General features: G+C 40.5%; 2 protein-coding genes and 1 non-coding gene across 9 annotated transcripts; all 3 read left to right on the top strand.

Moving 5' to 3' along the window:
* Positions 1-39,125: 39,125 nt before the first annotated feature.
* On the top strand, positions 39,126-60,363 carry IFNGR1 (interferon gamma receptor 1). The gene is given in 9 exon segments (XM_025865922.2): positions 39,126-39,296; positions 40,967-41,125; positions 48,993-49,107; positions 50,235-50,398; positions 52,138-52,307; positions 53,794-53,983; positions 57,065-57,192; positions 58,974-59,510; positions 59,513-60,363. Coding segments are annotated over 9 exon segments (1,584 nt in total). The 5' UTR covers positions 39,126-39,211; the 3' UTR covers positions 59,549-60,363.
* A 4,035-nt stretch (positions 60,364-64,398) lies between these two features.
* IL22RA2 (interleukin 22 receptor subunit alpha 2) lies at positions 64,399-96,226 on the top strand. Of its 7 annotated transcripts, XM_025865934.2 has the most exons (7): positions 64,399-66,450; positions 68,554-68,801; positions 73,122-73,157; positions 76,395-76,530; positions 78,206-78,384; positions 93,876-94,045; positions 95,496-96,226. In XM_025865934.2, the coding sequence occupies exons 2-7, from the start codon at positions 68,786-68,788 to the stop codon at positions 95,643-95,645; spliced, it is 687 nt and encodes a 228-aa protein (XP_025721719.1). In that variant the 5' UTR covers positions 64,399-66,450; positions 68,554-68,785; the 3' UTR covers positions 95,646-96,226. The 7 variants fall into 7 exon arrangements, 6 of the variants coding, with proteins under 6 accessions (XP_025721719.1, XP_073750087.1, XP_025721716.1 ...); XR_012378596.1 differs by lacking the exon at positions 95,496-96,226 and adding an exon at positions 91,087-91,366 and having other exon boundaries at positions 68,554-73,157; positions 93,876-93,963; XM_073893986.1 differs by lacking the exon at positions 68,554-68,801 and having other exon boundaries at positions 75,698-76,530.
* On the top strand, positions 93,215-93,378 carry LOC112819470 (U1 spliceosomal RNA). The gene has a single exon (XR_003206864.1). It is a non-coding gene; the product is annotated as a U1 spliceosomal RNA (small nuclear RNA).
* Positions 96,227-114,295: the final 18,069 nt, after the last annotated feature.

Below are 114,295 nucleotides of genomic sequence, written 5' to 3'. Positions count from 1 at the left end.
ACCCGAGCCGAAGGCTCGGGTCATGGTCCCAGGGTCCTGGGATCGAGCCCCGCATCGGGCTCCCTGCTCCGCGGGAAGCCTGCTTCTCCCTCTCCCACTCCCCCTGCTTGTGTTCCCTCTCTCTCTGTCTCTCTCTCTCTGTCAAATAAATAAATAAAATCTAAAAAAAAAAAAAGGAAGATAAAGGTCTAAGTTGAGATTTGTTAAGTTAAATATGAATGTTAAAATTTCTAGACACACTACCAAACATATAAAAATAGAATGTATAAAAAAGAAACTTTTTCAAACTGGAGGAAATACGTTAAGTCCCATCAATACTTAATACCTAAGGAGGGCGCATGATGTAATGAGCACTGGGTGTTATATGCAATGGATGAATCACTGAACTCTACCTCTGAAACTAATGATACACTATATGTTAATTATTTGAATTTAAATAGAACAAAATTTTTTTTAAAGATTTTATTTATTTATTTGAGAGAGAGAGAATGAGAGATAGAGAGCACGAGAGGGAAGAGGGTCAGAAGGAGAAGCACACTCCCTGCTGAGCAGGGAGCCCGGTGTGGGACTGGATCCCGGGACTCCAGGATCATGACCTGAGCCGAAGGCAGTCGCTTAACCAACTGAGCCACCCAGGCGCCCTTAAATATAACAAAATTTAAGAAAATACTTAATTCCTAACCTAATTGCACTTTCAGCCTCTTCCAATAGTGGAATTTTAAATCAACCAATCGGAATTTCTTATGAGCCCTAGTGAAATAGTCTGCCTGAGAAAATCCTCTGCATTTTCCCCCAAGGAAAGTGACCTTGCCGGTAACAATCCTTCCTTTCTTTTCTTTTTTTGCTAATAACTTTCTTGTCCCACTCCATTTCTGCCTATAAAATTATTCAATTTTGTGCAACTCCTTGGAGTTTCTATCTACTTGCTAGGAAGTATGCTGCCTGATCCATAAATTGTTGAATAGAGCCAATTAGACCGTAAAATTTACTCAGCTGAATTTTGCTTAACAAATGTATGATTTCCAGACAAACCATGAGAGACGATGGACTCTGAAAAACAAACTGAGGGTTCTAGAGGGGAGGGGGGTGGGGGGATGGTTTAGCCTGGTGATGGGTATTAAAGAGGGCATGTTCTGCCTGGAGCGCTGGGTGTTATGCACAAACAATGAATCATGGAACACTACATCAAAAACTAATGATGTAATGTATGGTGATTAACATAAAAATAAAAAATTATTTTAAAAATAAAATCAAATTAAAAAAAACAAATGTATGATTTCCAAATTAGCACAGAGCAAAAATGGAACGTGGTAGGGGGAGACCTTAAATCAATGCATTTACGGAAGTTAAAAAGGCAAAACTAAACAATATGTTTTAGCATACATACATGGTGAAGCTGCATTTTTTAAAAAACAAGAGAATGATGAACACAGAGTTGGTTGGGTCCTTAAAGAAAACATGACACACTTAAATTAGAGGGGAATTTACTAATGGGATTACTTAGAAGGTAGGGGCAGTGTATAGAAAAATTTAATGCAGTGTCCCATTGGCCAACACCAGCTGAAAATTGTAAGGCAATGGAGACTAGGTTGAGGCCATGCAAGTCAGTCAGAGCACAGAGCATGTGGGGCAGAGTGAACCAAGGAGGTCAAGGTGAAGGGCAGATTGAAGATATCTACATAATAAGGCTTTTTTCATTCTCCTTTTAAATCAGTAAATGTATGTTATTTATACCAGTTTATATACATGATATATTTTACAGCTTAAAAATGGGGAAAAATACAATAAAAATAATGTGGTTTTTTTTTTGTTTTTTGTTTTTGTTTTTTCTCATCGAAAGATTAAAGATGTTTCAAAAGTAGAAATGGGGGTGTTTGGGTGGCTCAGTTGGTTAATCGTTGGACTCGATTTCCGCTTGGGTCATGATCTCAGGATCCTGGGAGAGGGCCCGGCCTCAGGCTCTGTGCTCAGCGTGGAGTTGGCTTGAAATTCTTTCCCCCTCTCCTTCTGCCTCTCCCCAAACAACTAAATAAATGCAATCTTTAAAAAAAAAAAAAAAGAGTAGAAATGAAGAGCAAGGAAAGTAAGAAACACTGAAGTGACTAGCAATAGACATTATTTTGCCTTTGCTGTTAGCTAGCTCCTTTACTTCTATTTTTCCTCATTTGTAAAGAAGACAGCAAAATATTTTAAGTTGTCATGATCTCATTTATGAGATCATCTGGCCAAGAAATAAAGATAATTTCCAAGTTTCTTACTGGGAAAAGTCAGGGATAACGCTTTTCATTTTCAGGAAGAGCAGTGTGCTGGCTCAAAAGTGGCAGATTGGGAATAAATTAGATCCCATTTACTGTGAAAATGACACATAACATAGATAAAAATTAAATAAACAGAGACTGTTTAAACATAAAGAAGTTCAGCCATCATAGAGAAAGTGCTTTTCAATTTTTATTTTAGTTTCAGCTGTCTTGACTATTACAAAATTATATACAAAAACATAATTAAGCAATAGTAATAACCAACAATTAGTGTGTATTCTTTGTCAGGGAGTGTTATAAATGCTGTGCACATATTAAGTCATTCAATCATTACTGAAAACCCACAAGGTAGGATTATTAGTCCCATTTTACAGATGAGGATACTGATAAAAAAAAGGGGGGTTTATTAAAAAAATCAAATCACCAGACAGTGGAGTTGAGCTCATGTTCTTTATGTCTGTGTCCCAGGAGCTGCCCCAGTTGAGCTGTGGGGGTGCCCAGCCTAAGTTCCACCCCTTCTGTCTTCTCTCCCAGCATCAGGGCACCCTTTGCAAGGGCCTATAGAACTCCAAGTACTACAGAGAATACAGTTTGAAACCTACCAACTTAAAGGGTGGGAAGCACATGAGAATATTTGAGGGTATGTTAGAATTGAGTGTTTCATTTGATACTAGGTTTCCTTAAAGTCAAGAAAAACTGGTACATAACGAGGCTAATCCTGGGAGTTCTTAGCCTGTGGTTCGTTGAAAGCTCTGACCTCAAAGGTTAACTTTTGCACCTGCATGTCATCTAAATGTCCCAGACATCTGACCTATGAAATCAAGTTTCCCTTTAGCATCCAAGTCAGGAATAGTTGAGTCCCCAGCATGCTTGGTTGCAAAATCCAGTCTTTTTCTAGCTTCCTAGCAAAAGCATTCTTGGAATTTCCAGGCAAGCTTACAGGTGCCACAGATCATCCTAATCATACCTTGCCACCTCAGGCAAACTCCTAGCTCTAGAGTATAGCTCATCCCATCTGCAGATCATCTCTTGCCAATTTATAAGGATAACTGATTCCTGGAATCCCTGCCTTAGGGAGACTGAGAAGCATAATAATATTGCAAAAACATAGGTTAAGGTCTCAGACTTCAAGATCAAACAGGCCTGGGTTTGAATCCTGTGTGCTGTGGACAAGTTGTTTAAGTTGGCCTTTGTTTCCTCATCTATACAAGGAGGATTGTAATATCCACCCACTTAGCAAGTTTATAGTGAGAATTAAATTCACTAAAGCATGCACCTAGAACCTACAGTATACTCTCTGAATGGTAGCTCTTGCTAGATTCTTCATCCCTTGCAACAGACACTTTTAAAAGGTTGCAGAAACCCTAATTCCACAGGACCATTCCTCATATCAACATTCAAGAATGCCAAAGACAGCAATATTAAGTTACATTAGTAAAGGCAATTTTATAGAGAGTTACACTAATTCAGACCCGATAATTTAATTTATAGTGATCTAATTGGATAAAGGGCTAGAACTGAAATCTTACAAAGGATAAATGGTTAATATTTTCTTTAAACTGTTATGTTCTTGGGGCGCCTGGGTGGCTCAGTCTTTAAGTGTCTTCCTTTGGCTCATGTCATGATCCTGGGGTCCTGGGATGGAGCCCCACATCGGGCTCCCTGCTCAGCGGGAAGCCTGCTTCTCCCTCTCCCACTCCCCCTGCTGTGTTCCTGTCTCTGTCAAATAAATAAATAAAATCTTTAAAATAAATAAACAAACAAACAAACTGGTATGTTCTCATGTATCAGGTACCTTGAATGGCACTTTTTTTTTAAGATTTATTTATTTATTTATTGGGGGTGGTGAGGGGAAGAGGAAGAGGGAGAGAGAAAATCAAGCAGACTGAGCTGTGCATAGAGCCCGAGGCAGGGCTTGTTCTCAAGATCCTGACCCAAAACCAAGAGTCAGATGCTTAATGGACTGGGCCACCCAGGGACTCCCTGAATGGCACTTGTTATATGAGTTAACTAGGTCAACTCAAAACTGAGTTTTCTGGTGAATTTATAGGACCCAGACATTCTTTGTTCTTACCTGAGACTAGATCCATAGTCTTAAGGTATCAGATGTGCATGTGGCAAACTTGACCCCTTATTTGGAAATTATGGAGTACATTTTGCTTGTCAAGTAAATGAGGGCTTGATCCACTCTCGAAAGGAGGTAGAAAACAAGGGTAAAGAAAATTCACTCGCAGAGAGCACTTCTCCTTTTTCTTCCTAGAATATCACCAAGAAGGGCAAGTGAATTTTCTTTAAAACAGGGTGACAATTTTTGCCCCTTGATCAAAACTTCTGCATTCAATTTTACAAAGCTCGCTCACAAACAAGCGACATATTTTGGTCAAAATTGAAAAGTTAAAATGTTTTTGAAATAACAAATCCCAGACTACAACTAAGTGTGTTCAAGGTTTTGGTCAAAATTCACCTGAAGTGGGGCGCCTGGGTGGCTCAGTTGGTTAAGCGACTGCCTTCGGCTCAGGTCATGATCCTGGAGTCCCAGGATCGAGTCCCAGGATCGAGTCCCACATCGGGCTCCCTGCTCAGCAGGGAATCTGCTTCTCCCTCTGACCCTCTTCCCTCTCGTGCTTTCTATCTCTCATTCTCTCTCTCTCTCAAAAAAATAAATAAAATCTTTAAAAAAAAAATTCACCTGAAATAATCCTTTTTTCTCTCTGAACAAAGCATAACAGCTCTAGTGCTAGGAAATAATGCTGTAATTGTGGCATGCAAACTACTCATATCACTCATCTGAATTAATATTTATTTAGTGGTTATTTACTAAGTAGTTATGTGCTAAGTTATACTAATTTAAGTACAGTGTATTATATTTTTATATTTATGTTTTTATTTTTATTTATTTATTTTTAAAGATTTTGTTTATTTGAGAGAGAGAGAATGAGAGATAGAGAGCACGAGAGGGAAGAGGGTCAGAGGGAGAAGCAGACTCCCTGCTGAGCAGGGAGCCTGATGTGGGACTCGATCCCGGGACTCCAGGATCATGACCTGAGCCGAAGGCAGTTGCTTAACCAACTGAGCCAGCCAGGCGCCCCTATATTTATTGTTTTTAAAACATACTTGTTCCTCGTAATGAACTTGGGAATTAGGTGAGACGGGGCAGGTCAACGTTGCTACAAACCTATCTTAAGCAGCTACTATCTGTAAGGAAGCAAAGACACATAAGGAATTCTAATTCCTCAGAAGATGATGAATTACTTTGAATGCCATCACTCCACCCCAGATTGAGCCCCGGAAGGCCATTGTGAAAAGAGAATGGATAGATGAGAACAGAAAGACTTGGAGAAGCCCCAGGCAAGCCCAAAGGGTCAGGATCCTAGCGCCTGAGCAGAAGAGACCAGGGGACAAGCTGCTGAGACCTTTCCTGTGGCCTCTATTCTCTGCCCTTCGATCCCTGGCTGGATCATTACCAGCCAGGGTCCATAGCACTTGTCACATGAGGACAGCAGAGGAACCAGTTGCCATGGGGACAAATAGCAGCAGGCATAGGCAGACCAGCTGCCTCCAGATCATTTATCCTGCAGCCCTGTCCCAACACTCCTGGGGGCCAGGAGATGACAGTTCCGGTGAGGCGGCTTTGGGGAAAGGGCCTTGCTGGGCTGAGGCTGGGGGAAGTCCCCTGAGAGATGGGGTAATGCGAGTTGGGGACACAATAAACGGGACCTCACATCCAAGCTCTCCAGGTTGAGGAAAGTGAGCGTGGAGGCGTTCCTTCTTTAAATGCACTTGGAAGGGCAAAAGCTAGGAACTGAGCCTTTGTCCCCTCCCCGCCGTACACCAACCAGCTAAGGGCAATGCCATTAGCTTCCTGGGCAAATAACAAGACCGTAAGTTCTAAGCACTTCTCCCAAATTGATCCATTGTTCCTTTATATATCTTGACACTAATTTGATTGGTGCATGTATAGCTGTCACATCTTGATCTAAGTTTCCTTTTTCCCCATAAAAATGCCTCTCTGACCTTTAGGATGTCTGTTGTCCTAAATTCTGTCTTAACCTAAAATTCTTATCTCAGCTTCCTTTAAGTTCATGTTTTCCGGGTATATCTCTTTCCATTCACTCCTTTCAACTTTTCTATATCGTTATTTGCCACAAAATCTGTGGGCTTAGATCATTAAGTTTGAGTCTTTTAAATGTATTGTACTTTATTGTGCTAGAACTTTCTCTGTGGTCATATTTCATACTTTCTACTGGCCATACTTTTTCTTTCCTCTTTTTTCTTTTATGCTTTTTACTAGAGAGTTCAACCTTCCTGTTCAGAAATTTACACATTTTTGTCTCTCCAGGGAGCACCCCTTATTTTCTAGGATGTGTATTTGTGTTTGTGTTTATTTTTCCCTGTTCAATTTTCTTATCAAGATCCATTTGTTTCCCTTGAACAAGGCACTTGTATCTTTTTCTGCTTCTACTCCTACACCCCACTACTTCCCACTGCCTTGGTTTTACTTAACATTTGAATCAAGGATTGTTAGAGATTTATTTGCCCAGGGAAGGGGGTCCTCTTTGTTGTTTTCTTTTAAGACCTCAGGCATCTTTAATTGGATTAATTGTGATTATTCTCATCACTCTACATGACCCTCTTCAGTTTTTTAAAATGTGTGTATATATATATATATATACATTTTTAAAAATACAATGAATACCCATGAACCATCACCCACAAATCAGCGCATTGTAAATACTCTGCGTCTTTCTGTTTGTTCTTGCCATATCCTGAACTTTATGTTCGTGCTTCCCTTGCTTTGCCAGTCTTACATTAAAATATGTGAACTAAAAGCACAGAGATGCATAAATATTATGCTATGTAATTTTAGCTATTTTTGAACTTTATACAAAGGGCATTATAATATGTGTTGCCTTTTTGGCTTTGAACTGTTAATTCAACACTATATTCTTCAAATTCATTCATATTGTTACATGCAGTTGTACTTGATTCATTTCTAGTGTAATGTACTAATCCATTGTGAAAACATATCACAGTTTATTTATCCATTGTCTAGCAGATGAACATTTGATTTGTTTACAAATTATTTGCTATTATAACCCAAGGTTCTAGTAATGTTTTTTGTTTTCTCCCCAGATTCATAGCTACTGAAGTTTCTTATGTGCATACAAGTAGGAGTGAAATGGCTAGAATAGGTTATACAAATGTGTAACTTTACATGGTAAAGCTACATTGTTTTCCAAACCATCACAAAAATAAGACATAACCCAACCATAATTACAATAAATGAAAACAGCTTAAACTCACTTATCAAAAATGGAATATCTCAAATTCAAGAAGCTGGGAGAGAGAAAAGTGAGTACAAATGAAAGAAAAACGAGTAAAGGAACCATAGAAATATTTAGAAAAATCACAAAATACAGCAAAAAGGCAACAAAATATTAACAAAACAAAAGTTAAGGGGCACCTGGGTGGCTCAGTCGGTTAAGCGACTGCCTTCGGCTCAGATCATGATCCTGGAGTCCCGGGATCGAGTCCCACATCGGGCTCCCTGCTCAACAGGAAGTCTGCTTCTCCCTCTGACCCTCTTCCCTCTCCTGCTCTCTACCTCTCATTCTCTCTCTCTCTCTAATAAATAAATAAAATCTTTAAAAAAAAAAAGTTAATGTGTTTTGGTTTTTTTTTTTTTTTTAATGAATGCATAAGACCACATCCCACGACGACTTTCGGAAAAACTCGCACACAGGCAGGCGCCTAGGAGACCTGCTCAGGGATGTACCACAGAGAACTGTTCTTGGTGTTGTGGAGTCAGTCAGCCCAGGTGTCTGTTCCTGGTGGAACAGATGGATGAAATATGCGGGAGGAATGCGATGTAAGGTTAGGCAGCAGAGGCAAAATAGACGCATCTTAAACATTCAACACCTACTTATTATTTTTAGAAATCTCAAAAAAAGAATATAGAGCATTTCCTTAAGTGAGAAAATACCATCTTGCAAAAACCTCTACATATACCCTACTTAATGGAGAAACTTTGGATGCTTTCATGTTAAGATCAGGAACAACACCTCTATCATAGCTTCTGTTGGGTTCAGGACCGAAGGCCTTAGCCAAGGTATTAAGATAAGGAATCCTGGTTTGAGGACTGGAACGGAAGAGGTGAAACCGTTATTGCTTGCAGTGATGTCACATAAAAAAAGAAAAACAAAAAATCCTACCTGGTCAACAGATGGACGCTAGGAAATGACAAGATTTAGTAAGGTTGCCAGAAATGAGGTCAACTTGCATTCCTTTACCCGAGCAGGTACCTACCTTTATCTGGAGAAAAATACAGAATTCTATTAAAGGACATCACAGATAAGCCAATTTAACATTATTAAGATGTCCTTTCTCCTCAAATGGACAGATCTAATGCGATTCCAATCAAAGTTCTAGCTGGATATTCTTGAAGGATGTAACAAACGGATTTCTCTTTTTTTTTTTAAGATTGTATTTTTATTTATTTGAGAGTGAGAGAGAGAGCACGAGTTGGAGGGGGAGGAGCAGAGGGAGAGGGAGAAGCAGACTCTTCACTGAGCAGGGGGCCCAAAGTGGGACTCAATCCCAGGACCCTGGGATCATGACTTGAGCTGAAAGCAGATGCTTAGCTGACAGAGCCACTCAAGTCCCCATACAACAAACTGATTTCAAAAAATGTATATGAAAGAATAAAAGACTGTGCCCATCTAAAGCAGTTTTGAAAAAGTAGAGCAAAGGGAGGGACTTCTCTCTAAGAGATAATAAGCATACTACAAAGCCATGGTAATGACTTTTTTTTTTAAAGATTTTATTTATTTATTTGATAGAGAGAGACACAGCAAGAGAGGGAACACTAGCAGAAGGAGTGCAAGAGGGAGAAGCAGGCTTCCCGCTGAGCGGGGAGCCCGATGCGGGACTCGATCCCAGGACCCTGGGACCATGACCCGAGCCGAAGGCAGATGCTTAACGACCAAGCCACCCAGGCGTCCGGTAATGACTTTTTATAAAAGAGCACAGCAGCCAAATAGAAAGCTCAGGAACAGACCTTCGTATATATTTAAATATAATCAGTACAGAAATGATGGATCATTTAGTAGACAATGTTGGTAAAATTGGCTTTTTACAAGAAGAAAAATAGATTCCTACTGTACATCTGACATAAGGTTAGCTCCACATGTTTTAAAGAACTAACTATGAAAGGAAAACTATAAAGGGAACAGAAAAAATATAGGAGAATATTTTTGCAGACTTAAAGTCAGAAAAAATATTTTAAATGAGACCCACATACTGTAAGTCATAAGGTAAAATAAAAAAAATGGATAGATTAACTTATATTAAAATTAAGGATTTCTTTCCAACAGAGAGTACCATAGAGGAGATAAACTCATTGGTGATAGAATGGGAGAAAATATCTACGATACCTGAAGTCTAAAAGGGATTTATGTCTAGAATAGAGAAGAATCTGTACAAATCAACAAGACAGGAAACAAAATAACAGACAAAGGATATGAAGCAATTTACCGAAGGGGAAATACAAGAGGATAACGAGTATATAGAAGCCAAATCCTATTATTCCTTGTGGACATGCAAACTAAATGAGATCAAGCGCTAGGTAAATTTAGACAGATAAACTAAACATCAGATAGACAAAATTCAGGTAATCAGAAAATGTTAAGTTTTAGTAAAAATGAGGGGAAACAGGAATGATTATGCATCATTCCAGTACAGTGGAAATGTACTGTTGTAGCCACTCAGGAGCGCACACAGTAGTACTCAGCAGACCCCATGAACAGGCAAGCCTACTCCTGGGTATAGTCCTACAGGAGCCTCCACACAGGCCCACAGACACGGGGCCTGCATGCAGGGACACCTCTACAGAGCAGAAAGTGAAAAGCATCAAAGATGTCCAATACTGGGGAAACAGATGACTGAAATGTTATGTTTTTGTTATGAATGTCATGCTACAGTGAGATGGAATATGGAATATTGAGTTTTAAATGTAAGGAAAAAAGATCACTAGCATAATACTATTTAAATAAATTTTAAAAACACATCTATGTGCAATCAGCAAGATATTTTGCAGGGAAGATATATCTACACATTTATATTTGTGCTTTAAAAAAAAAAAACAAAAAAAACACACCAAGCCTTTAGGACTAGTGAACCTAACTTGAGCTGCTACAAGTAAGAATCATGGTCTCACATCCAGCTCCCAGATCTGAGCCAGTTATAGATAAGGAGTCCCTTCAATGAAGAGGTGATAGAGTTCCCTTGAGGAATACCTTTTATCACTGCCATAATTACGTGCTATCTTCAACAAAGAAGCACGTTGTCCTTTACCAGGGTGACTAAGCACTGGGAAATTGGAACCCATTATTAGGCTGAATCTGAGCTGACCCCAATCACTATGTAACCAGAATCCCTCTCTGGTCCATCCATCCAAGAGGTTGAAGAGGCAGATGAAAATGAAGTCTTGGCCTGATTCGGTCTCAAATAGTCAGCAAACTCAAACTGTGATGGTTTCTCCAGGTCCCGAGTACCTAGTTCAAAGAGTTGTATCACATCCTCCAACCACAGAGTAAGGGACATTATGGTAGAAAAGACTAAACTAAGGCAGGAACCCCTCTGACTGCCTCTTCCTTCAGAAATAACAACAGAAAACAATAGCATACCCCTAAGGAAATTACAGCAATCAGTTCCACTCACCATCAAAGGCTTGGAAAATGTAGGGGTTGGAGCATGACGCCTATGACACCCTCACTTGATTCACTAGCCTGGCTTGTATAGGAGATACATGGGTCCTGGAGAGTGACTATTAAGTATAAATGTAATCACATGTGGAATGACTCTAAGTTAAGGTATTTTTACAAATGCGGTCTCTTTCCTGGAGCACATCAACTCAACTCAGCCCCTACCAATCACTGGGAGGCAGAGAGCAACTATCAGGATTTTCATATTCAGTGACAAATTTTGTGGAAGACTAGAACAACTCGATAGAGATAAGACCACTAAGGGCTCAGGCCGCCTAGGAACAATGGTAAGGAAAAAAAAACTCAACCAAATAAAAAAATCATTCAACCATACAAAGAATTCCAACCAGCTAAGGTGCTGGCTAAAGGCAAAGGGAACATGAGTGGGTAGAGGATGAAGAAGAGTATAAATATCAACTAACCTTATGATAATTTGCAGAAAGAAGTGTTAGACTACTGAGAATGTACTAGTTGCATGGTTGAGGAGGAGACTATTTCTCAACTCTGAGCATCAGTTATTTGATCTATAGGATGTAGGTTGAGGATAATCATACCTACTAGGCAAGGCTGTTCTCAGGATTACAATCAATATATTGGTATTTTGCACTTGGTAGGAATTCAGCACATGGTGGTCATCTTTTAGAGAGGCAGTTGGGTCTAGTGTAAGGTGATTAAGAGCAGAGACTTTGGGGTCAGAGTAGAAGTTGGAATCCCAGATGTTTACAGATCTGGGGCATGTTGATTAAGTTTTCAAAGTTTTAAGTTTCCTTTTCCACAAAATGGAGTTAGATATGCCTATTGAATGGTTTTCTTAAAAATATTCAATTAGGTAGATAGGACACTTAAAAATACTAAAAAATAATAGCTATTATTTTTATGAAGTAGAGTCCATTTTTCTTAAATCTAGTGGGAAAAACATACATAAGTAGATATGTTCAAGATAATGTGGTAGGTGGGGAGAGACATAGATGTACGATGAGGGGGCAGTGAGAACAGGCCAAAGTGAAGACAATGGAGATATTTAATGTAGTCTGGTGGACACTGTTAATGGATCTAAGTCCAGAAGGATAAAAGTAAATTTTCTCATGGTCCTAGACATAAAGAAAGAACTGGGCCTAAAAACCAGAACTTCTAACTCTTGCAAAATTTTATTTTTTTTTAAGATTTTATTTATTTATTTGAGAGAGAGCAGGAGGGAGAGGGAGAGAGAAACTGAAGCAGACTCCAAGCTGAGCACAGAGCCTGATCCCAAGGGGCTCGATCATACAACCATGAGATCATGATGTGAGCCAAAACCAAGAGTCAGATGTTTAACTGATTGAGCCCCCCCAGGCGCCCCACAAATTTCTTTTTTGTGACAAAATGTTGTATTTGTATGACATATAAAATAAATATACCTTATTATGTTTTCCTGTGTGGAATTCTCAGAACATAAGATATATATCTACCACATAATTATATCTTTTTGTGAGTAATAGCTAAAGTGTACGAGCCTTTTATTTGGAAATTCTTACCTCTCATTCAAACCCATCTTTTAAACATATTGCCAATATGGTATGACCATTCATATCTTTAGGAGGTACAAAGGAAGGAAAAGACATTAATTTACTCACTCAAATCTTTTAACGTCTTTCATGTGTCAGGTACTGTTCTAGGTGGTGAAAATACAGAAGCTAACAAAAACAGACAAAACTGGAGGGGAGAAAGGCAATAAATACCTAAGTGAAATATACGATACTGCATCTGCTTTCATGTGATAAAATGGGCCAGTGTGGTGATATCCCTTATCTATGTTTTCAAATCTTACTGTTTAACAAAAAGTAGTGCTTAAATATACTTTTTTTTAAAAAAGATTTTTTTTAATTTATTTATTTGAGAGAGAGAGAGAGCATGGGGGGAGGGCTAGAGGGAGAAAGTATCTCAAGCAGACTCCACGCTCGGCACAGAGCCCCATGTTGGGGCTTGATCCCACGACCCTGAGATCATGACCTGAGCCGAAGTCAAGAGTCAGGTGCTCAACCAACTGTGCCACCCAGACGCCCCCAGTAGTGCTTAAATATACTTTTTAAAGTGAGGATTTGTTATCACTGTGTTTTCTGTGTATCCCACCTCTGAGAGAGGTGGCTGGGAAGAGACTATTCAATATACATTAGGGAAATAATAAAGCAGGGGCTGAGGTTGAGAGAAGAGAGAAAATATTTCCTGATTAGTTGGACATTATCTATAAGGTTTTATCCAGGCAACTGTAAAGCTCTTCATAGGCAGATACAATCTCTCTTGTACTTCCCTATGGGAACAAAGAAAAACAGAAATTTCCATGAGAGGGAATGAGAACCTCTAAAAATTACGTTAGAAGTAAGCCTTGAGGGAGGGCTGGAAAAATAGGCAAGAATTTTAATACTCAACAGTCAGAAAATTGCAAGAAAAATGTTAGGGATTTTGCCCCAAGGATCAGGTAGAATTCTCAAAGCCTGAAACTTCATAACATGCAGGAGTTTGGGGCATGGGAAGTATTGAGATTTAGAAAGAAATTTTTAAAGTAATTTTTAAATGAAGAATGAATGAAAAACCAGGACTTATGAAAGAAGGAAGAGAATTTTAACTATATTTAAGTATTTTGTATTTCTTTGATTCTTGTTCTAATTACATTTTTCAATCATAGCTACTATTTTTTTAGTTTTTTTTATTATGTTATGTTAATCACCATACATTATATCATTAGTTTCTGATGTGGTGTTCCAGGATTCATTGTTTGCGTATAACACCCAGTGCTCCATGCAGAACGTGCCCTCTTTAATACCCATCACCGGGCTAACCCAGCCCCCCACCCCCCTCCCCTCTAGAACCCTCAGTTTGTTTCTCAGAGTCCATAGTTTTGTCTCATGTTTTGTCTCCCCCTTCGATTCCCCGCCTTCATTTTTCCCTTCCTGCTATCTTCTTTTTTTTTTTTTTAACATATAATGTATTATTTGTTTCAGAGGTACAGGTCTGTGATTCAACAGTCTTGCACAATTCACAGCGCTCACCATAGTGCATACCCTCCCCAGTGTCTGTCACCCAGCCACCCCATCCCTCCCACCCCCCATCACTCCAGCAACCCTCAGTTTGTTTCCTGAGATTAAGAATTCCTCATATCAGTGAGGTCATATGATACATGTCTTTCTCTGTCAATCATAGCTACTATTAACTGTGCTCATGCTTAAAGGTTTATGATCTCCTTAGAAACATGTAATAGGAATAAGGCAGAGCTCTTATCTGAATCATAGCTCTAATATGGTGACTGTTCATTTGGACTCTGAACTCAGGCACAATTGGTTATGGCATAGCCTCCTCTCAATGTACATTCCCAACACTAAGCTGGTAAATTTCGGCAACCATAGAGTGATAGCGATTATCACAGCCAGTCCAGAAAAGACAAACGCAAAAAAAACTTCCAAGAAACCAACATAGGTCTAGGATTTGTTCCCTCAAATATTTGACAGTGCACACTAGGCACTGTAAGAATAAACAGTCCCACACTGTCATCTCCAGCTAGATGTGGAGATCTTTCATACCCAGTTTCCATCCACATTCCTATCAGCCTCTTCTAAGGGTGGTCAGTTTTCACAAGGATTACTGAGAACAAGGTTGGGTTAGTGAACATTCTTCTTCTTATTCCTTTTTTTTTTTTTTTTAAATCACGACCACAAAAACAACAATATCCTAGGAATAATGAGTCAATAATAAAGACTTTTTGGTGTGCCTGGATGGCTCAGGGGGTTAAATGTCTAATTCTTGCTTTCAGTTCAGGTCATGATCTCAGGGTCCTGAGCTCTGCGGAGCGGGACTCTGTGGTCAACATGGAGCCTGCGTGAGGTTCTCTCTTTCCCTGTCCCTCTGTCCCTCCCCCCCCCACTCTCTCTCTCTCTCTCTCTCTCTTAAATAAATAAATAATTTTTTTATAGACTTCTTCAGTAGCCGACAGAAAATTTATGTTGGATATCTTTCCAAAATCTGCACCTCATATCTTCTGAAATGAAAAGTTTCAAGAAGATTGAATAGGAGCATTTATACCCTCTGTTTCTTGACAACCATGGCTAATTTAAAACAAAAAAATTCTCCCTATATAGGTCTCTCTATCAAATAATAGATAACAAAACAATTCTCCAGTTTTTAATAAAGGAACGTCCAGTGTCAGGATTAGAGGCCTCGCTTTAGAGGCAAAGGAGACAAGAAAAATTGCATGTCCTAGTCTCTGAAATCAGAGGAACGGGCTGCCAACCCAAAGTATTTCTCATTCAATTCTAAAGAAAAAGAACAGATCAACAACAATTCAGAAACATGCTAACTCTTCTCAATGCCCAGAAATTTCCATTTTTAAGCCATGCTTTAGGTTATTCAGAAATGTTCGACTCCTCATAACAACTTAGAAATTTCTTAAGTGGTCAGCACAAATAAAGTATGTTGTGCAACTTCCCCTCAAACCACAATTACAGGATGAACAGTCATATCCTTAAAGGAGCAACTACAAATAATAGATTCAACTTTGAGGCTATGGAAAAGGGACACATTTTCTGAAATGTGGCTTTATGTATATTTTTGATAAGGAATACTTTCTGTAAGTTATAGAAATCATAACTTATTTACTATGTGCAAGCCGTTGTACTGCTCTCCATGGGTTATCTCACAATTCTTCACACAATTCTATGAAAAAATTATTATTATTATTATTAATTATTATCCCCTTTTTACAGGTGAGGAAAATAAGGCTTCTGGAGCAGGTGCCTCAGCCCATGATGGCAGCAGTAGAAGCAGGCAGAAATGGTCAGGTTCTGGGCATATTTTAAAGGGAAAGCCAAAAGCATATGCTGGTGAATATGAGGTAGATATGAGAGGAAGAGAAGTCAAGGCTGATCTCAAGATTTGGGGCCCGAGCATTTGGAAGGAAAAAGGACAAGAGCAGGAGACACAGGTTGGGGACTCTAAAGACCAGGAATCTGGCTGTGGCTGTGCTAAGTTTGAGGTGCCCGTCAGAGAGCAGAACAGAGGTGTTCAGTAGGTAGGTAGATATGCGAGTCAGGTCCAAGGAGAAAGTGCAGGTCAAGATGTAAATATTTAGAGGTGGAGGCAAGGAGGAGGAACCAACAGAGGAGAACCGAAGGAGCAGGCGGTGTCACAGAAGACTCAACAGGGAGTGGCATCCAAGGTTAAGAAAAGAACAAAGGGACATCTGGTATGTCAATTGATCTATGTCTATTTTTGTAATAAGTCGGTGAAATGCATCTAGAGAACTGCCTGACCGTTGGATTTAGCAAGACGGAGACTTCGCGAAATGTGGTTTCATTGTGCTATTGGGATCCTTCTCCTTATCATTTAAATGTAAAAGGTCAAGCACATCAACTCATTTATATGCCCTCACACCAATTGTCAGCTACGAATTTAGCTTATCCTTTTGTCGTAGCCATAATCATTCCTTTTTTGGTGGGTTTTGTTTTGTTTTGTTTTGGTTGTACTTTACCAAGACTACAACCTACTTCAGACCTCTGTTAGCTCAGGGCTGAATTACTGTGTACCCTCCGAACCTGTCTCCTGGTTTCTGGTCTCCTCACCAGCAACGCATCTTAATTAGTCATCCTGGAACAAAGCTTTCCTCAGGGATTCCTCAGGCCCTTTGATTCTCATCAGAAGCATACTAATGAGAGGCTTCTCTCACCTGCCTCCCCAGCTCAATGCATGAGTATGCCCTCCTAAAACATGGCATACCCCTATGTGTATGTGAACAGCAAAGCTCTGCCTAAACTCCACAGGAGAGAACCCACAATGAGAACCACCAGTCAGGATGACTGGGCTCCTCTTTTCGTCATAACCTGATGGACTGATTGGGTCTCTTTCAATCTAAGAGGAAGTGTGGGAGACTGAAAAATACCAACACTGATTAACTGAGCAAAAGACTGGTGCTTTCCAATACTATTTAAGCTCACACACTTATTAGAGTGGTTAAAGTAAAATTAAAAACAAAACAAAACAAAGAAACTTCTACTGGCAAGGGCACTGGTGGGAATAAGGAGCAGCTGGAGCACTCAGTCATTGCTGGTGGGAATGCAAAATCGTTGGCCGACTCAGAAAATAGTTTGGCACTTTCTTACAAAGTTAAACACCCAAATACTTAACATAGGACCGGCAGTCCCATTCTTAGGTACTTACCCAAAAGAAACTATAACATATGTCCATACAAAATGACCTGTCAGTGGATGTTGACAGCACCTTTATTCATAATAACCCCAAACTGGAAACAACATCAATGACCATCAAATGGCAAACAGATAAACACATTGTGGTACATCCCTGAAATGGACTCCTACTCAGGAATAAAAAGGACAAATTCCTGATACACGCAACACCATGGGTGAATCTCAAAGCATTATGCTAAGTGAAAAAACCAAACACAAAATGCTACCTACTAAATGGTTGCATTTATATGGTATCCAGGAAGAAGCTAGACTGTAGAGACAGAAAACGGATCAGCGTTTACCAACGGCTGGGGGTGGGGGGAGGGTATGAGTATACAGGGGCTTTTGATTTTGATGATGGAAAATATACTATAACTTGATTGTGGTGGTAGTTACATAGTTGTATAGGTTTGTCAAAATCATAGAACTGTACACCTGAAAGTGGCAGATTTTACTGCATATAAATGATACTTCAATCAACCTGATTTTAGAAAGAAAGTTCCATGGGGCCTGTACTTTGTTTTTATTTTTGTTTGTTTGTTTTTTAGCAGTTTCTTTAAAAAAAAAGATTTTTATTTATTTATTTATTTGAGAGAGAGAGTAGAGCGAGAGAGAGAGAGAGCACGAGCGGGGGTAAGGGGTCGAGGGAGAAGCAGACTCTGCTGAGCGGGGAGCCCAATGTGGGACTCGATCCCAGGACCCTGAGATCATGACCTGAACCGAAGGTAGACACTTAACCAACTGCGCCACCCAGGTGCCCCTGTATATTGTTTGTTCTAAAGATTTATTTATTTGTTTGAGAGAGAGAGAGAGGGCCCGAGTTGGGAGGGGGGGGCGGGCAGAGGGAGAGAAGCTTGAAAGAATCTTGAAGCAGACTCCCCGCTGAGTGCAGAGCCCAGTGTGGGGCTTGATTCCATGACCCTGAGATCATGACCTGGGGCAAAACCAAGGGGGGGATGCTTAACCTAGTGAGCCACCCAGGTGCCATTGGTTTTATTGACTGCTTTATTCCTAGCCGCCAGAACGGTAACTGGCACATAGTATGTATGGGAAGGAAGGAAAGAAGGAAGAAAGGAAGAAAGGGAGGGAGGGAAGAAGGGAGGAAGGGCCAGAGGGATGGAGGAGAGAAAGAGGGAAAGAGGGAAAGAAAAGAGAAAAGACAGAGAGGGGGGAAAGGAAGATCTAATTCTGAATTTTAGTCTGAACATTCTTTAGATTCTCTAATGCAAATACCCTGGAAGTAATAGGTAACCCATCCTAGGAGCGCCAATTTATTAAACATTGGATTTCAAATTTCTTTTATAGCATGAAGTAGAGGGTAAAGATTTATGACTTGAATTTTGAAACCCATATAGCCCTCTTTCCAATGTCTAAAATACAAATAAGGATTAAGAAACTGCATACATTTCTGGATGAGATAATACAGATAAAATGCAAAAGAAGAAAATTTGCAATAAAACATTTTAAAAATTGACCTGGCATCAAAAAGAACACAGGACAAATTTACCTTTGCATATAACTGTAGAATTTTCTATTCTGATTGTTTTAAGTGAGGAGTTCAAAACCAGTCATTTCAAGTTAGAATTCTCTGTACAGAATCATCAAAGCAAACACGAATGAGTTCCAGGGGCAAAAAATAAAATCTCAGTGAGAACCTACTTTAACCTCCTTTAATTAATCAGCGTGCTACGTGTCAAATTTCTGGTATATGAAGTTGAAGTGCAAAAGTAGGCTCTGTGTGGCCCCCAGGGTATAATATATGGAGGACACCTCAATTAGTAACAGGCTTTGAGAATAATAGCAGCCAAGCTTGCCTGACATGAGAGAAAGAACACACTGACAGGTGCTAGCAGCTTAATACTCTAAATAGCAATAAATGCCTTTAGAAATGATAACCTTCCAAGATGTAGGTTATATCACTATAGATTAAATCTTTGGTTAAAAATGGTGTTCACTTCCTCTGATTCACTTCTTTTGGGTATCTTAGGATTTCTGAATGCCCCATCTTAGAATCACTTGTTATTACCAGCCTTAGTATTTCAATGTCAGCTACGGATCGTCACTATGAAGTTTAGCCACCTCCCTTCCCTAGAAGTTACTTATTGTCTCCTACGCCAGACCTTTTCCCTCAGCCTCTGAGTAGAGACAGCAACCCCCTCCTTTCTAAGATGAAGTAATAAGAAATAATGCAAATACACTAATCATGGTTAACAAATCATACTATGGGACAAAGGAAATGTATTGATTCTGCAACAGAAAAAACACAAATGGCAAGTAAACAGGTCAGAAAATATTCAACCTCACCTGAAGGTTGAATGGATTCAATTTTGTTTTCCCATTAAGCCAGAAACCTTTCTTAGTGATATAAGAAGCACTACTAATAAGGATGCACAGAAAAGGCGCTTTCATATGTTGCTTCTAGAAGTATAAGCTGATACAATATTCCTGAAAATATTTTGGAAAATATTTATCAAGTACATCTAGAGCATTCAGATGGTTTGGCAAGTAACTTTACATCTAGATACCCACCTATAGTCAGAAGTACAGGAAAAGAACCATGTATTAAAATGTCAACTGCCACATTCATTGGCTGGCAATTAAAAATAATCTGAAGATTCCCTCAGGAGAATGAGTAAGTACATGATGGTTCATTTATGGAATAACAATATCTAGTCTTTAAAAATGATGTTTATGAAGAGTCATTAATGAAAAAAATGCTAAAATACAATGTTAGGTCAAAAATAAGGTAGAATACAAAGTTGAATACTCAGCACTTAGCTATGTAAATTTTTAGCACATTCTAGCTAAGATACAGATTTTTAAAACATTTCATATAAAAAGGATTAGAATAGCCAAAGTCTTTTTTTTAAAGTTTTTATTTATTTGTCAGAGAGAGAGAGAGAGAGAGAGAGAGAGAGAGAGGGAACACAAGCAGGGGGGAGTGGCAGGCAGAGGGAAAAGCAGACTCCCCGCCGAGCAGGGAGCCAGATGAGACACCCGATCCCAGCACCCTGGGATCATGACCTGAGCCGAAGGCAGACACTTAACAACTGAGCCACCCAGGCGTCCCAAGAATAGCCAAAAGTCTTAATAGTAGTTCTCTATAGATGGCAAGATTATCCTTGTTATTTTTGTTTCTTTATCCTTCTCTGTACATTTTATGCTTTCTACATAAGAATGTATTGAAAATAACATCAAAAAACCACTTCTTAAAATGATTGATGTTAGTGAAAGAAGCTAGACACAAAAGAGTACATACAGTCCAATTCCATTTACATAAAGTACAAACACAGACATCCCTGGTGTCAGAAGTTAGGACAGTGGCGCTTCTTGGGCTAGACAGAGGGAGGATTGAGACCCAGGCTGTGGGAAGGGGTCTGGCATGGGAGACAATGAGTAACTGCTAGGGAACGGAGGTGGCTAGACTTTATGGTGACAACCTATAGCTGACTTTTAAAAAAAATTTTTTATTTACTTATTTGAGAGAGAAAGAGAATGAGTGGGTGGAGGGGCAGAGGGAGAGGGACAAGCAGACTCCCCATTCAGCAGGGAGCCCGATGCAGGGCTCCATCCCAGGACCCGGAGATCATGAACTGCAGACCCTTAACCGACTAGCCACCCAGCTGCCCCGTCTATAGCTGACATTTTAAAACTAAGACTGGTAATAACAAGTGATTCCAAGATTGATCATTTAGAAATTCCGATATACCTAAAACATGTGGAAGATAAGTCAATCAGGGAAAGTGAACACCATTATTAACCAAAGATTTAATCTATAGTGATATAACCTTTTACATCTTGGAAGCTCCCATTTCTAAGCTCATTTCTAAACCATTTTTTTTTCTTTCTCTTTTAGGCAGGGAGCATGAGGGGAATTTGAGGGTGCAGAGGAGCATGAGGGGAATTCAAGGGTGCTGTAACATTCCCTTTCTTCTGGGTCCTGTTTACTTAGTATATTTGGTTTTTGAAAATGAATAATGTTTTCTTATGTATGCTTTTCCGTGTGTATAATTCATTGAAAGTTTTTTTTTAAAGTATTATAGTTCTCCTCCAGAAAGAGGCAAAATTGGATATTTTAAAGATACTAGAGGGGTTCCTGGGTGGCTCAGTTGTTAAGCGTCTGCCTTTGCTCAGGTCTTGATCCCATGTCCTGGGATCGAGCCCCATGTCTTGTCGGGCTCCCTGCTCGGCGAGAAGCCTGCTTCTCCCTCTCCCACTCCCCCTGCTTGTGTTCCCTCTCTCGCTGTCTCTGTCTCTGTCAAAAAAAAAAAAAAAAAAAGATCCTAGAAAACTTCATAAAAGTATGCCCACACAAAACATTGTCTAATTAATCTATTTTCTCAGTAGAGATCTTAATTCATCCCACTACAACAAACAACCAAGTAAAACATTAATAGTTCAGACTGTGTGGAGTGAGAGTGAATGGAGGTGTCCATCCTTGGATTTCCTGGGAGATTTATGTGGGGATCCTCACTCTAAAAACGGAGGCAGAAGGAGAGCAGCAAGCACAAAGCAGTTTATCAAAGGGAACATACCCTCTCAAGGTGGGAGAGCAGGTAGGCTCCGACGTAGAAGAAGCCTCTGGGTTGTTTGGGGATTGGATATTATTGGGTCTCTCTGAGCTGGGAGATGCTGTGAGGAGCAGTGGGGTGGTCTCTAATGGAGGCTGCTTCCAGTCATTTGGGAAACTTCTCCCACAGATTGGGAGGGGGAGTTTTTGACTCTACAGTGTTTGTATTGGAACCATCATGGCTGCCTTTCTCAAGGGGGGAGGGGGCTGTGCCCACAAGGCAAATGTATTGTAATGAGTCTAGAGGTTACCCTGGGGCAGATATGGATGAGGAGAGTGCAGGTTCTGCACCTGTGACTCTTAATCTGTCAGGGCCAAGGTCTTGGAAGCCACAAGGTCAGGATAGTGTGCTCCCAGAGCTTTTAAGGTATAGCATATTTATCTATGTCCTTGCCTCCAACTCATGTCTCCATCATTTCCCTTTGAGGACTTGGGACTCTGCCTGGGGTGGTCCTTCCACTGTTCATATCTAGCTTCTCCCCAACAAGACCTTAATACTAACTAGTTCTCCAGATTCTTACAGATAGTACTAAGTACCCCCCAAAACATTTAAAGGCTAGCAAGAAAATGTTTAAGGGGCATACATGCACAGGAAAGAGTTATGCTATGAATTTGACTCATCTGTGTGTGTCTACTGGTGAGAAAATTCATTGCTCTTTCCTTCTGGGCCAGCCAATAAGGATGCCTTTTAGAACTCTTTCTTGCAAGTGGGCAGAATACTGAAGAAGAATAAAAACAGCCAAGCAGAAAAGGAAGACAAAAGTGATAAACCTCAGTGAGGTTTATTCAGTTAAGGCCAGACCTGAATGTTGGTAGGAAAGGACTAAAAAAATTGCCTTGTGAAGCATGTGCACAGGTACCTCGCAAGAGGTAGTCAATGAAGGCTGTGTATGGAAAGGAAACTACGACTCTGGGCATTTTTAACAAGAAATTGTCAAAATTAGAAGTGTGTCAGGTAGAAAATGTCATAAGAACGTGCCTCAAGGGGCGCCTGGGTGGCTCAGTCAGTTAGGCCTCTGCCTTTGGCTCGGGTCATGATCTCAGGGTCTTGGGATCGAGCCCCACAGCGGGCTCCCTGTTCCAGGGGGAGCCTGCTTCTCCCTCTCCCTCTGCCTGCCCCGCCCCCTGCTTGTGCTCTCCTTCTCTCTCTGTCAAGTGGATAAATAAGATCTTTAAAAAAAAAAGAACGTGCCTCAAGAAGAAGAAGGGAAAATAAAAACTTGAGGTCTGTTTTCCTCCCTTCCTTTGCCTATTTTTAATGTCAAGAAACTCATCATCCTCCTGAAAAGTCCTCAATATACAAATCTTTGCTTCCTCAATCTTGAAACAATGACTCATCTCTTTAGTACAGTTCACCACTTTCCTCCTCCTGCTTCCAAAGCCCTTTGATAAAAAGCAGACAAGATTATTTGACAACGTTTAAAGATAGGCCTTCTGCAAAGTCAGAGCCAAGGCGGTTTTCCTGAGGAAAGAGTAGCCGGAAGCATGCAAGAGTGCAAAGCATCCTAGACCCATTGTCAAGAGCCCAGCCTTCAGGATAAGTCAACCAAATCACCTGGCTTGGGACCTTGGGAAAGTCAGGAGGTCTGCATTGCTGTTACCATGTCTACAGAATAAAACAAACAATACTGGTGCTATCTACAGCTGGTGGTTGGGAGAATCCAGTAATATAATGGCTGTTTAAAAGGGCTTCCTAAACTGTAAGGCGAGCAAGTTCCTGTTACTATTGTCATATGAGTCAGTACTGAGAGATGGCCCATATGTGCAGGCTGATGGCAATGTGAAAAATTAAAAGGATTATTAGATACAGTGCTAGACCAGGGCCCCAAGCTAGGCCTCTCCACGTTAGAATCAGACTGTGACAGGTGTCATTCTAGCTGTAGCTTAAAGGCCTCATGGGTAAAAATCAGAAGCCATTGAGTGGCCTCTTCAACCACATGCGTGGAAATGGAAGAACAGTGAAATAACCCTCCCGAGTAGCCCAGGGTGCTTTCCTTGTCCCTGCTTCCTTTCTCAGTGGAAGACTCCAGGCCCAGTCTTTGGACTTCCTGAGATGCCCTGGTATCCTTCCCAACAAATAGTACTTTTTGGACAGAAGTAATAAATAATTCCAAAGCTTCATGATGTTGCAAAGAAGAGCAGGCAGAAGACCTGGAACCTCACACTTAGCAGGATGGAGTCATCATCAGTCGAGCACAGCGGGGACAGGCTGACTGAGGAAGATCTGAGCAGGGAGGACTGCTGAAAGAGTGAGGGAAGAATAACATGGTGACAGAGGGTAGGCCGTGGCAGGGTCCAAGCAGGAGAGCCTGAGACCAACATGGTGACCCCAGGTACGCAGAGAAGATGGCCGAAGTGAAGGACATCATCGTTTAGTCCCATAGATTTTAATAGGAGCCACGTATGTGATTTTAAAAATCTTCCAATAGCCACATTAAGTATAAGAAGGTATAAAGAGGGCGCCTGGGTGGCTCAGTTGGTTAAGCGACTGCCTTCGGCTCAGGTCATGATCCTGGAGTCCCGGGATCGAGTCCCGCCTCGGGCTCCCTGCTCGGCGGGAAGTCTGCTTCTCCCTCGGACCCTCCCCCCTCTCATGCTCTCTCTCAAATAAATAAATAAAATCTTTAAAAAAAAAAAAAAAGGAGGTATAAAGAAACAGGTGTAATCCATTTTGATAACATATTTTATTTAACTAAATATATCCAAAATATTGTCCTTCAACATCTAATCAATATTGTAAAAATATTAATGATAGGTTTTACTTTTCTCTTTTGTACGGAGTCTTCCACAACCAGAATGGGTTTCCTCTTACAGCCTATCTCTTTTCGGACTAGCCACATTACAAATGCTCGGTAGCCACATGCAGCTATTGGCAAGTCTAGACTCTAAAAACATCTTTTGATGTTTTACTTTTTATCTCGTTTCATAACCACAAAACTGGACTGGGTTTACAGATTTTTAAATCCAAATCCTCATCTCTTAAAAATAGATCGTATGCCCAGTCCATTTTCTTTTTTCAAATTCCTATACTTAAAAGAAAAGAGTCTGTTGACAGTAATTTGGACTAAAGCAATGCGATGATGCTTTCAACTATTCTAGCTAAACTACAATTGCGGTTCAGCAAACTCCCCAGCTCCTCTTCACTGCTGACTAATTAACACACACATTTTAAACCACAGAGTTGAGAAAACAAATCTTTTGAAGCGATGATGAAGTAATGATTAGACTTTAACACCTTCTAGAAAGGAAATTCATCGCAATTAGCTGTTTAAACTTCCAGGCTCTGACTTAAAACCTCCCCAATTTTTTCCACAGAGAAAGTGAGAGCCATTTTTACCATCAAAAGATTGTTATTACTGTACTTTCATTCCTTTTCCTGAAATACAAAAACAAATTTAATACCATCATCACGACAATAACCATTTTACAATAAAACTACTGAGTTGCTGAAAATTTTGAGGCAATGGTAAGAGATGAATTCGAAATCTATTTCCCATGAGCTTAAGCACCACCAACAAGGGCCTAAGGACTGGAGTGGGGAAGGGAGGTTTTCTCTTCATCCTCACTCAGTCGGAAAGGAGGCCCATTCACCTCCTGAATGTCCCTACTGATTTCCAGTGTTCCTGAGGTACTGTGCCTAGAATGTGTGCAAAAACTGTGCTGGACTCCATCTTCTTCCTGAAGTGGATTTTACCAGTTTGCCTTTTTCTGGATTTTGCTTCCCAGAGGTAGCTGGAGCCAAGTTCAGCTGTGTGGCTAGGTAGTCAGGAATGTTCTTACTCTCCCAGGCCTGCTTTTGGGAATTGGGTTTTGTACTAGTCCCTACCTCCTTCCTTAGCCTACTCAGAGACAAGTACCCCCAAATGGCAATAGGAAGACCCAGTTCTGCCCATATCATAAGCCAACACCTGAGTGAGTGGGAAAAACCTATGTGCCAGTGGATGGTATTATCCTGAGAAAGTGCTCAGTCTAGCTTCATATTTAGTATCTGTCTTGTCAAAAAATGGTCATCTTTTTCGAACAGAGTAGTTGAGGTGGTTAATTTGGTATATTAAATTGGTTGGGCCACAGTGCTCAGATAGTTGGTTAAACATTATTTTGGATGTTTCTGTGAGGGTGTTTTGGGATGAGATCTCCATTTAAATTGGTGGACTTTGAGTAAAGCATATTGCCCTAGATGGGCAGTAGGTGGGCCTAGAGTGCGGGGTGGGCTCTACTCTACCCAAAGCCCATGAACGCTATGCAGCAGAGGAGGGCCAGTGTGGATGTTGCAAGAGACAACCATAATGTCCTCACACTTTCTAGCTTGGTCAGGAAGGCTAGCAGCATGGTCTGTGAAATCACAAACTGAGCTTGGGGAACACTAAGCATGATTGTATAAATCAGGATTCTCCAGTAAAACAAAACCAGGAAGACGTGTATGTGTGTATATACACAACATATGTATATATAGTATATGATATATTATGTTCATATACATATTATGTATACATGGAGAGAGGGAGAGATTTATTTTAAGAAACTGGCTCACATGATTATGGAGGCTGACAAGTGTAAACTCTGCAGGGTGGGCTGGCAGGCTGGGGTCACGAAGAAGAACTGATGTTGCAGTTCACGTCCAGAGGCCGACTGCCAGCAGAATTCCTTCTTGCAAGGGGAGGTCAGTCATTGTTCTCCGAGGACTTGCCACTGATTGAGTGAGGCTCTCACTCATGGCCCAGCCCAGCTGCCTGTCATGGGTTCCCACACCATACTTCCCCCTCAGAGAGATTTTCTCCCAGAGGTCTACTGCTTCTCCCTGTAGCACCTCATATCAGTGTCTGTGTTTCTGAGTCCCAATGTCAGGCAGGGCTCAGGGTCATCAAGAGGTTCCTAGTACTACATAAATCAGAGATGTGGCTCACCTGTTAAGGTTCCTCAACATTTCATGACAGTCAGCAAGTCCCCCATGTTGTGTGACCATCGTCAGCTTATTTGTTCTGTACACTCTGAGGAGCTGTAGTGTGTGGCTTCACCTAACACCACCAGCCAGGGTCTCAGCTTCTGCCCCACTACATAACCAAAGTTAATGTCAGGAATGTCGGGATGGAGTGGGCTTGTGCATAGAGTGTACTGGAAGTGAAGGCCAGAGAAAGAGGAGGAAAACTGTTGATGCTGGGAAAAGAGAAAGGTGGCCTGTGATGTCTCACACACAGTCTCTGGGCCAAGCGCCGCACTACCCTGTCACACACATTTGCTGAATTGCCACATCTGCCCTGTTGAGGTGAGTATGACTATTAGCCACATTTCACCAATGAGGAAAACGAGGCACACAGAGGTCTACTAACTTGCCCAAGGTTCCAGAGCTATTAGATGGGACTGGGATTTGAACCCAGGCAGTCTGGTTTCCCACTCCTGTTTTCTCCAGCAAAGGGACTGAATATGAGCATGATCCTCTCTCTCTCCAGGATTCTACTGGAGACACACTGGATAATTTTGCCTCCCAGAACTCCATGATTTTTCTGTTTCCATCCTAACCATTCTTCTTCTTTTGATGTGATTTTTTAAAAATATGCTAATGTCTCCATTTAGGTCATGATTAAATTGTTCCTCCATCTTTCGGCTTAAGGGATAGTGTTGGCTTCATTATATTTTAATTTTAATAAGCAAGCTCCTTCGTATATGCAGACAACAGATCGGTAGTTGTGGGGGGCGTGGGGTGGGCAGAGGAAGTGAAATGGGTGAAGGGGTTCAAAAAGTACAAACTTCTAGCTATAAAATAAATGTCATGGGGATGTAATATACAGCATGGTGACGACAGTTAATAATATTGTATCTGAAAGTTGCTGACAGGGTAGATCTTAAAAGTTCTTATAAGAAAAAAACTGTAACTAGGTATGGTGACAAATGTTAACTAGATTTATTGTGGTGATTATTTCACAATATATACAAATATGGAATCATTATGCTATACAACTGAAACTAATAAATTGTTGTATATCAATTATACCTCAATTTAAAAAAAAAAGCAAACTCTTGTTATGATCTTCTATCAACCTGCTGATGAACTTAAAACTGACACGAATGACTAAGGAATGGGGTGTGGTCGAGGTGCAGAGTTTGAGGGTCTGGGTGTGCTGGAGCTATAAAGGCAAAAACGGGAAACGCAAGCTGATGATGCTTACAGATTTGTTATTTGCATTCACTGACATCTAAGCACTTTTTGTCAAAGGTACCGTCATTTTCTCTCAGTCTATAGGAAAGTAATACTTGTTAGGAAGGAAGAATTTCTTGTCCCCTTCAAGGTCCTTCCAGCCAGACTAAGAATCAAATTGACACAAGGGTGCCTGGGTGGCTCAGTTCGTTGGGCGACTGCCTTCGGCTCAGGTCATGATCCTGGAATCCTGGGATCGAGTCCCGCGTCGGGCTCCCGGCTCAGAGGGGAGCCTGCTTCTCCCTCTGACCCTCTCCCCTCTCATGCTGTTTCTCTCTCTCTCTCTCAAATAAATAAATAAATAAAATCTTTAAAAAAAAAGAATCAAATTGACACGAGACAGATTAACAGGAGAAAATCAAATTTAATTTCGTACATATCAGGAATCCACACAGACATAGAAATTCCAAAGACATGGGGTGCCTGGGAGGCTCTGTCAGTGAAGCCTCTGACTCTTGATTTCAGCTCAGATTGTGATCTCAGGGTCATGAGATCGAGCTCCTGGTTGGGCTCTGCACTGAGCACGGAGTTTGCTTAGTTTCTCTCTCTCTCCTTCTCCCTCTGCACTCCACCCTGCCAAAGCACACAAGCACACACACACACGTGCACTCTCTCTCTCTCTCAAAAAAAAAAAAAAAAAATCCAAAGGCAGTCAGGCAAAATGAGGTATGTATGCCATTCTGAAGTAAGGAAAAGGAAGTAAGATCTGGGACTTCAAATGGAAGAAATTCAATCCAGGGAAGTGAAAGAGAGTAAATGGTAAACAAATGTTTGCTGGGCCTCTCAAAAACAGCGGGACACAAAGGACTTTAATCAAACAGGTTCCTCCCTGTCTGCCACACCTAGTTCATGTCACAGCATCGTTATTTATGCTGATAGCTCTCTTCCTGGAACAGATCCTCTATCTAAATTTTTTTTGTAGGCAGTTGTTCGGAGGGAAAGAGCTTTTCCTGACTGCTGGGTTTTGATTGCTTTTTATTTAACTCAAAATAGTCTTCATGCCAAAGTGGCACATCTTGGGACGTCCTGCCTTTGGCCCCCACATACTGTTAAAAATTTCTGTTTTATTTTCTCCACCACTAGTTTTTGGTTGTCAGATCCCAAGGTGAGAATAGAAACTGGTTTCAAGATTTAGTTCAAAGAGGGCGCCTGGGTGGCTCAGTCGTTAAGCGTCTGCCTTCGGCTCAGGTCATGATCCCAGGGTCCTGGGATCAAGTCCCACATCGGGCTCCCTGCTCAGCAGGAAGCCTGCTTCTCCCTCTCCCACTCCCCCCGCTTGTGTTCCTGCTCTCGCTGTCTCTCTCTGTCAAATAAATAAATAAAATCTTTAAAAAAAAAAAAAAAAGATTTAGTTCAAAGATTCCCTCCTCTTGTAAGGAATTTCCAGGTCACTCTCCACCTCTTTGAGTAGAACTAACATCCCTTCTGTGTTCTCATCACAAACTTCTATTACAAGACAAAGCTGTACTGCCATGTTTTAAAAAAAAATTTATTCATTTGCCAGAGAGAGAGAGAGAGAGCACAAGCAGGGGGAGCAGCAGGCTTCCCGCTGAGCAGGGAGCTCGATGTGGGGCTCGATCCCAGGACCCTGAGATCATGACCTGAGCCAAAGGCAGCTGCTTAATAGACTGAGCCACCCAGGTGTCCGTGTAATGCCATATGTTGTTTATAATCCTCTGTCTCATAGAGTAAGTTCTGTCAGGAATTAATCATAGCTTATTCTTTAAATCACTGTGGCAGGGGATATCCAGAATATACACAGCTAATGTTTATCTCCTTACCTGTCAGGCATGGGGCTAAGCACTGTTCACAATGATCTCATTTAACCTTCACAATAATCCTATGTGGGATACATTATTCTATCTCTGCTTCACAGGTAATGAAAGTGGGGCACAGAGAGGTCAAGTAACATGCCCATGGTCACATGGCTAATGAATGGTGATGGAGGCATTGCATGCAGGTAGCCCAGTTTCAGAGGCTTCATGCTTGGTCATTGCACCAAAACATCTGATGATGGCCTGACTCGAGAAAAGACAACAGTCTTGCTCACTCCTAAGGAGCAGCTAGGATTCTGGAATAAGATTAACGCTCTTCGGGCGCCGGGGTGGCTCAGTCGGTTAAGCAACTGCCTTCGGCTCAGGTCATGATTCTGGAGTCCCGGGATCGAGTCCCGCATCGGGCTCCCTGCTCGGCGAGGGGCCTGCTTCTCCCTCTAACCCTCCCTGCTCTTATGTACTCTCTCTCTCTCGTTCTCACTCTCTCAAAAAAATAAATAAATCTTTAAAAAAAAAAAGATTAACGCTTTTCTACATGATAAATTTCCATGTAGATGAAATTGTTCCCTACATAATTTGAAGTGTCAAGTCTGTTCCAGCTGCAATAACGGAATACCATAAACGGAGGGGCTTGTAAACAACAGAAATTTATTATGCACAGTTTGGGAGGCTGGGAAGTCCCGGGTCAAGGCACCAGCAGACAGCAGTCTGATGAAAGCCAGCTTGCTGGTCCATAGACAGCCATATTCTTGCTGTGTCCTCACAAGGTGGATGGGGCAAGGGAGCTCTCTGGGTCTCTTCTATATGGGTGCTAATTCCATTCAAGAGGGCTCCACCCCTATGACCTAATCACCTCCCAAAGGCCCCACCTCCAAATACCATCAAAATGGATTAGGATTTAACATATGGGTGTGGGGGGGTGGGTAAATTATGTTCTTGGACCTAATTAGGGCCCTTAATTAGGTTTCCTTGTGTAGAGGCGTGCTTCCCAACACCAAGTAATTCTGTCAGTAGCAGGGTGTGACAGTTCAATTAATTGATTCCATTTGGGGGCTGAGGTTTTAACAACCAAATATATATTTTTTTTATAAATTGCAATATTGCAGGGTGAAACATTCAGTTCATAGCAAGTAGTAAGAAATTATCCTTTCATTGGTTTGGTTTCTAATCCAAAAAATCATATTATAAATTCTTCATTTACACAAGCTTTCAATTCTCTTTTTAGAGGTCTAGATGATAACACTTATACGTTCTTTGATCAAACTATTAATTATGAGAGCTTGGCAAGGTATCATTCAAGGTTAATTAAATTAGAAATGATATGAAGTAGAGGTTCCAAGATGGAGTTGGTTATGCTAGGCCAAGTCACCAACCTGGGGCTTAATACCTAACTTAACTGCAGTTCCAGCCTCCCCCAGAAATGTAATTTTACCAATCAGTTGGCAATTCTCTGGTCAGTACCAATCTTTCACACGGGCCCTCTACATCCCTCCCCCCACACTCCCAAGGAGGAAGAGAGACTCCATCTAATAAGACCCCCTGTCCTTTCCCCTAAGGGAATTTGACCTTGCTTGAGACAATCCTTTCTTTTCTTTTGCTAATAACTTCCTTGTCCACTCTCCTTCCTATAAAAAACCTTCCATTTTATACAATTCCTTGGAGCTCCTCTCTGTTTTCTTGATGTGATGCTGCCCAATTCATGAATCACTTAATAGAGCCAATTAGCTCTTCACATTTACTGAGTCGAATGTGAGGTAATTAAGACAGTGGGCCTGTGGTTCAACAGCAGAACAGCAGGCTGTAGAGAAAATTTGTGTTTCTGTAGTTAATTTTCTGAGCAAATTTTATTGACCTTTGAGGTCTGAGCTAAAACAAGTCTGGAAGTAAGCTTATGAATGTTTACTTAATGAGTATTCCAGAGATTTTCCTCCCCAGAGCTCTTTTTTTTTTTAATGTCATCTTAGAGCAATAAACTCCTTCCAGGACCATGGAGACATCTCCTGGGAGGTAATGCTGGAGACTCCAATTTTATCCCCCTGTGGAGGAATTTATTTATATTCCAAAGGGTGAGAACCCAGGATCCCTTTCCTTTGTCTTCTAAGAGAGACTTAGTTCATAATGGGAAGCGAAAGATTTCTCTTTGGGGCACCTGGGTGGCTCAGTAGGTCAAGCATCTGACTCTTGATTTCGGCTCAGGTCCTGATCTCAGGGTCTGGGGATGGAGTCCCGCGCCAGCGGCAGGCTCCTTGCTCAGCAGGGAGTCTGCTGGAGATACTCTCCCTCTATCCCTGCTCCCCTCCCCCACTCACGCTCTCTCTTTCTCTCTCTCTTCCAAATAAATATAAATATTCCCCTTCTTTATCCCTCAGAAGGGGAGGGATGTGCACATTTATTTTGCAGGGAAAGCTTCCTTCCCCACAGTCGTCACTGTTATGACATCTGGTTCTCATGACATTGCTCCAGGGGGAAGAATTAAGACAAAGGAGAGATGGGATGACTATTTGCTGTATGTAAATTATAATCTGCTCTGCTCTAGAAACTCTATATAGGCATACAGGATAATATTAATAAAAACAGATATTAAAAACTTTTTTTTTTTTTAAAGATTTTATTTATTTATTCGTAGGAGAGGGAGAACGAGAGAGAGCGCGCACAAGCAGGGGGAATGGCAGGCAGAGGGAGAAGCAGGCTCCCCGCTAAAGCAAGGAGCCCGATGCGGGACTCGATCCCAGGACCCCGGGATCATGACCTGAGCCAAAGGCAGATGCCCAACCGACTGAGCCACCCAGGCGTCCCCAGATATTAAAAACTTAAAAGGAATATATACTTTGCCTAGAACCAATACAAATAAAACATTCTGCTGACCAAACAAAACAGGTCTACTGGCTGAATTCAGTCCATGAGCTGCTAGTTTGTAGAAACTAGCATCAGGTGTGCACTGTGTTTGGGGCGATGAAAATTAAAAAAGGGAACGTCATTTAACATGGAGTCACAAAGCCCTGAAGGGAGAGCTCTCAGGAACCTGAAGAATCAGTTGGAAAAAAAAAAAGATAAGAATTATTTTGACAAGGGAAGACATTTTTCACACAGCTATTTTATGTTCTGCTTTTTAAGAGAAAGAAGGAAGATTCCTCCCTGCTCAGCAACAATGCACCAACCACCACTTGCAGCCAATGAGAAACCATCACAACCTTGAATTCTTGTTCTTCTACAGTGAACTTTTGTTCAAAACCCTCACCAATTTCCTCCTAAATCCTAACAAAAGCTGCTCTTCCCTTTGTCTCTTTGGACTTGCCTATGGTTCACCAGAGCTTGCAATTGCAATTCCTTTGCTATTCCCAAATAAACCTGTTCTGCTAGTAAAATAACTGACTATTTTATTTTTAAGGTTGATGGGAAAATATGCTGTTATATCATAATTTGAAAGGTACCCAAAAGATCCCTTTTCTCAGAGCAAATATTGTACTCTCTATGTACTTGTCAAGACCTTAAGACCTCCAATGTCACGCTTTTGGCTTTCGGCTCGGGGAGGCAAAGGTGTAACTTTCTTCGGTCATCCCGAATCCGGGTTCATCCGACACCAGCCACCTCTGCCATGCTGCCTAAGTTCGACCCCAACGAGATCAAAGTCGTGTACCTGAGGTGCACCGGTGGCGAAGTCGGTGCCACGTCTGCCCTGGCCCCGAAGACAGAGCCACTGGGTCTGTCTCCAAAAAAGGTTGGTGACATCAACAGTGGTAGGCTGGAATGCCCGGCTAGTTAACTACAAAGGAAAAATGTTTCAATAAAGGATCATTTGACAACCAAAAAAAAAAAAAGGACCTCCAACGTTACTGTTGCAAATGCATTGTTTTGCTAGTTAGGAACTGTTACAATGCTAAAATATCTAAGGGTGCTAATCCTAAAAAGAGTTATCAAATGCTGATATCTCTAAATTAAGTTGTTCATCCATCTTTACCCAAAGGAGCTAAGAACATCTGCCTGTGGATTATCAAATCTAATGTTGGTCAAACCTAAATGTTGGTCAAAGATCAAGGTTGAGAGAAGACTTGAGCTGAAGCCTTATGAACCAGGGCAGTTCTAGGTAATTCTCAGCATGGGAGGTCTCTTAGTATGGAAAGAGCAGAAAGAGGGCACTGGGCATTGGTGTGGTGAGGGAAAGCACTTGAAGAGGAAGAAGCACTGAAAGAGGAAGCGGGAGGAGGCCTTGGGGACAAATTGCATGCTTCTTTAAGTCACTTGTTTTTTTGTTTTGTGTGTGTGTGTGTGTGTGTTTTGTTGTTGTTGTTGTTGTTGTTGTTTTTCCAGCAGCAGTTATGCAGCTAGTGTTTTGTATGATATGGAGAAATGTTTTCTAAAAGAATATGGTAGCTGTCCTTTAAGAGGCTGGCCACACATGGCTGGGAATTACGTTAAGTGAGCTTTTTAGGTTGACAGGGACAGAGACACTCAGATTACCTTTAGTGATGAGGGATTGTGGTGAAGATATGCAGGCAAGTCAGAAGAGGAAACAGTGAGCCGTGAACCAGTCCTCAGGGGCCACAGTGAGGGGGCAGTGTTCAGGGGACACAGCCGTGCTAGCTGCTGCTGCCACCCTCAGATCAGGGCTTCTTGTTCTCCCCTCAAGGAGGGATCGTCTTTGCTTAGTAGTCTCAAGTTCGACTTTCTGTCCTTGAGTTTGTTGCTTTTTTTTTTTTTTTTTTAATTTCTCCTTACCCCCAGCCATTCTCCCTACCATTGTGGGGTACATTCCAGCTCTCTCAAAAGAGATTCAGGTTGGCCTGACAGAGAGTGAGAAAAAAATTTCAGGTCAATTAACAGAAAACCAAACTGGCAGTAGCTTAAACCAATAGCGCAATAGCGCTTTAATTTTCTCCTGTAACAAGAGTCCAGAGGTAGGCGGTTGCAGATATCCGTTCAGCTGCTCAATGCTTACATCAACTCCTCAAGCCTTCTATCTTTCTAGTCTTCCATTTTTAGCTGTTGGCTTCTTATCTTTGATCATGTTGCCTCATGGTGGCAAGGTGACTGCTGTTATCATGTGTCTAACATAGAAGGCAGGAAGATTGGGGGAGGAGCAAGGCTCTCAAGTTCTCCTGCGGCATCTGTCACATGCTCACACACACACACACACAGACAGACTTCTGCTTATGTCTTATTTACCAGAAATGTGTCATATGATGACATGTAGCTGCCAGGAAGGTTGGGAAAGTGAGTATTGAGCTTTGACAGCCTCTATCATGGGAAGGCAGCAAGGCAGAAGGATATTAAGAAAGGTTATCAGCCGTCAGGGAGTGAACAAGGTCTGCCACAGTTGACATCTTGCACATGGCATCTATGTTAGGCCATGCTGCGAGACAAGCCATCTGCTAAAAGACTTTGCAGTCAATGGATAACTGTCTTGGAGTCAGAGGTTGATCTGATATGATCAGATGTCAGCACGACAGCTTTCCTTGTGTGCAGGGCAAGCACTAATAGTCCTCTGGTACCAGTGTGATATACAAACGTCTAATTTCTCGTCAGTGACCCAATTATAGCTTAGTCAACCATAAATTTAACTGTGTCTGCCAAAATCCCACATCTATTCACAAGCTTGTTTTGTTCATTCATATATCTATTCAATAAATATTAGTGTAATGCTGGGTGCTTATCTAGGTACAGGGGATATGGCAGTTAAAAAAATAAGGAGCTTACTTCCCAGTGGAAGAGAGAGAGAACTTATGCTCCAGTAACCTCATTGTTCTCTTTGGTAATGATTAGCACAATTGTAGTACTTATATATTTGTGGAGAGAGATACATATATCTCTGCATATAGTTGGTAATAAGTGCTATGGTGAAAACATAAGAGGCAGTGTAGAGGCATGGGTAAAGTGTGAGGGGGTAGGGGAGCATTAGGTATAATTTATAGAATAATTAGAATTCAGAACTAAATGCTTTAGCCACAAACTTTTCAATCTGCTGCTTTTAAAGGAAAATGAGCAGACATTTCTGCTCTAGTGAAAAACAGAAGGAAATACACAGAGCCAGGAGCCAAAAGAGCATAGTTTGTACTACACACTCAGTCTCTGTTCTCATTAGATCATAGTCTAATATCTTAAGTTATTTTATTTGGCCTATTAATTTTCTGTTATGAGTGTGGCCTACAAAATGCAGCCTTAGCTCCTGAGTGGCACTTCAGTTTATACTTGGCTTTGGAATTATCCACTTCTTAGTCTACATTGTTTTTTTGTTTTGTTTTGTTTTAAAAACTCACCAGAGGATATAGAGGGACCACCCATGTATTTGGATATCCTCCAGCCCTTAGGCACAAGATTTTTACCAAGGCAACTGCCACTGCTCATTTGCCTTCTGTGTGGCTCTATAAGATTTATATATTGGAGTTTAAAGTATATTTATTAATCATCCTCCCACCTCTCTTACTAGCTTGTGAGCCCCAATCCCTCAGTTTTGTCCAAACTAATTCCTTCTTATCCTTCAGGTCATGGTATAATTATAACTGCCTTAAGAAAGAATTTCCTTAAAACTTAGACTACACTAAGTTTCTGTTTATTCTCCTATAAATCCATTGTTCTCCTTGATAAGGATTACCACAATTTCAGTATTTATTTATGTAATAGTTTGATTAAAACTTGTTTAATCCCTCATAGTCTATAAGCACTATGAAGGCAGGGGCCATCTCTCTCTTACTCAGCTCTATATCTCAATGTGTAACAGGGTTATATATAAAGAGTGGTGGCACCCAATAATATTTAGTAAATTACTAAATATCCTTAGTCTCCAAGTGACTAGAAAGGTGCCTCTGAAGGACAGGTACTATTGTGAATGCTGATTATGAAGTTCTGCCCACAATTCCCTTTAAGAACAGAAGACTTAGCCTCATCCCCTCTTTGCTGTTGGGACTACTGCTGGTAAAAACCCTTAACTATCAGCATTCTTTGGATAATGCCTCAGTTAAAGTAATGGACAAGCCCAAATCATGTCCCCTTTCAGGGGTGGTTTGTATCCAATGACAAATCAATGTTGGGAGTTGAAGGGCCAGCCCCTCATATCAACTCATGATACCTCTAAAAGACTATTCCAGTTCCAAGGGCTCAGCTGAAGCCTTTGTTAGGAAGACATCACAGATCAGTCTCTCTCTCTGCTCAATTCTATTTCTTCCACCTCCTTTCACAGAGGTTGATCCCAAGAGCACACAACAGCACGTCCTACATGCTAATCTCCCCTGTAGAGTCTACCTTATGGGTAACCCAACCTGTGATGGCTACTAAGAAATGTTTACTGAACTGAATTAAATTTTTTTAAAGATTTTATTTATTTATTTGACAGAGAGAGACAACGAGAGAGGGAACACAAACAGGGGTAGCGGGAGAGGGAGAAGCAGGCTTCCCGTTGAGCAGGGAGCCCGATGCGGGGCTCAATCGCAGGACCCTGGGATCATGACCTGAGCCGAAGGCAGACGCTTAACGACTGAGCCACCCAGGCATCCCTACTGAACTGAATTAAATACTATGTTCTGTCCTACTCCAGCAAAGATCAGCTCTTATTCACCCTGGCATTCTTGCAATGACTAGGCGCCTTTCATGTAGTGAGTGCTATTGTTTGAATGTTTGTGTCCCCCCAAAATTTATATGTTGAAATTCTACTCCCAAAGGGGATGGTATTAGGAAATGTGGCCTTTGGGAAATGCTTAAGTCATGATGGAAACCTCACGAATTGGATTAGCGCCCTTATAAAAGAGGCTCCAGAGAGCTCACTCCCTCTCCCATCATGTGAGGGCAGAACTAGAAGTCTCCACCCCAGAAGGCAGCCCTCACCTGATAATGCTGGCACTTTGATCTTTGACTTCAAGCCTCCAGACTTCAGGAAATGAAATTCTGTTGCTTATAAGCCACTCAGTCTGTGGTATTTTGTTGAAGCAGCCTGAACAGACTAAGACAGTGGGCATCATAAATACCAAGGTATTCCCCAAAACTCGGTCTAGATAGAGGTAAAGCATCCCTATTCAAAGTGTGGTCTTAGAGCCAATGGCCCTGGCATTCTCTGTATATTGTTACAAACGCAGAGTCTCAAGGCCCAACTGAATCAGACCAATTGAATTAGAATATGCATTTTAACAAGATCCTCAAGTGGTTCATATGTTCATTGAAGTTTCAGAAGTACTGAGCTAAGAGATTTATTAATAGAAAAAAACAATCCTGTTAATAATTCCTTTCTAGTTTGTACAGCATCTTAGCTTTTTTCTCCCTAAAATTTTGCTTAATGCTAGCACAGTCATGCATTCCTTTATTCAACAAGTACCAACCAAGTGCCAAAGATTTCAGGGTGATGGAGCTTACATTCCAGAAGGAGGAGAAAATAGACATCGACAGGCGCGTTGTCAGACCGTGTGAGATAAGGAAAGTGCCATGAAAAATTAGTAGGGCAGGATAAGGTAAGGTGAGAGAAGCTGGGTTGTGATTTCAAATTTCTGCAGAGCCATGGTAAGAAGATACTTGAGGCAGGTGAGGTAGTTGGCCATATACATATCTGAGCACAAGCCTGGAGTGCTCTAGGAAGGCAGAGGCCATTAGGCTGAACAGGAATGTGAGAAATGCAGAGTAATATGGTCAGGGAGGAGAGGGCAGATCACATGATGAGAGGCTGCTTAATAAATCGCTACGTGATACGTAATCGCTTAAAAGAAAACACAAGTTGCTTTTCCTCCAAGGATGAAGTAGTTCTTGGCCAAGCCAGTTCTATGTAGGTTGTGGAAGTCTGCACAAACCGTTTCACCACTGAAGCTTTAGTTCCCTCAAATACAAATGCAGGGATTAGAGAAGGCATTTAGGGTTCTTCCTGTTCTAAACTCTCAGGCTTCCAGACGCCTTGATGGCGAAGTCTAACAGGGTTAAAGTAAGGATCATGGCTGGGTTGCGGCCTCAGGAAAAGTTCTGCAACCCCTGAACACTGTAAAAACAGGAAGAAGAATCGCGGAAGGTGGTGCCAAATCGAAAGAACCTAACCTTTGGACCCAAGTTCCTCACAAACCTGTGAGCCCTTGTCACGACCACAGACTTTCACGCTCTTAACGCCTCCAGGAGCCCTTGGAGCCGACTTCTCCGGGCCTTCCCGTGCTAGTCTTGCCTCCCAGCCAACGCCCGGTTTGGCAGTCCCTATTCCGGTCTTCCAGGCTCACGTGCCGGTTCCCAGCCGCCAGCTCCGAGATCATGCCCTGACCACGCCTAACGGCTCTGGCCCCGCCTCCCCGTCCTGGCCCCGCCTCACGGCTCTGGCCCCACCTCCCCGCCATGGCCCCGCCTCCCCGCCCCGGCCCCGCCACTACGTGCACGCCCGGCCTCCCCTTGGAGCGCTGGTCTGCTGGTCCGGAAGTGACGCGAGGCTCCGGCTGCAGGCTGGACGCCCGCATTCTCTCAGGGCCGCACCCTGAGTCAACCCCGGGCAGCATGGCTCTGCAACTTTTGCTCCTGCTCGTCTTGCAGGCCGGGAGCTGGGCTGAGATGAGCCTCGCGGATCTGGAGCTGTCTTCGGGTACGTCGCTCGTGGGGCGGGGGGGCGGCGGCCAGGGGGGGATGGGACTGGGGAGGGAGTCGCCCGGGTCTGGAAGCACGGCCCCGCGGGGTCGCGTCCTCGTTGGCCCTGGGACGTCTGCGTGGGCGGCCGCGGGGAAGGCCACTCCGGGCGTCCGCGGTCAGCGGACTTCAGTGCCCTTTCTCTCGGCTCTTCCGTTGTTGCCGAAACGGCAAAACAGCCTCTCGGTCTTCCAGTTCTTTTAATTCATTTTTGACTAGGTGAGTTTCTCGGTCAGCATTTGGACAGTGTGGCCAGCGCTCGTGAGTTAAATATTTTTAGGGTAAACCCAAAATCCTTAAGAGAGAAGTTGTTCTCCCCCCATTATGAGAATCCTTAAGTGGCAGGGATTGGTCATTTTACGTTTAAGTCTGGCAGCCGTGCGGCGTGAACTTGGGAGCAGATTTGTCAGGCTGTACATCTCTTAGCTTAGTTCCTCGGAGCTTGTTTGTTCTGCCGGCTCACTGAGATTTCCCCGGAAATAAATGCAGGGAATACGGTTTCCAGAGCTCGGTTGTCATGGTGATTAGGAGCTCCCGTGAGATCAGTGAATCTCTTCTGCAAGAGGGTTAAATCTAAAGCATCAGAAACCCCTCACTCTTGAGTGTCTGCTCAGTATCCACAGTTAGCAGTTGCCTGGAAGGGGTCGGGGAGGCCCCGCCTTCTGCATCCTTGGCAAAATCTGGGTCCGAACCTCTATATTATGACTTCGTCTGTGCGCTCCATTGATATCCACCTGTCCTTTGGCTTGCTCTTTAAGAGGCAAGCAGACAAATACTTAGTCTTTCCTTGGGACATTGTTCCAGATGTTGAGAATACAAAAATGGGAGTTATTCAGTTTCTGCTTTCAAGGATCACGATTATATAGCTAACAGTTACTAAGCCCTAGGTACCGCTGTTAACTTATCACATCTCATTTTTCACAACAACCGGTATCTCCATTAATGGATGAGAAATCGAGGCACAAGGTCTGCCCTGTTCGTAGAGCGGTCACTGCTGCTCAGTAAGGGAGCCTGCAGTTGGGCTCCAGAGTCCAAGTTAACCACTCTGCAGGCTGCCATTACCTAGAGCGAATTAGTCATCTACAAGGGCAATTGCAGTATATTGTGATAAGAGCCTGGACTTTCGCACAGGCTACTGGAAAAGCAAGATAGAGGTACCTGGGTATGACCAGGAGAATCAGGAAGGACTTCACAGAGAAAGTTAATAACCCCAGAGTTGGAGCTGGAGGTACAGAGAGACTTGTGTGAGCAGAGGGAGAGGTGTGAAACAGCATGTTGAATTAGTGGAATACTAAGGGTTTCATTGTAGAATATGTGTGTGAGGTTACAAGGGGAGATAAGATAGGTAGAGAGGTAGGAACCCAGTAAATGAAGTGCCTTGTCATGTGTAACAAACAACAAAGGATGGCGACGTAACATTAGCCAAGATAGGCAAATTGGGGGATTTATTGGCTTAGAGAATCCAAGCAAGAGTTAGAAAGGTAGAGATACCACCTGGGCCTCAGAAAGCTGAACCAGTCACTCAGAAGTGCAAAGACTGTTTCTTATTACTGACTCTGGGTGTAGACAGCTTTTCCTACTTGGCAGGAATCATGGATGTGGACAGCTTTTGGGCTTTGCATCTTGTAGCTTCCACCATCCTAACAAAATCCCAGGAGAAGGCTCTGATTGGCATGCTTGGGTCAGGCACCAGATTGCCGGGGAAGGACCATGTTGCAGGAGGTGGCGGTAGGGGAGTTTCCAGAAGAGAAATATTCCTGAAGGAAGTACAGGTGCTAGGCCAACAAAGTAAGTATGTTCACTATACCTTGCTCTGGTTGGTGGGTGGTCAATGGATTATTTGAAGAGGAGAAATGATTTTACGTAGGATTGGTTAGGCCATTTAGAAAGACCGTTCATCTTACACAATAGTTTGGGGGTAGACTCGAAGGAAGGAGGCCAGTTAAGTTAACTGCTTAAGTTGGGATGAGTCAGTGAAAATGGCAGTTCAAATGCAGAAGAGAGGACGGTTTGAAGAACATTTAAAAGGCAGAGTCAGCGGGAGTTGGTGATTGGGTGTGGGAAGAGAATGGCTCGGATTCCTGGTTTAGGTAGAGCATTAAACCATGTGCCATGCCCTTTCTGAGTACAGACAGGGTCCTCCTAAGCCAGGTACCCCTAGCTTAATTTCCAGTAGCCTGTGCAAAAGTCCAGGCTCTTACCACAATGTACTGCAATTGCCCTTATAGACGACTAACTTGCTCTAGGTAATGGCAGTCTGCAGAATGGTTAAGAACGTGGACTCTGGAGCCCAACTTCCGGCTCCCTCCTGAGTAGCAGCGACCTCTGTACAAACTGGGCAGACCTCTTTGTGCCTCGATTTCTCATCCATTAATGGAGAGACTGGTTATGAAATGTGAAAATGAGATGTGATAAGTTAACAGCGGTGCCTAGCACTTAGTAACTGTTAGCTACATAATCATGCTCCTTGAAAGCAGAAACGGTACTTTCCATGTTTGTATTCCCAACACCTAGAACAATGTGGGGCCTCTTGTGATTACACAATTTGCACATCCCAGAAGCCAGCTCTGGGAGAATTGCCTGTCTGCTCCCATGGGAACATCTCCTATGGCCTTTTGTACTCCAGCATTTTGTAAACACAAGTGCCAGTGACCCCCTCCCTTTTTTCAATGCATTTTCAATACATTTGTCTAGACTTTTCAGTGTATTTCTCTAGCTTGTGTTGTGTTCCCAATGCTTTTAAAGTTAGTTTAAAATAGAAAGTCTGCAGAGAGTAGGAGGAAAACCCTCAAGGACAACCTACTTCTGGCTCTTGGCTAGCTAGCTTCCTTGTCTCACTAGTGCCTGACATTTAATAGGCCCTCAGTGTGTTAATTCTTACAGTGTTGGGTTTTATTGTATGCTTGATAGTTCATCTTAGATGAGGGAACCTGGTAGGAACAGGGAAGCAGGCAAGAGAACGTAGTCAGTCCCTGCAAAGTCCAAAGTCCAAGTGGTTGGGAATGTATCGTGCCACAGTGATGGGCTTTTGTTAGTATTTCTTAGTGAATGGATAGGGAAAATAAACCCATGTGTGCTGTCTAATAATAGGATATTTCGCTTTTCATCCCGTTTTACCTATAAAAGCGGTATATATATATATTTTTAAGTGAAGCAGTGTCTACCTTCTTGCTGTTTGCTCTTCCACTCTGGGTATTAGTAATACTCAAGAGCACGCTGTACTTTCTCACATAGACGTGGGTCTCTTAAGTTGCCTTCTCCACTGAAAAGTGGAGAAAGTCTCTTTTCCGATAGCCATGTCAGTCATGTCCATTGCAAAGAAATGATTTCCTTTAATGCATTGTTCAGATTTTGCAGTGGTCATCATATAATTGTGATAGTATAATAAATCAGGCAAAACTACTTCAATTAGATGCATGTGAAATCAGCAGAAAATAATCATTTCCAATTCCTATTAATATATGGAGGTCATTTTCTTATTTTTGTTAAACTATCACAAAAATGATGCCTAACTAGCTTTTCTTAACTAAAACCAACAAACCTTTATAGGCTGCCAAATCTTTAAATAGCTTCTCTAAGCCTTTGTTCGTTCATTGGTAAAGATATGTATAATAATATCACCTCCCTCATAGAATGGTTTGTGTTGGTTCATTGAGGCAGTACATAACAATGGAGCACATTGCCTGTCTTGTAGTAAATGTTTAATCTACACATTAGAGATTACCATTCAATAATGTTCATTGTTATTTATTTTAACAAATATATTTTAAAATATTAAATTGTTGTGGTTGTATATGAGAGATTGTGATACCTTAAAAAAAAAAAACTCATCCAAATCAGTATGAGAAATTTAAAATAGATTCAGCAACTAACTTATTCTTCTACCTTTCCCCTGTTTTTCATAGACTGAAAAAGACTCTATTCCTCTTTCTCAACTTAGAGTGAATTAGTCCAAATGGGAATTAGTCTTGAGAAATGACTTCTCTCAGGGACTACTAGCTGGGTCTGGTCCAATTAGAATTTATTGGCATGCCAAGCAGACCCACCTAGGTAAAACTGAATAGGAACACATATAAAAATCCTGCATTTTAGGTCAGAAAGTGGCTAAGCAGATGTTTATTGGATAAGCTCTAACTTGGTGGTTTGAGTAAAAGATCTGGGGGGATTTTAGATAATTACAAATTCAGCATAAGCCACTATTTGATATGTCCATCTCTCTAAAAAAAGAGGAAGGAAAATATTTCATTCATGTCTGTTATATTCTGGGCTCCACAACTTAAGAGAGTGAGTGATAAAATCAGAATAAATCCTGAAGACAAACAGGAAGAAGAGAAGACTGCAGACATATTAACAGTTTTGACCCAGCTAAGGAACAATTTTATGGAAAGTAGTAATTTATTATTTTATTATTTATGATAATTTTATTATTTGAACCCTTAGCTCTGAATCTCTTCTAAAGGTATAAGAAAATAATAGAAGTAGAAAATAGATTTTTGTATTCATCTCACAAAGTGATGGACGATTGAAAGCCCGAAAATATTGCAGTGTTTTAATGAAAAAACTTTTATGAACATTTGAAACATGTGCAAGAATTCTCAAAATGTCTTTATTCATCTTAAATCTAGAAGACACCGCTGCTTGCTAAGAGAAAAATTTGGAAGGCATTAAGAAAATAACTATTTTATCAACACTATAAAACCATTCAGGAGGTGTAGATTGTGATCTATAAATCTATTCAGAAAAAAAATTGCAGAAGTCTTGGTTTGATATTTCCCCCTTTTCCTCTCTGGATTTCTCATGCCATTTCTCAGTTTGCAATGTAAGAAAAAACCTTTGACCATATCCATGGCCCTGCCTGCATCTTTCACTAGGGGAAAGGTGTTAGAGCTTTTCTCTGAGTTGTTCATTCACAAAAGGGTCTGGGTGCTTTAATTTGGAGCATTTCTTTTTGAGCTGTAGTGTCAGATGGCTTAGAATGCCCTGACACAATTTGATTGCTGGCCACTTTATCCTTAGTCCTTTCCCATAGAGAGGTGAGTAAGCAGATTGTCAGAGGGTGTCTACAGACCCCAGAGCTCTGCTCTTTGGTAGATGTACCTATCTTTTATACAGTATTTGTAGGCGATTATGTTAAAATTGGGGAAGAACTTCTGTGGCTGTCCCTTTTGTAGTAGAGGCACAGATGCCCTTGGTGGTTATGGGATGGAGGACGCGCGGCAGCCCGTACTCCGATCGTCATCCGTGCAGAGGAAATCTGGAGATGTCTGTAGTTCCTTGCTTGACCAGCAGTTACAACAGAGCTGTTCTTTCTGGTTGAGGTTTTCTGGTCTTACGTGACATCCCCATTGCCCTGTCTTGTGGCACTGCTTCCTCACCTCACATACTGATCTTCATCAGTTTTTCTGTCGTCTTCCTTGCTCTTTTTTCATATCCTGTCTCTCCCAGTTTATCAAGAGGAAACAGTTGGTTGTAACCAGAACTCACCTTCCCCCCCCCCCCCCCCGCACTGTAGAGTGTTAGAAAAAACTGATTGTTCTTTACTGTGTTTGGTTTTGTTAAGGCCTCAGCTGTTCTAGAGACATTCTGAGAAGCAGATTTGAAAACAGTGAATGTTTGTTCTAGGTAGCATGCACCAAATAACGGAACTCCTCTCCAAAACAACATGAGTTACAGAAAACCATCTGTATCATTTTCAAGAGATGGAGAGATCTGTAAGATTATTTTATTTGATGAGATACTCTAGTAGGATCTTTCTTTAAACTCCACAGATAATCTTTTCTTGCTATTCTACACATATTTTTATTGACGTGGGTAAATTTATTTTGGATGGAAGTTTGCTGTAAGCCTTAATTATTTTAATTTGAATATAAAACAATTTAAACGTTAGGTCACAAAATTATGAAACAGTAGAAAACTACTCCTATTTATCATGCGAGTTTTGCAGAAAGTGACAAAGGCAGATGTGTAATAACCACATGGTTTCTCTTCTGGTAGTATTAAAACCACAGGCTACATCCTTTGGTGTCTATATTCAAAGTTTCTCCTTTAATAGAATGGTAAAGTCTCTTAGTATCCATTGAAACCTCCTTCCTCCCACGACCTGTCTTGATTGCTTTGAAAGCTGTGATTTAAGCCCCAGTTCTAATCTAACCAAGTCAAGCTTTAACTTAAATTATGGGAAGCATCATTTGATTCACATTAAAAACTAATGTGCAAGTCTACTTTGTGGTTTTATAACTATGATTCAGTAACCTCTTCTTAAATGTAAATGCACTTTATTCAATATTCTATATGCCTTTCCCTCAAATACAGGAATCTCAGCCCAAGTCTATACAATTAAAAAGTCATTACTATTGGGAATAATTTTTTTTTTTTTAAAGAGACTTAAAAGGCAGTGAAGAAGTCCTCATTACTGGAAACTGGAAGCAGGCAGGTCCTTGTTACCAGAGGCAGTAAGTTTAGCAACACTGTTGCCTTTGGTAACAGGAAGAGTAGGAAATGTGCCTGGTGAGCTTCTAGACCTAGCCAGGGAGGTTGCCAAGCAGTGCCAAAGGTGCCACGTGGTTTCTTCTTGCTTCTTGTAGTTAAAATTCAAGACTAGAAAGAGTAACCAAGAGAAGGACTGTTAAGCAAAAAGGAACCAGGACCAGAAGTTTTGAAAATTATCAGCCTCTGGAGAGGCAAAAGATGCTAAAGTTAAGGGATGGCTTTTGAGAGAAGTTCACACTCATTGTGAGTTTTCTTAGCATCAGGTTCCTCTCATCTGGTTGAAAATAATGTTTATCTGTGTGAATATTATTATTTTTTAATAAAGATTTTATTTATTTGAGAGAGAGAGCATGCACACGCAAGCAAGCATGAGCAGGGGATGGGGCAGGGGACCATAGGGATTGATCCCAGGACCTTGGGCTCATGACCTGAGCCGAAGGTCAGATGCTTAACTGACTGAGCCACCCAGGTGCCCCTATGTGAATGTTATTTGATATTGATGTTGACTTGAACCTGGGGGATAAGGGTGGTGCCTTGTATTTCCTCCTCACAGACTATAAGCTGTTTGAGAGTAGGTCGTTTCATGAAGTTGAGGTGCAAACATATGAAAACATATCTAAAGAAACCTAGAAAAAGGAAGCCTCAGTACACCCTGCTAAGTAAGGCCATGGGAACTCTACCAAAACCAAAAGAGAAGAACCGGGGCTAAGTCTGCCAAGACCAGTGGTTTTGGCTCACCTGCAAGGAAATTGCTTAGAGAACCAAAGATGCTAGGTACCAACAGCTGTCAGCAGTATTTCAGGAACAGTAAATAGAACACTTGTAGGTGTCTGATCACTGGCTGCAGAAAGAGCATATTATAAGCATGTGATGTTTGAATCGGTGAGACATCCTCCCAGCTTCATAATCTCAACCTTTTGGCACAAATTGTCACATTGCTTTGGTAAGTAGTTATAGAAGTTAGACAGTTGGGCAGTAACCAAAGCTATTCATTGTGGGAACGCTATGAAATATATTGGTTTATCAAAAAAAAAATCTGTTTTTAAGTCAGTTTTTCCTCCTAAATAATAATAAAAAATTCCTAAAGTTGTGAACATATGAAGCAGGGTTCCTCAACTTTAGTGCTATTGGCATTTTGGACTGCCAAAAAGTGGAGAGCTGTCCTGTGCATTTATTAGAATACTTAGCAACCTTGGCCTCTATTCTGGAGATGCCAGCAGCAGCCTACCACTATCACCCAGTTGTGAGAACCAAAAATGTCTCTAGACAGTGCCAAATGTCCCCTGCAAGACAAAAATCGCTTCCTATTGAAAACCACTGATATAAGGGGAAAAAGTAACCAGAGAAGGGAGGGAAAAGGCAGTAGAATTTAATTGTCCACAAGGTCATATTTTTTCCCTAAATAATTCTGAATCTGTGTTCTGCCTTAAAAAGGTAATACGAGTGTTAAATAATTGTAAATTAAAGCAATGCACCAGTTTGGGTTTGCATATTGGAATTTTTGCTTTGGGAAAAAATATAGTAGGTGTTTCCTTCAACAGTAAGCAAATACCGTATGTATATGAAATTAACACCTCACATATCAGATTAGGAAATCTGAAATGACTAATTGTATAACCAGGAAAGAACCCACATTTCCTAATCTTCAACCCAGGGAATATTTTTCTTATTAGAGCAGTCCAGTTTATATAACCCCAAGTAATCATCATTATCAGCTGGGAACTTTTATTTTTATTTTTTACTTTTATATTTTTTTAAATATTTATTTGAGAGAGAGAGAGCACTAGGGACAAGTGCAAAGGGAGAAAGAGAATCTCAAGCAGACTCCCTGCTGAGCGCGGAGCGTAGAGCCAGATGCGGGGCTCGATCCCAGGACCCTAAGATCATGACCTGAGCCTAAATCAAGAGCCGGATGCCTAACCAACTGAGCCACCCAGGTGTCCTGTGCTGGGGAACTTAAAAAAACAAAACAAAAAACAACTTTTGGCTCTCTCAGAGTTTTTGAGGAAGATGATATGTTTGGAAGCCACTGTACCTGACTGCATTGCCATTCATTCATTTATTTTAGGAAGGATTGAATAATCTTGAAGTTGGGGTCCATATCGCCAACTCTGTATCTTCATGTTCATTCATAAGGAAGGGAAGGAAGGGATGGAAAGAAGGAGGGAGAGAGAGAGAAAAGGAGAAATGGAGATGTATGTGTGTGAGTGTTTCCCAAGGGGTGGTGGACAGCAGCCTTTGCCCCTGAGCAGGGGAGTAAATGGCCGCTTTTAATAACTAGTTACAAGATGTTAAAGTGAGAACCAAGGAACTCTCGTGTGACTCACAGCTCAGTAGACATTTTCTTTTTTTTTAAAGATTTTATTTATTTACTTATTTGACAGAGAGAGACACAGTGAGAGAAGGAACAACAAGCAGGGGGAGTGGGAGAGGGAAAAGCAGACTTCTCACTGAGTAGGGAGCCTGATGCAAGACTCGATCCCAGGACCCTGGGATCATGACCTGAGCCAAAGGCAGACGCTTAACAACTGAGCCACTCAGGCACCCTCAGTAGATGGTTTCTGAAATGGTTTAAAAGAGCAAAGGCAAGAATATTGAGTATGTTTTGTAAAAAGCCCTGCAAACCCCAGAGAGCAAAATGTTAATGGAACTGACAAGGTGGACGGCTTAGGCTTCTATTCCTGTGTTACAGAAAAGGTGCTGAGGTGTGTGATGATAGCAGGCAGAGGGCTTCCAGCCTAGGGGGTATTTTAGAATGAAATTGACCATCCCTGGGGGGGGGGGTAGCCAGTTCTCTGCTAGCCTTTGAAGGCTATCTGTGGTATCAAATGTAGGAAATTCTAGTGATTAAATGAATTGAGCATGATTATTACAACAGGCAGCAAATTTATTTATAAAAACTCCTAAAACATAATAGGGATTGATTGCCTCTACTATATTTATATTTCTCTCATACTACCATATTGTTTCAGGAATTTAAAATGGATCAGAATGCTATACATTTTCGAATAAAATTAATTTTTATAAATCTCAATTTAAATAATTGTTTGTCCTGGTGAATTCTACTTCAAAGTACATATTTGGCTAACTAGGCTCCTTATAAAGTTTTCTAATATTAACATGAGTTTCTTACAATTGTCCATTTTACTTTTTGAATCTCTTACAGTGCCGATACCAACCAATATTAAAATTGAGGCCTATAACTTTAATACTGTCCTATTTTGGGACTACCCAACCATGCCACAGACCCCTGTTTTTACTGTACAGGTAAAGAACTATGGGTAAGTGTTACTCTCTCATCTTTTTTATTCTGTTTTTGTCTAGGTCTCTCTACTTCCCATAACTTTGTGGTTATTTCCCATCATCTTTCTTTCCCATGTGGCAGAACTTCTTAAACTGCTTGTAGACTTCCAGAAGTGCTAAGGATGCAAATTATTTATTTTCAGAGTACTTCCTGCCTCTTAGTTCTTCTTCCCATCAGAATTGAAGTAGAGGAGTCTAACTTTCAAGACCTTTTAAAAGATTTATTTATTTGAGAGAGAGAGAGTGAGCATGTGTGCATGCTATTGGGGGGCAGGGAGAGAGAGAGAGAGATTCCTCCAACAGACTCCACGCTGAGCAGGGAGCTCAACGTGGGACTCAGTCCCAGGACCCTGAGATCATGACCTGCCACCAAATCAAGAGTCGGACACTGAACCGACTGAGCCACCCAGGCACTCCAGGAATTAGAGATTTTTGAAAGGCATGACAAATAAAACTTACAGTTCTGTATTAAAAGTAATGATGTCGGAACGCCTGGATGGCTCGGTTGGGCATCCAACTCTTGATTTCAGTTCAGGTCGTGGTCTCGGGGTCCTGGCATCCAGCCCCACGTTGGGCTCTACTCTTAGCATGGAGTTTGCTTGTCCTTCTTCCACTGTTCCTACACACACACACACACTCTCTCTCTCTCTCTCATAACTAAATAAAATCTTAAAAAAAAATAATGATGTCCTCTTACTTTCCATAGTGAATGTATTGTTGAATAGAAAGATAAAAATTTCAAAAAAACTTTTGACAAATGTCAGGAGTCTTTGTAATGCGTTAGATTCTGCAGCCAAGTAATGATTATTTATGTTAATAGAATCTAGAGTTATCTAAAGATCAGATTTTTAAAAATTGTATGTGGAATGTACTTTGTTCAGGTGTTGTATTTTGAATTGAGCCTCTTTATTGTAAAGGAATTTATAGTACTTCTAACCAGAGTAAGGGCTTCCTGCTTTGTCTGGCTTCTCCATCCTATTCTTGTTCAGCTCTTTCTACCAGCTCCATGCTGTAAATGAAAAGCAAAGCAGAGACAGAGATGATTCAAGTTTATATATTAACAGTAAAAGTTACCATTGTGCTTCTTTATTCCTCTTTGTTTTAGGGAAGCAGTATGGATTGATGCCTGCAATACCTCTCATCATTATTGTAATATCTTTTCTGTAATTAATGATCCATCACTTTCTCTCTGGGCGAGAATTAAAGCTAGGCTTGGACAAAAAGAATCAGCCTATGCAGAGTCAAAAGAATTTATTTTATGTAAACAAGGTGAGTAGAACTTTTAAATTTGAAATGTTAAGTTTGAAAATACCCATGTCTTCTGTACGTATTTGCTTTTATTAGCACTTGCTAAGAGTTATCACAATGCCCAAAGGCATTTCTTCCTCTTTCCCCAAGCTCCACAAAATAGGACTAAGAGATACCCATCACTTTGCTGCTTCTAAACCATCACAATTCCACTGCCCGCAAGCATGGATCAGTGCCGCCCAGGTGGGCTGTGGGGGGCCTTCTCCCCGCTCTCCTCACAGCACTCCCTGCTGAGTTACACTCACGGAGGACAGCTCTCCCTCTTCCACCCTGTGCATCGTCCCCAAGGCCTCTGGGAATTTTATATACCAACTTAATACGTTAACTAATTTTAGATTTCTAGAATCTCCCCAACCCCAGTGATTTTTTTTTTTTAGCCCTTTCTCCTGCCAGCAGCGCATTCCTGCAGTATACCTGATCTTAGTTATCACCTCAGGCTCCAAAATCTTCATTGCCAATTCCCCTTCTCTGACTGAAATCCTACCCTGTAGCTCTCACACCCTCACTCGTGGGTAAAGAGGCGATTAGTCACTTGACTCCTCCCTTGTGTTCTCAGCCTTGTGCCTTGCCCTCCACCTTCACTTCCTTCCTTGTTCAGCCTCCACGCTTGGTTTCGTCCACCACGGCCTTGCTTCTGCTCCTGTGTTTCAGATTGTGCCTACTTACAGGCCCTTCCTCGACTTGCCTTGAAATAATTTTATGTCCCAGAGTCCATGCCTGTCATCTGTTAACTATACCATCTGTGCATCAGATTTTTCCCATACAGATTTATCAAGGGCATACTGTGTGCTAGAAAGTATACCAGGCCCTGAGGGTAAATTAGCAAATAAACATAGGCCTGACTGGCACATAGTAAGTGTACAATAAATGCGTGAAGAATAGGTAAATGGCTCACCAACAAAGTCTCAAGCATCGGTGACACATAATAAATATTTCTTGAATGAATGTCTTGTTTTGATTTTCACCATAAAAATTCAATGTATTTGGCAAACTTTCCTCAGAGCCTTCATGCCAGACATCCATAGGTATTGGCAATACAAAGAGTTTCAGTGAGTGTTCAAAAGTAACTAAGATGCCTTTTCTGAAACATTTTTTATTTTTTATTTTTTTATTTATTTATTTTTAAAGATTTTATTTATTTATGTGAGAGAGAGAGAATGAGAGACAGCATGAGAGGGAAGAGGGTCAGAGGGAGAAGCAGACTCCCCGCTGAGCAGGGAGCCCAATGTGGGACTCGATCCCGGGACTCCAGGATCATGACCTGAGCCGAAGGCAGTCGCTTAACCAACTGAGCCACCCAGGCGCCCTCTGAAACATTTTTTAGAGAACAGGTTTTCTTTTTAATCTGCAGATCCACAGAAAAAGGAAGAATAACTTAAGAGAGCTTCTTTTATGTCAAGGTTTTTTAACAGGTTTCGTGACCTAACTGTTTACCTTTAGCATGATAAGTGAATTGAAGTTGTTAAAGAGGAGTTTAGATTAGATAAAAATACTTCCTGCTTGAGATTAATTTAATATTTCTTATTAAGGACATTTAGAGTATCTTCTAGCTCTTTGTGGAATGGTTTAAACACGGTTCCGCTTTAGAACAACCGAGCGAGTACCTTGATGGATTGATTTTGGAAGTTTTCTGGAACATGCTATAAAGTTCCAGGGGCAGTACTAATTCTGCTTCTTTTGGGTCTCCCCCCCCCCCCCAGGGAACATTGGACCACCTGCAGTGGGTATCAGAAAGATGGGAAACCAAATCATCATTGACATATTTCACCCTTTAACTAATATAAGTGGAAGAGAGCCAGTACCCATCTATGATGAAAATAATTGTCACATATTCATGTACACGGTGGATTTGAGAATAAATGGAAGTAAGGTAGGTGTTTCTATTTCCTTTGTTCTGTTTTTCTGTTGCTAGCATAAGTTGTCTCTATATGTAGTGTAATGAAAGTACAATGCTAACACTCAGGCAGGACTTACGGATCATAGATTTTGCCTATAAATAAATGTTGAGGGGAGTTGGGTTTGGAGTTAATCACTAATGCTGGGCAGGTGAATACATTTAAGTTTTGTCTTGGCCTCATTTAACAGCATGGCCCTGTTTTAGGATTTTAAACCTGTTTATTCCTATTTCTCCACTGGTAAGACAAAGATCATTTTAATCTTTTCTTCCTCATGGGTAGTGGTGTAAAATAACAGGAAGCTATAAGTGGAATCCTTGTTTTTGAAAGAGAAAGTTAGCGATTCTGCTGTGGGGATATACTTACATTCGGGCGCTGGTGTGCAGACCACACTTGGATTGGAATGATTCTAGCCCATCCATTCTCCACAGCACCGCCATTGCTTTATTTAATAGTATTTGTCAGGCGCGTGCTCTGTGTGTTCCTGGCACCAGCAGGTAGCAATGAACAGTACAGACCCTGCTCCAGTGCTTCGTGGATGGAGCAAAACAGAGCAGGGAGGGGCTGTGGGCAGCGGGGTTGCGGGCAGTAGTGATCAGTAGGGTGGTTGGAGCAGGGAAGGTGTTACTGGACCAGGTGTGGAGGAGGGCAGGAGGTGACCTTCATGGATCTGGATGGGGAGAGTGTTTCAGACAAAGAATCTGGCAGAAGCACACTGGGCGGAGTGCAGGCGCAGATGAGGTCAGGGGTCATGGGGGGCCACATCACTTGGGGCACAGGAGAGATTTGATGTTATTCTGATGAAGGCGTTACGTCTCTGGAATGCTTTTAGCAGGAAGAGTAGCATCTGACTTGGATTTTAAAACATCACTCTGGATGCTTAGTGGAGTCGTCCTTCTGAAGTGCACATCTAACCTTCCTTCACTCCTTAAAATCCCTTCACAAATCCCTATGAGCTACAAAATAGTATCTAAATCCCCTTTCATGGCGTGGCCTCCCAGGCCTTCGTGATTTGGCCGCTTGAGTCCTTTCCAGCTTCCTGTCTCCCTGTTTTTTCCAACCTAAGTTTTATTTGTGCAGCGGTGAACTGCTTTTAGTTCTTCGTTCCCTGCAGGTGCCGTGCTGTTTCCCAGAACGCCCTCTCCACCTTCTCCACTTGGACAACTTTCTGCTTATTCTTCAGTATTCAGCTGGCATTTCATCTCCACTTTGAGTTCTCTTCTCACACCAGCCACTGTTTGTGCACCTCTGTGGTTCCATCATTCCTGGTTCCGTAGAAGAGTCCCTTTGCAGGACTGGTGGCTCACATTCCTCTCTGCCCTGGGCGCGTTGCTGGAGGTCTGGCTACTGTCCCACCTCCGTGTGTTCCTGGGCTCTGTGGCGTAAGAGACGAACGTCCTTTGGCTGGTTGGACGAAGGCTAAAACGCATTCTCAGTGTTGTTGTTGTTTTCCCCATACAGACCACGTATAAAATGAAAGTAGAGGAGGAAAATGATTGCAGTGAGACTCAGTGCCGTCTCGTGGTCCCCGTGTCCTCCCTGAATTCTGACTACTGTGTTTCAGCAGAAGGCGAGTCCAAAGATTGGCTTGTTAAAACTGAGGTGTCCAAAGAACTTTGTATCACCACGTCTGATGATAACCGCATGGAAGGCAAGTTTCTGCTGTTTTGTCCTGAATACAGGGAGGGGTAACTGAAATAGGGTCATTGAAAAGAGGCAGGGGGCACCTGGGTGGCTCAGTTGGTTAAGCGACTGCCTTCGGCTCGGGTCATGCTCCTGGAGTCCCGGGATCGAGTCCCGCATCGGGCTCCCTGCTCGGCGGGGAGCCTGCTCCTCCCTCTGACCCTCTTCCCTCTCGTGCTCTCTCTCATTCTCTCTCTCAAATAAATAAAATCTTAAAAAAAAAAAAAAAAAGAAGAGGCAGTTTCAGTAAATCCCTGTTCTTTTAAAAATATTCAGTGGTTCCATTTCTCAGAGAAGTCCAAGAGTAAAAATAAGTCCATCTCTCAGGTATTAAGAGTCTAAAACAACCGATTTGGAAAGCTGTGTGATGACCTTTTGACCCAGGGAAGAAAAGAAACATAACGCCTAACACGCTATGCCTAAATGTCTGCATTTCAGGATTACACGTAGTGATGTAAAGCAGTTTATTATTTCCATATAGTAAGATGTTATGTATCCATTAGAATGTTCTCTATGGGGATGGTAAGTTTAAAAATTGAGTAGCAGAAATATTCATTGGCATGTGTGACATGAACTGGACAAACACTAAAAATTAGTATCCAAAAATAAATGTTGATAGGTTATGGGTCATTTTTATAACACTTAAAAATAATTTTGTTTCATTTTCTTTTCTTTGTGTGTGTAGGGGGGGTACATATGATAGAACTTTAGAACTGATATTCTCAAGTGGCAGGTACCTTAACAAAAATTTGGCCTGTTCTCTGCACTTACAAAATTTAAATGTTCATTATAGATAATTTATAAAATACAAAAAGCCAGAAGAAATCAAAATTATCTGTAGTTCTGTCATCCAAATACTTAGTTACAGTTTGGGTTTTTTTTTTCTCATCCTATTCTGTATAGCCATGATCATGTTGTATAGTACATAACATTTTATGTACTGCTTTAAGATGTATTATAAATATATTATAAATATTTTTCCATTTTAATTCATATACTTTATTAATATTATTTTTTAATCTCTGTAGACTGTTTCATCATGTAGAATTTATATTCTGTTTAATATTCCCCAATTTGGGACTTCCAGATTATTTATGACTTTCTCTATGATAACATGCTTTGGTAACTGTGTATATATATTTTTTCCAATTATGAGGCTGTTTTTAGAATATATTTTTTATTTATTTTAAAGATTTATTTATTTATTTTAGAGAGAAGAGAGCACAGATGGGAGGGGCAGAGGGAGAGAGAATCTCAAGCAGACTCCACGCTGAGCATGGAGCCTGAAGTGAGGCTCTGTCTCACAACCCTGAGGTCACAACCTGAGCTGAAAGCAAGAGTCGGACACGTAGCCGACTGGACCACCCAGGCACCCCCCCAAATTTTATGATACAAACATCTCCCTTTTTTGTTTTGTTGTTGTTGTTGTTTAATATTTTATTTACTTATTTGAGAGGGAGAGAATGAGAGATAGAGAGCACGAGAGGGAAGAGGGTCAGAGGGAGAAGCAGACTCCCTGCTCAGTAGGGAGCCCGATGTGGGACTCGATCCCGGGACTCCAGGATCATGACCTGAGCCAAAGGCAGTCGCTTAACCAGCTAAGCCACCTAGGCGCCCTGTTGTTGTTGTTTTTAAAGATTTTATTTGTTTGTCAGAGAGAGAGCACAAGCCGGGGGGAGCGGCAGGCAGGGGGAGAAGCAGGCTCCCCCACTGAGCAGGGAGCCCGATGCAGGGCTCCGTCCCAGGGCGCTGGGATCATGACCTGAGCCACAGGTAGAGGCTTAACCGACTGAGCCATCCAGGCGTCCCTACAAATATCCTGTTGAAGAACGGGAATCTAGGCTGAAGAATTAGAGCAAAATGCCTGAAACTTAATAACTTTTAGGCTATTATAACAAGGGTTTCAAATAGTATGTGACTTAAAATAATGCAGTGTATTATTATGCCATTTTTATGCCATTATTATGCCAATATCCCATTATGCCAACTTGCATTGTGTTATTTTGAAAAACTAAAATTCTAATTAATACACAAAATGTGAAATAATGCAAATGCCTCAGATTTATTTATTTTTTTTAAAGTCTGAATTATAAACTGGGCAGGTACTGTGGCCACGTGGTGGCAGCACTGTGGCCCAGAAGCAGTATTCCCTGCCCGCCTGTGCCCTGCTTCTAAATGCAGTGCTGGCTTCAGTTAGGGAGTGCTTTTATCTTTCCTGTTGTAATAACTTCATTTTTTCCACATCCTGTAATAGGTGTTATACACGTGTTCATTTAGTCGTCATTTCCAGAGTGACTATTCCAAAAAAGTAACTTTGGAATAGAAATTAAAGGTAATAAAATGCCAGTAAAGAGGCCAAACACCACCATGATACGTAGAGTAGTGAAAATAGAATACTGAAGATTGTGCTTTGAAAATAAAAAGCAGCATTAGAGCAAAATACACAATAGTGATTATAGATGTATGTGCTCTGTAGCAGATCTTTCTTATTCTAAGTTATAACCTCTGGCTTGTGTTTAAGGGCCCCTAATCCCGGTGCGGCTTTTCCTGTCCGTGTGTGCTGTGTGTGTGTCTGTGTATCTTTACAAGTATTTGTGATCTTCAAATAAATATAAAATGGAACGAAATTCTGAGGAGTGGGATTAAATTATTTTAGAGTTATAGTCATTGTCAGAATTTATTTCTGAAGGGGTGGATTTTTTAAAATTTTCTTTTGCCTTTTTAACGGAGAGAAAAGTGCAACTCTGGAAGCACCCTATGTTGGGGGTTTTAAGGAAATGGTTGTGAAAGTCTGTGTTAGCCACTTTGTATCATGGAGGGATAGGTGCAGAAGGTAGAGAATTGCAGAGCTGGGAAGAGCCCTTTTAGTATCTAGGACAGGTGTACCTAAGCTTTTTTCATCTTGCCCAACTTCTGTGGCAAGTGTTCTTTGCAACCCTGATCATATTAATTACCCAGTGAGCAAATCTAGTAAAGACTTCATACTATTTCATGGATATAGCAGTATTTCCATCCTAATTCTAACTTGTGATTTTTCCCTTTTTTTTAGATTCTGTTTGGATTCCAATTGTTGCCGTTCTCCCACTTTTTCTAGTACTTATCCTGGTATTTGTATATTGTTACACTAAGAAGATGAATCCGTGTAAGAGGGAGAGCATCATGTTACCCAAGTCCTTGGTAACATATTTAAATATTTTTCTTTAATTATATACACTAAAGTGTTTATTTGGACCTTTTCGATAATTTTCTTAAAATTTTTTTTAAGTAGAATGATGTTCAGCAGCATGTCACCTATCATAAATCACTCAATCTGCCACACATCCAAAACCACACAATTTTTACCACACATCATGTACTTTTTTATGCACGGAACAAGAGCATAATTGGATAAGTCTGTTAAGGATCTTAAAGTTTAGTGGGAGAAGAAGATAAGTATTCAGTGGGTATACGATGTTCAAACATAGAGGTTTACATCCATGCCAGTGAGGACTTTGTCTACCTTTGGGGGATGGGGCGTCGTTGTGGCCTTTCCACAGTGATGTTTGAGCGTCTAGAGGGCAGACAGGAGTTTATCCAGGTACTAAGGGACAGTATGTGCCAAAGCCCAGCATCAAGAAAGCCTGGCTTTTGAAAATCCTAAAATACAGAAACACTATTATGGTTGGAGTGTAGAAGGAAAGATGGCCACAAGTGAGACCAGAAATTTGGCATTTTTTAAAGAAGATTTATTTATTTGAGAGAGAGAGAGAGACAGCATAAGCAGGGGGAGGAGCAGAGGGAGAGGGAGAGAAATCCTCAAGCAGATTCCCCGCTGAGCGCGGGACCTGATGCTGGGCTTAATCCCAGGACCCCAAGATCATGACCTGAGCCAAAATCAAGAATCGGATGCTTAACTGACTGAGTCATGCAGGCGCCCCAGAAGTTGGACCTTTTAATGTCAACATTTAAAAGCCTTTGTATGATGAAAAGAACATATACAGCTAACAGGATGGTAATTGTTTGAATGAAATAGGATAGGAATAATATCTGTAACATGCAAAGGACACATTTCAATTTGTTTTGAAAACACTACCTTAAGTGAAGTGAATAAAAACTATCAGTAGTAGATAATTGATGTATGAAGTATAGTATTTGTCCTTACTAATTAAGGATAATTCATGTATGAAATATAGTATTTGTCCTTACTAATTAAGGATAATTCATGTATGAAATATAGTATTTGTCCTTACTAATTAAGGATAAGTAAGCAAGCACAAAGCAACCTTACAGTATGCAACTTTATACCCACTAGAGAAGGAAAAATAAACCTGAATATCCAGTAGTACCAGTAGTAGTAAAACTGGTGTATACTGGTAAAAGTAATGCAGCCATGGTGGGAAGGTAAGCATTTAATGGGTATAGAGTTTAGTAGTGCCATAAATAATGCCACAGCCTGTGACTGAGTAATTCTACTTTTAAGAATTTATTCTTTAAAAAAATCTTCATAAATAAAGATAATCACTTCAACATGTTCTATAAATAGTAAAAATTTGAAAGACTTCAAAATGCACTGTTAGAGAAATTACTTTAATCATCAGTATAAAGAAATTATACGAGGCAGTGAAAATTATAATTAAAATTATAATTATGAAGGCAAAAGGTGAAAATATTATATAAGTAGGTGTACTCCCATTACAAATGTAACGTGCATAGATGTGGAGGTAATGGAGAAAAAGCAACACGTCCTAATTAGATGGTGGATGACTTTTTAAAAATCCTAAAAACACTTGCACTTAATATAGTATATTTTCATTAAAAAGCAAGGCAAGGCAACCACCAGATGCTATTATACTGTTACCATAAATCTGCCATTTAGTGGTATATTTCATTGTCCATTACCCTTAGACCATGTCTTCTTAAGGATGTGCACTTGAGTTTAATAATTTATTATTTTTAATCATTGGTTTCTCTTCCCTTAGCTGTCTGTGGTAAAAAATGCCTCTTCAGAGACAAAATCTGAATCAAAATGTGTATCACCCATCACCTACCAGCCAATTGCCCCAGAAAATGAGAAGATGATCTGGGAAGAGCACTTGTCTCCAGCAACACTTGGTACGCCCACTGAAGACAACCTAGAAAAAACGGAACACCGAGAAGATGTTTCCAGTGAAATAGAAGTGGTGACCGCTGAAGAAAATACTTCTGACATGGCTCCTGGTAGCCCTCTGACCCCAGGAATGAGAGAGAATTCTGTCCATCCAAATAGTAACCAGTCTGAACCCTGTGTCGTCACCTTAAACTCCTATCACTCCAGAAATGGTTCTGATAGTGGCGTTGTGGAATCCGACAGCTTCTTATCTGACTCAGAATTTTCCCCAAATAATAAAACTGAACTAAAGACCGAAGGACAGGAGTGCGTAGTGCTGAGAAACACTACCACCTCCTTTGGTTACGACAAGCCGCATGTGTTAGTGGATCTGCTTGTGGACGAAGGTGGTAAGGAATCCTTGATTGGTTATATAGACTGACGGCAGATTCCAAAGAGTTTTCCTAAGGGCAACGAAGATGTTACAGCTTTGAAGGATTGGCTTTTCCCAAACAGGTTTTCTGCTTTGATTTCACAAAAGGATCATTCTTTGAAAAATTGTATCTTTGTCGCTATTAACCAAGTAAGAGTATCTGGGTTTACATAAATTGCCAAGAGCCTCTTCAGCACTGTTACATTTGGTCTGAAAACTGCAAAGGCTTTGAAAAAACAAACCATTGTCACATTTGAAATTTTCCATCTAGGTGGGCTGTTAGTTAACAGTGAAAACTCTTAAGAACCCTGCTTCTTATGATAGTAGGTGAGATACCCCAGGGTCCTTTCTAATCACTTCCAAGACCTAGAATAGATTTTTTTTCTTTTCTGTGTCTCAGCTTGGTATTTGTTTTTGGAACTCTATCTATATAGTTGTGTGTGTGTGTGTGTGTGTATTATATATATGTATATATAATATATATATATATTTAATAGAGCATGAGAGCATGAGTGGGGGGATGAGGGGCAGAGGGAGAGCGAGAGAATCTTAAGCAGACTCCACACCCAGCACGGAATCTGATGTGGGGCTTGATTTCATGATCCTGAAGCTATAACCTGAGCCAAAATCAAGAGCTGGATGCTTAACTGACTGAGCCACCCAGGCGCCCCTATGTATATAGTATTTTTAAATGCTCACTTTCAGAAATCCTGGAAGCTTTCCAAAATTGAATTTAAAATCTAATTCAAATCATATAGACTTAATAAGGAATATGTAAATAGAAACATGTAGATATTTTTTATGGAACATTGCATTTAGAGACTTGTAAATAAAGTGTATTTAAAATTCATTTTTGTACTCATTTATTCAAGCACTCACGCTGTTAACCTAGTATTTTTTATGCATTTGCCTGTTCCATGCATTGAGACTATATTTTCTAATTATTCATATCTAACCTTTAAAACAGTCCTAAAAACAATGTAATCTTTAAAAATGGTCCTTTTATGTCTGTATTTTAATATTTAGCACTCAGTGTACAGAACACTGTTCCAAGCTGTTTGGGGAGGGGGGAAAAGAGCAGATTTTCTGTAGAGCTTGAGGATTGAGGGGTCCTCTAGCATAAAGACAGTGGTCAAAGCCATTAGAGTAGGTGGGAGCCCTGAGAAGCATGTGGTGTGAAGAGAGAGTCCCCAAAGAGAGGCAAGCCAAGAGTTAATTTCTATATTACACAAGGAATTCTTGGGAATTACTAAGGGGATAGTAATTTTAAGATTCAAATGAATTAGTTGACCAAAGAATTTTTTTAAAAATACAACTTCTGTAAGTTAACCAGGGAGAAACATTTCCCTTCACTTAAAAGTACAGATTAAAATGAGGTGCTATTTTATTCTATTAGTGGGAGAAAAAATGTAGTAGTAAATACTAGTGAGATTTGGTGAAACTAGTATACTCACTTATTGGGGACACAATGTCTTAACAGCTTTTTTAACTAATATATGAGTAGATATATTCCATAAAAAAATTCTTTTCAGAATTTAATCTACTGTATGAAAATTATAAAAAATAAGACAAAAGCATTCAAGTTAGAAAAGGAAAAAGCAAAAATATGAAAATAATTGAAATAAACAAGTTACTTCTCTCCAAAAGGATTGTGCTAATAATAGTTACTCCAGCCACATGTGACTAGAGTACCTGGTTTTTGTGCCCTAGCTAATTAGGATAGCAGTCGTTTTAATTTCCACCAGTTGTATAGGTAAGCCATTTTAATACTTATGTTTGCATTTCTTTAAAAATTAGTGAAGTTGAGCATGTTTTATATATTAGGTATTTATATTTAAGTGGTTCCCTAATCTTGTCCTTTGTGCATTTCTTTGGGCGCTGTTTATTTTTTTTTTTATTGACTTTCGTTTGTCTGCCGTGAGTTACACATTTATTTTATAATTTCTTATCTCTTACCTGCAGATGCTTAAAATGTTATTTTCTGTTTGTTTTTTAATGTTTATAAAGTCAAATTTTTCCATCTTTTCCTTCCATTTTAAGGAAACTCCCTAGAAGATACAAACTTCTACCCACATTTTCTTGTGTTATTTGGGGGTCATTGTTTATTTCATTTCTACATTTAATTCTTCTATCCCTCTAGATTTTTTCTTTTTGTATAAGCATTAAGGTAGGGATCCAGCTTTATTATTATTTTGGTTTCTAGAGCTGCCATAATAAATTACCACGAACTTGAGTGGCTTAAAACGATGGAAGTGTACACCCTCACCATTCAGAGGCAGGGCTAGATTATATTGGAAAGCTCTAGAGGGATCCTTCCTTGCCTATTCCTAGCCTCTGGGGGTAACTGACAACCCTCAGCTTTCCTTGAATTTTAGCTGTGTCATTCCAGCCGCTGCCTCTTGTCACATGGCATTCTATCCTGTGTGTCTCTGTGTCCAAATCTTTGTCTCTATAAAGACACTGGTCATTGGATTGGAGCCCACTCTAATTCAGTATGACTTCATCTTAATTTGATTGGATCTGCAAAGACCTATTTCCAAAGAAGATCACATTCATAGGCACCAGGGGTTAGGACTTTATATCTTCTTGGAGGACACAATTCAACTCATATTTTCCTTGATAAATTAGCCATCCCAATACTACTAAATCATCTAAGTTCTGTGCTGATTTCAAATATCACGTGTATCATATGCCAAATTCTCAGTGCTTCTGGAACTTCCATTGTTCTGTCTTTTCTTGTATTTATATCCTATTATTTATTTATCTATCTACCTATCTTTCTTTATTCCTTTCTTTTTTTTTTTTTTAAAGATTTTATCTTTAAGTAATCTCTACACCCAACATGGGGCTCAAACTTAGAATCCTAAATCAATAGTTGCACGCTCTACCGACTGGGCCAGCTAGGTGGCCCTGCATCCTACTATTTTAATCATTAGAGCTTTATACTGGCATATTTTAACTTTTGAGGCCCTCCTTAATACTTTAGGTCAATGCTTATTGCTCATGTTTCTCCTCAACAATTGTTCTTTGTGGTGAACTCTAAGAATGTTCACCTAGTTTCTCCCCAAGTTTTGAAGTCTTTTGGGAGTTGTATTGGCATTGCATTTGCCCTGTATACAATGTTCAGGAATACCTTATGTTTTACGAAGTTGAATGTTCTTCTGCAAGAATGGGGACTATGTCTCTATTCAAGTCTTATATTCCTCATGAGAGTGTTATTCTTCAGGGGGTAGGGTATTTCTTACTAAATTTATTCCTTGGTATTTGATGTTACAGTTTCTAACTGGCTATTTGTAAAAAGCAAAAACAAAAACCTATTGTTACAGATTATTTTTGATACAGCCAACATCCAAACTTTTTGAGTTTTCAGTTGATTGGTTGTGCCAGTATACCACTGTATCATCTATAAATAGGGATAATCATGCCTTGCTGCTAATATTATTCTTCATATTTTATTTCCTTGTCTTCAAACTTTGATGAGTTGGTATGGTCTATTTCCGTAGAGCAATATACCTACTAAATTTTAGGTCAAAAGCTGGTGACTGTGAGTAAATCACTTAGCCTCGTGGGAGTTGAATTAAATTCTCTCCATCTTTTGTCTCCAAGAGTAAGTTTGCACTTGTATTAACTGGTAAGGGGAATCCTCTTCTTGACACAGTTCTGCTTAAATTAATTTTTCTCCTGAATTATTACGAGTCACCCAACAGTCATTGCATCATTTCATGCCAACTTGAAGTGTGTCTAAGACCACTGGCTGTGTCACATTAAGATACTGGTTTTTATACCCAAGAATATGGAAGGGTGACTTAGATCAAAAATTCCAGTTTTATAGGGTGATGGATAGTTTCAGTTACGAGGTGAGATACTTGCTCTGCATTTGCTCCTTTTCTGCCTCTAGATTCTGGAGTCAGACTGTTGGCTGCTTTCTAACTAGAGCTGCTAATCAAGAATGAAGGGAGGAATGAATGAACAAAAGAACAAATGTATAATTATTGAACTGCTTGTAAAAATACCCCACCTCATTTCATTTTGCAGCACCCTGTGAGGAGGAATTGCTGTCCCCATTGAAGACGAGAAAGCATGACAGCACGGGTAGTGACTTGCCTGGTGACCAGTGGGATAAAGATTCTGCCTCCCGGGCTTTTTCCAGGAAATCTCTGCCTGCTAGTGGTTGTTGGCAAGTGTGGTGGTAGAGAGATCTTAGAGTAGGGAATGTTTCGCGGGATGCTTCAGCTGTGTTAAGAGGCGATAAAGGAACGCTCGTTAAAAACCAAAGGGGTGAGGAGGAATTAAGCAGCTAGGGGAAAAGAAAGCCAGAAACAGACATCCGATAACTTACGTGTGCCAAAGAGATGGCAAAAGGGTGGCCGGCTTGCGTTGAGTCTCCCATCAAAGATTAACGCTTCAGTTTAGGGGATGTTTCAGATTCTTCAGAAACCTCTGTAACCTAGGAACCACTGAGATTGAGTCCTCACTGTGTGCCCGGCACCCTGCTGAGTGCTTCTCTTGGGCGGCCTCATTGCTAAAATCCCATGTTCCCTGCATTCCTAAGTGAAGGGACGAAGGCTTGAAGAGGAAAAGGAGCCTGTCACGTAGCTACCCCACACAAAGCCACTTTTTCAGAATAAGGAGAGTGAGAATGGGATTGCCAGCCTAGAGGCTCCGGGAAGGAGACGGAGGGATCTAGAGCACCAACCGAGGAGAGGGTTGAATGGCCCTTCTCTCCTGCTGGAGAAGACCGAGAATGGTGGCCTGGTACCCACAGTGGGCGGGGTGAAGTGCGTGGGCCTGAGCAACAGGTGTCCCTGACACTAACCCGCCCTGAGCTAGAAATTATGGCTGGAGAAGGGCGCTCTAAGTTCAAATCTCAAAGATGGATCAAGTGTGGGAAGGAACCAACAAATCATCACATTGTCAATTACAAACAAAAGCCCAGGGTGCAGCCGCAGCATAACAAGGGGACCTAGCTGAGACTGGGGATCAGCCTCTTGAGTAAGTGACATTTAAGCATAAATTGGGTGGTGGGTGCAGGGGAGAGCTAGTTGGGAAGAAACTACCAAACCTAAGAAACAATGAACGTAGGATCCTGAGCTACAAATTTTATTATTTTTTTCCGTATTTTAACGTGCATAAGGATAGTATTTTAATTCAGCTTCCTTCCCATTTCAAAATGTCCTCTCATCCTCATAGCGGAGCAGTGCCATCAAGCAGAACCAGGACTCTCCCCAGGAAGTGTTGCCACTTCGAGGCAAAAGATAAATGGCTTTGTGTTGCACTGACGCAGACAAGGAACAACCAGAATAGGGGCATCAGAGCTCCCCCCATCTTATGTTCCCAATCCACTACTTCAGCATCGGACATTTTATTATTAGTCTCATTTCAAGTTCTGTGCTTGAAACCTTCCAGTGGCTTCCCCTTCTCTCAGAAAGCATCCAGAATCCTTGCCATGGCTCCCAAGGCCTTTTGCCCCAATCACTGGGTGCTCCTGATCTCATTGCCAATACTCTGGCCCTTGCTCCTTCCCCTCCAACCACATGGCCTCTCGCTCTTTCCTCTGGACTTTGTTGTCCCTCTCTCAAATTGTGCTTCCCCCCTGTCTGCCTGTCTGCCTGCCTCCCCCAGCTCAGACCTCTGTTTACACAGCACCTGGTCAGCGTGGCCTTCCCTCCCCCACTCTGTGCAGCGGCATCTGCCCGGCAGTCTTGCTCCCCGCACCCTGCTTGGTCTCCACAGCACTGATCGCCACTGACGGAATAGTCGTGTGCCTATTCGCTGTCTGCCTCCCACACACACACTTTCTAGAATGTCAGCTCTATGTGCACCAGAACTTGCCTAACCCACCATATAGTTCCAGAATTTAAGACCGTGCCTGACACAGAGCACATGTGCTCTGTCAATGTTTGCGAGTCAATGTGTGCGAGTCAATATTTGTTGACTCGCAGAATTGTCTAATTTTCTATGCAGCCACTCCTATCTGGCTTATCATCATGCCCAAATCAGTGTTGTTCTTTTTGCAACCGTGTGTGTGTGTGTGTGTGTGTGTGTGTGTCTGTGTGTGTGTGTGTAGAGGAAGAGTATGTCTGTTATTGACACTCCAGAAATTTGAAAACTTGTACAGAATTGCAGAAATTCTTGCAAACCAGAACTGACTCAACCAAATATATGGAATAAATGGAATAAAGGTGTGGGATTATAGTCGGATGATAAAAATTAGATAAGTTGCAAAGAACCCCCAAACCCAGCTCTTTGATTTTGAAGGGTGTTAACCTCCCTGTCCTGTAACAGTTTGCCAAATGCAGTGAATTGGTTTTACGTCAATGATCTACCCGTGTTATGCCATTTATAGAACTGTTTGTTCCCATCATTTCCATAGTGCTCAGGTAGGGCCAGCATGGAAACCGACCTGACTCCCTCCCTCTCCGGACCTGTGGCATGCAGATTTCCTCTCTCTCCACACAGCAGGATTCCTGCTTGACTCCTGCTTGACAGTTTGGGGAACATTATGGCACCTGTCCCAACTCACCAAGCCTGGAAGGAGGACTGATATTTATCATGGCTCCGCTACGGGCAGATGTTTGGCAAATTTCTCTTACTGACCCTCCTCGCTATCTGGTGAGGCAGGTATTACACATTTTTTTCCAAGTGAGGAAACAAGGGCACAGGAAAGTGGTTTTTTGTTTTGTTTTGTTTTTTGTAAACTAGAAACCAAAGGCATATATCTTGAGAATACAACATAGTAGGAACTCAGAATGTACATAAAACATGGAGGATGGCAGGGCTGGGGCCATGGGGAGCCACAGAGCCTGGGAAAAGGTGCACCTGAGAGGCTAAAGAGTCAGCCAAGAGCTGTGACATGGGACTCTGGATCTTGCAGCCTCGCCCAGGAACCTCTGCTGGAATTGTGTTTGGCTGACAGAAGGACACGGGTGGGAAGAAGGTAAGCGCCCTCTGCAGTATTAAGGTGGGGCCCCCACCTTGGGGAATATGGGATTTTAGAACATTGACATGAAACTGACATATAACATTATGTTAGTTTCAGGTATGCAACAGAATGATTCGGTGTTTGTCCATATTATATAATAATCACCACAGTAAGTCTAGTTGACATTCCTCACCACACATAGTTAGAAATTTTTTTTTCTTGTCATGAGAACTTTTAAGAGTTCTTAAGCAACTTTCAGTTGTACAGTACAGTATCATTAACGCTAGTCACCGTGCGGTACGTGACACTCCCTTATCTATAACCTTGAAGTGTGTACCTTTTGAATATGGGATGTTTAAATGGGTTCAGGTAAAGAATCCAGAGGTCCCAGAAATCAAATGAACTTAGTCTGTGCTCTAGGTTTGCCTGGGCATTTGGGGGGATAAGAACCGGGCCTTTGAATACCAGGATGGGAAACCCATGGCAAGTGGATGAAGCTGAGACAGATCTATTTTGAGGGATTCGAACTCAAGCTTTATCTGTTTCCAAAGTGCAGGCTCTTCCCGGTTGTTTTTGAATATAAGTCATGCTTTAACTTTGATAACCAGGCAGCTCCCTCCAGAAATAGCCTTAGGTAAAGCTGGAAATACACTCTAATACTAATAAGTTATTTATGGTGGTTACTCACAATGCTACAGTAAAATAAGACAAGAATTCATTACTTTAAAATGCAAAAAGTACTTTCCTTACTCTGAGGTTCATGAGGGTTTCTAAATGTTGTTTAGGAGCTCAGTGTACATCTTGTCGAATGGATATTACACCTAAACAGTTGTGTGGCCATATTTTATCTTTGTTCATGAATCACAAATGAATACTAATCCATCCTTCTGTCCTTCAATTGCCAGAAAGCAAAGCAATAAAAGGGGATTTCCAGCTGCACATAGTTGCATAAGTCAGCATCTTCTTCTCTGGAAATCATGAAAAAACAATGAGAATTAAAATTAAAAAGTTTTATCCATGGGTCAGGAAAAGTGATCTAAATTGAGAATTGTTAAAGAAAAAAATAAGGAAAATATTCCACTTCAGAGCAAAAGACAGAGCCCCTGGGATATATTTCAGAGTAAATTTCTACTGTAAATTACTTGTATTGATATAAAATAAAGAATGAAACAAATATAATTGTACTTAAATAATAAAAATTTTTTTAAAGCAGAAAAAGTGATCATGTGCATAAATGTCCACTGAAACCTTCATAACCCTATTCAAATGTTAGGGTTTTTGTTATTAAAGTTTTTGGGTCTTTCAAAAAAAAGGAATAAAACAAATAAACATCTGATTCCCAGAGTTCTTATAAAAATAAACAACAAATGAAATAGAAGACAGTAGGAAGGAATTTTAAAAGGCAAAAGGAGATATGAATGAAACATGAAATCTTTTTAAAAAGTAGGAGGTACAACTAATTACAAAATCTGGTTCCTTGAAAAAATTTTGAAGATAAATAACTAGCTGACTTAACTAAGAATAAAATTTTAGAGAAGGGAGAAAATATCACCACTCAAAATAGGAAATTATAAAAGAGAAATCACAGAAACAAGGGAAGTCGAATATGGATATCATTAGGAAATAATTTGCATAACTGCAAATAAATTTAAAAGCATGAATGAAATGGACATTCTTCTAAAGAAAATACAATTTGTAGAAACTGAATCTAAAAGAGAACATCTGAACGGACTAATCAGGAGAATTCAAATTAGAAAATTGCCAAAGAAATGCAACCCCCCCAGCATGTACCCCATTTCCCACCCAGAGAAGCACCCAGATGATTGATCAGGGAAATCTCTGCAACCGTCAAGAAGCAGCTACATCCCAGGTCACACAGATTACTGGTCTGGCTGGAGAGTTGGTAGAGGTGCCACATGGTGTTGCAAAGCCCTAGTTGTCTGTGTGTGTCTGAAGGAACCACAGTGACCTTGCAGATCTGACAATCTCAGGCCCGTCTCATCAGGACTCGCACCCCAGACCATAAGAAGCAGAGAAGCATCTTCATGTTCTTGTGGCTTAAATCTTGTAAATTCCGGCCAGGTGCTAAAATACATTCCCTTTTCATTGATTCCCTAGCTATGCTGCAAGTGCTTACTACGTGCCCAGCACTGTCCATAGTGGAACAGTGAACAACGCTTACAATGTCAGGAGGTCACTCCTGGAGTTTCTATTCTAGCGGGGAAGATAGACAGCAAGAATAAAATAAACAGGCTATCAAATGATGATAGATGTTATGCAGAAAAATTAAGCGGACAAAGGAGATGCGGCCAGATGGCAGCGGGGAGAAGTGCAGCCATGCTGGGTGGCCATGGAAGAAGTCACTGGTAAGGTAATATTTGAGTAGACACATAAAGGGGGTGACTGGTGAGGCTCGGCATCTCAGAAAGAGTATGCAAGCAGAGGGGACAGGGAGTCAAAGATCTTAGCATGGGGATGAGCCTGGCATGCCCGAGAAACAGCAAAAAGGCCATTAGGGCCGGAGCACTGTGGGTTAGGAGAAGTGGAAGAGGTGAAGTTAGAGGTAATGGGGCCAGACGGTCCACAGCCTTGTAGGTGAGTAGAAAAATATGGACTTTTATTTTGAAAGAGATGTGAAGGTATTAGAAGGCTCTGAGCAAAGGCTCTGATCGAACATTTTGAAGAAACACTCCTGCTGATGCAGAGGACAGAGGCAGCAGTAGGGAGAATGGACAGGAGGCTACGGCCACAGCCCGGGGAACAGATAGTAGTGGTGGGGACCCGAGTGGTTGCAGTGGAGGGCGTGACAACTGGGTGGATTCTGGTTATGCCATGGAAATCTTTCCAGAGTTGAAACAATGTCCAGGCATATGCTAGTGGATGGGCATAATGATTGGTTATATCCAATAGGGTTTTCAGGGTCAGTAAAAGACCTTGGTCAAGAACAGTCAAAGCAAAATCAATAACATCTTTTAACCAGAACAATAGGCATGAAGAGCGGAAAGTTACCCTAAGGACGCCCTCAGTCTTATGAATGGAGATTTTAAATAATGTATTAGTGTTCATGGTCCAAAAATTAATCAAAACTAAACTTGATCAGATTGGTCATTGTGTTTATTGCATGTATTTGAACAATGAAGTTCTTTTTTTTTTTTTCTGGATTCAAGTCCATAAACTATTTTGAAATGCATGCCAGTTATTTCCAGAATGCAGAACTGCTTAAAGGTCATGAGTATTATTCAGAGTTATTGAGGGCCTGGAGCATAACAAAGAACAAATAGTTTCCCAGTTATTGGTACTACAAGTATATGGTTCTCTCTAGGTCTGAGGAGGAGAAGAGTGGATTTCAAGTTATCATTGTGCTCTGTTAAATTAACTTTAGAACGAGGCCTCCCATTTACCAAATCATAGAATGAGGGAAAGAACCTGGAGCGGAAACCCAGTCCATCTTAGATACACTCCAATGAGGCAGTTTTTAAACACTTTTCTGAAAGAGAATAAGGAACATGTGGCCCTTCACTACCAAGACGTGGCTGAAGAAAAGGAAGCTGGCCCGATCAGGACCGGCTCTGCCCTCTAGTTCATCACTGCATCCCTAACACAGTGCCCGGGGATACAGCACATGCTCAGTAAACATTCATTTGAGTGAATCAACAATTAAAGGAATGAATGGCCAAGTCTTAATTGACATTGTTCTATCCCTTTATGGAATAAATATTACAAGTGAAGAATAACACATAGTGATTTTATAATAGACCCCTTAGTTCAGCCAGACCTGACTTCACCCCTTGCTTTGTCACTACATGCTGTAGAGCTGGTTAGGTTCTTTGAGCTTATGTCTCGTTTTCTTCATCTGTAATATCAGGATAATAATACTGACCTCCTGGGCTTGTCCTGAGGATTAACTAAAATAACACATAAAAAGGATTTAACACATAGTTGTTAGTTCCCGTTACCAACACTAAAATGGCATTTAAATTACCAAAATAAGTTTTATAAAGATGTCATCTTGTAGATAAGCTTTTAAATTCCTTTTCCTTTTGTTATGAAGAAGCTCAAATATATATAAAAGTAGAAAGTATAATGAGTATCCCTGTACCCAATACCCAGTTTCAATAATTATCAGCTTGTGACCGGCTGGTCACCCTCTTCCTGACCCTTTGGATTATTTTGAAGCAAATCCCAGACATCGTGTCATGTTATCTGTAATACTTCAATATGTATTTCTAACAATAATAATAATGATAACCAAAATCCCATATCACACTTAAAAATAATTAATAATGATTTCTTAATTAGGTGAATTGTTGGTCTCCAGGAAGCCACAGGGAAAAAGAAGAGAATCAGGTCTGTCCAAGGCAGGGGCTTAGGCAAGTTCTCTCCAGACCCAACACGATGGAGGCACCCCTGTCACTATCAAGGTGGACTCTTCCTGCTGATGAATTAGAGGGGGGAGGGCAGGGGAGGAAGGTGGGTAATGAGTTGGAAGCCAGCATTTCATGCTTGAAGCAAAGTAGAGCAGACATCTCCAGTTATCTGTCATTTTCTTCCTCCCAAAGCAAATGTATTTTCACTGGAAATAATTCTGTTCAAATTCTTCTGCTTCCAAATTGGGAGGATTTTAGGATTTAATTTTACCTTCTCATCTACCTGAGACATCGTGGCAGAATTGGCTTTTAGGCAGATTATATCACACAACCAGAGAGCTCATTGAATGGTTATAGGACTGGTTTGGTTTCTGCAATTTAACATAGCACAAAAGTTCACATGTCTTTGAGAGAATTCAGTTCTTAGTATATTCTGTGATCCTCTCCCTTCCCCTCTAATTGTCCCTTATTCGTTCTACAAAAGTCAGTAACCCAGTGGAAACCCTGATCTTACTGTTGGCCGCACTATTTATTAAACCTTGAATTAAAGTATTTTTCCTTTTTTCTTAACTGGAATTTGGGGTAATTGGGTTGCTTTGAAATAAGAGCTATTTGTGCAGAAGATATGGAACATCAGTAGTTCAAACACAGGTTATCACCCCCCTGCCCCCACTTAAAAGCCAAGGTTAATGTGGAGCTCCTAGGTGGCTCAGTCGATTGGGTGTCCGACTCTTGATCTCAGCTCAGGTTTTGATCTCAGGGTCGTGAGTTCAAGCTTCACATCGGGCTCCATGCTGGGCATGGAGTCTACTTAAAAAAAAAAAAAAAAAAAAAAAAAAAAACAAGGTGAATGCAAAGTCTAGAGCTCACTGGGTAAAGTCAGTGAGTAAGTAGGTGTTGCTGAGACATCTAGAAAACAAGGAGCACCAGAGGGTACAAAGGGAGCCTAAGATCTGTTGCATGTTTCTTCCTTGAAAGCCTTCGTTCTCTTCTGAGCAATGGAAATCCCACCTGGAGGAGATGAGGGGTCTGGTTCTGAAGTTGGACACAGCATGGAGGCACTGGAAAGCCTGGCGTTATCTTCACAAACCCCTCTATAGTGCTCTGGCAGTTATGTCTACTCTCCTTTACAAGTAGGCTTTGGAAGGCAGGGGCAATGTCTATCTTAATCGCTGCTGCACCCTTGCTGCTGAGACTAATCAGGCAGCAAATGTCTGTTCCTTGTTACTGAGGGAAGGAATGAATGAGAACTCCTTCACGGCCCTCCCTAGTACTTACTACAGAGGCTACTCTACCAAGGACTTAAAAGAGACTACAGAGGTATTTCCTCTTTTGACCTAAAAATCCTCACTTGAAAAAATTATGACTTTCTTCTTGGGCTTTAATGTACAATTTTAGTGCCTCTACAAACATGCAGTTAGAAAAATGGTAAGAAAAATAAATATAATGAATCATAGGCAAAGAACAGATGACCTAGTTCGATCAGATTTCAAAGAAGATATGAAAAAGATAGAATGTATGTCAAAATGATTGTCCTCCACATTCAACCTTTTAAGGACTCATGTAGTTTCACAGTTCCGAATCTTCCTCAGATGGCTGGAAACAGAGGGTGGGAATGGAAAAGGAAGAGCATTGGTTGAGTGGGGCCCCGGGGCCGCCATGGACTGGGAAGACAGATGCATGGGGCAGGGAAGCCCTGTGGAGAGCCAGAGGGTGTAGAGGGTCTGAGATATACCCAGGAAGTTAGAGAGCTTCCAAGAAGGGAGGAAAAGGAAGAATCAACCAGAGACCCCACCAGCTTGAACCACGATCGGGAGCCCGGGTAGCTGTAACTGCCAAGAACATTTCTCAGAATCACCCTGCCAGCCACCAGCATGTGGCTGGCAGCACCTCTGCCTCCCAGGGCTAGATTCCCTGAGGGCCTCACGAGCTGCTGGATTCCCCCACCTTCAAGTACCTTGCACAATTCCTGCCCTACCCTGCCCTGCAGTCTGCCAATCCTCAGTGTTTTGCCTTTTCAGAGCTGACAAAGTCCCAGTCCCAACAAAAACAAGCTTCCACATTGAAGTGACTTATGGCAAATATTTTCTTAAGTGATTTCTATACTTTTATAATAACCCTAAAATAATAAACAACATAGTGTCTTGACAAAGTGAAATTGTAGTGGCTTCAAGGAACCATGGTTAAACCCACGAGGGGATGTCCAGCATGAGAATTCTCCAGTTTCCTCTTCTGTCCAGAGCTGTGCTCTCAGTGAGGGGACCACTGGTTGTCTGACTGGTCGTGCTCCAACCATGACGCCTAAACATTGCTTTCTAGGCTTCCTCATCAGTTTCTTCCCGACTGGTGTCATAGGTAAGTGCTTCACTTCTTTTTAATTGCTCACGACTTTGTCATCTGAGTCTGCTCAAGGGACTGTTGGAAATGGCTCTAGTGCTTTTCTTGGCTTTGTCCAATTGTCAGCTTTCTTCTGACATGAAATGGTCAGAACAGACATGGGGTCAGTCTCTCTCTGCAGCCTGCGTAACTCCAGGTGGACTTAATATGTAGCTACTAAAGAGGAGACACTTAAGAAACTTCATACTTCTTTTGCCTTCAAGGGACACTATAGCATAGTGGTTATGAGCAGGCTCCTCAGCCAGACGACCTGAGTCTGGATCCCAACTCTGCCATTTACCATCTAGGAAACCTTGGGCAATTGACTTTACCCCCGCTGTGCCTTAATTTCCTCATCTGTAGGATGGGGATCGTAAGTCACTGTGAGGATCACACGAGTTAATATATACTCAAGTGCTTAGAGCAGTGCCTGACAGAATAGAGACCATAAACTGCATGTGAGAATTTGCTGTTGGTCTTCACAGAGAACTTTTTAAGAGCAGAGAACAACTTGTCACCCCAAGATATCTCTGATCAAAGCCATTAACACCCCCCCCCATTAAAGATAGGTACCTCTCAGTGTAAATGACTCAAGTAATGTTCCCAAGACAATACAGTTGCTCAGGGACTGATAACATAAAAGCAATTCAAGCCCTCATTGTTCAGAAATGTATGGATTTGAGTAGACTATACTTTTTGTCCTTGGCAATAGAAAGGACTCGTTTAGCAAACTATGGCGGGAAACTAGTGCTGTCAAAATGATTCGGGGCTCTACATGTTACCGGGCCTGTAACTGGGGGCAAGAACCACAATGTCCTTAAGCCTCAACTTCCCCATCTGTAAAACGTGCTACCTTATTCAGTGGTTGTGAATATGGGATAAGACGTAAGGCTTTCAGCACAGTGCCTGATACTTGTCTAATGTTCCTATGTGTTCAGTGGTCGGTGAATGCCACAGAAGGAGGAGGAGGGAAAGAGGGGGAGAAAGAATATCCTCACCCCTCATTGTTTTTCCGCACCGTTAGCTCCCCTCTCTGAGGCTTTGCTCTTGGTTTCTGTGGTGGGTGACAGGCAGGCTCTGCAGTCAGATGCCTGGGTACAAAATCAGCGTCAGCAATTTTGTCTGGAAGAGGGAGACTGCAATAGTCCCCTTTTTGTCGAACAGCTGGGCAGATTGAGTTAAGGCAGGTACAGGCCCTCAGCACCTGGTACACAGTGATTTGGTCTTATTGTCGGAGGGAGCAGCAGTGATGGTACAAAAGTGAGACAAGAAATCCAGAGACAGAGGTGCTAAAGGACATTGAACTGACTATCTTCAGGGGTGGCAAACCAACTCTAGGCGCAGGATCCAGGAGATAGTGTTCCTCACGTCCTGACACTTCTGGAATTTTTCTGTATTACAAGGACTGATCTGGTCGTGATTTGGCTGAGCTAAATCAATGGCGGCGGTAGGCTCTTTCCAAGGACACACCACCATTTGACACACTGAAGGAGTTCCAAAAAATAAAAATAAAAGCAAACAAAAACCAACCAGCCCCCTTCATTAGACCATAACAAATCTTGAATGTTCAGAGCTGAGATCGTGGGCTCAGAAGTACATTCTTGCATCTCAATAATTTTTTGAGCAAAGGTTTAAAGGAGGTGAAGAAAGGAGGCGTGCAGAGTTCCAGGGTGGAGCAGGGCCAGTGCAGGGACACACCCGGCGGGAGCACACCCAGCACGGTGGGGCAGGAGACAGGAGAGCATCCTGGAGAAGGGGGCGTCTGGTAGGAGATGAAGTCAGGGGAAAAGACGAGGTTGTTTCCTGATGCCCTCTCCTTCTGCCCAACTTCCTATCCCTGATCGGAAAGGTCACACTTGTTGGTGAGGAAAACTTCACCTCTGCCCCATCTTAGGCTTTCAGCCTAAGTTAACAAAAAGGCAGATTAACGAGAGAAAAACAAATCATTCATTAACACGTGCAGCACGTATCAAGAGGGAGGAACATAAGCGAAGAGTGACTCAGATGGCGGTTTAGTATTCCAGCTCATCTGGCATCTTCAACAAAGAGCGATACATTCACACAGACCTGATGGGACACAGGAAGGCAGGTTTAGGCTTCTGAGGGTGGCAAACTGTGGTAAGGTCAATATACGGGAGGAAACTAATGGAAGGTTTGTTGGCAGACTCCTCTGGCATCCTCCTGGGCCGAGAAGTCTGTCTCCAATAAAAGGAGAATTTATATCTTGCCTTTAGGCAGAAAAGGGGGAGGGTATCGAGACTTCTCCTGTGTTTGTTGCTTCTTCATTGCCTTCAGCTCATAATATATTTTTTTTAAATGTCTAAGAGGCCTATTTTAGAGTGACATGGTCTAGTTTCCTTCAGATTCTAGAATACAATTTTGTCAGAGTCTCTTGCCGCCACGGGACTGAATGCAGGTGAGACTGATCACCCACTCAGTGAATGAAGGAACGAAGCATAAGCCACTGACAGTACACACTTACCCTCTCCTGCTGCCATTAGACTCAAGATTCTTTTCAGGAACAGTGGGCCCCACAACAGGGCCTTGGACGGTCTCCCCTGATAGCATGGACGGGTTCATCTCAGCAATTATGCTTGAGTTCTTGGAGCCAGGATGCAAGCTGGTAAGTGCAGCCATTCAGGACCCGGGCAACAAGGGCTGATCACCTGGAATAAAGCCAGGTCAGCTGGGAGAGGTTAGGGGCCAGTAAGGCAAGACCCAGCAGTTGAGCAAGATCCTGAGAAAGGAGAAACCGAGTGCTGGGCTGAGGGCCTGGAACAAAAATGGATCCCAGGCAGAATTTTGCCTCTGTGTAGCAGTCATATAATGGCTCCTAGGAAAGTGGGTGAGTGGCCTTGGTGTGGGCTTTTCATCTTGGTCATTACATTCCATCACCATCACGGAAGGGACAGAGGACACTAATTTTTCACTGCTATTTATTCCCTCTAGAGCTTGTGAATAGGGTGGGAGGCTATTACCACCTTTTTTTTTTTTTTTTTTTTTTTGGCCGGGAACACGGTTGTTCTGCAACTTGAGCGTGCATAAAAATCCTCACATTCAAGATTCAAAATGTTGACTTCTGGCTCCACCTCTCCCAACTGCACTTCTAGCAACTACTTTAGGAACACCTTCTGCAAGCATCACACTGCAAAGTATTGCTAAGAACAATGGTGCCCGTGTTCATGTTCAAAGTTTTTCCGTCTCTTTTTATTTTAGAAACTCAGTCAGCCCACGAGTGTCTGAAACCCCAGAGAGTACATTTCCAGTCTCGAAATTTTCACAACATTTTGCACTGGCAGCCTGGGAGGGCTTGCACCAGCAACAGCAGTATCTATTTTGTGCAGTATAAAACGTAAGTAATTTGAGCTTCCTCCAGCTGACCGAGATGGCCCCTGGAATTACATGCTCTAGAATGCAGTGGAGTGTTAGGATCTTTTTTCAGTTTCAGAGGGTTTAAGAAGAAGCAGAGGCAGGGACAGGAGTGCCTTGTCTCCTTGAAGGCTTCCTGGGGACACAAAATGCACGATGATGTGCATTCTGTTGGGGAGACGCTTCATCCCTCAGAGACCCAGCGCCGAGACCTTACCAGCTGAGCCTCTGGCTTCACAATGGAGCCTGGCACACGGTGGGCTCTCTACATATTTATCTAGTGAATGTTGGAAGCAAATTGGTTAGCACATACTAGGTACTCAACCAAGCTGACGTTATTGACAGCTGAAGAAGCAGCTCTGGGACACATGGAGATGAGCGTACAAAATATATTTTAATCCAGAAGTCAATTTTGAAAACTTAGAAAATTCTTTTCAAAAACAAATGGCGCCTGTACCGTGCTGCAGCATGCTCCTCGGGCTGCTTCTGGTGGATCACTGCCAAATTCAGATGTAAGCAATTCCTTTCCTGGATCGAGGCCTGGAAACAGAAACCCCTGATTTGCAAATGGCGGGTTTTCCCACTCACACATTTCTGGAGGTTTTTTGAGGCTCCTCCTTCTCTTCCACATTTTGAGATGCTGGCTGAGAGATACTGACTGAGACAGAGATAGTATAGTTTCACGTTCACGATTTTTCATTCGAAATTCAGAAAATCAGTTGTAGCTGTGGACCAAAATAGCAATTCTTATTCCATACCCTCATCCCTGTCTCTCTAGCACAAGGGTAGGTTCAAGGTCAGATTTGCCCATTTATTAACCTCTTGTTAATGTCACAAGAACTATTTCCAGAAGTTTTTCAGTCTTTAACTCCTGCTGCTTTTCTCTACATATTTTGTATAGCAACCGTAAAGTTTATGCATCTTTATTTATACATTAAAATTTATGCAACCCCCGCTCCATTTTCAACAAAAGATCGACGAGATGTGTTGAGTAAGCAATACCTGAGATGAAAAGTGGTAGCAACTTCTCAGAATCGGCCACATTACTCAACAGCAGGCTGATGAGAAGTGAAGAAAACCACAGGGTTAAAACCTCAGAAGCATTAAGGATGTGGGAAGCTAGTACTCAAAAGTGGAAGTTGGTTCAGATACCAGAAGAAAAACTTCACTAAGTATTAAAAACCCCAAAACCCTTTTGCTACTGATACAGAAGGTGTCAGGCTTGAGTTTATCTTTCAGCAAGGTAACGCTTTGATTAACAAGAATAAAACTAAAAAAAAATTTTTTTAAGATTTTAAAAAATTTATTCATTTGACAGAGAGAGCGAGCACAAGCAGGGGAACAGCAGAGGGAGAGGGAAAAACAGGTTTCCTGCTAAGCAGGGATCCCGATGCAGGACTGGATCCCAGGACCCTGGGATCACGACCTGAGCCGAAGGCAGACACAATGGACTGAGCCACCCAGGCGCCCCAAGAATAAAAAATTTTTAAAAGATACATGAGTGCAGCTGGAAGCTTTCACAGTGGTACTGATGTTGGAGGACAAAAATCCCAACTAGTCTAAAAAATTAATAGACTGTAAAAATGGAAGACTCCTTCAATGGGGAAAAAAAAAAAACACACAACAACCCTCAGATCTTTGCCTTTTCCCTTCTATAGGTATGGACAGAGACAATGGAAAAATAAAGAAGACTGTTGGGGTATTCTAGAATTCTTTTGCGACCTTACTAACGAAACATCAGATATACAGGAACCTTACTATGGACGGGTGAGGACCACCTCGGCTGGGATCCACTCGGGCTGGACCATGACGCAACGTTTCACTCCCTGGTGGGAAAGTGAGTTCAGGGAGTTTCTTTACATTTGCTCTTCCTGCCCCTGAGTAGCCCCACAAACCAGGCCCTGTGCTTTGCTGAGCTTTATAGAATCATCTCGTTTGACCTAATTCTCAGAACAACCCTAGAAGATGGCTTTTACTATCCTTATTTTATAGCCCATGAAATCAAGGCACCGAGGCTCCAGTGCTTGGCCAGTTCTCATGGCTTGCACGCCCCAAGTCAGGATTCACATTCTGCTGCATCTGACTGCAGAGCCCACGATCTAGCCTGCTGCCAGACTGCTACCTCCTAGGAAGAAAAGTAGTTTCAGACAGCGGAAAAGGAGTCCTAAAGCTCTATTCCTTTCCTAAGCATGGGAGTGAAGTTCCGGACGATACACTTCAGAAGGATTTTTTGTTGAGGAAATTAAGACTTTTTGTCATCCACCCAAATGGGAGACCAGAAGTTTGCTCTTATATTCATTTCTCAATGACATATTATTTTTTCTAATTTAGTCATAATCCTAGAATAATATAATCTAAAATGTGAATTATAAAATAAACCATTGCCATGTAAAAAACCAGACAAAAGAGGAAGAGAAAAAGAAAAGTGTTTAATGTATATATGTGTGTGTGTGTATATACATATATATGTGTGTATATATATATAAAGGCACGCATACCAAAGCAAGAAAAAAAATATGGATATTTACTGCAGTCCTCATAATCACCACTAGTCATGAAGGTCGTTAATATCTCTAACTTCTCTCAGTATTTAACTCAATGTTTGCTTTCTTTCCGGTCAGTACCTCAGCTCTTCACTCTCATGGAGTTGGGTTCTTTTTGGTCTTTCCTATATTCGTTTAACATAACCTTACATTAATTTTTATCATTGAATAGAAGAGCTCTAGAGGCACCCCAGAGGATACTAAGCATACTTCTACCTGGTCCTGTGGTATATATAGCAACTCTGCTTCCCCTTGATATTTGGAACCAGTTGCCCCAGACAACACATAAGGACCTCATTTTCTCCGTGTTGGTTAAATGGCATGAAGAACTCCAGTCAGGAGGCAGCTTCAACTTCCAATTCTTTGAAATCATTGTTATAACCAAGTGTATGGGAAACAAACCATTCATGAGTCGTTCACCATGTTTAATAGTGAGGATTATATACTTCTTATATCCTAGGCCAGTGAACGCCATCTATGAAAGAAATAGCACCATATATCGGTCACAAGATTAGAGCATATATATACCAGTTCATAGGCCACCTCACAAGGTCCTGTCTCTCAAACTGTGTTTTCAATTAGCCACTTTACCTTCCTATAAAACCAAGGGTTTCTAAGTGATGGGATATATCGGAAGGCCAAATATTTTTGTGGGTATGAGACTGACTTCACCTCTTCCACATGAACTTGGTTCTTCTCTCATAAGCAATGTATGGTCGAATATTATGCTCATGAGTAAGACGTCGCTACAGTCACTCTAGGGTGGTCAGGGGGGCTGCTGATAAAAGCTTTGAAGCAGAGAAGACAAATCTATCATCAGAAAAGTGTCCAGTCCACTCTGTCTTATCTCCTCACTGTTAGAAGGGATTAAAAAAATCTACTATATACAGTGAACTATACTAGGGGTTCAGCATTGGTTCTCCTCACAGGGAAGTTGGACTCTCAGTAGTGTCACACAAGCCTTGGCCAAAGGAAGTCCATATTGTTGAGTCTATATATAGTCTCCATCCCTTTCACACAGCCATTTTGTTCATGAGCCTAAGGAATAAGTATGAGACACTGGGGAAATAGGCTTTCACTGCCTCCCTGTAGAGTTTTTTAAACAACTTTATTGAGACATAATTGACACCCCTTTCAATTACCTATATAATGTGTACAATTCAGTGGTTTTTAGTATATTAATAGATATTACAACCCTCACCTACAGCCAATTTTAGAACATTTTCATTACCTCAAAAAGAAACACCATACCCCTTGGCTATCAGCCTCTTACTCTCTCATTTCTCCAGCCCCTTAGTCCCAGGCAACCACTAATCTACTTCTTGTAACTATAGAGTTAGGGAACTCTAACATTCTTGACATTTCATATGAATGGAATCATGTAATATGTGGTCTTTTGTGACTGGCCACTTCCACTTAGCAAAATGTTATTTTAAGGTTCATTCACATAGCATGTATCAGTACTTCTTTCTGTGGCTGAATAATATTTCAGTACATGAATATATAACATTTTGTTTATCCATTCCTCAGTTGATGGACATTTAATTTGTTTTTACATTTTGGCTATTGTAAATAGTGCTCCTATAAACATTCACATACAAGTTTTGTGTAAACAAATGTTTTTATTTCTCTTAGGTATATACATAGAGGTGAAATCCCTAGGTCTCATGGTAACTCTGTTTAATCATTTGAGGAACTGCCAGACTATTTTCCAAAGCAGCTGCACCATTGTATATTCCCTTCAGCAGTGTATGAGTGTTCCTATTTCTCCACATCCTTAACAATACCTACCTGACTTTTTGATTATAGCTGTCTTAGTCAGTATGAAGTGATATCTCATGGGTTGTTTTGGTTTTGTTTTTTGTTTTTGTTTTTGTTTGAGAGAGAGAACACAAGAGCAGGCAGAGAGAAAGAAGCAGACTCCACATTAAGCAGGGAGGACAATGTAGGGCTTGATCTCTGGACTCCGGTGTCATGACCTGAACCAAAGGCAGACACTTAACCGACTGAGCCATCTTGGCACCCCCCTCATGTGGTTTTGATTTGCATTTCCCTGATGATTAATGGTGTTGAGTATCTTTTCATGTGTTTATTGGCCATTTGTGTATCTCTCTTGGAGGATAATCTATTTCGATCCTTTGCCATTTTTAAGTTGGATTATTTGCTTTTTATTATTAAGTTGTAAGAGTTCTTTTTTTTTAAGATTTTATTTATTTATTTGACAGAGAGAGAGAGACACACTGAGAGAGGGAACACAAGCAGGGGGAGTGGGAGAGGGAGAAGCAGGCTCCCAGGGAGCCCGATGAGGGGCTCAATCTCAGGACCCTGGGATCATGACCTGAGCTGAAGGCAGACACTTAATGACTGAGCCACCCAGGGACCCCAAGAGTTCTTGATATATTATGGATACCAGACCTTAGTCAGATATATGATTTTCAAATATTTTCTCCCATTCTGTGGTTTGTCTTTTCACTTTCTTGATGGAGTGATTTGAAGCACAAAATGTTTTAATTTTGATGAACTATTTTTTCCCTGTTGTACATGCTTTTGGTAATATCTAAAAATCTTTTTGCCAAATCTAAGGCTATGGAGGTATATCTTAAGTTTTCTTAAAAAGAGTTTTATAGTTTTAGCTCTTACATTTAGGTCTTTGATCCATTTTGAGTTCATTTTTGTGTATGGTGTGAGGTAAGGGTCCACCTTCATTCTTTCATAAATGGCTATCCAGTTGTCTAGTGTCATTTTGTTGAAAAGGCTATTCTTTTACCCTTGAATGATCTTGGTGCTCTTGGTGAAAGTAAGTTAATCATAGACCTGTGGGTTTATTTCTAAATTTTCAGTTTGATTCCAATGATCTATATGTCTTTCCTTGTTCCAGTACCAAGGAATTTTTTTAAGATTTTATCTATTCATTTGAGAGAGAGAGAGAACAAGTCAGGGGGAGTGGCAGAGGGAGAGGGAGAGACTTCCCGCTGAGCTGGGAGCCCGATGCTAGGCTTGATCCCAGGACCCCAGGATCATGACCTGAGCTGAACGCAGACACTTAACTGACTGAGCCACCCAGACACCCCCACACTGTCTTGATTATTGTTGCTTTGTAGCAAATTTTGAAATTGGGGGGTGTGAGCCCTCCTACTTTTTTTTTCTTTTTCAAGATGGTTTTGGCTATTCTGGGTCCCTTGCAATTCTATATTCACCTAGATTTTTGAAAGCTTCCTTTTGGTAGGTGTATTTTGCTTTGCATTCACATGGACACAGAAATATTTGCTTAGGGGTCCATCCATATACTTCTTATCCAGACCTCCTGCCACCAGCTGAGTGTGTTTAACACTGTAGAAGTCCACTTCTGGCCAGTACCATCATGTCATGCAGAGCCTTCTGGGAACCAGGCTTCTTCTTCTTTTTTTTTTTTTCTTCTTACGTTAAGTGGTCATAAGGGACTCTTCAAGATGCCATAACTGTAGAGGAGGAAAAAGTGATAAGGCAGTAGATATAGTTGCACTGAGAGGATGGACCACCTACTTTCACAAACTAATTTGATGGTAAGACCTACTAGAGGGTGGACTCCTATAATCCATTTCCACTTAATATTGGCATGTTTTTGAACACTTTATGATGTTCTGTATCAGAGGACACCCAGTTCATGATAGGAAATTCAGGTCACATGTTTCCCTAATATCCCTTGACTCAAGTGTTCGGTTTTTATCAGGGCTCAGGGAGTCTGGAACTTTTTCTCAAAAGAAAAGTAGTTATTTTCTAAAGAGGGTATGACTTTGTTCCAAAGACTTAGAATTGCCACAGTCTCTAAATAGCATCCTGATCTGCCAGAGATAATTTGAAGATTGTTGGATTTTCTGGATCATAAAAGACAAGAGGCAGAGCTGCTTGTTGGCAACATGAACTAGTTGAGAAGTCTGTCATTTAGTCTGGGTCCTTCTCAAAGCTGAAAATCTTACGGGTTACTTTGCAAATGGGTAACACAACTAAATGCAGTCTGTGTTTCCTCCAAAATGCATAGAGACCCAACAAACCCAGTGAATCTTTCTTAGCAATAGAGGATGCAAAGCAACTTGCCTTTTACTTGAGAGGAAATGTCTCAACAAACCCCAGAGGAAATTTAACTCCAACACTCTCCTTCAGTGTATCTTACTAAAGTATCTACAGTGTGTAGGACTTAAGGTATACCAAGTTCAATCAGCACCATGAGCTCTTTAGTGGACCAACATGATATCCGGTGGTACAAAGATCAAAGACCCTGTAGATTATATGTGACAGAGATCTAGATGACAATGAAAGCCAAGTGAAAGGAAATTGTTCTGATGCTTTCTAATTATTGGAAAAAGGAAGGAAAAAATTCTCCAATCAATAGCTATATTGATTGGCTCCAGAACAGAGATACTGTAACTGAATAGCAATCACACCATGGTCACCACCTGAGTACATTTACAATTATCCTTTTTATTATTCAAGATCCATCTTTTTGGAAGAGGAGAGTATAATTCAAATAAATGAGTCAAGTGGGGAAGTGATACATCTCACCACTCCTGCATTTTTCAAGATGTTTTTGATGCACAAATTTTGTTCAAAAGAGGAATTCCATTGGCTTCCACTTGGCCTTGCATCCCATAATAACTTCTATGCCACAGATCAGGGAACTGGAATGGAAATGAATTCTATCAGTTGTTGTGTATATCTCATTAAATTTACTTTTATTACCTGACCACTATAAGAATGCACTATATGAGGCATTCTGAGTCCACAGAGATTATCATCAACTCAGAATCAGGGTCCCATTACTGGCCAGAGTCTGTACTTACCTTTCTCCAGTTCACAGTTATCCTCTAGGGAAGGATGAAAGAAGATTTATCATAAAACAGGTAGCATTATTACTTCACTTGCCTTCCAAATCTCACCCTAGTGATCTAACTAGTGCAATGTCCAATTAAACACAAACTAATTAGATCATGTCCAGAATGCTAGATGCATTGGAATTTAGAATAAGGCATCTTTAGTTTTGCAAGTGTTCAACTAGTAGAAGAGTGGAATGGGAATTGAGCAAACTATCAATGGCATCCAGCACAGTATTTCTTGGAATAACTCGAGATTCAAGCCCAATACATTCTACCACCAATTCTCTGGTTGAGGAAAAGGAAACTGTATGACTAAGCTGGTAGACAGCAAAGAGGGAGTTTAATTACTATATTCAAGTCTAGAAAAGGGGTAAAGTTCAAATTTGTTCCTCAAACAAAGCTTTCTTGAGTATGATCCATTAGGTTAGTTGATACGATTAGCCAGAGACATTGGCCAAGATGAGCTTCAACTCAATTATATTTTAATTTAGATAGTGTTGCATTAAGAAGAGTTTGTGTTCTCTCTGTATGACTATCCCATGAAGGAAAAAAAAACCCCAAAACTAAAAAAGCCTTCTGCCAGGACCTCTTAAGGAGAGAAAAAAAGCAGTGTGTAACATAGTCAAAACTGGAGATACTCTTGTTGAAGAGATGATGAGAACCCTGCTCACTTGCCTGTTTCCTTACCTTGAACTTTGCTTCTCCTGCCACAGGTCCTGAGGATTTCTGAAAATAATGTTTTGAAAAACACGTTGCTAGGCTATTAGAACAGCATGTTCCTAGAGTCTGTGACAGGCCTAATGAATCAACTGGCTGCATTGACTCATCTGAGACCTGTTTCTGAACATTGGGGTGTGGTTTTAGGTTAAGGGATTCTGGCTCCTGGTATCTATCGAGGGACAAAGCAACATTAAAAAAACAACAACAACAACAACAATAACAAAAAAAAAAACCCAAAAAACTTCTAAAGTTAAAGCAGCATTTGAGGCTCAGTATGATTTCAGTATTTTTTAAAACCATATTTTCTTGAATTAAAAATAGCTGTGGAGTTTTGGAGTAGGCCTGATTTTCTAATGGAGTGACTTAAATTCAGATTAAATAATCACCTTGGCTCCATTCATTCTGCAAGTATTTATGAAGCACTTACTATGTTCTGGACATTATACTAGGTCCTGGGGAGAAAATAGGAAGCACAGCAGATAAAGAAGTTTCTTTCTTCACAGAGATTTCTGTTTAATGGAGAAGACAGACTTTAATAAAATAGTAATACAAACAAACATAACATGATACCAATGGCAGGTGGTACAAAAGAGATCCACAGTGCTATCAGAGCCTAGTCAAGGAGGGACCTGATCAGGGATGTCAGGAAAAGCATCTCTGGGGAAATGACACTTGAGCTGACATCTAAAGATGAATGGAGGTTAACTAGATAAAAAATGTTGGAGGATTTCCAGGCAAAGGGAATAGCATTGGCAAGTCCCTCTGGCAGGATGAAGCAGGTCAAGGACAAGAGACTGAAAGATAGATGCATGGTGAAGAAGAGCAGGCAGGAGGAATGTGAAATAAGAGGGGACCACTGGAGAGATAGACTAGGAATGAAAATTTTCTATTAAGGAGTTATGACTTCTTCCAGAAAAATATAAAGTAATTTTTTTTTAGATTTTATTTATTTTTTGAGAGAGAGAATGAGAGAGAGAGAGAGAGAGAGCACATGAGAGGGGGGAGGGTCAGAGGGAGAAGCAGACTCCCTGCTGAGCAGGAAGCCCGATGCGGGACTCGATCCTGGGACTCCAGGATCATGACCTGAGCCGAAGGCAGTCACTTAACCAACTGAGCCACCCAGGCGCCCTATAAAGTAATTTTTTTAAGATTTATTTATTTATATTAGAGAGAGAGCTCATGGGGGGGTAGGGGCCAAGGGAGAGAATCTCAAGCAGACTCCCCACTGAGCATGGAGACTGACATGGAGCTGTATCTCACCACCCGGAGACCATGATGTGAGCTGAAATCAAGAGTCCGACTGAACCACCCAGGTGCCCCTGGAAAAATATAAAGTAATTTTAATCAGGGATGACATGATCAGATTTGTGTGTTGAAAAGATCACTTTGGCTATATTCAGAAGTACAGATCAGAAAAAGAAGAGATTGGATACAGGTAAGTGAGTTAGTGAGTTCTTTTCTTTTGTTTTTTTTTTCTTTATTAACATATAATGTATTATTTGTTTCAGGGGTACAGGTCTGTGATTCATCAGTCTCACAATTCACAGCGCTCACCATAGTACATACCCTCCCCAATGTCCATCACCCAGCCACCCCATCCCTCCCACCCCCCTCCACTCCAGCAACTCTCAGTTTGTCTCCTGAGATTAAGAGTCTCTTACAGTTTGTCTCCCTCTCTGGTTTTGTCTTATTTCATTTTTCCCTCCCTTCCCCTATGATCCTCTCTCTTGTTTCTCAAAATCTTCATATCAGTGAGATTATATGATACTTATCTTTCTCTGATTGACTTATTTCACTTAGCGTAATACCCTCTAGTTCCAATCTTGGCATCCATGTTCATCAGGGATATTGGTCTGTAGTTCTCCTTTTTGATGGAGTCTTTGGTTTTGGGATCAAGGTAATGCTGGCCTCAAAAAATGAGTTTGGAAGGCTTCCTTCCATTTCTATTTTTTGGAACAGTTTCAGAAGAATAGGTATTAATTCTTCTTTGATTGTTTGGTAGAATTCCCCTGGGAATTGCTCTAGATAGCATAGGCATTTTCACAATATTTCACAAGAGCCCTGGGCTCTTGTTTGTTGAGAGATTTTTAATTACTGCTTCAATTTCCTTAGTGGTTATGGGTCTGTTCAGGTTTTCTATTTCTTCCTGGTTCAGTTTTGGTAGTTTATACATCTCTAGGAATGCATCCATTTCTTCCAGATTTTCTAATTTGCTGGCAAAGAGTTGCTCATAGTATGTTCTTATAATTGTTTGTATTTCTTTGGTATTGGTTGTGATCTCTCCTCTTTCATTCATGATTTTACTTATTTGGGTTCTTCCTCTTTTCTTTTTGATAAGTCTGGCCAGGGGTTTATAATCTTATTAATTCTTTCAAAGAACAAGCTCCTAGTTTCATTGATCTGTTCTACTGTTCTTTTGGTTTCTGTTTCATTGATTTCTGCTCTGATCTTTATTATTTCTCTTCTCCTGCTGGGTTTAGGCTTTATTTGCTGTTCTTTCTCCAGCTCCTCTAGGTGTAGGGTTAGGTTGTGTATTTGAGATCTTTCTTGTTTCTTGAGAAAGGCTTGTATTGCTATATGCTTTCCTCTTAGGACCACCTAAGAGGTGGTCTGCATCCCAAAGATTTTGAACAGTTGTGTTTTAATTTTCATTTGTTTCCATGAATTTTTTTAATTCTTCTTTAATTTCCTGGCTGACCCATTCATTCTTTAGTAGGATGCTCTTTAGCCTCCATGTACTTGAGTTCTTTCTGACTTTCCTCTTGTGATTGAGTTCTAGTTTCAAAGCACTGTGGTCTAAAATATGCAGGGAATGATCCCAATCTTTTGGTACCACTTGAGACCTGATTTGTGATCCAGGATGTGATCTATTCTGGAGAATGTTCCATGTGCACTAGAGAAGAATGTGTATTCTGTTGCGTTGGGATGGAATGTTCTGACTCTATCTGTGAAGTCCATCTGGTCCAGTGTGTCTGGACCTTTATTTCCTTGTTGATCTTTTGCTTAGATGATCTGTCCATTTCAGTGAGGGGGGTGTTAAAGTCCCCTAGTATTATTGTATTATTGTCAGTGTGTTTCTTTGATTTTGTAATTAATTGGCTTATATAGTTGTCTGCTTGATGTTGGGGCATAGATATTTACAGTTGTTAGGTCTTCTTATTGGATAGACCCTTTAAGTATGATATAATGTCCTTCCTCATCTCTTATTATAGTCTTTGGTTTAAAATCTAATTTGTCTGGTATAAGGATTGCCACCCCAGCTTTCTTTTGATGTCCATTAGCATGGTAAATGGTTTTCCACCCCCTCACTTTCACTCTGGAGGTGTCTTCGCGTCTAAAATGAGTTTCTTGCAGACAGCATATCAATGGGTCTTGTTTTTTTATCCAGTCTGATACCCTGTGTCTTTTGATTGGGGTATTTAGCCCATTGACATTCAGGGTAACTATTGAAAGATATGAATTTAGTGCCATTCTGTTGCCTGTAAGATGACTGTTACTGTATATTGTCTCTATTCCTTTCTTGTCTATGTTACTTTTAGGCTCTCTCTTTGCTTAGAGGACCCCTTTAAATATTTCTTGTAGGGCTGGTTTGTTGATTGCAAATTCTTTTAGTTTTTGTTTGTCCTGGAAGCTTTTTATCTCTCCTTCTATTTTCAATGACAGCCTAGCTGGATATAGTATTCTTGGCTGCATACTCTTCTCGTTTAGTGCCCTGAATATATCATGCCAGTCCTTTCTGGCCTGCCAGGTCTCTGTGGATAGGTCTGTTGCCAATCTAATGCTTCTACCGTTGTAGGTTACAGACCTCTTGTCCCAAGCTGCTTTCAGGATTTTCTCTTTGTCTCTAAAACTTGTGAGTTTTACCATTAGATGTTGGGGTGTTGACCTATTTTTATTGATTTTGAGGGGGGTTCTCTGTATCTCCTGGATTTTGATGCCTGTTTCCTTCCCCAAATTAAGGAAGTTCTCTGCTATAATTTGCTCCAATATACCTTCTGCCCCTCTCTTTCTTTCTTCTTCTTCTGGGATCCCAGTTATTCTAATGTTTTGCTTTATGGTATCACTTATATCTCGAATTCTCCCCTCGTGATCCAGTAGTTGTTCCTCTCTCTTTTTCTCAGCTTCTTTATTCTCCATCATTTGGTCTTCTATATCACTAATTCTCTCTTCTGCCCCATTTATCCTAGCAGTTAGAGCCTCCATTTTTTATTGCACCTCATTAATGTTTGTATTGATTTAGGTCCCTGGCAGTCGGTACTGCCTCTTGTTCTTTTTTTTTTGAGGTGAGTTTTCCATCTTGTCATTTTGTCCAGAGGAGAATAGATGAATGAGAGAATAAAATGCTAACAGGATAACAACGACCCCAGAAAAATATACACTAAAGAAATCAGAAGAGACCTTCCAGAAATGGTTGCTTTTCTGTTCAGAGAGTTGCTGCTATTATTTTCTTCGACCTCCTGTTGAGTTTGTAGGTGTTCTGAATGGTTTGATAACTATCTACCTGAATTCCTGGGACCAGAAGAAACTTAGGTCTCCTACTCCTCTGCCATCTTGCACCTCCCCCGCGAGTTAGTGAGTTCTTGTAATAGTCTGTAAGAGTCAGGATTTGGCTTGAATTAGGAAATGGAAAGGACTATAAAAAATTTATCATTGAAGAGACATTTGGTAGGAAAAATTGGCAGGGCATGGTGATGGGTTGTATATAGAAATAAGGAAGAAGGACATGTCAAAGATGACCTCTAAGCTTCCAGCTTGCATAATTGGATGAATCACTGAGATTTTTTTTATGAGGTTTGATGGAAAAAGACCAATTTGATGGGGTACAGAGTATTGGAGATCATAAGTCAGTTTTGAATATGTTGAGTTTAATATGCTTTTCAGATATCCAAGGGAAATATCTATGCAGATCGAGAACTCTATTAGACACACATTTGCATATAGTACAATGGGCATTGATAGGACTGCTGAAGCAGGAAGAAGTATTGAGAAGGACTGTTGAGTAAGGCCAGGTATTGAAAGAATCTCAACAAAAGATGCCTGAGTAGGGAAGACATATCTCAAAAGGAGACTGAGAAGAAATAGCCAACAAGGTAGGAGGAACCCAGCGGACTGGTATATTTGTGAATGGTCTGGGAAGAGAATATTTCAAGGAGAGAGCAGTTGAGTAAAATGGACTTGTGAGGTCAAGTAATCCTAAACTGTCCACTGTAACACAATCACGATTCAGTGCATAGGTCAAGAATGGTCACTTGGTTACAAAGCTCAGCATCTTAGATCACACACCAGGAGCTCCTGTGATGTCTGCAGCCAGGCTCACTGGTATTCTAGGCCAATGCTTGAAATATATATTTCACCTGTATTTAAGATTAAGTATCACATTAAGCAACCAAATCTAAGATAATGAAGGTATACATTCGAAGGATAGGTTCTGCATGCATATGATTAAAAGGAAATTCTTCAGTAATAATAACTTGGGCCAGAAGGCGCAAGGATTGGTCAGCTTACACATAAATTTTAAAAAGTGAAAAAAAATACATAGTAGTATTTAATCTTGCCACTATTCATCCTTAACTAATGTCTACCAATTGAAATAAGTCTAAACTCTGAGTCACATTATTAAAAAAGGACTGGATTTTTTGGTTTTGGTTTTTTTGGTGCTAGATATGTGATAAGAATGTTAGAAATATGTTTTTTATCTAGGAGAATATTAAACATACATCAAACTAGCCTATAAAACTAAGAAATAACTCATTCTTCTCATCTTGCAAGGGATACACAAGGGGTCTGTGGTCACTAGAATTTGGAACATGGAAATCACAAAGAGGATTAAATACCAACTACCTCAGAAACTTAAAGTGTAAACAAAGGGGAAATCCTTCACCAAGCAATTATGCAAAATTTCTCACATTTGAAAAGTGCATTAACAACTTTTGGTTTCAGATTAAATGGCGTGGGTTGGAAGTTGCAAGGGTAGAAACTGTCTTCTTCTAAAATGCTCACAAAGTCTGGATAAAACATTACACATTCTTTTAACTCTACAGAGGAACATGAAAGAAAGGAAATCTCCAGGGTCCAAAACAAAGTAGCTGGAAACCAGAAGGGAAACCAGAGGATAAACAAAGTGAAGACTCATTATCCTGTGGGCATTTTCCCACCTTGGTAACTAGACCCTGAGTGGTAACAGCCATTCCTGGGGCAGAAGACTAGGTTGTAGCCCACACAAGGTGGGGAGTTAAAACTAGTACCCTCACAAAATCTTGGACACTTGGAGGCCTCCTATAAATAAAAGAGCAGACTAGGAAAAACCCTTCCAAGAAAGAGGAAACAAAGGAGGGCCTAGTCTCAGTATTTACTCTGTTAGCAATCAGGTGTTTCCTAAATTCATAAAGGCTTGAGATTCAAATATATCCAACTTTTGTGTTTCAGAAAACACCAACTTGAGGTTGAACCAGGTTGATGGTGCCACAGGACAGCTTGCAGACACAAAACCAAATACCAGAGTTCAGAAGAATTGCAACACATCTAGGGTCATTTGATTTGTGTCCACTGTGTAGTTCAGTGGAGTCACTATGGTCTAAATGAGACTAAATAAAACAATAAATCATGTTCCCCTACATCACCCATTTATAAAATCAGGTCTGGCTGGCTGAAAACAATAAAACTCAGCAGTTGTATCTTGTCGGCCAAAGTGCCTGCTTCTATTTTTGTAAGTAAAATTCTATTGTAACATAATCACACCCATTCATTTACATTTTGCTTGTAATTGCTTTCCTACTGCAAGAAATGGCAAAGTGGAGTAGTTACAGAAGACTCACGTACCGCCCAAAAGCCTGAAGTAGTTATTATCGGGCCCTTTACAGAAAATGTTTGCTGACTACCATTCCATAAGATAACATGGGAGAATATTTTTCCTAACTTTGGGATAGGCAGATCCCCAAAAGTACTAATGCTGAAGGAAATAACTGATAAATCGGGCTACACTAAAATTAAGAATTTCTATTTACCAAAATATACTATTAAAATGATGAAAATGCAAGTCACAGAAGATATTTACAATGTCCTTGATAAAGGACTATGTTCAGAATGTACAGCAAACTCTTACAAATTAATAAGAAGACCAGACAACCAATTAAAAAGTGAGCAAAAGACTTGAACAGCTCTTTGCAAAAGAGGCTAATAAATAATAAATGGCTAATAGACACATGAAATTCCATTAGTCCTCAGGAAAACGTAACTCAGAAACACAATGAATTGGTACTATAAACTTACCAGAATGGCCAAAATTAAAATTTGTAAAAATAATAATGTCAAGTGTTACAATGTGAAAAATAGGAACTTTCATATACCACTTAAGGGAATATAAATTGGTGTGTCCACTGAAACATGGAAATATCTATAAAAGCTAAATCTATATACAATAACCTAAACCTGTGAATAAATTGTGATATTCATACAATTAAATACTACATAGCAATCAAAAGAACAAACTCTTGATACATGCAACAACATGGATGAATATATACATATATATACAAATAGGCAAATATATATATATATATACATATTTGCTAGGGCTGCCACGGAATACCACAGATCACTTGCTTAAACAAGAGAAATTTACTTTCCCACAGTTCTGAGTCTAGAAGGCTAAGGCCAAAGTGCCGGCAGGTTTGGTTTCTTCCAAGGCCTCTCTCCTTGGCTTTCTCCCTGTGTCCTCACACAGTCATCTCTCTGTGCTCATGCATGTCGATGTCTTCTTAGAAGGACACCAGTCATATTGGATTAGGGCCCACCCATATCACTCATGAAGTCAGTATGACTTTATTTTACCTTAATTACCTCTTTAAAGGGCCTCTCTCTCCAAATATAGTCATATTCTGTGGTACTAGGGATTAGAGCTTCATCCTATGAATTCTCAGGGGATACAATTCAGCCCATATATATATATATATTCATATATATATATACATATTCACATATATATATACATATTCACTATTCATATATATATATATATATATATATGAATAGTGAAAGAAGCCAGACACACAAAAAAAGTGTATATTGTATGATTTCAAACACTTAAATATATGGGGATGCCTGCGTGCCTCAGTCGGTTAAGCATCCAACTCTTGATTTTGGCTCAGGTCATGATCTTGGGGCCATGGGATCAAGCCCCACATTGGGCTCCACACTCAGCATGGAGTCTGCTTGAGATTCTCTCTTTCTCTCTGCCCCTCCCCTGCTCAGGTGCACATGCTTTCTCTCTCTCTCTCAACAAATGAATAAAATCTTAAAAAAAAAAAAAAACTAATGTATATGATGATAGAAGTGAGGACAATTGTGATTATCTTCTGGGGCTAAGTAATGGGAGAGAAAATGAAGGAAGTTTCTGGGGTGCTAATAATGTTCTGTTTTTAATCTGGATAATAGCTATTCAAGAGTTTATTTGTGAAGATTTGTTGAGCCATATGATTTATTTATTTATGATTTATTTTATCTGTCAATATCTAACTTACAGGTCAATAAAAGTTTATTTAAAATTTAAAAATTCATACTTACCTGGTGGGAGAGATAGCATGATCATGAAGGTGGTTCTCTCAGGGTGAGGCTCATCCATTGCACTCAGGTCATTCTGACCCCTGCAATTTCCCCAAGCACAGGAAATTCGGCTGCACAGTTTCTGCTGGTAGAGAACTGTGTTCACACTTTCCTCTGATTTAAAAAAAAAAAATTAAAAATTAAATTAAAAAAATTCAAACAAAAGTAACAAAAAAGAAAGTATCAACTTTAGACATGTGCTCACAATAAAAACACAAGGGAACAGATCAGTATAAGCAAGTTTGGAACAAACAGTCATCTACCGGACTAGCCTTTCAAGTATTTATAATAGTGGAAGCAGATAGCAAAGTAAATAAAGACATAACAGAGGAAATAAAAGCATAATCAAAGTTCAAAATATTATTTTTAAGGACCAAATAGATTGAAAAAGACCCAAATAGAGCTCATCTGATAAAGGTATCAGTCTTTGCAAAGAAAAAATTATCTTTAAAGAAACTTCTCAGACATTCATATTTTAGGTGTCAACAGTGTCTCTTTATAATGATTTCGCCAGATCTCTGATTTTAATCTTGACTTGTTGTTATCTAGAGTGTGTTCATGTGAAATATTATATTTTTTGAATGATTTGTCAAATTTTCCTATTCTTTCTCCAGCAAAAATAGATCCTCCCGTCATGAATATAACCCAAGTTAATGGATCTTTGTTGGTGATTCTCCATGCTCCAAATTTACCATATAGGGACAAAAAAGGAAAAAGTGTATCAGTAGAAAATTACTATGAGCTAGTATACCGAGTCTTTATAATTAATAATTCACTGGAAAAGGTAAGTTCAGGTGAATAGGTAAGTTTGGTATTTTTCTTTTGTTCACTTAAGTAACATTTTAGCTCTAAAGTATGTCCTCTCTTTTGCCACTCAATCCCCTCTTACTTTTCTTAACCTTTTTTTAAATTCCTTCTCACTTCCACCCTCATTGATAAACAATTAGCAGTTGGCATCACCATTACAACTCTCGTGTATGTGTATCTGTGTTTCTGCCTTTGTTCAGCTGGTGTCCACTTAATCTTGCTTGCATATCTAAAGATTGGTGTGAATGATATTTAATTCCATACTCATTTTTATGGATTTTACACAAACTTTTCTTTTCTTTTTAGTGTTCAACGATTCATTAGTTGCGTATAACACCCAGTGCTCATCACAACACGTGCCCTCCTTAATACCCGTCACCTGGTTACCCCATCCCCCCACCCCCCTCCCTTCTGTAACCCTCAGTTTGCTTCCCGGAGTCCAGAGTCTCTCATGATTTGTCTCCCTCTCTGATTTCTTCTCATTCAGTTTTCCCTCCCTTCCCCTGTGGTCCTCCGAGCTATTCCTTATGTTCCACATATGAGAGAAACCATATAATAATTGTCTTTCTCTGCTTGACTTATTTCACTTAGCATAATCCCCTCCAGTTCCATCCATGTCGATGCAAATGGTAGGTATTCATCCTTTCTGATGACTGAGTAGTATTCCATTGTATATATGGACCACATCTTCTTTATCCAATCATCTGTTGAAGGACATCTTGGCTCTTTCCACAGTTTGGCTCTTGGGGACATTGCTGCTATGAACATTTGGGCACACTTTTTAAGTGGCTTTTGGGTCACAGCATTATGTCTTTATGCCAATTTTGCTATAATATTTTAATCCACCATCAGTGCCTTTATCTTGTATGATGCTTAATTGAATGTTCCTTTTCAGTGTCCATCTAAGGCAGGGTTCCTTTGGTTCTAAGGAACAGAAACCTGTTTAAACTTGTTCACATAGAAAAGGGGAGGGAGAGGGGAGTTTTATTAGGAGGTAACAAGTGATCTTAGGGATAGGCAGATGCAGGAAAGATAGTGCTGCCAGGCTTTGAAGTGACTGGGAAGGACAAATGGAGAAGCAGTTCTTAAAGGATGTGAGTTCATCTCTCTAGCCACATGTTGTACAGTGTCTCCAGTGGTCTCCACGTCTCCCCCATTCTCCTCACTGTACAGTCCAAATTCTTGGACAAGAGACTCTGGCCACTGGGTCAGCCAGTCAGCAGCCCTCGTGTTGCATGTACGTAGCCATGACCTGTCCATTTATCAGGCTCTGAATAAGGACTCTGGAGGAGGATGTGTCTGGGAAGAAAGCCTATAACCTAACTACTACTGAGACCATGGAGAACTTATTAATTTTATCACAAATAGGGCAAGTTGGTGACTAACCAAAAACCATTTACAATCTTATTTTTCCCCTTTATGTATAGGAGCAAAAGGTATATGAAGGAGCCGGCAGAGTTGTTGAAATTGGAGCTCTGGCACCTCACTCTGTTTACTGTGTGGTGGCTGAAATGTACCAGCCCATGCTAGACAGAAGAAGTCAGAGAAGTGAAGAGAGATGTGTGGAACTTCCTTGAAGGAGTATGGAGTGCTCCACAACATGGAAATCGAAAACTCTCTGAGAATGGGATGGCTCATGGTTGAAGGATCTCACTGAAAGTTGTGTTTATATTTTCTTGATGCAGCCTTCACCATTACACCTCGGGGAACTCTTTGTTTATCCATTCTTTCTTCCTTTACGTTGTATTTGTGAACTAACTTAAGCAACACTGCTCAAAACATTGGAATTTAAAGAGGAGGCAGAGAATAAAGGGCTCTCTGAAATGCAGAACTTTATTTCTCAATGTAACATCCCAACAACAATCTGCATTTGCTCTAAGCTAAATAAACATTTGAGAGCCAAGGTAAGAGTAGGCATTTAACAAACTATTGTTGGATTAATTTTTTTTAAGATAACATTACAGACAGAAGCAATCCTGAAGCAATCCTTTTTCACTCTCTATTGAGACAGTTAACTTGACATAGATAGGCCAATTTTTGCATAACTGGAACTTTTACCTGAATGAATATTTTCCCATACATTTCCTATTTCATATGAATATACTGTCTCATACATTTCTATTATAAGATATTTCTACTTAATGAACTAATATTTTCTTTTAAATTCTATGTAAATAAAAATAGTATTGGAAAAAAACTCATGATCTCTGGACTAATATCTAGATTAATATTGACAATAACATCTAAATACCAAAGGAATCCTATGCAACACCATTTCTCTCATTTACTCACATAAGGTTTTCTTTTCTGTGTTTGTTTTTTCATATTGCCATAAAATAATTTATCCTTATTCTCAAAATCAAGTAAATATCTTTTAGCAACAAAGTAAAAAGAAGCTTTGATTCCAATTTATACCATACTTACTATTCAAGCCTCCTGGGCAAAGGGTCTCTTGCTGGTGGCACCTTCATATTCTCTATATACAAGGATGTTATGAATGACATTTTGATTGGGGGATGTGGGGGATGGTTGGAGACCAGGTAGAGAAGTTGGCTTGGAGCTGAAAGCACACAGTGGGTGGTAGGCTTATTTGGGAGAGGGACTGAAGTGGACAGAGATTATAGGGCCAAAGAAAACCCATCAATGACCTCTCAGCAGCTCCACTGCCCCCTGAGCAAAGGTCTGTGGCCTAAGGCTGTGTAGGCAAAAAAAAAAACAAAAAAAAAAACTGCTTTCTCCACTTTGGGCTTTGTCTTGTATATGTGTTTAAGGTTGTCTTTCTTGTGAAGAGATACATATCAGATAATATTTGTACAGTTCCTCATGAAAACTGCTCCAAAATGTGATAAAAATATAGTAAATGCTTCTGGTTATATACAATTACACACAATAATAGATGGATTAAAAATTACCCAGAATTGCATGGAGGGAGAGAGTAAGAGACAGAGCAAGAGCTAGAGAATTAGTTTCATTGCTTTCCCATATGGTCAGAAAAAAATGAATTTGAGCATAGATCTAGAGACAATCTCAGCCCAATACCAAAAACTGACCATAAAAATGGATGAAGGGATGGTCATTTCTCCCAGCACATCCCTCAGCAGGTTCAGGCTCCAGTCCATACAAGTTTGCATTTGCACATACATTAATTATATCTTTAACCCTCACATCTGCCCACAAGGCAGTCATGATTATCATGAAATAGATGGTCACTTATTTTACAGGTGAGCCTCTGAGAAGTTGTGATTTGACAAGGTCAGAGACCATATCTATCTGCTTCAAAGCTTAAGCGCTTTTATCAGACCCTCTAGAAATTTCTCTGGGATTTTGTACATACAGATATCCCTTTAGTTTGCTAGTTAAAATTCCTTTTTTTAAAAAAAGATTATAGGGGCGCCTGGGTGGCTCAGTCGTTAAGCATCTACCTTTGGCTCAGGTCATTATCCCGGGGTCCTGGGATCGAGCCCCGCATTGGGCTCCCTGCTCTGCGGGAAGCCTTCTTCTCCCTCTCCCACTCCCCCTGCTTGTGTTCCCTCTCTCACTGTCTTTCTCTCTCTGTCAAATAAATAAATAAAATCTTAAAAAAAAAAGATTATATATTTGAGAGAAAGAGAGAGTGTGAGTGGGGGAGGGACAGAGGGAGAGAATCTTCAAGCACACTCCTGATTGAGTGGCTAGCCCGATTTGGGGCTCGATCCCATAACCCATGAGATCATGACCTGAGCTGCAACCAAGAGTTGGATGCTTAACTGACTGAGCCACCCAGGACCCCTAAAATTCCCTTTTTTAAATGTCAGTTTCACTCTGTTGAACTTTGGGACTTTTTTTTTTCTTTAATGTCAGTTGGTATACTGAAGGGCAAGTATTGACTTTTAAGACAAGAAAGCAATGGGGGCAGGAAGATCCGATGGGACAGCTGGGCAGCTGGTGGGTAGCCATCTGCTTTCAGGGACAAATAGAGCAGCATCAGTAATACCTGTTTGTCCTGGATGGTTGGAAGGTATGTATTCACTGGAAAGATCTCTTAAGTCTATATAGTTATTAGCAAACATTCCCTAGTTGGCAATCTCCAAGTTGCCTTGAAGGCTAGTATCAATAATTTCTATGGTATCTTGATTTTCAAGAAGACATTCAGAAATTCAGAAATTTATTTTATAACAGAACACCCAAAGTTTTCAAGGCAAAAAACAAATCCAGAAAAACCAAAAACCAAAACCAACAACAGTAGCAACAAAACAACCTGATGAGTTGAAAAGCTGAAACAAAATAACTCTAGACAAGGCTTTTAAAATTATAACCATAGAAATTCTTACACCAAACTGTATGATTCCCTTTAATTATATGCCATTTACCCAGAGACGTAAGTGAACTTGGAGAATAGAACATTTTTTATTATTTCAGTGGATTTTCCCTTATTTTATCATGCTGGTTGGGACCATATTCTCTAGAAAGGAAAGTGGGCCTCTGTGTCTTAACAATAATAAAACTCACTACATAGCCCAGTGCTTGGTGTTGCTCAGAGTGAACAACCAAATTGATCTCTACAGAAGAGGAGTGATCCTGAGAGAGGGACCTTGACCCTGACGCCCCAAAGATGTCAATTTTTTTTTTTTTTAAAGCTAAGACCTCAATCCCTTTCAGTACTTCAACGATAGCTAGCCTGTCTTTACTTACCTCCCTGCTGTGGGCAGGGGCTGGCCCATTGGATATTCTTTCCCCTGTCTAGGCTTTCATCCTTTCTGACCCCCCTGTTGGTGACAGAAGGCAACCATGAGCCAGTTCTTTCAGATATTTGCATTGGGGCTTTTTATCTATCAAAGATTAATCTGGAGCAATATACTTTGCCTTGAGTAAAACTAATTCCAAATATACTATGCAACTAGAAATATATATTTTAGGCAGAAAGACCCTTTTCCCTGCCCTTGAAATCATACCAAAGCTGATGATCCTGGAGATGGGTCTGTTTAATCCTGTTCAAGGTCTAGAAAGGTGGGAGATGGTGAGAAGAGACAGCACAGCACCTAGGTAGATCACTGCAGAGCTGATATTTTCTTCCCAGTCACCCCTCATGTCATCCACTGACCCTAAGATTACCACATAACAGCCCCCATAGCTCTGCTTTTCTTTTTTGCCCCTGTTTTTCACTTTATCAAGGGAGTTTCCTTACCCGCCACACGCACAGCACCTCCACATAGTGGGAGGTCAATCAGGGTTCTTCTCAAATACTGAGAACAGAGGAGAGAAGCCGGCTCTTTCCTCCGGGATCATGCACTCTGAGGATCAGCTAAATGTGGAGCCACCACGGGCCAACTTTCCCACTGGAGAGAGAAGCCCATTAGTGACTGAAGTGAACACAAAGGAAAACAGAGCAGAGATGGAGAGAGAGATTTCTGATGGTATTCAAGTAAATCCAGTTGAACTTTGACTTGAGTGAGCAAATAATTTACTTTTACCCCTTACTTTATTTTCACTAAATTTCTATCACCTTCAACCCAGAGACCCTTGACTAGTAGAATAAAATAACAAGTTGTGTAGGGCATGAACTGTGTGCTGTATTAACAAAAGTAAACTTTTTCTGTGTCTACTATAACCTTTAAATACTGAGAGGAACATTGCTAGAAAGTGTGTCTTTCTATGGAGGATAAAATTAATGCAGTTTGGGCTTAGGAAAGGCCTACAACTGTGTATTATTCTGGTCAGGGCTTTATCAAAGATGGGGTCAGCTTTCAGGCCACAAATATTTGTTGATGTCCTAGTATATGCCCCTCACAGTACTAGTGACTCTATTCCATGAACCACACCTACAATGTCTTCAATACTTGTTTCAAATGCTTACAGCTCTCTTGTTCTCTTTCACACACACACACACACACACACACACACACACACACACACAGCAGCTGCCTTTATAGTCTCCTACCATGTCATCTCTACTGGTTTGAGAACAGGGCTTTGTAACTCTGTCTAAATTCCAGCCAAGACCTGATTTCACCTCTATCTTCCATATCTGCATAGAGAATAATATTTTGGGTTGTTTAAAATTAATCTGCTCTTTTTTGTTTTCTCAAAATAACTTTAGCAAAGAAGAATGTTTCCGGAAACATTGTCAACTCCTTAACAGAACTCCAGCTTACAAGTGTATTTCTGTTCTTATTTTTGATGTTGTATGGTACCCCAGGACACAATCCTAGGCATCGGTAGTTTTGCCACAGTAGCAAGAATGGAGCTATGGAGATAAGACACTGACAGTTTGCCAAGACCTCCACAAGCTGGGACCCACTGCCATCAATATATAGTGTTCCAGTGGTTCAGCTTCATTATTAAAAGTAATAAATCTCATTCTTTTAAGGAAAATGTAGTTGAGATCATTCTCTTTTCATAAACCTATAAAAAGAAAAGTGAGCTCATGTTGTTCTGGAAGGAAAAAATCTACTACTAGGATCTGAACTTAATCTCTCAACACCTTCACCCTGAATGGGTGCGAATTCCTTTCCTCTCCCACTAAAAAGGGAGGAAAAATAATCTAATAGGAAAGCAGCCTAAGGATTTCCTTTGCTAGCACAATAGCTAGGACAACAGAGGCACACTTGAAGTGTTTGTTGACTAATTGAATTACGTCACCTGCACAGACTTTGGTTATTCTTTCAGGATGCTTCATATTGGAACTACTGTCTTATGTTTGAGGAATCCCCCCCCCCCCCCCCCCCGTTTATGAAATAGTAGCAGGTGCTTTCTCTCCACATTTCCCTTGCAGCTAAGAGGCAAGTACTGAGGCTCTGCCAATCTGACAGCCTGGCCCCAGGCTTTGAATCCCAAAACGGGTTTCAGATGAGCAGTCTGGTACAGAATCCATGCTGGCCAGAGTGGTTGAGAGAGTGGCACAGAGACAGCCGTGGCTGTGGTTTTGGTGGCAGCACCTGATGGCTAGTGTTTGAGCTTTAAGTGGTGTGAGTTGCACCTGCTGTGCCCACTGCAGCACAGGAGGTTTTAATGGGCCAGTCTAAAACACAACTTGGGCATTGTTCCTGGCTGTGCAGCCTCCAAATCAGGTCCTCTTCCTTGCCCCACTCCCACCCTCCAGAGCCTGTGGGTTATCCAAAATACATTTATTTCTTTCTATTAAAATTAAGTTATAATTTATATGCCAAAAAGAACACAAGTGTTAAGGATATAGGTCAGTAATTCTTACATAGGTATTCTGTATGTATTTCAGACCAAGATATAGGATATTTCCAACAAGCCAAAGGCTTCTTTGCATAGCCCTCCCACTTAGTTTCCCCAGGGGGTACCTACATCCTGATTTCTATCTCAGAGACAAGCTGTTTCTGTTTTTGAACTTCATATAAATAGAATCATACAGTATGTAGTATTCTGTGTCTGCTTTCATTTAATGTTAGCTATGTAAAAGCCATCCATTTTGTAGCATGTATCAATAGCTCATCTCTTTAAATTAATGCATAGATTTCCATTGTATATTTAAAACACAATTTATCTATTCCATTCGTGGACAGAGTTGCTTCTAGTTTGGGACTATCACAAACGAAGTTTCTATAAATTTTCTTATGTATGTTTCTGGTAGACATACGCATGGATTTCTGTTGCATATATAGATATATATCCAGGAGTAGGTCATTAGGTGTAGGTATGTTTAGTTTTAGTGGATACTAACAAACCCATTTTTTCAAAGTAATTATTTTAATTTGTATTCCCACCAGCAATACAAGAGAATTTGAGTTGTTCTATATCCTTGTAAATATTTGGTATTGTTAATATTTTAAATTTTAGCCATACTGGTTGGTATTTAGTCATATTTCAGTGGTGTGTGTGTGTCTTTAAATGAGTGTGTATTAGAGATTTAACTCATGAATGAGAGTACCAGAAGAATGGTAAAGCTTATTCAAAGGACTACAGGAGACAGAGTAGTACTTATAGTCATTGAAAGAAAGAATGTTAGACACAAATCTGGTTAATGTCTTGAGGTCAATGAAACTATAACCTTTAGGGTTATCTTCTGAAAATCACATATATCTCTACAGGAAGAAAAATGAAGATAATATCCCTTTTATCCTTTATTAATGGTTCCTTCATTGCTGTCATCATAATCTTGTATTTCAGCCTGACACACTTATATAGAATCAACAAAAACTATTATTTAACATATAGAAGCCAACTTGTGGTATAATAAGCAAATCTAGAGCTGCACCTACTTAAGCATTGACTAAGACCAGAAGATTAACTTCTATCTCAAAATTTTGCAGAAATTGTATTTTCTTTGTGTGTGTGTGTGTGTGTGTGTGTTAAAGAAGTGTGTTTCTGCAGAAATTGTATTTTCAATAATTTCCATCTCTCCAAAGATGTTTTTTCAATTGTTCTATTCCAAGTTTAGAAAACTAAACCCAAGAAATTCATCTCCACCAGATTTCTGCAGTTACTATAGATGCGAGTGAGTTCCTCTCTTTTCAAGGTCCCCAAAATATTTTAAAACACCAAGCCTGGGGCTCCTGGCTGGCTCAGTCAGTAGAACATGCCCTGAAGGTAAGAATGGCTTGTAATAGTAGGGCATTCACAAATTTCCAGGACCTTCCAATCTATCCTGTAAAGTTGTTTATGCTCTGAAACACATTTATCAGTAATACTTTATCAACACAGAATTAACCTACAAAAGCCTGAGCATCTCCTTTATTTGATAGTTTTTCCCATGCAGCTCTTCTTTTTAAATGTTTTATTTATTTATTCACGAGAGTCAGAGAGAGAGAGAGAGAGAGAGGCAGAGGCAGAGGGAGAAGCAGGCTCCCTGCCTAGCAGGGAGCCTCATGCAGGGCTCGATCCCAGGACCCCGGGATCATGATCTGAGCCGAAGGCAGACACTTAACCATCTGAGCCACCGAGGTGCCCCTCCCATGCAGCTCTCATAACAGTGTTGAACTAACTAAAAATATGGGCCACACCAAACCTAATTATTTTTAGCGTCCTTCTTTAATAAAGTTAAATACATACATATATACATTCACACTTAGGTCTTTTGCCTGGAGGACCTCCAGGGAAACACAGTTTGTAATAGGTTATTTGTAAAACATCTTGAAAAAATCTTTTGATGCATCCAAGATCTGACCTTGGAAAGACAAAACCAATAGAATTAACACAGGAGATCACTTGACTCAATAACATAGGTACTAGTGATCAATGATCAGAGAATGACCTATAGTAAGGAGTCTGGCCACCTATTGATAAGAGTGATCAGATAGCATTTAAAAATCAACATAGCAAAAGGTGACAAAATTGCAAGAAAACTTAACTCATCCAGAAGTAATTTTATAACTGATGTTCTTATAAAACTAGGGAAAATTAGACACAGACACAGAGAAGGTAACCATATGAAGATGCAAGCAGAGTTTGGAGTTATGAAGCCACGAAACAAGGAATTGCTTAGGGTTGCCAGCAATCACCAAAAGCTTGAAGTGTCAGGGAAGGATCTTCCCCAAGGCCTTCAGAGAGAGTATGCCCTCCCGAAGCCTCGATTTCAGACATCAGAACAAAGTTCTTGTCTGAACACAGATTTTCAGACTGACATAGTTCCTGCCTTGTAGGTTTGACCCACTTTTCCTTATTTGAATGGCAGGTACTTCAAAGCTACCTGAAAAAAAAATCAGGTCAGGTAGGAAGTCAGCACTCGGAATGTGTTCTTTACTGGAGACTTCTCTTTGAGGAGTCTTGACAGGCTTTTGAGAAAGGCTCTGAGCACTGGTTTATCTCTACAGTTTGGGATGTAGAATCCGTTGGCTTTTCAAACATGATTAAGCCTCCCCTTTCTGGATGCTATTTTCTTCCATCTGTCCTCACGAACTTACCAATTCTTACCTTCGTTCATTGCTTTTTAAAAAGCCTTTTTACAAACAGCAAAAAACAGTGAACACGGTTAACATTCTGACTCAGAATTTCTAAGAGCTTCCTCTGCAGAAACAAAGGAAGGAATCTGCTTTCCCCATTATTGCAGATGATCATTTTTCCAAATGTGTGTGTATGTCAACAGGAACAAGGGTCATGAGCCTTTGAGCCTGAAATGCCGTATGGACCCCATCACCTGCCACTCTCCCATTATACCAATGCCACATTTTATGTTTTAACTATGACCACACCATTTCCCATTTCTATTTTAGGGCAAAGGCTAAGCTGCTGTAAAGAGAATCCAAAACATCCTGGTTGAAGTATGATAGCTCTTAATTTCTTTCTCACATTACAGTGCAGGTTCTGTAACTTTTAGAAAAGTAGGTTCTGCCCCAGGAAATCATTCAGGGACCCATTGGAATGAAGTGGGGGGGTGCTGTAATCTCTAACACATAGCTTTCTAAGGCTGCCACAGAAATAGAAAAAGGAAGAGTGATTCAAAGGAAACATCTTTAAGAAAATGAACTGGCAACTATACACATCAATTGCATTCTCCCATGGGTGAGGACTTAGGCACATGGCTACACCCAGTTGCAAGGGAATTGGACGAATGTCCCAAAGAGGGCGGCCCCATTCAATAAAAAGGGAGAGAATGATTTGGGAGGGTAATCAACAGTCTGCCATGGTCAGCATACTGATGTGCCTTATTCTTCATAATGTTTTATAGTATAAGACGGAACAGACAGGGGCACCTGGGCGGCACAGTTAGTTAAGCATCTGCCTCCGGCTTAGGTCCTGGGATCAAGCCCCGCTTCAGGCTCCCTGCTCAGTGGGAGTCTGCTTCTCCTTCTCCCTCTGCCTCTCTCCCCACTTGTGTGTGCTCTCTCTCTCTAATAAATAAGTAAATAAAATTTGAAAAAAAAAAGACATACCAAAAATTTTCAACCATGTCCTTCTTGGTGGATTTTTAAATGGTTCTCAATTTATTGCTATTGTAAACCTTCTTTATACATAATTTTGATAGCTGTGCTTCAACTGTCTTCTGAAGATGGACTAATTTATCCTCCTACTAAGGGCATTGAGTATACCTGCTCTCCTACAGCCTGACAAAAGTGCATCTTATCCAATCTTTTAGGGTTTGCTAATTTAGCAGGTAAAAGTGGTATTCTGTTTCATTTTGCATTTCTTTAAGTATTGCTTATATTGCTTTTTCCCTTTCTTTATAAAATCATTTTATTTTTTTTTCTTTTCTTTTCTTTTCTTCTTTTTTGCCATTTTTCTGTTGGGTTTTGGGTTTTTTTTTTTTTTTACAAATTTTTATGAGCACTTTATAAATACATAGTGCTTTTCCGAATACAGTATACCTGGGCCATGCTCTCCATCAGAGATGGGCAAAAAATAGGCTTGTGGACCCAATCCACCCTATAACTGAAGTTTTATTGGGATACAATAGTGCTCACTTTCTAACATATTGTCTCTGGCTGGTTTTGCGCTGGAATGGCCCTGTTAAATAGTTGTGATTATTGGTGAGGAAAACTTCACCTCTACCCCATCTTAGGCTTCAGCCTAAGTTAACAAAAAGGCAGATTAACGAGAGAAAAACAAATCATTCATTAACACGTGCAGCACGTATCAAGAGGGAGGAACATAAGCAAAGAGTGACTCAGATGGCGGTTTAGTATTCCAGTTTATCTGGCATCTTCAACAAAGAGCAATACATTCACACAGACCTGACGGGACAGAGGAAGGCAGGTTTAGGCTTCCGAGGGTGGCAAACTGGTAAGGTCAACATACGGGAGGAAACTAACGGAAGGTTTGTTGGCAGACTCCTCTGGTGTCCTCCTGGGCCGAGAAGTCTGTCTCCAATAAAAGGAGAATTTATATCTTGCCTTTAGGCAGAAAAGGGGGAGGGTATCGAGTGTTTTCTTGTGTTTGTTGCTTCTTCATTGCTTTCAGCTCACAATATTTTTTTATGTCAAAGAGGCCTATTTTGGAGTGACATAGTCTAGTTTCCTGCATTACAAATTATTATATGGCCTAGAGCTTAAAATATTTACTTTCCAAGCCCTTACAGGAAAAGTTTGTCAATCCCTACCCTAGACTCACTGAAAGAATCTCCAGTGTTGGGGGCTATACCCATGTATTTTGGAAAAGCTTCTCATGGAATTTTAAGTTCACCAAAATTTGAGAAACATGAGTTAGTAGTAGAATACAGAAAGGCATAGTTCCTGAGCAGACTTCTTTTAAATTCTTCTGCATTCCATTTCCTTTTCCCTCCACATTCTACTATTCATAAACCAAAGTATTAAGAGAAACATACTGGGATTTCCAAGCACGTACAACTGATAATAGCCTATGTCTGGTCATTGAGGCAGTATAAAATTCTTTCAAAGTAGTAAAACTTTATTTTAAATAGTTAAATTTTGGGGAAAAGCAAAAAATGAAGATTTCTTAAATGTCAAAGAAGAAAACAATTGTCTTTAGGAAACAATTCTGATATGCAAGTGTACCTATATGTATATGCACAGATATACATGTATTCACATATGGATTAGTTTACGGTTTTGAATGATGTGAAGTGTGTGTGTATATATGTGTACATATAGATCAGAAGTGCCACTTTGGATCAACCCATGATTCAACCAACCCAGCGTTTTGTTCCTTTTTTCTTTTTTTTTTTAGATTTATTTGTTTATTTTAGAGAGAGAGAGAGCACAGTGGGGAGAGCAGAGGAGAGAGAGTCTTTGAAGCAGACACTGAACACAGAGCCTAACATGGGACTCGATCCCATGACCCTGAAACCAAGAGTCAGATGCTTAACCAACAACGCCACCCAAGCACCCCAGCATTTTGTTTCTGTGTATCCCAAAGAACAAGGCCACTTGAAAACCTTTTTTAAACGATGGAAATAATCCCTCAGACAAGTGAGGCTTTCACCTTGTTGTCATTCTTAACATTGAAAGATAACCTGACTTATCTTAACTTTCTTTAGTATTCCATTTGACTCTGTTATCCATGACTTTATTGGATCTTCTTGGGGAGATATTTTAATTTTTGTCCTACCCTCACTCCACCTCACAAAACGTTCTGCAATGAGGTTCTTCTCCTAAAAACAGGAAACACTTTGGGTGATGGTGTTCAATTATTTCATAAGGCACTGAGATCAGCATTTATTTTCTGTGTTCTTTTCTCTTTTATTACAAGTAATCTGTTTCAGTACCACACTGAATTTTAGGCAAATGCTAACATGAATAAAAGTTTCCTCCTTAAAAATAAGAATTTCCTCTCAATGAGGAAAGAAATCCTTACATGCTACATCTATGGCTTTGAACCTTCTTATATTTCAGTTGTTGTAAATTGGAATTCCAAACTGCTTCAAGACTTATAAAAATAGAATTAAAACATACCAAAAAATGTATATCTATTGCATCTACACCTTGGGCTTGGGGTTTGAAATTGATATTTATTTTTAGATGGCACTTTTAGTGCCAAAGTTTTAAGGGACTAAATAGTATTTAATAAGGAAACAGTACTTTGGATTATGGAATTAATGTATTTTTCCAGGAAAGGAAGTATTGTTTTGTTGTCATTATTCAGAAAAAGAAATTACGTTTTCCATAAGATTTCTGGACTCTGAACACATCAAATGTGGAAGTTAATGGCCTGGTCATGGCCTCCTCTGTTCCAAATAGCCTAAATTCACTGTGTAGGAGTTAGCTACTCAATGCCTAGTTTCAAAAGGGTCTGGGACCAATGTGCAGAGCCATAGATGACCCAAATGAAGACATCCATTAATGAGCACTTAGGACATTTGGATTTTATGAAATGTACATTAATTAGCATCTTTAAATCTTTAAGATTTTAAGATTCACATTACTCATTCAGTTCAATATAGATTTAGTTCTTCTGGTCATGCCATCCTTAGGTTTGAACAACTTTCATTTTATCACTGATAACTGTTTTCTCTTAGTGTCTCTTTCTTTGTTCATGTATATCACATAGATCAAAGTTTGGTAAACTATTGTCCAAAGTCTAAATCTAGTCCTTGTCCTGAATTTTGTATTTTTGTATAACCCATGAGCTGAGTGTATTTACATTTGCTAAGAGTGTTTTTTCAAGACTGTACAATAGAGACCATATGTGGCCCACAAAGCCTAAAATATTATCTAGACCTTTACAGAAAAGATTGCCTACCTCCTCTATATCAGAGGAAACACACACACATACAAACACCCACCTAGCTTGTTCCTGTTATATTGAATGGGCTGACCTAATTGGGTCTGTCTCTCATCATTGCTTCCATTCATGCTATGTTGAATCTCCCTTCCCTAACTCTTGGCATCTCAGGCAAACTAACTTTCCAGACAATTTCAGGTATTAAAAACTCCAGTCTAGGATAAACCAAAACCATAATACCATACCCAATTCAAAGTTTCTCCTCTCCTGCCATTTACCACCCCTCTCCCCACCCTGGTTTGAGGATGAGCTGTCAGCTGGGGATATTGTCATCTCAAGGCTAATCTGAGGCTGGAGAATGTAGACAGAAACCCAAACTCATTCAGGTGGCTGTTGGCAGAAGGCCTCACTCAGGTCATTGCCATATGGATTTCTCCATAAGGTTGCTCATGACATGGCAGCTGACTTCCCCCAAAGCACATGATTGGACAGAAAAAGAGAGAGAGGGAGAGAAAGAAAGAGAAAAAAAGAGATGGAAGCAGCAGTGTCTTTTATAACTCAGTCTCAAAAGTGACATGCCCTCCCTTCTGCTATGATGGTCAGGTCAGGTACAATCTGGGAGAGGACAACATGAGGCTGTAAATACCAGGATGCAGGGATCGTTGGGGGCCGTTTTGAAATCTGACCACTACAACTGCTGATCTTTTATGACCCCCTCAGTTTTCTGCCCTCAGCAAACCACCCCATAGCATGTTACTCCTTGAGTCCTCTGCTGTTAGGTTCCAAGACAGCTCAAACCCAGTTATCCCACTTGTCTCTGGGAAAATCACCATCCTTGACATACTGAATGGGAGAAATGCACTTCTACTATTCCTTCCCTCCTGCCTTGTGCAGCCATTCAAGTCTACTCTAGCCAACTTCCTGCTATCAGAATTCTTCAGGAGGAAGGCAGGCACCAGTATGTATGTTCACAAATCTGAGGAACACATTTATTTCTCCTGTAAGTCAAGAACTCTCAGCCACCATGCTCCCCACCAGAGCTCTCTCATCAGCCTTCTCTCTGGAACACTCAGGGGAGCCTGTAAGCGGTGGCAGGTCAGCAAGCACCAGATGGGGGTGAGACGCAGTCTCCCCTTGAAGCAGGATTGGTCGTCTTGGACTTCCCCTCAGATGTCAATGGGGGGAAAGCACCAAGTCTCCTATGAATTCCTCTTTTTTCTTTTCTTTTCTTTTTTTTTTTTAAAGATTTTATTTATTTATTTGACAGAGAAAGAAAATGAAAGAGCACAAGCAGGGGGAGCCACAGAGGGAGAGGGAGAAGCAGACTCCCCTCTGAGCAGGGAGCCAGACCTGGGACTCGATCCCAGGATCCTGGGATCATGACCTGAGCCGAAGGCAGATGATTAATGGACTAAGCCACCCAGGAACCCCTGAATTCCTCTCTTTCAATAAACTTTTATCATTGCTTGTATAAACTGGCAGAGGGAATAGGAATGAGGATTAAAGGACCAGCTTGGCCTCCACTTTGCATTTCAGAAGAAAAATAACTGACAGGAGTTGGCGGTACTCTAACTTTTGCAGGTAGTCACCTCACGTGGGCCTCAGCTCTGTGCATTCACAGCAATTCTAAGATGAAGGGAGACGTCCCTTTCACTTCCTGCTAGGTAGGTGGGAGGGGGAGAAGTGAGGCCAGCCTCAGGGAGGCCCTGTGTGTTGGAGGCCCAATCCTTTGTGAAGAGCAGAACTATTCCCAGCATTTACAGGAACTAAGGGAAGAGTGGAAATAAATGAGGCTCACATTTCAGAAACTATGTGTTTAAAAGCAAAGAAGCTGTTAAAATACATCCTCTCCTGCAATTTTGACAAATGTGCCTTTACAAGCTTGAAATTGAGAAGTGTGGAAAACTATGGTTTTTATGTGACTTAAAGTTTGTCAAATATCCATGATGACTGAATTTAGTTATTATTACAATGTCTGGATGGCCAGTGACATTCGGACGAGTAACTAAAGAGGTATGTGATTTATACGTTATTATCTATCTATTATTATCATTATCTATTTACTTCATAATATTATTCATGCCTTCACTTCTATTCACTTCATTTTACAATGACTAATTATGTTGTTTGAATCAAGATTTTCACATATCTTGTGTTCTGCTGTCAGTAACGTGAAGTAAACAACCTTCCTACAGACACTGTAGTTCTGATATCGTTTTTACTGATTTCACTTTGGAGAAATTTTCCTCTACCAAGGCCCACAGACTGTTTTGGAAAAGTGAAATAGCCAAACTTAGTTTGGTTTTGTTGTCTATATTTTATTTTTAGAAAGTTTTGCTTATTTTATTAATAGTGAATAATGATTCACAGCAAACAACTGTAGAGAACAAAAATTCAAAATTAATTTGATATTCCACCAAAGACCATGATTTTCTTTTTGGAGAACAGCTGTTCCACGCTACTCTTTCAAGGCATCTTGTATCTTGCCTGAATTAAAAACCAACTCATTTAACAGCAATTATTCAGCATGCTCATCCTTTGAGAGGGTTTGTAAGGTCAAATTTATTTATTTATTTATTTATTTGAGAGAGAGCATGAGTGGGGGGGTAGACTCCTCACTGAGCAGGGAACCCAATGTGGGACTCGATGCCAGGACCCCAGGATCATGACATGAGCTGAAGCAGACACTTAACCGACTGAGCCACTCAAGCGCACTTGTAAGGTCAAATTTTATATGTGCTTCATCAAACTGCTTCATCTTTAGGCAGAGGAAAATATGTATATAATCTCTGTGCTGTTCCAAAGAATTTCATTACTATCAGCCTTTTCTCTTGGTAACAAATTCTAACTATACTATACATGGCACAAAGAATGCTTCCGGGGCGCCTGGATGGCTCAGTTGGTTAAGTGACTGCCTTCAGCTCAAGTCATGATCCTGGAGTCCCGGGATCGAGCCCCACATCGGGCTCCCTGCTCAGTGGGGAGTCTGCCTCTCCCTCTGACCCTCCCCCCTCTCGTGTTCTCTCTCTCATTCTCTCTCTCTCTTAAATAAATAAATAAAATCTTAGGGAAAAAAAAGAATCCTTTTGGAATTGGGGCCAAAATTCTGGGTATATACCATTTTCATTACCAATGCTAATGCCATTATCATGGGTTTGCTTTGGATAATCTTTTAAATCAATGACTAAAATTTCAAGATTAAAGTTATTTTTTTCAGTTCAGACCTGTACTTTTTTAAATTAGGTATAAGATAGTGAAGTAATCATTAATTTCAACTTCCTTGTTTACTTTTTATGTTAGCTCAGCAATATGTATGATAAATATTTGTTGTTAAAACATTGACCTTTGTCCTTGCTCTAGGTAAACTTAAAATGTTTGCCTTTTTGATTTTTATGTATGATTCATTCTTTCTTTTTATTACATATTTAGTGAATGATCTCAGTTTGAATTCTCTATCCTAGAAAGGGACTCTTTTTGCATTTAAAAAGTCTTACATGTTGGCCAATTATTGAGTCAAATTTCAGAATAATTTCTACAGAACCTAGAAATTTCACATTGCTTTCCTTAACTATTTTGCTGTTATTACCAGAAAAGCATCATTATGCTTGGTTAAATATCGGACATATAGTATTATTCTATATAAACATGACATCAGTGTTTTCTGTTGGTGTTAATTTGCCTTGCTCAAATACTGTTGATTGTTTGCTATCTATTCCCTCTTTCTTTCCAGCTGCATGATTACATCTGTGCTTTTTGTGTGTACAACTTTATGATCCGTAATTAAATCTTCATTTAATAAAGAATATAAAGTCACAGGGACTCCATCTGAAATGATTGAACCATGTATTTCAGAGTGATTTTCTTATTCGTTTTCATTGTTTTGACCAGTAATTAAAATTTCATTAAATAGTTTGTGAAGTCTAGTTTCTATCATTGTTTCCAGATTTTAAGTTAAGTTGGCCATTTATTTCAAGATTTTCTATATCTTTTTCTTTTCACCTTTTTTTCATGATATGTTTCACCAAACTGTTCCATCTATAAGCAGATGAACAAATTATATTATGCTCTATCATGAAATTCAGTTCCTACCACCTTCTTGACTTACAGCTATTCTTAATGACTTAGGATTAAAAAAATATATAATTTATATGGACTTGAACTTGATTATATTTTTAAAATAAATGTTAAGGTAAAATATAAATATTTTTATTGTATTGTTTTCAAAAAACTATTTTCCATTAAAATATCTAGGATACCTTCTTTTAAAAAGGCAAAATAGGGGTGCCTGGGTGGCTAAGCTGGTTAAGCAACTGACTTTTGATTTCAGCTCAGGTTCTGATCTTAGGGTTGTTAGATTGAGCCCCATGTCAGGCTCCATGACCAGCTTGAGATTCTCTCTCCCTCTCCCTCTGCTTCTCCTTTCCTCTCCCTCTCTAAAACAAAAATTAAAATTAAAATTAAAAAAGTAAAAAAGGCAAAATAAAGGGATAACTCATGACCACTTTATAATTAATAAAATTATATCTATAACTAATGATATTTCAATATCAAAGCTATTTAAGTTGAAAATGTAATGTTTTGAGATTTCAATGAAATCATATTATATATTTTATAATAATAATTCACAATTCTAAGGTACTGTCTCCTTCTGATTGTCTAGAGAAGCAACAGTGTCACCTTTCATGACATTCCATCTACACCTACGAGATACAATAGAAAAAAAGAATTGTTCAGTCCTGCAAAATATGTCTTAGCTACTACTACATGCAACTGCTGTATATGCAACACTCATTTGTGAACACTTCTGGAAAGGTGTTTTGGAGCATGAACAAAGCAAGAAAATGGATGATTTTGGAAAATGATGCCTTGGATGCAAACATTTATTAGTTTAATTAGTGTAATAGAAGGAAGAGTGGCAAATCAATTTGTCTTTTCTCTTACTAAGCAGGTCTACTTTTCAAGTCCTCCTAATGTAATCTGAAACTGTTTGCTCTGGCATCTTGAGAATAGAACTTACCACTCCACACACTATCTCGTTTCTAGACATAGAGCAGGAAGCAGGAATCAGTGCCATCCCATGGTCTAGATGGTGTCTGTCAAGAGAACGGATGTTTAGGGCTGTGGTGTGCAGAATATTTTCAATATATTTGTATTGAATCAAAGAACCCGTGGTTAGTTAGGTCACCTTAACAGAGTGGATCTTGTGCTGCTGAGGCCACAGAACCCAGAGCAGAAAGGGATGGACAGATGCTTTAATGTTCGAGGGGTTTTAGCCTATGAAGGAAATATGTTCTTAATAGTAGTACATCATTTAGTGCTCCATTTATAAATCTGTTTAACTTATTAACCAAGTGACATTCTTCAAAAAAGCATTTCCCTAACCATATATTATGTACACAAGTAATCAAAAAATGAATATAACCAATTAGATTTATCCAAACATTTAAACACTTAATAAAAATTTAATCAAAGACCTTTTAAAATTTAAAGACTTAGAAATGCTCTAAATCCCTGAAGAAACATAAAGGAGACAAACTATTGCGAAGTTTATAAAACCGATTAAAACTATTGTACCAAAATGATTATATAGCATAAACTTTTTATTCTTATCCTTCACATTCCCAGGCTTTCATTTATTTTTTTAAAGATTTTACTTATGTATTTATTTATGTATTTATTTATTTGAGACAGCAGAGGAAGAGGAACAAGCAGACACTGCGCTGAGCACAGAGTCCTATGTGGGGCCCGATGTCAGGACCCTAAGATCATGACCCACACTGAAATCAAAAGTCTGAGGCTTTCATTTTTTACATTTTCTTGGGGTTTCAATAATCTTGCCAACTACTGTTTTATGACTTACTTAGGATTTTAGTAGTCCTACTGGACCTAAAGAAAACAAAGGGATGGGGCACCTGGGTGGTACAGTCGGTTAAGCCACGAATTCTTGTTTTTGGCTCAAGTAGACATCTCAGGGGCTTGAGATGGAGCCCCATGGTGGGCTCTGTGCTTAGCGAGGAATCCACTTAACACTTTCTCACTCTCCTGCCCCTCCACCCCGTGCATGGGCACTCTTTCTTGCCTGCCCTCTCTCTCTACTCAAATAAATAAATCCAAAAAAGAAGAAGAAAGAAAGAAAGAAAGAAAGAAAGAAAGAAAGAAAGAAAGAAAG

This window comes from Callorhinus ursinus, unplaced genomic scaffold (assembly GCF_003265705.2).
Source record: "Callorhinus ursinus isolate GAN/ISIS: 27379988/994484 unplaced genomic scaffold, GSC_fseal_2.0 scaffold6, whole genome shotgun sequence".
In the NCBI taxonomy this organism is placed as follows: domain Eukaryota; kingdom Metazoa; phylum Chordata; class Mammalia; order Carnivora; family Otariidae; genus Callorhinus; species Callorhinus ursinus.
This window is presented reverse-complemented; position numbering and strand designations above follow the sequence as displayed.

What these genes read in the sequence shown, in the direction of transcription:
- IL22RA2 (XM_025865931.2), top strand. Translation starts at nt 73,097, where the DNA reads ATGACGCCTAAACATTGCTTTCTAGGCTTCCTCATCAGTTTCTTCCCG. An exon ending in TATTTTGTGCAGTATAAAAC is followed by an intron (nt 76,531 to 78,205) that starts GTAAGTAATTTG and finishes TCCCTTCTATAG; the next exon opens with GTATGGACAGAGACAATGGA. An exon ending in TTTCACTCCCTGGTGGGAAA is followed by an intron (nt 78,385 to 93,875) that starts GTGAGTTCAGGG and finishes TTCTTTCTCCAG; the next exon opens with CAAAAATAGATCCTCCCGTC.